At 41.3% G+C, this 144,179-nt stretch overlaps 3 protein-coding genes and 1 pseudogene across 4 annotated transcripts in view; 3 read left to right on the plus strand and 1 right to left on the minus strand.

Moving 5' to 3' along the window:
* The first annotated feature begins 9,573 nt into the window (after positions 1–9,573).
* Positions 9,574–89,831, plus strand: aldh1l1 (aldehyde dehydrogenase 1 family, member L1). Its single transcript, XM_077572519.1, has 23 exons — positions 9,574–9,652; positions 18,157–18,301; positions 33,881–34,115; positions 34,187–34,352; positions 45,141–45,242; positions 47,360–47,449; positions 48,202–48,339; positions 54,859–54,984; positions 55,085–55,176; positions 55,282–55,426; positions 55,564–55,683; positions 56,199–56,326; positions 58,567–58,717; positions 59,797–59,867; positions 67,730–67,835; positions 67,909–67,996; positions 68,910–69,003; positions 69,094–69,193; positions 69,265–69,363; positions 70,193–70,358; positions 70,432–70,537; positions 70,630–70,829; positions 89,286–89,831. The coding sequence occupies exons 2-23, from the start codon at positions 18,175–18,177 to the stop codon at positions 89,339–89,341; spliced, it is 2,706 nt and encodes a 901-aa protein (XP_077428645.1). The 5' UTR covers positions 9,574–9,652; positions 18,157–18,174; the 3' UTR covers positions 89,342–89,831.
* A 2,097-nt stretch (positions 89,832–91,928) lies between these two features.
* Positions 91,929–106,224, plus strand: LOC144056626 (uncharacterized). Its single transcript, XM_077573586.1, has 8 exons — positions 91,929–91,967; positions 92,050–92,115; positions 92,192–92,283; positions 93,507–93,600; positions 93,652–94,121; positions 94,939–94,969; positions 102,548–105,375; positions 105,456–106,224. The coding sequence occupies exons 1-7, from the start codon at positions 91,929–91,931 to the stop codon at positions 104,654–104,656; spliced, it is 2,901 nt and encodes a 966-aa protein (XP_077429712.1). The 3' UTR covers positions 104,657–105,375; positions 105,456–106,224.
* Positions 106,225–138,790: 32,566 nt separating this feature from the next.
* Positions 138,791–141,799, minus strand: LOC144056630 (uncharacterized). The gene is made up of 5 exons (XM_077573590.1): positions 141,762–141,799; positions 140,329–140,633; positions 140,202–140,252; positions 140,045–140,116; positions 138,791–139,975 (listed from the first exon to the last, which is right to left on the minus strand). The coding sequence occupies exons 1-5, from the start codon at positions 141,797–141,799 to the stop codon at positions 139,692–139,694; spliced, it is 750 nt and encodes a 249-aa protein (XP_077429716.1). The 3' UTR covers positions 138,791–139,691.
* Positions 141,800–142,540: 741 nt separating this feature from the next.
* Positions 142,541–144,179, plus strand: part of LOC144055975 (uncharacterized) — a 4,187-nt pseudogene continuing 2,548 nt past the window's right edge. Inside the window, exons 1-2 of the transcript XR_013294965.1 lie at positions 142,541–143,527; positions 143,663–144,179. The exon at positions 143,663–144,179 is cut by the window's right edge and continues 2,548 nt beyond it. The product of XR_013294965.1 is annotated as an uncharacterized LOC144055975 (transcript). The remainder of the gene's footprint in view (positions 143,528–143,662) is intronic.

Consider the following 144,179-nt stretch of genomic DNA (forward strand, 5'->3'; position numbering starts at 1 on the left):
TAGGCATTTTTTATGTGACTATATTTCCCTCTATTTATGTAGAGCACTTATAATGATGATAATAATTATAAGGCATCTTATACTGTATTATTTGATGTGTGACTTGAAGACTTCTATATGAATTAGTTGAATTAAAGCGATTGATTTCGTAAACAGTGAAAGTGGTGAGATGTGATTTTCATGGACTTTTTATTTTTATTACATGAAATAAGTGATGCAAGTCTACCCTCTAGGGTAATGTGCTAAATTACATCTTAAGTGTGCCGTAATGTCATTAATCAAATACAATGTCATACAAAAGCAAATATACCATTTTAGGTGCTGCACAAGCGCAGAAATCCACGTTACGGAACAGTCTTTTGACGTTTTTTTTTTTACACAGCTAAACTCAGCTTGACAGTTAACCTTCTCCGAAGCAGGTTAGGTCTGCAGCATAAATTTCCAAGGTTACTGAGTTGGCATTCACATAAACCACATTGATGGAATGGAACACTGACTTAAAATGAGCCAGGTTTATTGAAATAAGACAGCCTTTTCCACAGCATTAATTACAATGGTTACTGAGTGAGAATTTATATAACCCAACTTGATGAAACGGAACTCTGATAAAAAATAAGTTGAGTTCAGCGAAATAAGACACACTTTTCCTTAATTCGGCATGATGGAATACCCCCCAGGTGTCATCTCCTGTCTCTTTGCTGCTTGCTGATGAAGTGGGTCATCCTTTTCACTGATGCTTCAGCAGTGTCTCCAGCAGTTGTCTTCACCTTTTGAGCAACATTTTGAAATTTATGAGATTATTCTCATTTAATTAAAAATAAATAAACTAACATTTGAGCTAGTTACTTTTGTTAAAGTAGCTAGGTAACAGTGACACTGCTCACATCTTAGTGATACAGATAGACTAGCATTTCAAAAGCAGAATAGCCAATATTTATATTCAAATAAGAGTAATGTTATATTGGAAAATTAAACTCAAGTAGAAATTAAAAGTGCAGAAAAAAAACTTGCACAAATATTTGAGTACTGTACGTGATGTTTAAACTAAGAGTGTAAGAGCCTTTTTTTAACTGTTTGCAAAGCATACGTTGCAAAAATACTGACATTTATCAAGAAATGGTAATATTTAAAATTAAATGATTAAAAACAGAGGATAAAGGGCTGAGGTTAAAATACCTGTAGCGGCTTAAAGATTCACTCGCAGTAAAAACGTTTTCATTTTATTATGATAGTAAGAGTACAGATACCTGAATATAATGTTACTCAAGTACAAGAAAAAATAAAGATACTCTTATTTTTTTCAAAAGTTACTCAAATACAAGTAGCTGAGTACTGTCCACTTTTGGTTATAGGTTTAGGTTATCTTGTAAAACATTCAATAGGGTTCTGTAGCTCGAAAGTAATATTCACATCTAAGAACGAAACAGCAGTTTATGAGATTTTTTTTTTTTACAGGTACAAGTTACTTTTGTACCACATTTACCTCCATACTATCTTTATACATCATGGTGAATTATGAATGCACCAAAAAGACCTCGACCCCTTTACATTATTTTTATTTACCAATGTGTATGTTTGTAAGTGTTAAGAACAAGCATTTGAATTTCACTGCAAAACTTGTTTTAACAAGACACGGGATACTGTATGTACAGTATAGGATTTTTAAATAAAAAGGGCAAATATGTCATCATGAACTCACATCATATAAAAGGGTGTCAAGTTTAATATATCTCAGTTCAAGTATACAGGTAGTTTTTGAAGACATTAAAGAAGTGCAGGGACAAGCTATTGATCGTATGTTTACACTGTCTCAGCTATGACAATACGATTGCCCAGGTAAAAGGAAATACATTCAGGACAGAAAGTCACAGTCCAAAGGTAGGCTTCAAATCTTTAAATGAAAATCGTGACTTCAATGTGTTCAGTTTTCGTGACAATTAACAACATGAGATGAGCTAGCTAGCACCAGATTACGAGCTATGATCGTACAACAAATCTTACCTGCGAAGATTTATTCACGTCTTAATATCAGAAATAGTGGTAATACTGATAGACACAGACATTGTTCATAAACGTTTCCATTTGTATTATTTTTATTTGGCTTCGGTGTTGAAGGCAAATGTGTATGTTTACAAGTGTTAAGAATGATCATTTGAATTTCACTGCAAAACTTGTTTTAACAACACATGGGATACTGTATGTACAATATAGGCTTTTGAAATAAAAACGGCATATAACAATTAACATGAGATGAGCTAGCTAGCACCGGATTACGAGCTATGATCGTACAATAAATCTTATCTTCATACTAAAACTTCTTTCTTTCTGCCCACTTTGAGTGCTCTGCATGTCAACCAACATTTAAGCTATTCCGTACGGTGTTTGTATATTGAACCATGTTGAAATTTTCACGCCTGGGATGTCCTCTTCTTCCAAAATGACCCGTAAACTGGTGTGGCTACTCTGTTTGTTTGGAATTTCGGACTTGTGCATATTAATGATAAAAACGTGGCGTCATTTGAGATCAACCCGCTGTCGTTCGCTGAACCAATGAGCTTGAGCTTTAGCCCGCCCAAATCCTACAGAGCCCGCCCTCTTCTTTACGAGTACAAATCACGGAGCTCTACAAGTAGGCTTCTTTGACTACAAATTGTCATTTCTACAGGTACAAATCACAACTTTTACAGATACAAATCTATACTTTTTTCTACAAGTAAAATATATATTTTTTTACTACAACTACATTTTTTTTTACACATACAATTTACTTTTGCACCATATTTACCTCCATAGACTTTTGTCTGTATGCAGGCACTGTATTATGTAGTCACTCGATAACTTACAAGGTGTAAAATATTGTATGCCGCAAATGCTTATCTTATATTCTGTTCCACATTTGCTGTGATTAACGTGCAATAATTGTAATAAGGGACAGATTTTGTGATGATTACGTTTTTCAGAACTTGAACACTTTTTACTTGGTGCCGGGGGTAAATTTTGACGTCTCAACAGTAAAGTGCCCGGAAAGCATCCAGAATAAGCACACTGTTGCCTTAGACCATGACTTCAATGTTTATAATATCGTGTAGCGGTATTTTTAGGTTGAGAGGTCCACGTTGAGAGGAACCAGTTGAGGTGGCTCGGGCATCTGGTTCGGATGCCTCCTGGACGCCTCCCTGGGGAGGTGTTCCGGGCATGTCCTACCGGCAGGAGGCCCCGGGGACGACCCAGGACACGCTGGAGAGACTATGTCTCTCGGCTGTCCTGGGAACGCCTTGGGGTCCCGTCGGATGAGCTGGCTGAAGTGGCTGGGGAGAGGGAAGTCTGGGCTTCCCTGCTAAAGCTGCTGCCCCCGCGACCCGACCCCGGATAAGCGGAAGAAGACGGACGGACGGACGGACGGATGGTATTTTTAGGATGATGTACACAATCAGGAGATAGTGGTGGTGTCTGTTGCTCCTGGCAGGTCATTCAGGTGTCAGGCACGTTAATGTTTGTTTGTGAATTCTAATGATTGCAATATCAATATTATTGTGATACTTGACATGTACCTAAAGAAATAAATGACATCTTTATTATTCTAATGAAAGAAATACACTTTTTCGTGCAAAAAAATAAGCAGGCTCATTATTAAATAGGTTATTTAGTGTTAGTAATGGCCCTAGATTGCTGTTCTCCTATTGGATGCAGATGCACATTTAAAGTTGCATGATGCATCTGATTAGTCAAAGTCAATTAAACTCATACAATTCCATATGAAGTTATCGCACGTCTTTGCGACAGCAGCTCTCAGATTGGCAGAAAACCAGTCAGCAAATATTTACACAGATTCAGCATATGCACACATGCCAGTTCATGTTGCATTAAAACAATGGTAGCGAAACTATTTCTAAACTGTAACCGGTACACCCATTAAACATCAGGATAATATTTTTAAATTGCGAGATGCTTTAATGCTCCCAACAGCGGTGGCAGTAATAAAATGTAAAGGTTACTCTCGAACTAATGATTTTGTATCAGCAGGAAACGAATCAACAGATCGAGCAGCAAAAAAGGTTGCGGGGTACCGACCTACACTCCAACTAATTGTAAGTGAGTCTGAATGTGACAATCCACAGGAGGTGACAGTAGAAACAGTTAAGTTGTGGCAGGAAAAACCAAAGTCCAGAAGAAAAGAGTGTGTGGATGTCCAAAGGGGGACAAAAAGATGAAGATGGCATATGGTGAAAAGAAGGTAAATGTATTCTGAAGACATTTAATATTTTCAATTTGTGGTTTTACTGTTTTTGAATTTACTTATAGACATAACAATGTGATATAATCATGAGTGTTTAAAATAATACAGTGGAGTAATGATTTTGTGAACTTTATTTTATCCTCTCACCCTCAAAGCTATTGAAGATAGGAATGTGCATGATGTTATTTAGAGCCTTTTGGCATTAGAGACTAAAAGTCTGGGGTTAGATCCTAATTGCATTTTTCCCCCAGTCAAGAAGGGGAACTGTATGTAAATGTCTGTTTACTAATAAGATTACACCTTTGGCCAACCTGGAATCAACATGTCTGTATGTAAACGTCTGCTTACTAACAACATTACACCTTTGTTCAATCTAGGAGATGACATGTCTGCCCTTTGTTCAATCAAGAGCCGGGAGGAGGAACCTTTTATCTTTTTTGTATAAATGAGTCGATGTTCTGTAAATTGTCACACACTTGGGATCATCACGTTGCATTCTGATGTGATGTCCTGACTGTGTCTTTAGAGGCCTCTAAATAAATTCTTGCAAGAAAACTTTTTCATCAGATCCTGAATACAATTATTTGGACACGCAAAGATTACACAAAATATAGTAATTTTAATATTCCTTCAATTCCAACTCAGAAACAATTGAAAAATCGAATTTCTGAAACCCATGGAACATGCCATGTAAGTGTGAAAAGAAACACTGAGACGACTACACACCTGGTGGCTTCCTTTCATGAGACAAATTGTTAAAAGTGAACTGCAGGACTGCAGTGTTTGCAGCAGGTATAACAGTATACCTACATCTAAACCTCCCCAGGGCACTCACGATCCGGACGTGACTGCTCCTGGTCAGGTGGTTTCGATGGATTTCACTGACATGATGAAACCAGTGTCAGGATACAGATATTTGCTGGTAATAGTGGATTCCTTTTCAGGATGGCCAGAGGCATATCCCTGCAAATTTGGAACAGCAAATATCGTAGTAAAACATCTGATTAATCATTACATACCATCACATGGGTTCCCTAGAAAAATTTGATGGAACCCATTTCAAAAACAAACATCTACAAGCAGTAGAAAAGGCATTGGGATTAAAACACACATTTGATTCAGTGTATCATGCCCAATCCCAAGAACAGGTTGAGCGAATGAATAGAAATATTAAAGAAAAATTGGCTAAAGCACTGGCCTCATCAAATTTGAATTGGCTACAAGCTCTTCCTGTTGCATTAATGAATGTGCGAATGTTACTAAACTCAGCCAAAGGCTGGTCTCCGTTTGAATGTCACACCAACAGACCATTTCCGGCTCCAACGGCTCCATTGGAAGAGACGCACGTTCCAGGACCTCCAGAACTTAATCAACTAACATTTAATTTCTCCCAGCTAACAAAAAAACAACCAGATGCTCCTTCAGACATAAATGATTGTGAATATGTATGGTGAAAGTGATTAAACGAATGATAGTACAGATCATCAAACGAGTGAGTTGGATAAATGACAATATAGTACTTAATTCGTGAGGTTCAGAAATAAAAATAAAATACAATAAAATTACAGTCAAATGCTTTAAAACTAAAAGTAAAATAAATAAAAAATCATACGAATCAGAAATAAAAATGTAAATTAAACAAGTTATCAATCAAAAGATTCCCAAAAAAGTAATATTAAACAAAATCAAAAGATTCAAAAATAAAATTATATTAAATTCAAAATCAAAAGAATCCAAATTGAAAATAAATTCAAAAAGTAAAAATATATATATATATATATATATATATTTGAAAAGAAAAAGGAAAATTAACTAACACAAATTAACAATAAAAAGATTCAGAAACAAAAGTAAAATAAATCAAAAGATTAAAAAATAAAAGTAAAACAAATTCAAAATCAAAAGAATACAACCTAAAGTTAAAATCAAATAAAAGTCAACCAGCAGTGCTCCTAAAGTTGGAAAATAATACAAATGATAATCTAATTGTATTTGTTAGAAAGAGTGAAACCCGGATAAATGACAGAAATGTTGGAGAATGACCCCTTTTTTAGTTTAAAAAAAAAACAGTCAAACAGACTTAAGTAGTTTTGGCCCAATAGAAGAAATGGGTTCGAAATAATGACTTTTCCTTAACTATCCTAGACTTCCTCCTATCTACTCAAGTCTAATTTCGAATTTTCAATACAGTCGTATAAGGCATAGTTCAGCTTTCTACACTCAAAAACAGCCACGAAAAACAGCCAATATTACCTACCATGCCTTTTCGTACCTTACGAGTAGGATAAGCCATCTCCCCAAAGGTTGTTGGAAAAAGCCCCGAAATGAGCCCTTCTCCTCCTTATATACCCGATAGCTCGATAAGGAGGAGTTTTTGTCTGGGACCCTCTTACTAAGGAAGTTAGTATAATGGTTTCACACCTAGATGGTACCCTTTCTCCCTCTTACTGCAAGCATTCACACGTTTCAAGTCAAGTTACCCGATGACCTCATTCCTTTCTCATCCTGTAGCGGATGTTAACCATTTCAACATACGGGGGTCCTTCTCAACATTTCTCACAGCCACCAATTCTACAGCTAATGTTTCCACCGTTCAAGTGCCCTAATTAGGTCACATAATCATGCATGTTACCCAACAATTACAACATCTTGTTTGCTTCTGGTATACAGTATATCATATAAGTGTGTGTTTCTAGTGTGTGCCCCGCCCCCCAGTAGCACTGATGAAAAAAAATGGTGTCCGCCTCTCGCATTCACGTTGACCCCCCGCCCTGGTGTAGTTGCTGAAAGTCAGCATTTGTACAGCTTGAATACAAATCCGAGCTGTTGTTCTTGCTGGCGTGGCGTCATGGAATTTTGCGTCACACGCCAGGAAACTTTTGGTTTCAAGCGTTCCGACGCGTCGGAAAAACAGTTTATTATTCAAAGCTCAGCTTGACAAAATGAAATGAACATTTGCGAAGTTTTATTACTTTTGCTTCAACACATCTTAAACATTTATTCATTTTCATATTCCTGTCCAAAGTGAAATGCTTATGTACAGTATGTTGTGTGTTTCTGACATCACCCGGTCTGTGGTCACGTGGTTTCCCCGAAAGGAGCACTTCCTTGTCTTACCGGCTCCCGAGCAGCAGGAAGGAAAGCGGCGCTATTTCAGCGCAAAGGACGCCATTCTTTCAAGTGACATCATCGACTGGTATTGAGCGGCGTCTTCTGGTTTGCTTTGATGCGGAACTGAAAGGAGCAAAAGATGTGGAAGATGAACTTGTTTGGATTGTTTGTGGTGGTTGTGCAAATCCACAGCGTGACGATCTACGGTACGGGCCGCATTTTTGCGGAAAAATCTCGGGATTTTCTAGGGTGGAGAGTAATATGTGCTGCTTTCAGCAGTCCCATAATAATAAACCACTGTCCTAGGTAGAATAACAATATGTGCCTGCTTGCTTCGCAAGCAGCAGCTTTGCTGCTGCTGCTCCGCAAGCAGTCCCATAATAAACCCATTTCCTAGGTAGAATAGGATAGAATCCAGGGTGTACCTAAGTAATTGGCCAAGATGGCCGCCGCCCTGGGCGAGCAGTGTGGGGAGAATCCTGGGCGTACCTAATCAATGGGCCAAGATGGCCGCCGACCCGGGTGGGCGAGTGGGAGAGAGTCCTTGAAGTACCTAAATAATTGGCCAAGATTGCCGCCGCCCTGGGCGAGCGGAGTGGCGAGAATCTTTGGCGTATCTAATCAATTGGCCAAGATGGCCGCCGCCCTGAGCGAGCGTAGTGGGGAGAATCCTGGGTGTACCTAATTAATTGGCCAAGATGGCCGCCGCCCTGGGCGAGCGGAGTGGCGAGAATCCTGGGTGTACCTAATTATTTGGCCAAGATGGCCGCCGCCCTGGGTGAGCGTAGTGGCGAGAATCCTGGGCGTACCTAATCAATTGGCCAAGATGGCCGCCCGTACATAGGCCAAGCCTTGAGTACATTTGTAGGTAATGCTACTAGCCATTTTTTAAAAATCGCACAATAAACAAATAAAATACTGCTGTTTTTGCCATTTGGTTTGTTATGATTGTATTATTATTAATGTTTTATATTATGTGTGCTGCAGCTGTTTTGAAAGCTCTCTATAAATAAAGCTAAATTAAAGGGACTACACCATGGTATTTTAAGCCCTTCCACAGTTAACTATAGGCATATAATGATGAAATATTACCTTTGACACAATCGCGATTTATTTTGGTGGCTATTTTTTTTACCTGGAAGTCTAACGCACAGTTCAGTAAAACCCGGCCTCTCCCCCTGTGGCTGCCGTGCCCCTCTCATGACGTCATCTGAGCTGGCTGCTTCGCGCAACGCCCACGACACATAAAGATAGGTTTTAAGCCGATTTTTAAAATGGACTCTAAATTTCACGGGCTGCTAGATCTTTGCATTTGGTCACGCAAGCCATCAATTCTTGGATAAACATTCGAAACAAAACAGGTCCTTGCCGCAAGAAATCGTGGAAGAGGAGGGGAGCAGAGAGGTTAGAGGAAAGAAGGAGAAAAAAAAGCACTACAGCAGGTTACGAACCCAAGCCCTGTTGCTAATGGGGTGAGTGCACTATCCACTACACCATACATTCATTTAAATGTATCAGCGCAAATGTTTTACTTTTAGTTTACACCAGTGTCAGCCAATAGATTTGAAGAAATTGTCATTTCATTGCACTTTGGCATTGCAAATGTGTAAAATAATTGATTGCTTTGAATTAATTTGGACAGAATGTTTATTGATAAAGGCTACCATGGAGGGAGGTCTCAGAGAAAGTGGGCGTGCGTTTAGTCCGCAGAGGCGGTGCGGGGCCGCACGCAATGACGTCAAACCGTGCCAACAGCTCATTTTCTCAGGTTAGGAGGGGCTGGTGCTTGGAGAGCAGAATAACCTAGAATTTCTCACACAGGGGCGAATGAAGGAAAACACAACCTTGGTCATGTTTTTGGTGAGGAATTAGTATTTTAACATGGCTAAAAGCTCCAAAAAGTAGATTTTTCATGTTGCGGTCCTTTTAAGTAAAACATCACTGAAGTCAATACAATGATTATTAGTACTAGGACTAGAAATAAGTCCATAGGTCCCTCGCCCTACCAGGAGGAAATAGGCTATAATAGGCTAAAATAGAAATAGCTAATGTGGCAAAAACAAGGTTTTAAGAAAGGTTTGAGAGCTTTATCATTGTTGTCAGCAGTTTTAGTGTGTTAGGTTCATTCAAAGACACTAGGAGCTGATAGGTTGCCCCTTGCAGTCCATGCTTGGCCTGTCCAATCACTGCTAACTAATGTGTTACGTAATGGATCGCCTGCACATGGGGCCTCAAATAAAAGCTCCTGTCTCAAACTAAGCACTCTTTTTAGCCAACCAGAGGAGTGCTGATGTGCAAGGAGAGGTAAGAAACACACACACACACACACACACACCATAGAAATAACTGTGAGTCACATGTGCTTCAATATGGACCTTGCTGCCTGCAGAGGAGGGCTAGGCTATTAATGACTGAGCCAAGATTGGTGATGTAATTAGCTAGAGATTGGCAGATTCACTGTCTACCTGGCTAGACAGTAACTTCCACTGCACCCCTTTTTCAACTTAACTTAATCATGCTTTAAGGGAAATTATTTACACAATTTCAATGAATACATTTTATGGAAACTAGACTTTACTGCCCTAGCCTACTTAATCTCTCTCACAAAATTTAGCTATTCTTGTATGGCTTTTATTCAAACCATTTTAATTATATTGTGAAACATTCATGAAAATAAGCTTTTACTCTTCTTGTAACCCACACTGTAATGTTTAAAGATGCAGTAGGCTACACATACTTCAGAGCACTCATTATTTTGACAACCACACGAGGCTATTACTCAATTTGTTCTTTGGACCCAGTTAGACAACAATGACTTGCATTTTTGCATAATGAAAGCAACGTTTGTACAGCATATCTCTAGTTTGCGTTTTTTTTTAAGCATGCTAATGCATGTGGCATTTGCTTTATTGGACGTAAACCACTCACATATACGTGTGGTTGTAACCTTTTTAAAGAGGAAGTAAAATTTAAAAAATGAGATAACGTGGTTGCACAAGTGTACAGACACCCTTGGAATGTGGCTGTGTTCAGAATTAAACAATCCACTCATCTTTATTAGGGCCCGAATCGCGGCACTGCTTTTTCGAGGCCCTATTGTTTCTGTATGAATTCTTATTATTCTTCGCAATTGATCGGATTTTTGAGACACTAAACATGCATGAAAACTCACCAAACTTTTGACAAAAAAAACCCAAAACTTAGCCGTAAAAAAATTGGGTGACATATTATTTGAATGTCCAATTTTAGCTAATTTTTGCAGGGTTATACTTTTACCCCTTTGTCCTACACACTTAACCCGATTGACTTCAAACTTCAATTGTACCACCTCACCTGGGGCAACATCAGGGGAAAATAATGAAAAGTTTTGGACGCATCAAATTTTGAGTTTCAAAATTACTACTTAATGAAGCATTCCTGGTCTTGCGAATCACCTATAAATCTGGAGGCATATGTAACAGCGAATGATGTACAAAAAAGTATTTTGGAGTCATATACTAAACTAACAGGAAGTCCCTCAGAGGTGGGGCATTAACATTTGAGTTTCAAAATTTCTACTTAAAGAAGCATTGCCGGTTGTACGTTTCACCTACAGCTACGAAAATTTGTAGGCATATGTAGCAGCCCTCAAGGTACAAAAAAAAGTATTTTGGAGCCATATGCTAAACCTAACAGGAAGTCCGCCCTTTTGATTTACTTTGGAATTTGTTGCCATTTTTTGGGCCCGTCTTATAGGGATCAAACTCCTACAGAATTGGCGTTCTTCATCTTAAAGGGATAGTTCGGGGTTTTGGACATGAATCTGTATGGCATCCTCACCTAAAGTGGTGTGCAATCAGCACTGACTTATCGCTGACAGCATCCTGTGACCCGAGACTCAGTCCGGTTTTGGTCGAGACGAAAGTAGTCCGGCAAGTTGGCTGGGATCACGGAAATAGAGTGTTTTTCTTCTAAAAACAATTTGTGTTCAAAAGAGCGATACATTTGCATCACAAAACTGCAAATCCAGCTGACAGATGCGTGTTCCACTGTAATTATAACTTTGAAAACTCACGACAACATGTCTGACATGTCTGTTATTTTTATGAACCTGAATATATTGATGCCGATATTCGTCAGATGGAATTAGAACTGGCAGAAAGAGAGAGCGAGAGCGAGGAAGGATAGAGAAGTGGTACAACTTGATCAGCTGTAGCCCCGAGAGAGCGGATGACTGTCACTGACAAATGGGGTGCACTTGTTTGAAGTGCTCGGAAAGCTGTGAAAAGTGTGCAGAGTCAGGAAACATTTTATTGCTTCAGCCCGGGAAATCACGCGTCCGCACCATTTTTACATATAGAGCAATATAATACGGGCTATTCAGTCCCTGTACGACCGATGTCAGAGTCTGGTCCGCATTGCCGGCAGTAAGTCGAATTTGTTTCCGGTGAGGGTTGGACTCCGCCAAGGTTGCCCTTTGTCACCGATTCTGTTCATAACTTTTATGGACAGAATTTCTAGGCGTAGCCGAGCCGTTGAGGGGGTCCGGTTTGGTGGCCTCAGCATTGCATCTCTGCTTTTTGCAGATGATGTGGTGCTGTTGGCTTCTTCAAGCCGTGACCTCCAGCTCTCACTGGAGCGGTTCGCAGCCGAGTGTGAAGCGGTTGGGATGAGGATCAGCACCTCCAAATCCAAGACCATGGTCCTCAGTCGGAAAAGGGTGGAGTGCCCTCTCCGGGTCGGGGAGGAGGTCCTGCCCCAAGTGGAGGAGTTCAAGTATCTTGGGGTCTTGTTCACGAGTGAGGGTAGGTTAGAGCGGGAGATCGACAGGCGGATCGGTGCAGCATCTGCAGTGATGCGGACGCTGTATCGGTCCGTTGTGGTGAAGAAGGAGCTGAGCCAAAAGGCAAAGCTCTCAATTTACCGGTCGATCTACGTTCCTACCCTCACCTATGGTCACGAGCTGTGGGTCGTGACCGAAAGAACAAGATCCCGGATACAAGCGGCCGAAATGAGTTTCCTCCGCAGGGTAGCCGGGCTCTCCCTTAGAGATAGGGTGAGGAGCTCGGTCATCCGAGAGGGACTCAGCGTCGAGTCGCTGCTCCTCCACGTTGAGAGGAACCAGTTGAGGTGGCTCGGGCATCTGGTTCAGATGCCTCCCTGGGAGGTGTTCCGGGCATGTCCTACCGGCAGGAGGCCCCGGGGACGACCCAGGACATGCTGGAGAGACTATGTCTCTCGGCTGTCCTGGGAACGCCTTGGGGTCCCGTCGGATGAGCTGGCTGAAGTGGCTGGGGAGAGGGAAGTCTGGGCTTCCCTGCTAAAGCTGCTGCCCCCGCGACCCGACCCCGGATAAGCGGAAGAAGACGGACGGACGGACAATATAATATAGTGTGACACAAGAACGTTGCCAACAGACGTGGTTGGTAATCTCACCTTTTTATTTGTCTTTACACAAATGGCTACTGTTGGCTGCAGCCAACACCGAACACAAGAAACTTTACTCACAAGTCGAATTAGCACACGTTACCAACAATGTATGGATGAGTCCCTTTCCACCGTGAGACGTGCGATGCGTTCACAAACACTCGGACACAATAATATAAACAGAATGTGCAACACAGGAACACACAACACACCTTAGTTATACAAGCTTATAAAGTTTATACAATCGTAACGTTATAAACTAATAGCTCTCTCTCTCCATTAGCTCTCTCGCATCAGGTAAACACTTCCAAACAACTAGTTTTTTTGTGCGTCTGTCAGCTGGATGCAGGGTGCCGCGCAATGATACAAACAGAAAAATAGAGCCCGGCGGTAATGAAATCTGACTTTTTTCTAACGTGCAGTTTTGTGATGCAAATTTATCACCTTTTTGAACACAAATTGTTTTTAGAAGAAAAACGCTTTATTTCTGTGATCCGATCCAACTTGCTGGACTACTTTTGTCTCAAGCAAAACCAGACCAGATCTCGGGTCGCAGGACGCTGTCAGCAGTAAGTCAGTGCTGATTCCACACCACTTTAGGTGAGGATGCCATACAGATTCATGTCTAAAAACCCGAACTATCCCTTTAAGATGGTGAAGATGAAAAGCTATTGTAAGCTTTTTATTTCGTTGCACGCTGTTGGTGTTACCTTGCATGGCGGCAGCCAACGATTGGTGTATGAATCTCTGTGTTATACTTGTAAAACCATTTATCCTTTACCATTCCTACTTACACTTTGATGTTTGAAGCGGTTGTAGGTGAATAAGGAGAGATTCAGTCTCCTTTAAACAGTGAATCAGAGTCATCATCACAGCATGCATGGCGTCACACATCTGTTACAAGCCAAGTTTGAATATTAAGCTAGCAGCTGTAGCATCCATTCACAATTAACATGCATACAGTACATACAGAAATAATAGAATCACAGTGAAATTCATTAAATTGGAGTCGGTCACAGACTTACAGTATATATGAATGGACTGTCAATAGACCCTTGCGGCTGAAGCCAGAGGGCAGCCATCTTACGTTGCCACTTTCACTGGCAACTTTATTTATTTTTGTTGAAAACAGAGTTATCAGTATGCCTGTCATGATAAGAAATTTTGCTTGGCGATAAATTGCCCCAGAAATTATTGCGATTAAGGATAATATTGCGTTTTTCATATAATTTTTCAACTAATATAGTGATAATATAGTGATAATGGTGTAATAAATAATAGCCATAATTTTAAACTTCAAACATGTGGAAGAAAATCAAAGAAAAATTAACGTTCATCAGTCATTTGAGCTTTTTCTATGTATGCTGAAATTTCTTACTGCGTGCGTGGTCATTGAATGCATCTATAGTCCATTGCAGGATGCAAGCGTGTTCTTGCTTTTCTTTTGTTTATCTGCAATAAATATTATTTTTCTTGTTACAAAACCTTGTTTGTAAAACTCAAAAACACACGTGTCTTCGTCATGCGTTTATTGAAAAACATGTGTACCTGCGGCAGGGGATACACATTTTTTCACGGGTAACTACTTTGGCACGGCACCGCCTCCAAGAGTGCGTGGCAAGATGATTCACTCCTCAATACGCTAAGCACGGTTTAGGAGTCAGTAGTGACAGGAAAGTTAACTTATTACCCACCCAGTGTCTTTGGTAAAGTACGTATCTCACTGAGCAGCACAGGATTGTGAGGGTGTGTGCACCTAGTGCATGTTGCTTCTTTGGCAGGCTTTGAAGCGCAAGCAATAAAAAAAACAACACCGATAGCTGTGGTGCGCTGCTTGCAATAATGTTACAGGGCTATCAGCAATGCGACTGCTGCGGCTCACAAATGAGAAAAAGAATTGCGTGTGCTTATGAAGACCCGATGGGACACATGCAAACCAAAATGTTTAAACTGGTTTTAAAAGCCGTGTTACGAGTCTGGGTGGAGGAGTGGTGCCGTCGGTGCAGGCGTCGTGGGCTTCCCCGCCCGGGAGACCATGTTTGTGTGTGAGTGAGTGAATAGAAAGGGGGAAAAAGCCGCTTTACCCAGTGACTGACCGAAAAGCAATGGACTTGCGTATTGCGACAGCCCTAGATCAGTGCATCAGCTTTCCAACCACCTCAGTGACTTCGACCTCAGAGATAAAAGAGCCCACCTCAGAGTCCCCAGACCCTGCTTCCTCAAAGGAAGACGTGCCGGTGCAATTCAGGAGGTCTTCGAAGTATTCTCCCCACCGATTAACGACGTCCCGAGTCGAGGTCAGCAGCACCCCATCTTCACTATACACAGTGCTAATGGCGCACTGCTTTCCTCTCCTGAGAAGCCGGATGGTGGACCAGAATTTCTTCAAAGCCGTCCGAAAGTCGTTTTCCATGGCCTCACCAAACTCCTCTCATGTCCGAGTTTTTGCATCAGCGACCGCCGAAGCCGCATTCCGCTTGTCCAGCCGGTACCTTTTTTTTTTTTTTTTTTTTTTTGGGAGATCTCAGTATTGATCATTTGAAATGTCATCATCATTGTTCTCCCTTTTTTTTTTTTTTTTTGTATGTGTGTTTGTGCGTGTGTGCGTGCGTGTGTGTGTGCGTGTGTGCGTGCGTGTGTGTGTGCGTGCGTGCGTGCGTGAGAAAAAAATAAAATAAATAAATAAGAATTCCCATACCGTTCACCTAAACCGAACACTTCAAAATCCAGCCAGAGTCGTGGGGCCGCCAGGAGACCCGAAGGGGGACCAAAGAAAAGAAAGAAAAGCGAAGCCCAGCACCGACCAGACACCACCCACCGGGCCACTAACCTTTACCAACCCCATAGACATCCAAACTCCAACAAATCAGGGAAACCTCAAGGGCCCAAAGGAGAAACTGAGGAAAGGTAGAAAGGACAGACGAAGCAGAGTGAGATCCACAGACACCAGCCTCCACCGAATCAATGACCTGAGGGAGAAACAAATTGTGTCTGAGTCTCGATAGATGCTGGTGTGGTGGATCTAGCATGCATGAAAATCTCCACCAAAGAGGGGAGCCGTCGACCCCCGCCAGGACAGAGCAAGCGCAACATCTCAGGGCCCCCCAGGCCGCGGCCGCGCCAAAGGACGACCCCCGGGCCCCGCAGGGGCCACCGGCCGGAGAGCAAACCCCGGAGCAGGAGCGCCCCCCACCCCAACGCGGCCCGCGCCCCCAACCCAACGCAGCAGGACGGGGCACTGCAGGCCCACCAGGCACCCCACCGGCCCACAACCCCCGCTCCCCCCGCCCCCCCCACCCCCGCCACCCACCCCAACCCAGCCACAACCGCCCCGAGGTCCCCAAATCCCCAGACGCCCCCCCCACCCCAGCACCCCCACCCCGGCACCCCCACCACCACCCCCCCACCAACCAAGCCGCCCCCGCCCCCCCAACCAGCCGGTACCTGTCAGCAGCCTCCGGAGTCCCACAGGCCAAAAAGGCCCAATAGGACTCCTTCTTCAGCTTGATAGCATCCCTTACCACTGGTGTCCACCAGCGGGTTTGAGGATTGCCGCCACGGCAAGCACCAACCACCTCACGGCCACAGCTCCGATCGGCCGCCTCAACAATGGAGGCCAATGTATCCCGCCTCCCTCGGGATAAGGGAGAAGTTCTGCCGGAGGTGGGTGTTGAAACGCTTTCTGACAGGGGATTCTGCCAGACGTTCCCAGCAGACCCTCACAATATGTTTGGGTCTGTCAGGTTGGACCAGCAGCTTACCCCGCCATCGGAGCCAACACACCATCAGGTGGTGATCAGTTGACAGCTCCGTCCCTCTTTTCACCCGAGTGTCCAACACATGCGGCCGCAAATCCGATGACACGACTACAAAGTCGATCATAGAACTGCAGCCTAGGGTGTCCTGGTGCCAAGTGCACATATGGACACCCTTGTGTTTGAACATAGTGTTCGTTATGGTCAGTCCGTGGCGAGCACAGAAGTCCAATAACAAAACACAGCTCGGGTTCTGATCGGGGGGACGTTCCTCCCAATCACGCCCCTCCAGGTCTCACTGTCATTACCCACGTGAAGTTTGAAGTCCCTCAGCAGAATGAGGGAGTCCCCAGGGTGAGCGCTCTCCAGCACACCCTCCAAGGACTCCAGAAAGGGTGGGTACTCTGAGCTGCTGTTCAGTGCATAAGCACAAACAACAGTCAGGACCCATCCCGCCACCCGAAGGCGGAGGAAGGTTAAAAATAAATTAATTAATTCTACACTTTGAAAAGTCAGTAAAATTGTTCAATAAATTTCCTTTAAGACATTACAGACCCAAGTCAAGATGGGCATTTGTATTTAAAAAAAATTTGGACGCCAATATTTTGCCCACCTTTTTTACTGAAAATGAATATTGGCTGCAAATATCGGTTATCCTCCTCCTTGACTATTAATAATCGGCATCGGCCCTGAAAAAACAACAACATATTGGTCTATCTCTAGTATCAATCTGGACAAGTGTACAAAAGAAAAAAAGAAGAAGCTGAGTACGCCATCGAAACAGACCAATCACGAGCGATGTTATGACCCGCCATCTACGACGTTCAAGATATGGAGACTGGTGCGCCGCACCCGGCCACGAGTGACACAGTACTTGACTTTAATGACTGGCGTCGATCACGTGATGTATGCCGGTCATTAACGCAAGAGCAAACAGAAGTATAAACCAGGCTTTAAGTTCTTGCATGGTGCCACTACACCCCTCCCCCACTCAAGAAACTGTGGCGTGTTCGCCCCAAACACAACGCACTGAAGGGAAGATACAAGCTCATAGACATAGTTGGGGTAAAAAAGTCAGGGCACTTTGGCACATTTTGGCATTGGTGGAGCATGCATGATGTAGAAAAAGCTTTAACATGACCTTTTAGAACTGCACGTTGCACCTTTAAATATCAGTCAGGGTATCAGCACAAAACAAAACAAAAATGCTCGGAAAGCAACTGAACTTTAGTTGAGATTAATCAGAGGCACTTTAAATGATGACAGGGCCAATTGAATGTGATTCATTCTGAACACAGCCACATCCCCGGCGATAAGAGTGTTTACTGTACACACTTGTGCAACTACATTATTTCAGTATTACTCAGTTTCCTCCCCTCTCTAAACTATTTCATTTTTATGTTTTGAATTGAGTTGTACAGGTTATAGGGGACATTATCGGTCAAAAACATTTTATATATCACAAAAACCTGGCATTAGAACTTGGGTGTGTAGACTTTTTATAGCCACTGTCATTCTGAATCTACTGGAAAAAAGGCTACAGCAGCAGCACTTGTTCAGTTGCAATTGTGAGTTATTTAATAATAATAATAATAATAATAATTCTTGTAAAAAAAAAGCTCTTATATTTCACCTAAACTCCTATAGGCCCCTCCAAGCCTGAAGATGAAGATTGCTGTGATTGGTCAAAGTCTGTTTGGTCAGGAGGTTTATAAGGAGCTGAGAAGAGAGGGCCATACCATTGTTGGAATATTCACCATCCCAGACAAAAATGGCAAGGCTGACCCATTGGGTAAGAACATCACATTTTGGGGCAAGGGTATTAGCATGACCCTAGTGTATGGATGTAGTTTTTCTTATCAAGATATCATCTGTGAAGTCTATAAATATATTGAATTTGAATGATTTGTGACACAAGATGGTCAAGATAACTGAAATCAAACTACTACAATTGTATTTATGTGTCTGGATATTACAGACTTCATTGGAAAAGGCACTGTATTAAAGTCCCTGTAACATGAAAATAAAATGTTTAAAAAATGTGATACATTACAGAGGAGGAAGAGTTTTTGCAAAATTTTAATGAATAAAAAAATCAGCAAGTACAGTAATACTGTATAATAATATAGTACTGTAGTATAAAAAAATATGGCTTAAAATTTTGAAACATCAAATCCTTTTCTCAGCGCTGTGGGCGTGTCTGCTGAGTGCGCTGAAACCACACCCTGCTCAACTATCACTGGTCAATCAAATATGTTGGTATATCTAGCATCTTATACTTACAGTACACCACAATATGTTTGACCGCGACAATATATATTTAAAGCCTCCATGGCTCGAATATGTTCCATTGAGTCTTTGCAGGGCTTTCCATTCTGTAATAAGAAGTGCAAAATCAGGAAAACTGGAATGTTAAAAAAAACAATTTCAAGTTTTGCGCCCTATTTTCTTTGATGTCTAGTACAAAGCACAGTCTTAATTGTGCACTTTGGTGGAGTCTCCTTTCTTTTGGTATTTTGCTTGAGATGGAACACAGCTGACTCCCGGCCAATCGAAGGGGCTACCCTCATTGTATTTAAAATCAAGTCGATATTGACTTGCTTGGGGTCCGTGCATAAAATTGGCATGCACAAAGTGACTTTAAAGTGCAAGATCTCTCCTTGCGGTTGCATGTGACACGGACAATTGGCGACCACCTTGCACTACTGATCGTACATCTGTGTGTGACACCAGACCACCATCCCACCAGTGGTGCTGCACGGTCAAGGTATTAAGGTTTTTTTAGACGATAATGATAATAATTCGTTCATTATTAATTGATTTGTACAATGATTCATAGGGGTTATCTTATGCTGTTTTCATATATATGAATGAAATTTGACAACCACCTCTTGTCCGTAAAGCACTATATCCCTCTGCCCGTGCCTTGATCATATCCACCAAAGTTGCGGTAGACCAACTACGCCACTAAGTAGAAATAATTTTTTTCAAGTCTAGAACTAGTTAGTCTACTTTTTATCACCAAATTTCTAGATGCACCTCTGACACGGAAGTTCGGTCCACAACGCGAGGTGTAGCGTGTCTACCAAATTCCGAAACACGCTAAACTAGACTTGCCCCGGCATGAAAATGACGATGCACCCGTTTTTACACTGAGCACACAAGCACCTGTCTATGAAAATAGAGCCCATGCATATATCGCCACAATTGAGTGCTACACAGTTCTCAGTCTAACATGCTATGAGATTCATTTTTCAAAAATCATTTCGTTTAATACATTTTGCAGAAGCTTTATTTGGATGTATGTTGCGTAGTGTGTGATGCAGAATGGCGGCTCGATCTCTGCCAAGTAATGTGAAATACGTTTAGAGAAAGCAAGGTAAATCTGCGTAGCGTTCCTAAAGGGATTATCAAAACTCTTGAATGCGTCTGATAAATGACGAGAGCACGGCGTGGGGGAGGTTAACTCTTTGACTGCCAAAAACGTTTAGTAAAATCCAAATGAGTGCCGCCAAAAACGTTAAAAGACGTTAACTATGTTTTTTTTGTCTTTTTTTGGAAACGGGTGGAGGAAAGCCTTGGCCAGCTGTGCTCAAAGTATCAAGCAGATCGAGTTAGTATAGTGACTATTTATGGGCACTAGATGGCAGCGATGACTCTCTTTGGACAAGATCGGGTAGGAGTCAGTAGTAGAAGACGTAAGGTGGAGCTAGAGCAGGGGTGGCCAAGTTCGGTCCTCGAGAGCCACTATCCAGCCTGTTTTCCATGTCTTCCTCCTTCAGCGCAGCTGATTCTAATGATCAGCTCATCAGCAAGCTTTGCAGAAGCCTGACAACGATCCTGACCTGATCATGAATCAGGTCTGTTAGTGGAGAGAAACATGGAAAACAGGCTGGATAGTGGCTCTCGAGGACCGAACTTGGCCAGCCCTGAGCTACAGTGTTGAGGGGAGAATGGCTGAGGAAGCGAAAATGGCGACCGGTTGCAGCCAGCTCACGCTTGAGCATTTTTTTCAAAGACGAAAAGCATCGACCAGTGCTAAAGAGCACATTGATGATGATGATAATGGTGACTCCGGTTTGAAGCGTTAACGCGGCAGCTTCGATCACGTCGTAAAGCCTCACCGGCTAGCGATGCTAACGCCGGAAAACGTGGTGCACAACCGAGCACTTCTGCAGAGGCGGACGTTCGGACGATGAAGAGTACCCTGAGTCCAATGCATATTCATCGGAGGAGTGGGTACAGTCTGATCACGGAGAAGACACTGGTTCTGGACTACGATGCCATCATGAATGGAGTGGATAAGATGGATCAGAACATCTCTTACCACCCGGTTTAGGAACTGAAGGACATGAGGAAGCCAGACGTAACACCAGGTCACCGTATCATGATCCTGAGAGTAGACTTGATGACAACATGGCCAAACACACTGCAGTATACACCTGCTACTCCCCGGAAAAAAAAGGCCGGCAAGAAAGTGTAGGGTCTGCACGCGAAGGCGCAATCGCAGTGCAACTAATCTGTGGTGCAAATCCTGCTGCGTCCCCTTGCACGCAGGGGAGTGTTACACAACATACCACACAAAAAGAAAAACTGTGTAGTTGAAATATCCACACAAATGTAAATAGTACCACAGTTGCACACATTTGTAAATAGTTTGCCAAATGGTTTTGTCAAATTGTTACACCGTTGAATGTAAATAAACTTATTTTGCTATCAAAAAAACAATTTTTCATTGTTGGTGGTAGTGTTTTACAGAAGTAAAGCACTGTTTAGGTGTTTGTGGCATCATTCATGGGAAAAAAAAAGGGTGTCAAATTCACTAGAGTGCATGAAACAATATCGTTTCACAAAAAGCTTGATTTCTCCGTATTTTGGTCCAATACAGATCATTTGGGTGAAACTAACCTATTTTCTATTGTTGATTACTGAAAAATTGAATAAGGTAGAAACAAACTTTTTCTTTTTCAATGAAAGATTAGTGTTCAATCTTTCATTTGGTAGTATCTGTGTTTCCATAGTCCAAACACAACATTTTCTGTGGACCTTGAAAGATCAGTCAAAATGCTCCCACATGTTCTCTTTTCTGAAAATGGTTGGCAGTCAAAGAGTTAACTCTCCCGATCACATGTTGTTTCAATAGGAACGCTACAAGGCTTACCTTGCTTTCTTTATACGCATTTCACATTGCTCGGCCTGCCACCATTCTACGTCACTACGCACTGAATGCGTTGTGATGTAAATAACAATGGCGGCGTACGTCCAAATAAAGTTCTTACAAAATGTATCAAACTGGAAATGATTTTTTGAAAAATTGATCTCAGAGTTATGTTAATAACAACCAAATAAATAATATAGAGCAAACTTGTCATTACAATTGGGGTTCCTTTTAAGCGTTTTTTTTGTTTTGTTTTGTTTTTTTAATCACTGTTTGTTAATAGGAATATACAATACTATACCAGTGTTTCTCAAACCTGGTCCTTGGGGTGCACTATCCAGCCTGTTTTCCGTGTGTCCCAATTCCAATTCAGGTGAGGATCGTTATCAGGCTTCTCCAGAGCTTGCTGATGAGCTGTCTTTGGAATCACCTTGATTGAGAATAGGGAAACAGGCTGGATAATGGACCAGGGTTGAGAAACACCGCATTATATTACTGTATATACTTTGTAGTGGCATCACATACACTGCAAAAAATGTTTTGTTGAACTAAACTATAAAAAATGAAGTAATTTGTTGCAGCTAAATTTTGATTTTTTTTTTGTTTTTCTCATTATATTTATGATTTGGTTGACAGCATCATTTTCAATTTAATATAAATTAATTTTTCCCAAGCCAAATAAAAAAATTACATCTAAGTAATGTTTTACTTTTGAATGAACTAATTAAAGTCAATTTTATTACTTTAAACCAAATTGAATTTCTGATTCAGTATGAAAAACCTGAGCTGGTTGCCACACAACTGTAGGGCACATACAGGTGAACAAACATACACAAGCACATCAAGGGACAATTTAGTGTTCAATTAACATATGTATTAGGTACAGGGAGAACATGGAAGCTCCAAACAGTAAGCCTGGAGGCTGTATTTGAACCCTGGACTACTGAATTGTGAGGCGGATGTGTTTAGCAGTGGGCCACCAAGCCTGCGAAGCTAATTAAGATAAAACAAAAACATATTTACAGTCAAATAACAAACTGCCATTAAAAACATAAAACTGTCCCTAAAAAAAGTTTTTATTTCAATTTTTTTTAACTAACTAAAAAAAGTTAGTTTTTTTATTTAAAAAAATAAGCTAAAACTGTAAAAATGGTTTATTAGTTAAAAATGTCAAATTTTACACACATAGGGGAGCGAAATGAAAAACTTTTTTTTAATCTGCAAAAAAATGTGTTGTGCCCCCACTAGTTAGACATGAAAAAAAAAAAACAAGGATTGTAAATTAAGACTCATGTAGTTCTACAAAAGATGCACAAGTTTACAAAATACTCACAATAAACAACATCTTTTAGGGGCAGTTTTCCCGTTTTTACTGTCATTTTGTTATTTAATTGCAAATATTTTTTGCTTTAAACACAGATTGAGCCCACTGGTTCAAATCTAGCCTCCAGCCTTCCCGCGTGGTGCTTCCATGTTTTACGGGTCCTTGCGTGGGCATTCTACGATACGATACGATACGATGTGATGCGATGCGATGCGATGCGATGCGATGCGATACGATATACTTTTATTTTCCCCGTAGGGAACTTTTTCCTGGACTCCGTCCAGCTGCAGTTTACAGTAAGAGAAAACGACAGAATAGAAAGAGATGAAATTAAAATTAAATAAATAAGAAGTGCAGCAATAAGTAGAAGACTTCCCAGAAGTCTTCACAGGAGGATACATCTGTAGAGAAGTACATTGCACACACCCATATACACACACACATATACACACTTCTATATATATATATATATATATATATATATATATATCACACGCACATGGGTATGTACACAAAATTGCACCATATATATATATCTTATTGCACTGAGTTAATGTCGGTTGTTAAGCAGTTTGATGGATGTCGGCAGGAATGAGTTCTTGTAGCGGTTCAGCCTGGTTCTGGGGGCCCTGAATCTCCTGCCGGAAGGCAGTAGCTGAAACTCATGATGAAGAATGTGAGTCGGGTCATTAACAATTTTCTGTGCCAGTCCGGTGACGGACCGCTCATAAAGCATCTGTAGGGAAGGATGATTCCTGACCCCCATGATCTTCATGGCAGTCCGCACCAGACCGGCAATCTGTGACCTTGACTGCACAGTCAGGTTGCCGTACCAGGCCGCAATGCCGTATCTGATGATACTTTCCAATGCAGCCCGGTAGAACAACAGCATGATCCTCTGCTCCACTCCATAGACCCTAAGTCTGCGTAGGAAGTAAAGACGCTGTTGGAGTTTGGAGCAGAGACTTCCAACATGTACCCTCCAGCTGAGTGTGTTGTCGATGTGGACCCCCAGATACCTGTATGAACCCACCTGGCTGATGTGGTTGCTCCAGGTACTCCAATTTGCTCACACATCTCAAAAACATGCATGGTTGCCTAGTTGAAGACTAAGTTGTCCCTTGACGTGTATGTTCGTTCACCTATGTGTGCCCTACAATTGTCTGGCAACCAACTTAGGTTGAACCCCGCAAATTTTGTTCAGACTGAATCAGAAATTCAATTTGGGGTAAAGTAATAAAATTGACTTTAATTAGTTTATTCCAAAGTAAAAAGTTACTTGGATATAACTTTTTTATTGGGCTTGGGAAAAATAAATGTATTTTATTCATATTAAATTGAAAATGATGCTTTCAACCAAACCATGAATATAACGAGAAAAACTAAACAAAATTAGCTGTAACAAATTAAAGCATTTTTTTTTTTAAAGTTTAGTCCAATGAAATAATTTTTTCAGTGTATGGTATTCACAATTCACATACTTTATAACCTGCTCTCTGTAAGGCTTAAGTATACCATACAAATCTGGCCTACGTATACCCATTATTTTCATTGGCCAACAAGATAGTTGCAATTTGTGACTTATCTCTGCCTCACAGCACGTGGTCGCATTTAATCAAGATAAGCACGTGGCATTTAGAGTGAGAGCTGCAGTGGGCTTATTCCATTTATGTATCTTCCCGTACTGCTTGGTGTGCCATTTTGTTTCACTCGTTCCGTATAGAGCAGGGGTAGGCAAGTTTGGTCCTGCATGTTTTTGATGTCTCCCTCCCCGAACACAGTTGAGAAGCTCCTGCAGAACGTAATTATGAGCTAATGATTTGAAACATCTGGGTTGGAGGCAGGAGACACTGGAAATATGCAGGACTGCGGCTCTCTTGGACTAAACTTGCCTATCTCTGGCATAGAGTGTCATTTGTTAGCAAAGACTTTCTGTCATAGTGTAGAGTTGGAATATTACACTTTTAAACCCATAGGGTATGTCCAGCTTTATCCACCAGTGAATTACCATTGAACTCACTTTGCAAAAGTAATGTCCAGTTGTAGTAGCAATATTAAACCCGGACTTTTTACTGGATGAAGAATACTTAAAATACACCTATATATATATATATATATATACACACACATATATACACGTATATACATACATATATATACTTTAATACATACATACATATATATATATATATATATATATACATACATAGACACATGCACATATACATATAGATATGCTGCTGTAGTGTAGGCTACACTACAGTCCAGCATTAGCAGGCAGCAGCTAACGGTAGTAAACAATGATCGTGAGACGGGAGATGCATTTCAAATGTACATTTCAAACTCATGAAATAAGTCCATCAAAGCATTAAATGTAAAAATTTGCAAATATTTGAAATAATGTGGGCTTTCTACAATTATATAAAAGCTCACATATCAAGAAGATTGATGGTGATGAAATATCACTTTGCTATTTTACTTAATTACAATGAATGTAGGGTTTTTCCTGTGTACAAAATTCAGTGGTGGCCACCTCCACCTAATTTGTTCACCACGTCCAGCCTGAGCCACTGATATTGCTCAACACACTAACACAGCGCTCCAGTTGTGTTGATTGAGCTCGGCAGCAATGCATTTTAACTGCAATTGCAGTGTTGCGCCATTATGGAGGCGCTATATCAACAGCAGTGCACCAGAAAGACCTGAAGCAGCAACCGAAGAAGAAACAGCTTTCTTTTTTTGCTTTTTAAAAAACTTTAATTTACCGAAGAAGAAATAGATCATGGAGCAACCGTTGCACACACCCTTTTTCTTGTTGTGAGGCAGAGGTGGCGCGCTCCAGCCATCACCAAATGTCATAACACAGTAAATACAATAAACATAATAGTGTTTTGCTACAACGCTGAACTATATTTACAATTAAATATGTACTAGTGGGTGAATTGTTAATGATTGTAATTAAAAACTGGCAAAAATGATTGGCAACTTTGTATTCCTATATTTGTACTTCTCATTTCCAGTCCCTGATCGTAAAATGGCTGCAGGAGGGCGGCTGATAATGGTATCGGTCACCTCCAAGAGTACCGATAATAATAAAGATTGGTATTCGCACCGATATCGGGTATCGGTAGTCACCCATCATAGTCATTATGATACCTCCTCTGCCTCATTTTGAGCCAGGAAAAACCCTGGTACACCTAGTCTTTAAAACCTAACCAACAACTAGGCTTCCATTCCCCATTCTAGCAGTTGGTATGTCAATGAATCAAAATAAAGAATAAATCTGCTTCTGTTATATATAATTCTTGTAACATTTACCACCAAAAACTAGAGCGCTTTTTCATTAGTTCCCTTTAAACAGGCATTAAACAAAACACAGAAAACAAATAATATTCTGTCATAAAACTGTATGCAGTTTTATTTTATTTTATTTTATTCATCATCTCAGCTTTAAGAGTTTCCACATACCCCCTGCAATGTGCACACGCACTCCTGGTTGGGAAACATTGATTTGATTGGTTATGATGCTCAGCAGGCTGCGAAGCTTTGCTTGTACAATGCTAGTTTCCACATTGGCAAAGGTAATTTTGGACAAATACTTGAGATAATGTACAATATACTCTGAGATCCATCTTGCTTCGAGTGCTAAGTATAAGGACCGGAAGCTGAGATTCCTGGTGATTACATAGTTAAAGATTTTTGTAAAAAAGGTCTATTCGGCGGGAGGATGGACCACATTTTATTATCAGGAAAAAGCAGCACACAAGTCTAAAGTAGCATTTCACCTCCGAGGATTTCGTATTGGGGCTAACGTGTCAGACGCCGGAAACCCAAGACTGTTCCAAGCCTTTTCCCTTGGATTCTTTATGCCACCTCCTACAAGGGAATCTGTGTTTGATCGATGCTGCAAACAAACGAGCCCTCACCTAAAATTTGGTCATCCAGTACATATTGGGATTATGACACGTACAAAAACTCAAACACATCACGTTACCATCATTATCATCATTGAAAACAGATGATAATACTTAAATAAGGTCCTCAGTATCTTTACTACAAATGAGGTCAACAGAGTTAGTAGTAACCTGGCCACTAACTAGAGTCCTTCACCAACCCCGGAGACAGCTAAACTCCAACAAATCAGGGAGACCTCAAGAGACCAAAGGAGAGACTGAGAAAAGGAAGGACAGACGAAGCAGAGTGAGATCCACAGACACCAGCCTCCACCGATTCAATGACCTGAGGAAGAAGCAGATTGTGTCTGAGTTTCGATAGATGCTGGTGTGGTTGATCTCGCATGCATGAAAGTCTCCACCAAAGAGGGGAGTCGTCGACCCCCGCCAGGACAGAGCAAGCGCAACACCTTAGGGCCCCCCAGGCCGCGGCAGTGCCAAAGGACGACACCCGGGCCCCGCAGGGGCCACCGGCCAGAGAGCAAACCCAGGAGCAGGAGTGTCCCCCACCCCAACGCGGCCCGCGCCCCCAACCCAACGCAGCAGGACTGCAGGACTGCACTGCAGGCCCGCCAGGCACCCCACCGGTCCACAGCCCCCCCCCCCAAAGTGTGTTATGTGCCCTATATGTCTATAAAAGTGTATTGTGCAAGACTAATGCAGTGAGTTAAGAGGAGCGACCAGCGGGGCCCTCCCCAACCGGGCGGGGGTGGGAGGTGCACCCGCCCACCAAACCCCCATTCACCCCACCAGGACCCCGACGAGCATATGGGACCAGCCCGGCGGGGCGATAGGGCTCGCCCCCCGAGGTGCCAGGAGGACCACCAGAGCGGGGCGGGCACAACACCAAACCACCCACCCTCCCGGCCCCCGGAGCGCCGAGACCCGGGCCACGGATGGAGCCCCCGGCCCAGGGGAGGGGGAGGAAGGCGGACAGGGGAGGGGACCCCCGAAAAGACCCAGGGAACGGCCAAGACGCAGGCGCCACCCAGCAGCCAACAGAGAGGCAGACCCGCCCACGCCCAGCCAGGGGGGGACAGCACCTATAGAATTAACCCCCTGGCATGCAGTGAATCCGAATATTAACCCTTAGTGCCCATTGGAGGTGAATCTGCTCGATCCTGTTGGCAGCAACTGGGTTCCTGACTATAAAAACACAACCATTAGTTACAAATTGCCAAATACAGAAACATCAATGTAAGTTATCACGATGTGGTGGCTCTCGCTAATAGGCAGAATTAAGTAACCAGAATTAGGTTAAAAAAATTCTATATACGTAGACCATGTTTCTATAAATTTTGATATTTGGTTTTTATTTGAGGCAGATATTTTTTCCATTAAAATGTGATTTATGAGGAGGTTAGACCATTGGTCGATATTCAGAGTTTGTTTATTTTTCCAGTTAACAAGAATTGTTTTTTTTGCGATAGTAAGGGCTACAAGTGTAGATTGAAACCGTTTGTGTGGTAAGTCAGTTGTTGTTAGGTCACCTAGCAAGCACAAGTTTGGAGATAAAGGAATCCTACAGTCCAAGATAGCGGAAAGTTTTTCTAAGACTTTAGTCAAGAAATACATAACCGGAGTACATAACCATAAAGCATGAACATAAGTGTCTGCAGTGTTTTGTAAACATTGGAGACAAAAGTCGGAGTCTGAGAGTCCCATTTTCTTCATCATATATTGAGTAATGTATGTTCTATGAATAATTTTATATTGGATAAGTTGTAAATTTGTGTGTTTTGTCATTTAAATGCGTTTTCACAAACTTGAATCCAAAAGTCAGATTCCGGTGCTATAGACAAGTCTGTCTCCCATTTCGAGATGGGTAAAGACATTTTATCAGTATATGAAAGTAACTTATATATTTTTGAAAGTTTTTTTGTTGTTGTCGGAGAAAGCTTGATAATATCTTTAGCTAAAACAGGCGGTTGGAGCGTACCCCGAAGTGTTGGAATTTTTTTCTTTATCATATTTTTAACTTGTAGATAATGTAAAAAAATTCAGTTTTTTATTTTGTATTTTTGGAGCAAGGATGTATATGATATAAACATATTGTCTGAGAAGAGATGGTGGAGATGTGTAATTCCTTTCTGCTCCCACACACCTAAATAAAACGATTGGTTGTTAAGTTGAAAGTCGGGGTTATGCCATAGGGGAGAAAGCCCACAGGGCTCCACTTGGGCTTTTGTAATTTCTAGTGCCTTCCACCAGGCAGTCAGGGTGGCGGAAATCATTGGGTTTTTAGAACAATTATGTCGCTTAATCAATGTTATAATAAAGAGTAAATCTAGAAGTCTGAGGTTATTACAATCCTTCTGTTCTAGTTCCAGCCAACAGTTAGTGTCTCTGTTGGATTGTGCCCATAGAACGATATATTGTAGCTGGTTAGCTATATAGTAGTACATAAAATTTGGTGCCTCTAGACCACCTTTGGATTTACTTTTCTGAAGAGTAGATAGACTAATCTTTGCTTTTTTTTTATTCCAGTAAAATTTTGTAACGGCTGAGTCCAACAACTGGAACCAGTTAGCCGTAGGTTTAAATGGAATCATTGAGAAAAAAATGTTTATTTTGGGTAAAACTTTCATTTTAATGGTGGCTATTCGTCCTATTAGAGAAATAGGAAGATTATTCCAGCGCTCCAAGTCACTATAAATGTTATCCAGAAGTGGAGAAAAGTTTAAATTAATTAAATCAGTTAATTTAGGTGAGATTTTTATGCCTAAGTATTTTAAATTACCTATAGGAAATGAGTAGTGTGGGTCCTGGCTTGCAGGGTTCCATGAATTTTCTGTAATAGGTAGAAGTGTTGATTTTGTCCAGTTAATAGAATAATCTGATAACTGTGAGAATTTAGTTATTAAGTTAAATACTTCCCCTAACGAAGTAGCCGGCTTTTCTAAATAAAGTAAGATATCATCGGCATATAGATAAATTTTATGTTCTGTTACCCCAGAGTGAATTCCTTGAATCCTTCTTTCCTGGCGTATGGCTAATGCAAGTGGCTCAATAAATATTGCAAATAATAAAGGGGGCAGTGGGCATCCCTGTCTTGTGCCTCTCTGTAAAGTAAAGCTCTGAGATATAATCCCATTAGTAGTAACTGTAGCTTTAGGAGAATCATATAATACTGATACCCAGTGGATAAATGATTTCCCAAAGCCAAATTTATTTAAAACAATAAAGAGGAAGGACCAGTTAACTTTGTCGAAAGCTTTTTCTGCATCCAATGATATAATAACTGCCTTTTTATCATGCCGCTGTGACATGCTAATAAGGTTAAAGAGTTTCCTAATATTATTAGTAGAGTGACGATCTTTAATAAAGCCTGTTTGGTCGCTATGAATGATTGTCGAGATTACTGTTTCTAGTCTAGATGTGAAAGCCTTAGTGATAATTTTAATATCAGTGTTAATTAGTGAAATCGGACGGTAACTTGATGGAAAGGTGGGGTCTTTTTCTGGCTTTAATAAAAGTTTAATTGCTGCTGTATTCATGTGTGGGCGTATGTAATCATTAGTTTTGATTTCTGTTACTACTCTTAAGAATAGTGGAGCAAGCATTAACCAGAAGTGCTTAAAAAATATAGCCGGATAACCATCCGGGCCCGGTGCTTTGCCATTAGGCATACTATCTAGAGCACTGTACAACTCGTTTATAGTAAGTGGCGCATCTAACATGTCTTTATATTCAGTAGTTAACTGAGGTATATTTAAGCTACTGAGGAATGCCTCAATATGCTCGCGATACGTATTGTATTGTGACCCCTTTATCGTAATACACATCATATCGTGAGGCTGTTGTTAACAACAGAGCTGTATTTTGAAGCTTAAACTCTGATGTGTTGTTACTCTGTTTACGAAATTATCTAATGTTTCTGCCTTTCTGACTTTTCATGTGCCTGTGTATATATTATTTATATACTGCCATTTTATTGTTTTAAAAAACATGAAAATATTTATATGAATTATTCTTGCACCGCTGACAACGCTGTAGGATTTCCAAAGCAACCTCTTTTCAGCAAGGCTTTAAGAGAAATGTCACCATGGGCTGACATAAATAAAATAAAACAAAACACTAGAGGCATTACATCTGCTTCAAAATATTGACGATGCAGAGATTGTCGCATCCCGTTGACGAAGAGGAGAAGACTTGGATGAAGAGGAGGCTACAGACCAAAGAGTTGGTGTTGTTGTTGCCTGGTTGATTTATTGAACATATTAGCACATTACAAAATATAAGTTGAAGTGTAAAATAAAAATTTGAAGAAAGAAAATAATTAATCAATGCTATAATTTACACGTTCAAAAGGAGTAGGAAGCACAATAACTTATATATATTATTATCCAATAATGTATCATTAAAATAAAAAAGGAAAATGAACAAGTTATGAACAGTTAGCTGGCAGGTTCCATCTGAAAGATCCAACACCTCAACCTTACCGTTTGACTGGTAGGGGACCTCCTCTTCATTCATCAATTTCCTCAATTCAGAATTAAGGTCCTAGCATTCTTGCTGCAAGCCACTAAAGTCAACTCGAAGCAATTTCTTATTACAGCATCCACATTTGCATCTTCTTCCATTAATTGTTCAATATGTCGTTCCATGCGGGTCAATTGAGCAAGCTTGCACCTGTGTGCCTGTATTAGTTAAGCCTTGTGTTCGTCCACAGCCTTCTCAGTCATTTTTATTGCCAGTTTTTCACTGACTTGTTCATCCATGAAGTGCAGCGTCTTACTTTGTCACTCAGCCGAACGTCGAACGATGGGAAGCTATTTTATGCAGGTTACTCACGCACTTGTCGCGTGAGTAACATCGTAACTCGAGTTGATTGGCAATTAAGCTTCTTCAATTCGTTCCAAAGTTGAGGTAACAATTCCTCTTGTAATCAGTTTGCTGTCAGGCCGTTCCGCGTTGCATTAATCCACGAAGAGCAAGTTTTCTGACTAACAATGTAGGTTCGTAATTCGTAAAGCTTTAGTTTGACGCGCCAAACTAATTTCTTAGTCGGCGTCCGCGGCTTCGTCGATGAAAAGAAACTCCATACGCTCGTCTTGGTCTTTGTGTATTAATCATGAGACAAGAGACAGTAGTGTGCGTCATAGCATGACTGTATTTGCGATAGTGTAACACCGATGCGCGCGCCCCCTTCCTGCTCCTGGGACATACCATCCAAAATGGGCGGAGGGGGGGCAATACCACAAACCCCGTAACAGTCTTTCGTTCACTTTAATTAGACATTAAATCAACGATACAAAAATGCAAAAATGACACACAAAAAAAACGAAATATCAAAGAGTAGTAATTTAAGTCTAGGAGTCCAGGAAGATGAGTATAAGCAGGAGGTCAAAAAACTGTGTGGCTCTACTCCATATTACCTGACCGCATTACTGCCTGACCGCATTACTGCCGGGTACCACATTGGTCCCTCCGCATAAAGGCAATCAAATAGGTCTTGAATAAACAAAGCTGTGAATTGTATAGTACTTTGAAATGTTACATCCTATATTTACACATTTTAAATGCAAACAATATAACTGTTGCCTGTTGAAGAAAAATTATCTTTTTCTTCCGCGTGTTCGTTTTCTTTCGGGTAGTGAGAATGTTGGTTATCCAAATCCAGGCTGGAGATCGATGAACAGTTACTTCGAAGCTTTTATTTCTGCAGAATATTCCGGGCACAAGTGCGTTCCAGACAATGGCTGCAGCCTCTCTCAAGTGCCAAGTTACAGAGGACTTACAACATTCTTATACTATCTTGAAGGGCGGTACCACAAAGCCCCCAGCAAACAGCCCACCCGGAGTTCACCGGACATGAGATACTTTAAAGGCATCATACTAATACATTTACTTCAACCACAGACAATTGTTGTGGAAAAAGAGGAGGTCCTCCAGACATGACGATACCCGGCATGAGATAAGACTTACAAAGAAATCATACTAACACATTGACTTTGTTGTAGGAAGGATTCTTTGTTGTCCCGTGTTCATGATGTTGATTATCAAAACAGACAATGAGATCTGTGAAATCAGGCATTTCCTTAAGGATTTATTTTCACAAGTTTGTGGACAGAGACGATGCAGCCAAGCGGCGCCATGTTGTTTCTCATCTGTGTCGCCCCTCCCTCTACTCGTCACTAATATCCGTCCGTCCTTCTGAAAGTCCCTCCCCTCTCTCTCCTCTCCTCTCAGACAGTCACATGATACCTCAATACAAATCACCAAATGCTCCCCCTTCTTCTTTTTCCCCCACGCAGTCGCAAGATGTTAAACAGAAGATCAGATAAGGGTTGAGTTGTTTTCAGAGCCAGACATGCTGGCGCTGGTTGTAAAACACAAAGGGATCCAATTAACACATTTGCTTTGCCCCCACCAAATGGTTCAGGAATGTGTGAAAAGAGAAAGCCACCCCCTCACATCATTTGAATTCTCACACAGAACTATACTAAGTAAATCAAAGCAATTATGTCCAATTCTAAATAGTTATAACTAAATCAAAACAGTTATAATTAAATTGAAACAGAAGATGCACTTCAACTTCAGCTACAGACAAATGGTCTATTGTTGTGGAAATAGAGAAGGCCCTCCAGACATGGCCAGCAGAAATCGCGACAACACTCACAAAGACACATCCACAGATAAAAGTTCTACTGAGGAAATAAGGAAATTAAAACAGTTATGACTAAATCTGGGCAGAAGACCCTCTTCATGCCTTATTATTCATTACACACATGAACCATAAACATTTCAACTTGTAAATAATGTAAATAATATATATTTATCAGAATGAACGTAAATCACCTTTATCTAAATATTACTTAACTTAAAATCAAATTTAGGCTCCTATAAATAGGGTTAAATTTACTATCATTATTATTATAATCAGTACAATGAGCCTTTGATGCAGTTAAAAGTTAAATCATGTTTTTTTCACAGCTACAGAGTCAGAAAAGGATGGCATCACTGTGTTCAAGTTTCCCCGCTGGCGTGTAAAGGGCCAGGCTATACCCGAGGTTGTAGCCCAGTACAAAGCCACAGGTGCTGAACTGAACGTCATGCCCTTCTGCTCCCAGTTCATTCCCACAGAGGTTATTGACTTTCCCAAACATGGCTCTATCATCTATCACCCCTCACTTCTGCCTCGCCACAGGGGAGCCTCAGCTATTAACTGGTGAGTTAAGTTTGTACTTTTTTCCCCTGTTAAAAAAAAAAAAAAAAAACCCTCATTATTTCACACCACAGGACCTTGATCCACGGTGACAAAAAGGGTGGGTTCACTGTGTTTTGGGCTGATGATGGTCTTGACACTGGACCAATCCTGCTGCAGAGGGAGTGTGATGTTGAAGCTAATGATACTGTCAACACAATCTACAAAAGATTTCTTTTCCCAGAGGGCGTCAGAGGCACGGTAAGTGTACTGTAGTAAAAAAATAAAAATACTACTAGTACTACTACTAATAATAACAATAACTAGAAAATGCAATTTCTGGATAAAATTGCGTGTGAAGGCTGTAAGGCTGAATGAAAACCTGTTGAATTATTTGGAATGATATTGAATGACATGGAATGATATACAATGACCTGGAATGAGCTGACATGCTGAAATTGGAATGGTTTGAATTCATCCAGAAATCTAGAAGCAGTTGGCGGAAGACAAATAGCAGTAAAATAAAATTAAAGTAGCAAGAAACAAGAAAAAATGTAAGGAAGACATCAAGTAAGCAATCAAGTAAGGAGCAAATAATCGAATACTAGTAGTAGTTAGTTGTTGTAGTAGTAGAAGCAGTTGTACTTGTAGTAGTAGTAGTAGTACTTGTAGTAGTAGTAGCAAGTACATGTAGTAGTAGAAGCAGTAGTAGTAGTAGTAGTAGTAGTTGTAGAATCCTTGGTGTACCTAATCAATTGGCCAATATGCCAGGTTAATAGCCAGGAAGTGGCTAATGACCACTACTGGGTATATCCTGGGGTGATTGTGATGTCACATATCATGTGTTAGCTTAGCATGTTAAGCTAATGCTAAGCTAATGGTAATAGCCAGGAAGTGGCTAATGACCCTACTGGGTATATATGGCTCATTGTGATGTCACATATCACGTGTTTGCTTAGTATAAGCTAAGCTCGCCTTCGAGCCCGCCTTCAGGGGTTCCCAGAGGGGAGCCTCGGTGACCCGTGGCAAGGAAAACAAAATGGTTCAGGGATTCTGTGGTTCCCGTGGGCAATGGGGAACTTTTTGTGAGCTACGCACACAGACGGACATGCAATATAAAAGTCCGTGACTACGCCTTGTTGTTGGTGTTGTGGAGGAGATCTTTTCCTCCGTGTGTTCGTTTTCTTTCGGGTAGTGAGAATGTTGGTTATCTGGATACAGGATAGAGATCGATGAACAGTTCCTTCGATGCTTTTATTTCTACAGAATATTCCGGGCACAAGTGAGTTACAGGCAATGGATGTAGCTTCTCACAAGTGCCAAGATTACAGAGGACTTACAATATTCTTATACTATCTTGAAGGGCGGTACCACACAGTTTCCAGTAAACAGTTCCTTGGAGTTGACCGGACATGAGATAAGACTCAAGAACATCATTCAAACACAGGTTTTTCAGTCATGACTGCACCTGGCAGAAATTGCAACAACACTCACAAAAATACATACGCAGAACAAAGCTCTACTGAGGAAATAAGGAAATTAAAACAGTTATGACTAAATCTGGGCAGAAGACCCTCTTCCATCCCTCTTTCGGACTTGAAAGTGTCCGACACATGAAATGAACAAAATTCAAATAAAAAAGATACTTGCTGCGTCATCGTCGCAGACGGCTGGCGCAACATTAAGCAAGGGTTGTGTGGAAAGATTGGACATTATCATCTTATCAGTAGAATAAGAAGCAAAAGCACGCAACAATGAAACATCCCTTTAGCAGTGAGAGAAGGTTGTTTAGCATTATGTGGCATTAAAGAACAATTTGATTTATTGAAAGAGTTTGCAGTGGAGTAAGCATATGTGTTCCACATGTTGATAATTAAGGTCAATATGAGAAAGAGTGTCGTGATGTAGCAGCAGATGGAGATGCGTTCCCACTTCGAAGCCATCTCGAGATGATGTTCTTGGGTTGCTGCTGGAGGGTGCTGTCAGCTTCTTCAGGACCTTAGGGGAGACTACCTGGTCCCAGGATGAGTCACCGGGATTATTCTGCCCATATACCGTGAACTCAACCTTTAATAGAACAATGCCAGTGGGAGCCGGCTTGCTTCTCGGTTGTTGGGTGATTGCCTGGTGCAGGGACAATGGCGCCAGCCGGTGTCCTTGCCGGTCGGGTGGAGGAGATGTGATACCACGTATCACCTTTTCCGTGATGCAGAAGATGTCCTCTCCGTCAGCTTGTGGGGTCCTGTCCACCTGGGCTCAGACCATTTTCGTTTAATCACTTTCAACCATACATATTCACAATCATTTATTTCTGAAGGAGCATCTGGTTGTTTTTTTGTTAGCTGAGAGAAAGTAAATGTTAGTTGTTTAAGTTCTGGAGGTCCTGGAACGTGTGCCTCTTCCAATGGAGCTGTTGGAGCCGGAAATGGTCTGTTGGTGTGACATTCAAACGGAGTCCAGCCTTTGGCTGAGTTTAGTGACATTTGCACATTCATTAATGCAACAGGAAGAGCCCCACCAACCGGCAGCCCCCCAGCCCCCGACCCCCAGATCACGGGGATCCCCCGCACCCAGGTATCTGCGCCGAAGAGGGGCCGGACAGAGGAGCGGAGAGGGCACCCGCGCCCACCCCACCCCCCACCGCGTGGAGGGACGGAACACCGGGGGCAGAAGGGGAGATGGGGGCACCGGGGGACGGGCGGCACCCCAGCGTTCTTAGTGAAAGCTAACCCTGTTACTGAGTTCGCCGGGTCGCCGACTGAAGAACTCTACCCCTAAACCTTGGGGAGGGGGACAGCACCTATAGAATTAACCCACTGGCATGCAGTGAATCCGAATATTAACCCTTCGTGCCCATTGGAGGTGAATCTGCTCGATCCTGTTGGCAGCAACTGGGTTCCTGACTATAAAAACAGATCCATTAGTTACAAATTGCCAAATACAGAAACATCAATGTAAGTTATCGCGATGTGGTGGCTCTCGCTAACAGGCAGAATTAAGTAACCAGAATTAGGTTAAAATATTCTATATACATAGACCATGTCTCTATAAATTTTGATATTTGGTTTTTATTTGAGGCAGATATTTTTTCCATTAAAATGTGATTTATGAGGATGTTAGACCATTGGTCGATATTCAGAGTTTGTTTAATTTTCCAGTTAACAAGAATAGTTTTTTTTGCGATAGTAAGGGTTACAAGTGTAGATTGAAATTGTTTATGTGGTAAATCAGTTGTTGTTAGGTCACCTAGCAAACACAAGTTTGGAGATAAAGGTATCCTACAGTCCAAGATAGCGGAAAGTTTTTCTAAGACTTTAGTCAAGAAATACATAACCGGAGTGCATAACTATAAAGCATGAAAATAAGTGTCTGTAGTGTTTTGTAAACACTGGAGACAAATGTCGGAGTCTGAGAGTCCAATTTTCTTCATCATATATTGAGTAATGTATGTTCTATGAATAATTTTATATTGGATAAGTTGTAAATTTGCGTGTTTTGTCATTTTAAATGCGTTTTCACAAACTTGAATCCAAAAGTCAGATTCCGGAGCTATAGACAGGTCTGTCTCCCATTTCGAGATGGGTAAAGACATTTTATCAGTATATGAAAGTAACTTATATTTTTTTGAGAGTTTTTTTGTTGTTGTCGGAAAAAGCTTGGTAATATCTTTAGCTAAAACAGGCGGTTGGAGCGTACCCCGAAGTGTTGGGATTTGTTTCTTTATCATACTTTTAACTTGTAGATAATGTAAAAAATTTCCATTTTTTATTTAGTATTTTTGGAGAAAGTATGAATATGATATAAACATATTATCTGAGAAGAGATTTCATTTAATATTTCTATTCATTCGCTCAACCTGTCCTTGGGGTTGGGGATGATACACTGAACCAAATGTGTGTTTTGATCCCAATGCCTTTTCTACTGCTTGTTTGTTTTTTAAATGGGTTCCGATGTCTGATCTACTTTTTCTAGGAAACCCATGTGATGGTATGTAATGATTAATCAGATGTTTTACCACGATATTTGCTGTTTCAGATTTGCAGGGATATGCCTTTGGCCATCCTGAAAAGGAATCCACTATTACCAGCAAATATCTGTATCCTGACACTGTTTTTATCATGTCAGTGAAATCCATCGAAACCACCTGACCAGGAGCAGTCACATCCGGATCGTGAGAGCCCTGGGGAGGTTTAGATGTAGGTATACTGTTATACCTGCTGCAAACACTGCAGTCCTGCAGTTCACTTTTAACAATTGATTTCATGAAAGGATGCCACCAGGTGTGTAGTCGTCTCAGTGTTTCTTCTACACCAACATGGCATATTCCATGTGCTTCAGAAATTAGATTTTTCAATTGTTTCTGAGATGGAATACATTTACCTTCTTTCTGCCATCTACCTGCTTCATCTTTTTGTTCCCCTTTGGACATCCACACACTCTTTTCTTCTGGACTTGCTTTTTCTTGCCACAACCTCCTGTGGATTGTCACATTCAGACTCACTTATAGTTAGTTGGAGTGTAGGTCGGTACCCGGCAACCTTTTTTGCTGCTCGATCTGCTGATTCGTTTCCTGCTGATACAAAATCATTAGTTTGAGAGTAACCTTTACATTTTATTCCTGCCACCGCTATTGGGAGCATTAAAGCATCTCGCAATTTATTTTAATGCAACATTAACTGTCATGTGTGCATACGCCGAATCTGTGTAAATATTTACTGACTGGTTTTCTGCCAATCTGAGAGCGGCTGTCAATGCCAAAATTTCAGCTCTTTGTGCTGACTGAGAGCGTAACATTCTTTCTGCTTGGACTTCTTCAAAACCTGTTTCTATGGGTTGGGTTACTGCCAATCCAGATTGTAGGCCATCGTTGCCTTTGAAGCAACATCCATCTGTGAAAAGAATCAAGTAAGGGTTGTCAATAGGTGTCGCAAATTGGGTGTCTTTGCTCGTATTTTTCTAATGGAGTTGATGCATACAGACAAACTTGTCGAATTCCTCCTTCCCCCTTCTGATAAAGGGCAGCAGAAACACTGCTGACCTTTTCAGACACGTCAAGATAGAATATGCGACTGTAATCAGGAATCGCAAGAGCTGCGGCAGTAGAAAGATGCTGTTTCAAGGAGATGAAGAGCAAAGACCTGGTGGCTTCAAGACAAGAAGTTTCAGATGGAGCTGCCAGCAAGAGGTCATCCACATACTGCACCAGGAGAACACCAGGGGGCAGTTCAAGTGGAGACAGCAACTGGTGAAGACAGTCGTTGAAGAGTCCCGGTGAAAGGACAAAGCCTCGAGGCAGGCGATTGTAGGAGTAGCAAACACCATTCCAAGTGAAAGCAAAAAATTGCTTCTTTGAAGGATGGAGTGGAATGCAAAAGAAAGCATTAGCCAGGTAAATGCAAGAGAAATGAGTGTGGGTTGATGTAATTTGGGACAATGCCGAGTGAGGATTCGGGACAGAAAAAGTAGGAGTTAAGACGGCCGCATTAATCGCTCGCAGGTCATGGACCATGCAAAACTTTCCAGTATCTTTCTTCTCAACGGGTAAGCTATGTGTGTTATAATCAGAGCTGGGAATTTCACACAACACTCCTGCTTTGAGCAAACCGTCAATTGTTTCCAAAATGCCTATCATCCCAGCCTCTTTTACAGAGTATTGGGGAACATATTTGTCCTGGTTTCATATGAAACACAACAGGTGAGACGTTACAGAGACCAACATCAGTGGGATCCATGGACCACAGCGATGTGGGAAAAAAATCAAGAAGGTAACCAACAAAATCGCTGTTGGTTGTTTCACGTCCATAGTGCCTATCCAGAAGCTGGTGCTCCAAAACGGAAATGGGTAAAAATGTGTTAGACTAAATCCAATAAGCATCAAGTGACGGGGAATAAAGCAATTAAGAGTGAAATAAATTTTGCCAATCAGTGGCCTGTGTGCATGCCAGGACAAATGGACCGAGATCCTTCGCTGTGTGCTGAGGCGAGACCATCAAGGAGACATGTGGGAGTTTTTCAGGTCTCAGGGACACCGAAAAGGCGACACCTGGTTTGCCTGCAAACAAATCACCCATGTTCAATTCCCACATGTTGTTTTCAATTTCCTGAAATGCCTCGCTATAGATCTCATCCCCTGATCTGTCACAGTACAGAGCGCAATGCATACAATCAGTTACCATATCATAAGATCTGAGGTTACGAACCCAAGGTGACCAGAGAGCTCAGCTTCGAGCCAACCACTGGAGTCAATATCCACTCTTGCCCAGTAGATGTTGGCAGTGGCGTATGTCACAGGGCGTTGTTCAACAAGCGGGAACTGGGAGGTGGCACTGGAGGTAGAGGAGGCAGAGCAGCAGTAGGTGTTATCATCCTGAAATTCCAGGATAAGTCCATCAGGGCTGCATTTGATGAGAGGGCATGTGGCGATGAGGAGATCTCTGCCCAAAAGAATGACTGGACAGTTAGGTGCAAACACAAAAGAATGCAAAAGAGTCTGTGAAAAACATTAAACAGTCACTGTGCATGTGGATTCAGGGCACCATGATTGTGGAAACTGTCCACCAGAGGGAGGCAGATATTGTTGGTTTGGCACTGGGGAATGTTGTTGGCCTCTGCCTCTACACCCAGACGATTGAGGTCACTGTCTGCAATCGCGGGCTCAATGACCAGGCCGTCCACAATTGAAGCACATGTTAGGCCACCCAGGGGGCGCACCTTGACCCATGAATGTACCTGCTTGATACATCATGCACTCGGAATCGACAGAGGGAGATGAGATCACAGCAAGAGTGGTTTCTTAAGTTGTGTTTCTGTACTTTTGTGTACTCTTTTTCTTTAGCATATCTCCTCAAATGATGTTAAAAATGTGACAACCACCGGTCAACCTCAGCACCGGAAAGATCCGGATTGGCCTTCATGGCCTGTGCCACAGACTTGGGAACGCTCTTCAAAATGGCTGCTCGGAACATTTGTGAATGCAAGGCGGAGGCTGTAGGGGCGTATCCTGTTTTCAGAATGTAATCAGTGAGGGCCCGATCAACAAAAGCCACGGCCTCATTATCTGCTTTGGGAGCGAACACCAGATTTGAAATAACACACTCAGGGAGGGGAAACAAAGGTCTAAGATGACAAGGTTAAGTAATTTTCTCGCGTAAGAGCCTAATTATCAGGGAGAGAATATATATATATATATATATATATATATATATATATTTTTTTTTTTTTTTAAACCTAAATTTTATATTAAAATATTCAACTATAAAAGCGGACTTAATTGTGTAAAAAGAACACGGATATCACCTGCTATTAACATTTGTCCCGTAACCGCTCTCTGCACTGCTTGAAGCCAATTGGCACCACCAGATTGCATAGGCAGAAGTTTCTGCATCAAAACACACTCACATCAGTGGGAGAGAAAGGTTTGTAAAACATAGCAGAGTTACCAGTGGACGGGTCAACTTTAGCTAACATGGGTGCCTGCTAGATTTGGGAACGAGACACAGGCCCATGAGGAGGAAAAGCTGGACCTTTGGAAGATTCCTCTGGTTCGGGTGGGCACCTCTGAAAGATTCTGGACATGACACTTTAATTCTGCTACTTGATTCTGTAACTGAGCAATGTACAACCTGTTTTTCACTTCCTCATTCGAAGGGCCTCTAGCTGCGTGTTCCGCAGCGCCATCATTCTTGCTCTAGACTCATTTCCACAACTTATCATTCTCTCTCACACCCCCCCCACCCTTTGGAGACAACCTGTTAATCTTTTTTTTTTTCACTTCCAACTCTAGAGCTGCCGCTCCTCCAACACAAGCTTTTTTTCCGTTTCTCTCATTAATGTCACCAAACACGCAGTTGAAGAAGGAAACCATCCATTTTCGCAACACTTCTCATCCACTCCCTTTTTTATTTTTATTTTTTTTTCCTTATTCAAAGACACTTGCTTATTCCCAAACAAAAGTGTCCGAGCCTTAATTTCTCAGAAGTGGTCGAACTATTCCTCTTATTTCAAAAGTGCTTGACTAGGACTTCCCTACGGCTGGTCAACCGAGGGTGGCACAAAATTAGCTGGAGGCGGTTGCCTCATAATTTTGAACACAGGAAAAACCCTGTTAAAGATTAGGGATGGGCAAGTACCGATACCAGGACACATTTCATGGTATCATTTCTCGTGACAGATATTGATACTGGTATTGGCCCCCGCTCTTGTAGCCGTTTTTCGGTCAGAAACTAAATGCTGAAATGGTTATTTTGCATTTATTGACCACCACAGGGGGCTCCAGTAATAGAGCACATAAGTCTTCAGTTGTACTTAATTTAATTAGCTCTGAAGTGCAGATAGATCTTTGTATATTATTGAGTATATCGTCATTGACGTAGCACTTGAAGGAATTTTTTTGATTACTATATTAAGTGTAATCTTTGCGTGTTCCAAATAATTGTATCCGAGATCTGATGGAGAAGTTTTCTTTGCAAAATTTATTTAGAAGCTTCTAAAGACACAGTTAGGACACCCACATCTGAATGCGACGTGGAACCCCAAGTGTGTAACAGTCTACAGAACATCAACTCATTTATAACCAAAGGATGAAAGGATCCTCCTCCCGGCTCTTGATTGAACAAAGGACAGACATGTCATCTCCTAGATTGAACAACGGTGTAATGTTGATGGTAAACAGACATCTTTATACAGTTCCCCTTCTTGATTGGGGGAACAGATGTAATCAAGATCTGACCCCAGACTTTTAGTCTCTAATGACAAGAGACTCTGATAACATCATGCACATTCCTATCTTCAATAGCGTTGAGGGTACGAAGATCAAATAAAGTTCACAAAATCACCATCCCACTGTATTCTTTTAAACACTCATGATTATATCACATTGATATGCCTATAGGTAAATTCAAAAACAGCAAAACTATTAATTGAAAATGTTAAATGTCTTCAGTCCTACCATTGAACTTCTATAAATTCAAAAAGTGGACATTTAATCCCACAATAGTCTAGAGAGAAAGTCCAGCGCGAATCTTGATCGTCGCAAATGACTTATCGCATCAATAAGCAATGTTTGTGTGTGGAGTTTAGAAATAAGAATAGCAGGTGAGAGAGAGAGAGAGAGAGAGAGAGAGAGAGAGAGAAAGATAGATAGAGGGGCTTAGCAGTCAAAATTCAGTTTGATTCATTAAAAAATTCGGTGGAAGGGGCATAATAAATGTGAGGCATAACACTATGTGATGTGGTTAAGTGTCACGACGCAATAGCAGATGTGTCCGTCCCTCGAAGCCATCTCGTGATGAAGGTCTGGTGTCTCAATGTTCCTTCCACACCTAAATGGCATATTCCATGGGCTCTAAAAATTATATTTTTCAATTGTTTCTGAAATGGAACATACTTACCGTATTTCTGCTATTCGGGTCGTCTTTTGTTATCTTTGTAGAACTTACTTTCCTCCAAGTCCAATCCTCTCCATTCTCCGCCTGTAAATTCCTCACACCAAACTTCATTCTCACATCAGACTTCCTTTTCAACAATACACAGACAGACCATTCTCACCTCAGACTTCCTTTTGTTAATGTTAAATGTCTTCACACTGCTATGAGATGAATGATAAACAGAGAACGTGAAACGAAAAACAGAAATACAGAGCAGCCTTCCAAATTAAAAGCATGGATTTCAAAACAAGAAATAATTAAACATCACATACTAAACAGCTTGAGGAATTCTTAACATGGTAGATATTACGAAATTACTTGAAACACTATTGTATTGAATTTAATTATTTGCACTTCACTGTATTCCTTAAAAAAAAGTTGTACAATCACATATTTTGATTGGAACTTTTTTTCCCCTGGCCACTGGATTATTTGTTTCATTTTATTTATCTATTTTTTGACATTTATTTTATTGTGTGCTCTATGCAAAATGACTTGTGAGCAAACTGAGAAAATATAATTGTCATTAATTTCAAGCAATTTTAAGGAAAATTGCTATGATTGGGATGTGTAGGTCTTTTTAAAATAATTATCTGTCATTGTTTTTTTGGAAATTTTATGTATCATAAGTACTAATGGTATAGGCACTTGGTATTGTTATCAGTGAGTATTGAAGATTTGAGTATCAGTATCGGTCTAAAAAAAATGGTATTGAACATCCCTAATAAACACTGGATAAAACAATGGATATCATTTAATTTTCTGTTCCTTAACCCTGATAAAACTAAGATGTTGATTGGTGGTCCTGCTCGACATTAGCACCCGTTTATGAACACAACTGTAAACATCGATAGCTGTACTGTTTGCCAAAGTGACACAGTAAAAAATGTCGGTGTTATATTGGAATTAACTCTCTCCTTTCAAATACACATTAAAAATATTACTAGAACTGCTTTTTTTTCCACATTTGCAATATTATCAAGATTCGTCCTATTCTATCTGCTAGTGACGCAGAGATTATAATTAATGCGTTTGTTACATTTTGCCTCGAGTACTGTAACGTATCGCTCTCTGGTCTTCCTATGTCTAGTATTAATTTAAAAGTGTGCAGTTAATACAAAACACCGCAGCTAGACTTAGCATATATAGAAACAATTAGTTCATAAGTTCATAACTGCTCTGCAAATTGCAGTACTGTTATATTTGCTAAAACGGTTGTGTTCAAATAAATATTGCATAAAGGGTTATAGCACTGAAACATTGTCGTTAGCCTGTTTATAGAGCTTTGCGTTGTGTGTTAGCATTAAGCCATCAGACTTTGGGTAAAAAAAAGTTTTGTAGTGTTTGTTCGAATAAACACTGTAATTCTCTTAGTTTGATGTTTAGTATTCCAGCAAACTTTAAATGGGAGGAGCAATAAAGCGCTTTTTTGAAGAATTCTTCACTATCTGCCAATATGCTGTTTCTTGTGAATTTTTGCTGTCACCATCTAGCAGGTGTATCTAACATTTTTTATTTATTAACAAGGATATTGTCAGGGTCACCACTGTATAGCGATTGTGACACCAGTCCTGGAACCTTTCTGACACACCTTTGTCATTTGAAATGTATTTTTCCGGTTAAGGTGGAGGCAGTCAGGTTGATAGCAGACGGGAAGGCTCCACGGATCACACAGCCAGAGGAAGGAGCCACATACGAGGGCATCCAAAAAAAAGAGAATGCAAAGGTAATGAATGTATTTTAAGGCAAATTCCTCTTACCACTGATTAGTTTTATGTTTTCTAAAGAAGTATACTTAAAAAAAAAAGAAAAAAAAAAGAAGTATTTATTGTATTTTTTAAAAGTTATTTGCCGAAATAATTTTAAGTCAGGTAGAAGCTGACCCTAGGCCTGCACCGGTAAGCTATCACTGGCCAAATTGTAATAAAACCGCAGGGTATGGAATCGAGTTTTAGCTCTCAACACATCAGTGAGTGGAGCAGCAACAGTAGATACGTTTTTACAGAAGCATCTGTAGTGTCCTGCCATCCAGAGAACGGGAGCTGGGAAAGACTAAATGTATTCAATGCACTTCGATTGACATTGACTCAACCATTTTCCCCCAAATAAGTCACAGCGGCTTGGCCAAATGACGCTTTGTCAAGTTTAGTGTGAGGTTTGCATCACATGGTTGGTGTGTTCCAAATAATTATTTGTTAGGAGCACCAGCAGTAGTCGAGCATTCAGCAAAACTGTATTTTCTTACAGTTTTGAAGCACATTGTCTTTTTTATTGCATTCTGTACTCTGCCTTCTTGACCCACACCACTAACAAAATCTGCCCCTCGGACTACCGCCTATACCCTCGGGGAATCTTCAGCGCCTGGCGACCGTCATCTGATGTGTCACGCGCTACCAGCGACAGGCTCTTGTCATCTAGGAGTTGGATGACTTTGGTGTAGGCCTCTGCGTTTTTCTCCTCATCCTCTTCATCATCTGCAGTGGGCTCGTTCAGGATGGTGTCCTTTAGCCCTTGCAGACGTAGGTGGCCCAGAAACTTTGTCTCCCAAAGTTCATAATTTCGCTCGCCACCATCAAACACGAGTCTCTGCTCAGCGGCTGCTTGACATGGCGTCTCTGTCCTTTTTGCTCATGCTGGCGGACCACTCACTTGTCACGTCTCAGTCCTCAGGTGCACGCAATGATCGTCGTGACTTTCACCTGGCAGGCCAATTAAAGTCCCTGCGCATTATGGTTCTGGGCCCATAACCTGTTAGCAGAGTTACTTTTTGCACGGGGTTTAACGTGAAATAACACAGTCTTGTTCAACCTTTGTGTTGTGGTTCCTCACCGCTTCTGCAGCCACACCAATTTATTGTTCACAGGTTGCATGCTTTCACAAGTGAAGCTCATTAACAAAGATTGGATCACATGACAGCATAGACTACCTCGCTCCTACTTCCTCAGGCGGGCTTGCCTGGGCTTGAACCCAGGGGCCTACCAGTGTCAAGGGCCTACAAGAATAAAAATAAAAACAAAATCCCAATTGGTTGATTTTTCTGTCCATCACTTTACATTCCTGTAGTCATCATCATTGATCCGTGATCGGTACATACGGATCCGATCCAACGAATCGAATCATGCACGATTTGTTGGTGGAAAAAAATAAACATAACTGCGTATTCACATGAAAGTAACATGATCAGTCCACATTCACTATAATAGCAGCAGAGGAAGTTGAAAACCCTCGTAGATCACACAAGTCGCATGTATGGGAGCAACTTGGGGTGAAATTAATCCTCAAATTAATGATACAGGATTTTTTTTTCTGCCTCTTATTCCGACACCGTCATTCAGACATGTCAAGGAAGCTGTAAACATGCTCTACGTAACACGCCGCATACGCTAAGGCTAACTTCAAAATAAAGTTTACCAAATAATAAATTGACGGCAATGCAAATAGCCTTAGTCATGTCATTTTCAGTCGACAGCAAGTGGCAAAATTAGTTTTTAAAGGTATTAATTGTACATGAAAAATATTGGAGTTACCAAACTAATTATTGACAGAATATTAACTTTTTAATGTGGGGTAGTGGGAAGCCATTAACTACAACTGACTTGGGTTCCCTTAAGTCTCCACAAATTCTCGGATCTGATCGAGCTTTAATTAAGGTGACAATAATAGGCAAAAACCACTCAACTGGTATGTTAATGTTCAGGACTATCAATTTGTTCAATTCTTTACACACCGCTAACTGAGAACGCCTACCCACCTGGGTTCTGTTGTCCAGGCAGACAGTTGCAGTTGCAATAATATTCTGTGTACACGGTTGTGTTGCCTTATGATAACAAAAAATATTTCCAGATTAACTGGAACCAGTCTGCTGAAGCTCTCCACAACTGGATCAGAGGACATGACAATGTTCCTGGTGCCTGGGCAGAAATTGAAGGACAGGTATCTATTAACTGTTGATTATTAATGTTATGTTCTTAATAGCCACTACCAAACTGTGAGTGATTCAATACCCTGAGAATATAATCACCTGGATAAATGAGTATAGCGAATATTTAAAAGGAACCACGACTAAACCTCTTCAGTTTTTTTTCTCTTGAAGCTAAAGTGTGTAATCTTTAACTCCATATAATGGTGAACTAATAATTAATTCAATTAAAAAACCCACAGTTGATTTCAATAGTATGAAAAAAATGTTCCATCACATCCACATACATTTTTCTTTACATATATAATTGTAATCACTAATTATATTACATGTCTGGAGTCTGACCTTATAAGATGCAGACATGTTTTGCTGCTACTACAGATGCCCAAAAGAACTTCACAAACGTAATTAGCCATGGTGGTGCTTGCATCGAGTGTTGGACCCAATGGATCAACCACCGCTCCGGCTAAATCCAGCTCGCTGGCGAGTCGCTGTCACTCGCCAAGATGCTCGTTTGCTCACGCAAAATAATAATTTGTGGTAGGCTTGCGGAGTGTGGTCTTTCTGAGCCACCGTTGTGTGCATGCTTCTAAATGCATGCACTTCGGCTGCATTCGCTGCTATAACGACACCTAGTGGTCAGTTATTACACCGTCCCTTTAAGTATCTCGTAGTTTGATTGTTGGTGACTCTAATGGACGTACACCCCTTACAATGGAAACCCCGCGCTGTCCTCAACAGCTTTTGTGTTTCTATTTTTGTGTAGAAGGTGACTTTCTATGGCTCCACATTGGTGGATAACGGGAACAATACGAATGGAAAGCCCCTGGAGATCCTTGGAGCAAGTCAACCTGGCATTGTCACTAAAGAAGGCCTCATGCTATTTGGCAATGACAGTAAGGCAGTAAGTTTTCATATCTCATGTATAAGACATCAGTTGTTGCTGGTCATTCACAAAGGGTAGTGGAGTTTTATATTTCAAGATCGCTTAATCGCTTATTTCACTGTTAATCAATTTGGCATTTCGCCTCAAGACAGATCATCCGATCATCATGCAGAAGTCGAGCGACCAAGCCAGCCCACTGCATCATTGACTCCCAGCCTGTGTCTAAATTCACAAGGCTGGGCCCTCTGAAAGCCAAAATCTTCGGCTGCATAACATCACTACCAGCGCGACTCGACAGGACGCATGGACTTGCATATAAATGGACTGTTAATGCTGCATGTTGGTAGCGCATTGACAGTAAGTCGATTCATGTGTAAATCCCTGCTTGTGATCGAATTGCGCCGGGAGTGACGTCATGCAGCCGACAAACTCGACCCCAGAGACGCTGAGTGTCCGAGTTTCATGTAGTGGAAAACACCCACCCTACACTTTTTCATAGAAACACTTGACACCGAGCATCCGAGTGTGTCAAAGTGCCTGTCATGAGGGACGTGAGTGGAAGGGGGATGACGGACTCAAATGCAAGAGAATAAGACTGCGAACCAGGAATCAAGTGCAATGTGTGGTGCTTTAATGAACAATAGGGAAAACGGTGAGCAGACAACCTTGACTTGATGGGACGTGACTGAACTGGTCGCCATGACTGGACGGGACATGAGTAGACTGGTTGCCATGACTGGATGGGACCTGAGTAGACTGGTCGCCATGAATGAACAGGACTTGAGTAGACTGGTCGCCATGACTGGGCCAGGGCAGGGCCTGATTTGCTATGGAGTGACTTGACTTGGCTGGGGCTTTAGCTTCTTGGCTGTGAGGAGGATGACTTGGTTAGCTGTGACGATGACGACTTGGTTTTCTGTGATGATGACCACTTGGTTAGTTGTGACGATGATGACTTGGCTAGCTGTGACGATGACGACTTGGCTAGCTGTGACGATGACGACTTGGCTTGCTGTGACGATGATGATTTGGCTGTGGCGTTGACTTGGCGGTGACAAAGGCTACTTAGCTGTGACTAAGACGACTTGGCTGTGATGAAGAATTGACGCACAAACTTCCACACATAACATAAGCAATGCACCCACCCCGACTGGACAAACAACAGACTAAATACACCAATGAAACACACCCAAGGAAGGGAAGACACACACAGGTGGACGTGGTTAGATAAAACGAGACAAGGGAAGAAACCAGAAACAGAAGACAAAAAACACCAACAAAACAGACAAAAACAAAAAGAACACCCATAACAAACAAAAACCCAACCCCCACAGAACCGAAACACGCCATGGCGCTGTGGGGATGAATGAGAAGGAAGTCATGTTAGTTATCTGTGATAAATAGCTGATTCTGAACAAAAAAGAAGAAGATATCCTAGCGTATATTTAGTCAATAAAATGCACACACAGCAGTACATATTTCACCACTTTTTTTGTGGTGGGGAAGGGGTTGGTTTTAGAGGAAGCTGAGCTTCCCTTGCAGTTGTAGAAGAATCGCCACTGGACATGATGACTACTGAGCTTTGTAGAATAAAAAGGAGACATTAGGATGTATTTTTTTCTCCATAATATAAAACAGTAACATTTGTGTCATGGTTTTGTCAAAATAGCACAAGGATCATGAATTGTAGCATAAGTTTGTGTGCCTATTTTTGCCTCACTGAAATTGTTGTTTTGAAGTGGTCGCGGTTAATGTAAATGTTTCATTCTGCTGGTACAGGTCTGCAAGTAACTCTCTGATATTGAATACAAAAAAGACAGTATTTTATGAATATTAAAAAAAGACAGCAAAAAAACTCCACTCTAACTAAAAATCTAATATTTCTAGCAGAAGAAGAGCTACAAAATGTTCATGAATTTAAGCATACAGGGGTTGCCTTGGATTTTGCCTTGTCTTATAAGAGTCACAGAAAAAATATCAAATACTGTAAAATTGAACTTGCAGAATTTCAAACAAATATAAGCTTCTCTGCCTGAGGGTGCCGCATTGACCTTCCTGCACTACATGATTCTTTCACACACATTACTTGGTGGTCATTTACTGGAACAACAAATCTAAAAACTGTCTAATCCCTGTAGAAAAAAAAGCTTTGAAAATCTTAGACAAAAAAACTTTTCATATCACTCATTTTAAGGTATAACCTGCATAGTTTAAAACACTTGAAAATATTAAACATTGCTTGTATGAAATGCTGTACAGTTTTGCATGGACTAGCGCCACCACCACTAATTGACTCATACAGATAAACAGACAGGGCAAAGCGGTTAAGATCCCCACCGAACACACAGGTGCGGTTACCTTGAACAAAACACTGATACCTCTGCTTGGCAGTGGCCCACTTCTCCAATGTGTGCTAGCTGTGATGAGTTAAATGCCAAGGTCAAATATTGGAAGAGGTAAAGCAACTGCGTGAGCAGAACACAGAAAAAGAGCAACAAATTGTGGAACTTGAACGATGGGTTGATGACCTAGAGGAATACACCTGAATAAATGAGGTGGGGATTAAGATCGGGCAGCACTATACACCGGATGGTGGGGAGCCCAGTGAAGAGGACTTGGGTTTGGCGGGAATAAGGGAATAGAGACGGACTTGAAAGACATCAAGGCATGCAATCCATTGTCCACAAAGTTTGGACAACCGCCTTATGTCGTAATGATATTCATCAGTCGAAAGAATAAGATGGCACTACTCAAGCAAGGGCGTAAATTAAAAAGCACGGACGTTTACATAAATGAACATTTGAATGCTGAAATTCCAAAAAAGGCAAGACAACTCAAAAGGCAACGCAAGATTCAACGCACCTGGGTATCAAACTGCAAGATTTCTATCAAATTGAACGGTACTCCTGAAGAAGCTAAAATGTTGGTGGCAATACTGACCCAAGCCTCTATGGGGCCCTAAGCAAAATGCGATTTTGAGGCCGCCTATCACCGCCAATAATAATGATTATTGGTCATTCATAGTCCTATAAACTTGTTTAACTCTTTCATTATGAATACCCTTATAAAGCTATTTGTGAGACTTGTTGGATTGAAACCCACAATGATTAAGGCCATCAAAGTAGACAACTGGTTTGCAAACTTGCAGGCACATTTTTGAAGTACTGCAATATTTGGCATCAAATCCCCCTACTGGCCACACAAAAGCCCCATAGAGAAGCCTGTCATGTCTTAATCTAAAATGTTAGCAAATCCAGCAACATGATCAGCCAGCGACTGATTTACATTGATACAGTACTAAATGGGACACTGAATGTCATCTAGGCCAACCATAAGTACCAACATAATAAAATAAACCAAGCATTTATTGTAAACACAATTTGATTGATTATTTTTGCTTTGAATAAAATGTAACTGCAAATGTACAAAAAAAACCTGTATTAAATACTAGAGCTGCGGGCAGCTATAAAGGGCCCTCGCAGCCCGGCCACTGTGGGGTACTTGCACATTGGGGTACAGGTACATTCAAAACCAAATTTCTTTGAAAATGGCATAACATATGGATCCATTACATATGGATTGTTTTTATTTTTATTTTACCAGGTGTGATGAGTTAGTAAAGCTCAATGACTTTTGGTCAATGTTAAAACCCTCAGAAATCAGCGTCCGTTTTTATATTTGGGCATCGTTAGTTTTACTCATAGCACAATATTGCAAAGAGTATCCACATTTTTGACATAATACCTTATGTGTTATAAAAAAAAAATGTCGGCCCAAGGGCTAGGTGGTGCTATATTCATATATGAATATTGTCATGGAGATACCTTCAGGTCGTGACTATAAACTCGTTTAAGATTTTTTGGAGCAGGTACCGGGGAGTTATTAAGCATTTCGTCTTTTATGGCGGAGGAAATATAAAAAACAAAATATGATGCCCCGCCCCCGTCAAATAGTATTTGTAAAAGTAAAGATTTTTTCTCCTGTTGATGGGCCCATGTCTAGACATGGTTTAGGCCAAGTTTGAAGTCAATCGGATCAAAAGTGAGGAGAAATGGGCAAAAGAATGCCGCCTGTAAATGTGCAAAAATCTGCTAAAAAATTACACAGTTGATGGAAAGTTCCAGTTCTCAACCGACGTCTCGACAAAACAGCATGCCTGTCAGAGTAGCATACCTTGCACTTCTGTGCATGCGCTGTAGGAACGGGTTGGGTGTTACGTTGAGTTTAGGGTGAGGCAACAGATAAAGTTTACATAGGTGTATGCTGAGCGAACAATACACCGGAGCACATCACGATTATACGCAAGAGACTACTTGCGGTGTGGTTTAGATCCCCGGAGTAGGCGCTGACAGTTACACACTTACAGGGCTTAAAGTGTTCCGGCACGGTGCCGGATTTCCGGCGTAAGAACCACCAGCGCAATGATAAATCCCGCTAAGTAAACAGTTTACATGTGGGAAATATTGGACACGTCTGGCAAAACACCGCCAATGCGGAGAGAAGCTTTTATTTTGAAGTTTTCCCTGGTGCGTTTTGCCAGTCGCGGCGCAACGGATGACTTGACTCGTCCTTCGGAACGTTGCCGTTGCTTGCCATTTTTATTGCTGGCACAAACTATTGCGAGCAAAGTCAACAAAACAACTTCGTACAGAAATCACGTTTGATCGTCAATTAAGGGCACTAAAAGAATTAATTACGCTGACATTGTATTGCTCGGTGCCTGTTGCCAGTGTTTCGGGCGTCGACAGTGTTAGCGTGCTAACGGTACTACCAGCTGTAGCTATCGGACTACTTTTCAAAGGCAGTCTAATCGACGGGATGATTTGCACACTTTGATGCTGACACCTGGACACAGTTGCCGTTCCTAGAGATCAGTTTAATAAACCGTGCCCACTCAATTGTGCAGTTGACGGTCGGCAAAATCACAGCTGTGGTTCTGACGTCACTTTGTCTCACAGACCAAAAACTTCTCAACTCGAAATTTAATTTCATACAAAATTCTGTACATGGAGTAAAAATCAGTCATGGAATAAAGACGGGTAAAACAAAAATAACACCAAATCAATAAATATATTTTTAAGTGGGTAAATGAATAAGTCAATAAAATAACACAAGTAGGTAAGTAAATAAAATTAATAAATTCATAACAAAATACAGCAGGCACTGTAAAACATTGAAACAATGATGAGTCTCATGCCGAGTCAAACGCCTAAGAACAAAGATGTGTTTTAAGAGTGGGTAGAGAGCGAAGTTGCCTAATATTTAACGGAAGGTAATTCTCTAAAATCTCCCTAACTTTCTAGAGATGATAATAATGTGCTGTTAAGCACAATTTAAAATTAACCTTAAAAAAAGGAAAAAAGAAGTTGATAATCTAGAAATGAAAGTTGGTCAATCATTAGTAAATACCTGATTATTCAATAGAATATACCATAGGATATTTGAATACCAAAGTATTCGATAACTGCAGCAGTAGAGGGGACTGCAACCCGCAGTGCTATACTGCACTTAATATAAATAGATACGCTTGGGGAGGACGGGCCATCGGGAATTTCATGACTTCCCCAAATGTCCAGTCCATCCACAGTGACGAATCGAATAATAATGGCTTGATGTCGGTCGAATAATGAATCGGTTGGACACTGCTCCACCGCTCCCCGGAAAAAGTTCGGGCTCAGGATTTAGTTTTGTCTTAGTAGCTAGACTCGCAGTTGATTTTAAAGTAAGTTCAAAATACAAGAATGGAGACACTTTTAGATTTGGCCTAAAACAATATTAAGATCTAATAGTGACTGTTTTTCACAACTTTTGTTCATTGTTCACTAAATATTGTTTTACAACATTATTTATCCTGTATATTTGTCTCATGGCAAACTAATTTCACATTAATTCAGGCTGCTTTGTGTTACCAGTAATAACTACAAACTGCTGAAGTCAATCAAGTCATGACAATTTTATTATTGTGACCAAGTAAAAGTGTCAGATTTTTCTTACATCATTGTATCTACTTTTGTTCATTGTTCACTAAATATTGTTTTACAACATTATTTATCCTGTATATTTGTCTCATGGCAAACTAATTTCACATTAATTCAGGCTGCTTTGTGTTACCAGTAATAACTACAAACTGCTGAAGTCAATCAAGTCATGATAATTTTATTATTGTGACCAAGTAAAAGTGTCAGATTTTTCTTACATCATTGTATCTTAAACAGGATGGTTTTCTGGACTACATTTAAAAAAAAAAAGAGAGAAATTTTAGAGTATACCCACTTCTCCAAGGACCACTACACCACTGTTCCTGCGTTTAAAGCAAGGTACAGCATTTGTGTGTGTAAAATTTTAATGAAAATATTGTTTAAAAAAAGATCCTCTCTCAGTCAAGATTCATCATTTCAACAATACATTCTTGGCACTACGCATTTTCCTACTAGTCATGGCTTTGGCGCCATCTGGTGGTGCCTTAGTGCATTACTACATAAAATGTTATTGGGTTAACATTTAAATTGCGTCTTTTTCATCTCTTTCCACTTATAGCTGTTGGTAAAGAATTTGAAGTTTCAGGACGGGAAGATGATATCTGCCTCACACTACTTTTGCTCAGAAAGCAGAGCAGCCATGGAGCTAACTGAGGAGGAAAGAAACTTTGCTGAACAGATCAAGGTTGAGTCTGTCTTATTAAATTAGTATATTGTATGGAAGCTTGATCAATACCGTGTCATGATTTATAACAAAAGCAATTAAATGTTTTAACTCCCTTCAGTTAGTGTGGCGGAGCATTCTGACTAATGTCAGTCAGATTGAAGACTCCACTGATTTCTTCAAGTCAGGAGCTGCCTCCATGGATGTAGTCAGGTATTAAAAAAGGGGGGGAAGCATACAAAAGAACAGTAACATACATATTGCAATAGCTTCACATTTGGTAGTGTATTACATTGTTATGTTTGTTTTCACCTTAAGGCTTGTAGAGGAAGTAAAACTGTGTGCAAGTGCCTGCCAATTACAAAATGAGGACGTCTACATGAACACCACCTTCCAGGATTTTATCCAGATGTGTGTCAGGAAGCTGCGAGGAGAGGAAAATGAAGAATTGATCATTCACTATGTATGATACTTATTGTTTGCTCATTTTGTTCATGTGTTTTTGCAACAGGCAGAGAAACAATAGCTCCGCTTTCTATGACACCGTGGTGTACAATGCTAGCAAGTTTCTCTTTTTGTAATTTTTTTTCTGTTTATTAGGTGGAGAAAAATATTAACAACATGACTGTTAAAATGCCTCATCAGTTATTCATCAATGGAGAGTTTGTTGATGCAGAAGGAGGGCAAATTTACAAGACCATAAACCCAACTGATGGCACAGTAAGTAAACAGTTTTTCTCAAAATATTATTTTCCATGTAAAAATGGATACTTACTATATCTTGTAGTACACTTACAGTATTTCTGCAAGTTTGTATGCATTAGTTAGTTAGATAGACCTTGTAAAACACTGTACCTAAAAATTATTAGGTTCAATCCATATAGAGATTAGATTTGATAGCGCTAATTGTAATAATCCGCAGTGTGGCATGGTGCCACATAGTGGCGCTTATTTGTTTTTGGTGTGCATGTGCAGCGCTTTTTCGTTTTGGTCGTCAATGGTTTTGACGCTGTGAAAGCTTATGATTATTGCGACACGTGATGGTGCCGAGCCCATTGTTTTTTGGGGGGGTTTATTTTAATAAAGTGAACCTGTGGACTTTCAGTTCTGTTGTTGCTCTCCCGTTTTTGCTGTCCCGCTGCGCCGTCCATGGCCATCAGCCACCGCGCGTTACATGATGTTAACACGTTTCATTGGGGTATCACATGTAAAAGGTGTGTATGTCTGTCCTGCAGGTTATCTGTGATTTGGCCCTGGCGCAGATAGGCGATGTGGACAAGGCTGTTGCTGCTGCTAAAGAAGCGTTTGAGGAGGGAGAATGGGGCAAAATGAACCCAAGAGACAGAGGCAGACTCATCTACAAGTTAGTACGAGTTCTCGAGCTCTCAGGTTTAAACACCTTTACAATGACTTCAAAGCCATCGCAACGTCGGTAATGCATATGAAGTATAGCTTGGATGAATTATACCAATTTAGAGAGAGTTCAATGACAACTATTTCATCTACACTGGGCAGACTGCAGATCCTATGAACAGAGTGATACACAGCACGGGACTATGCTGGCAAGAGGAATTGTTGCTTGCAAAAATAAAAGCTGGACAAATGACCCAGATGGCTAGCTCTACTAAAAGGCTAGCAGGCTACCCATACCGTCACTGATCCTAGTCAACTTTCACTCGCTGGGCAATAAAATGGACTTACTTCGCCTAAGGTTGGGTGGTTCCAGGAGATGGGAAATTGTTCCATGCTTTGTTTGGAAATGTGGCTAAACAACAACTCGCACTACTCAGCCTGCAAGATCGATGGACCACAGCTGTTTCAAGACAACCATGACTCCCGTTTGGCGATGAAATGTGGGGGTGTACTCTGTATTTTTCACCATGGGTTGGTGCAGAAATGCACTTACAATGAGCCATTTCTCTAAGGAAATAGAGCATTTGACTGTTTGATGCGACACTATTTGCCTCACAAGTTCTAAGCTCTTTAGTCACCACTGTTTACAGTCTTCCTATGGCTAATGCTAGCTACTGTAGCACAAATAGGGAGAGAGGGCTTGACGTGGAAGTTGGGGTGAACATGGATAGTGGTTGAGAGCTTCAGACGTACAGCTTACGGATTCACCAGAGCCTAAATCTCAAAGAAACCAATTAAACTTTTTGGGCTCCACCTTGAGTGGTAGATTCATCGTGCTGAGCCACATCCTGAACTAGAGGAACTGCAAGAGTGTTGTCCTGGAGGAAGAGGGGCAAAGGTGGTTGGTACCCTGGAATGGGGTCATATCTGAGAAGGTGTTAGGCATGGAGTTGTGAGCGCACTCTATCCAGGTGAGTTGGTGCTACATGAAGCTGGATGAGACAGGGCCAGACAGGTGGACAGGGCTGGGGAATCCAGGAACAACAAAGTTTAAAAGTTTAAAACCCTCTCACAGATTGGCTTTAGCCTCACATGCTTATACTCAATTGGTAGGTAAAAGGGCCTGTTTAGTATAAGCACCCGTGGCTAAAGTCAAACTGTTTCAGGGTTTTTATTTTATGGGCCTAGATACCCCAACCCTGGCAGTGGAGCACCGTTCACCACTTTATATGCTTTGCCTGAAAAGCTTGTTCTCTAGAAGTCTCTGGAGCACCTGGCGTATGTGTTGTTTTTGTTCAGAGCCATCACTGGAGAATATCAAGATTTCATCGAGGTTATAAAAGACAAACTTGCCAGTCATGTCGGGCAGGACGTGGTCGGCTAAGGCCTGGAAGACAGCAGAGATGTTGGTTAAGCCGAAAAGCATGACAAGGCATTCATAGTGTCCCCTATGTGTGTTAAATGCAGTTTTTCCATTCGTCCCTCTCCGAAACTGGAGACATGGTCGTGGCGCAGGTTTGCCGAAGTGTGATGTGGTCTGATGCGTCCACATTTCAAATTGTTTTTGGTAATTATGGACGTCGTGTCCTCCGGGTCAAAGAGGGAAAGGACCATCCGGAGTGTTATCAGGACAAAGTTCAAAAGCAAGCATCTGATGTATAGGTGTGTGTTAGTGCCTACTGCATGGATAAAATGCAGTAAAATGCTCTTTGGGATTTTTAAAGCTTGGGATACTCTCTACCATTTAATGTAATTAACCATGCTTTAAAATTCTCCACAACCTTATATCTGACCTTTATTGAATCATGATGCTGTTGCTCATTAGTGTTCTCTAACAAACTGCTAAGCCTTCACAGAACAAGGGTATTTATATTGAGAGTGAATTACACAAATGTGGACTCTATTTATTTATAATGAGTTAACTTCTGAAGGAAATATGATTGATTGATTCATTGATTGCTAGAATTTCAGGATATCACAGCACAAGGGGCTAAATACAAATTCAAACCACACTTTTCAGATTGACTGTATATTTGTTTAAAATTTTGAAAACCTCATATTTTTGTTTGAGTTCACAATTAGGTGCTAATTTCTCTTGGGATGTGACATAAAAACCCAACAACATATATTCAACTTTGTGATTGTAAAGTTACACAATGAGGTGTGAATACTTTGTCAAGGCACCATACATTGCACATGTCACAATTAAAGCACAATACCTTTCCTTTCCCGGTGTACCCCTTAATACAGGCTGGCTGATCTGATGGAGCAGCATCAGGAAGAACTAGCCACTATTGAATCCATTGACTCTGGAGCTGTTTATACTTTGGCCCTCAAGACTCATGTGGGCATGTCAATCCAGACCTTCCGCTACTTTGCTGGCTGGTGTGACAAGATTCAGGTAATAGCCCTGGGTGTGAAATAACTATAAATGAGAACTATGAAATACATCGGCTTGAAAAAAGGATTCATACCCCTTGAGTTTTTCAACATTTTGGCACGGTACGACCGCAAACAAATATTTTCATTGAAATTTTATGTGAAAGTTAAACACAAAGTAGCACACAATCATGAAGCGAACCAACGAGTATATCTTATTTCAAACTTGTTTTACAACTACAAAACTGAAAAGTAGGGTGTCCTCCTTGCAAAACAGCTCCTACATAAAATTTCAATTCAATAGATTTATGTTTGTGGTCGTACCGTGCCAAAATGTTGAAAAACTCAAGTGGTATGAATACTTTTTCAAGCCGCTGTAACCTCCCACCACACAGGTTATTTTTTGTACAAAATGGGGCCATCTCATTGACACAATGCATTTCCTAGCCCCTTCCCATAAAAAAAACATAAACAATTATTGCCTAAACCCATTCCTTACCCTAACTTCAACCATAACCCAATTCAAACTAAACACTAAAACCAAGTCTTGACCCTCAAAAAGATGTCTGAGCAAAATGGGGACCTCCAAAATGTTCCCATTTGTAGGTAAGGTCCCCACTTGTCTGTGAAAAGTCAGAAATGTCCCCATTTTGTACCATATACCCCCCTCACTCACTCACACACACACACACACACACACACACACACACACACACACACACACACACACACACACACACTCTCACACACACACACACACACACACACACACACACACATTTATCTTTATATCATCGTGGGGACATCTCATTGACATGATGTATTTCCTAACCCCTTCCTCTAACCCCAACCATAAAAAATTATTGCCTACCCCTATTCTTTACCCTAACCTCAACCATAACCCAATTCAAACCTAAACTGCAAAAACAAGTGTTGAACATGTGGGGACCACCAAAATGTCCCCACAATTTTAAGTAAGTTAAACCTGGGAAAACACACGTGTATGGGCCCCACAAGGTAGCAAAGACAAAAGCACACACAAACACACACACTTTGATTATTTTGCCGTTTGTTTGTTTCTTCGTTTTTACTCAATTTCAGGGTAGCACCATCCCAATCAACCAAGCAAGACCCAACCACAACCTCACCTTCACCAAGAGGGAACCAATAGGGTAAGAATACATTTAAAATAGGGGGGCCATCAAATTCCCATCAAATCAAATTCCTTTCCCCAATTCCTTTCCTGCCTGTCCACATTTTGCTTTATTACTAACGCGCAAGTAAAACACCCAGTTCAGTATAACCCCGTCTCTCTCGTCCAAAGCCAGCTGCTGCCCACAAAGAGTAGCCACGCAAAACCAGCCAGCCCTTGCAGTTCAACCGTGCCTTCTTTAAATGTGGAAATTGGAAGGATGTTCAAATCTTCAATAAACATTTTAAACAAAAAAGCTGCTTTGCCGCAAGAAATCTTAGTGGAGAAGGAAGGGAGGGGAAGAGAAAACAACAACAACCCTGAGTGGGGTGCTCACTGCTTACAGGGTGAGCGCACTAACTACACCATTAGGTTAGTGAAGAAGGTATATTAAAAATCCATACTTTTGCGTGTCCAATAAATCAAATTATGGGATAAGAAATGAACAGAGTTCCTGCGCAGGATGATTTATTCCGGAGATCTCCGTTACATCATTGAATCAAACTCCAACAGTTTCAGATCAATAATGCTACTCCTCTTTCGAAGAGCCCACACTTTATTACAATCAAATCGCAAGAACAGTGTCTCCAACACCGCCCCTCATGAATAAGTAAATGTGTTATATAATGGAAAAATACAGGTTGAAAAACAGAGTTCTCAGGACACAGATACAGCTGTATTCGTCTCTAGTCAAAATATACTTTCAAGGCACTTCTCAGTACTTTCTCCCATAACAAAATCTCACAAACAAGTTGAACTCAACAGCTCCTAATGTAACATAGTTATATGAGTGTGCGCTCTCTCTCACGAACAGAAATGTGTTTTCGCACAAAACGCTGAGAAGGAACTTTTTTAGACTAAATAATATGACCCATCTTAAGGCCAGACCATACGAGGTCGACATCATCTGCTCTGCTCAGGACACAAAATATGTCTTATAGGTTAATATGAAGAATTAAAATGTTCATAATGTGTAACAATAGTTGATATATGAAATTAGGTATTAAAAATGTTATAATATCTTTCATTAGGTTCAGTTAGGTTCTACAGTGCATACATTTTACTTGTAGTTTACTGCCACTTGATTCTGTAACTGAGCAATGTACAACCTGTTTTTCCACTTTCTCATTAGAAAGCCCCCTTTTTGGAGACAATGAAGAAAACCCATCCCCCCTCACAACAATCTCTCATTCCTCCCCCGAGAGACAATCCAACAGTTCTTTTTAACAGACAACACTAGAGCTGCCGCTCCTCCAACACAAGCCCTTTTCCATTTCTCTCATAAATATCACCAAACACACAGTTGTAGACATTGAGAAAAAATACTAAAAAATATCCATTCTCGCAACACTTCTCATCCACTCCCCTTTTTTTCCTTTTAATTTTAACAGTTACTTCTTAACCATCTCCTGATTCACTTTCACTCACCATCAATTGTCTTATTTCTCTTTCCACGCTTCTCTCACATCCTTCCTAGACTGTGTACCACCCATAGCCATCATTCTAGCATTAGCCATCATCTTATCTTTCTACAGTTTTCTCTGACTTTTCTTCCTCTTAGAGACAACCTATTTGCCCTTTCTACTTCTTTTTCAACAACTGTCTTTCACCCCATCACTATCTTTATCACTTAAACACACACACACACTCCATCAACTTCACTTTGAGACACATACAAGCGCACACACATTCCATGCATACTGCTGACCCCCGTTCCCTCTTCACATCTCGAAGTCACACGCATTCCTGTGCACTCAACAACAAGTTCTGACCATGGTTTGGAAGAACACGTAGGTCAAACCATTCAGTATTGCGGTCAAATTCACCCTCCATTTTCTATATTATTAACTTACTTCCTTATTTATTATTATATTCAATTATTATTAATTTTTTATTAATTCAGTGACGTCTCACTTGTGGTACCACAGTTCAATAGGCCTTCTATTTATTCAAAAACATTGCTTATTCCCCCTCCAAAAAATAAAATAATAATAACAAACAAACAAACATGTAATGCCTCAGAAATGCAAGGACTTACGATCTCTCAGATTCCATCACGGAATGAGATTGCCATGTGTTTTTCTCGAATAATTATGTCCGGACCTCTCGATTTCGTCACAGTGGCCGAAGCTTTAACTTCTTATCTCAAAAACGCTTGACTTTAACCCAAACAAAAGCATTCGATCTTCTATTTAGTTACAAAGATGCTTGACAATTCTCAAACAAAAACATCCGAGCCTCAATTTAGTTACAAAGATGCTTGAGAATTCCCAAACAAAAACACCCGAGCCTCAATTTAGTAACAAACCACTGCTTCAATCTGTACCCTCATATGTCTCTTATTTCTCTTCACTCAGCTGCGCACAATTCATCGTAACGTTACTTCCTTATACAAAGACTTAGGTTTCCATGATACAAAACCGCCTTGTATAGTTTAATGTCTTAGTAAAATCCAAAACCAAGGACTTTGTGTTTCTGAGATTCCGTAACAGAACGAAACAAACTTGTATTTTAAACTTTACTAATACCTGTTCACTTAAATCTCATGTACAATTTAGTCAAAATTTAGATGACGTGAAAACAGGTTTTAGAGTTCACAACAGGCAGAAATTCACTACGAGGATAAGTGTCCTCTTACCGTAGAATTAATTTGGCGCCAGAAGTTCTGTCTGTGTTAAACCCTTCAACCAGCAGCCAACGTCAGTGTCACCATCTGTTGAAAAATGATCCTTAAGTTTTCCGCGTGTTCATAATGTTGACTTTCAGAATCAAATAGGTGGACAGTTCCTTCGAAGGATTTATTTTACAGAAATTTCTGGACAACATACAAGATACAGCCAATCACCGTGTATTTCCTTTGAATGTGTGTGTGTCCCTCCCACCCGCAGTCGCTATTATACTTCCAGCATCCCAGCCCCCAAAAAGCCCCTCCCCTTGCTCTTCCTCCTTTGCTGCCCTTAAGTCCCCTCCCTCTCCGATGGCGCCTTTAAGAACAGATGGCCGATTGATGTGGAAATTCAGTATGTCCGATAAGCTGGCACACCGACAGATCAAACACAGCTTTACACAGGAATCCTTTTTAACACATTTTCTCCCCCAGACAAATGGTCCTTTGATGTGGAAACAGACAAGGTCCTTTAGACATGATGACATGAGCAGAAATTGTGACAGCACTTAAAAAGACACATCCACAGATAAAAATTATATTGAGGAAATAAGTAAATTAAAACAGTTATGACTAAATCTAGGCAGAAGATTCTCTTCAACACGTAAACCCATTTTGACCGGGACCGCATCACCGCGGTGCCCCCGAAACTCCCCTCAAGCACTCGCGGCCCGCGGGTGGTGGACGCATGATGCGCTGAGCCGTCAACAGGCACAACTGCATGGTTTTGAGCAGACAAACTTAATTTTAATGATGAAGATACGAGGCAGTACATGTAAACCCAGTTTGACCGCAGGACCCCGAAACTCCACTCGAACGCTATGGCCGGCGCAGGCCTGCATGAATCGTGGGGCGGGTGGCAGGCGGTGCGCTGAGCAGTCTGACAGCGGCAACGGACGGCGTGTGCATACACTGTAAAAAAACAAACAAACAAATAAACAAAAGGCACGCTGTAAAAAAAAAAAAAGCACGTAAAAAATCCACAAAACAGCGAGGCCGCGAAAGATGAACCTGCGAGAAACGAGGTAACACTGTACTGTATTTCAGTTCAGCTAGTGTTAATACCAGAGGTGGACATTCCGTCAATATTGACAGAAGATCCGTCAATCCGTAAATGACATTTTAATGATGAATGACGGTTTGACAATTACAATGCGGTTAGCTTGAAATAATGATGGCCTTACGATGACGGAAGGATGTCCCGACTGTTGATGATTGCCGAATGATGGACGCTCTGGTTACATGTCAAAAGACCCATTTAGCTAAAGTAGAAATAAAGTACAAATGTTTGTGGAAATTATTACTTTTTTACGTTGAGCAAACACCTCATTTTTTTAGTGTGAGCAGTGATTCATGCCAACTTTGACGTTGTGTGTAAGGACCACTGAGAGTGGGAATTTACAACACCATAATGCAGGAGTTGTGTGCTCCCAGTGCTTCCTAGCCTTACAAACATACAACTTAACTTGTCGTGTTAACATGAGTAGCAGATTGCGTGAAATCTATGTTGGGATCGTAAGATTTAAAATATGAACTCTAAAATGCAAATTCCAATAGTATTGTGTCATTTGCATCAGTAGTTGAAGCAGGACATAGCCACCCCAACATACACAAATCCTCTGTTTCACCGGAGATCCTACTGACAAAAGTTGAGGGGGGAGACGGATCAGGACATATTTTAAAACTACTGCAACTACTACCCCCTGTCCCTAATACCATCTGTGCCCTTTCTTACTAGGGTCGCGGGCATGCTGGAGTCTTTCCTAGCTGTCTTGGGATGAGAGGCAGGGTACAGCCTAAACTGGTCGCCAGCCAATCACAGACAAATAAATGAATGTATTTTTAAAAATTAATGCATTTTAATTATAGTTTGTTTTCCAAACAGAGATGGGAAATAACAATGTACAAATACTTTATTACTCTACTCGAGTAATTTTTTCAGTTTTTTGTACTTCCCTGAGTATTTTTTACTTTTATCCGTTACATTTTAACATGAGTAGGCCTATCTGTACTTTTACTCAATACATTTTCAAAAAAATATGTTTGTTTTTAAATGCATGAAAACAATTAAAATACTTGACCTGGAAGAAAAAGCAGCCGGCAATGTCTCCTGGCTCCGCCAATCATATGAAGCGTTACACAAGGTCTTGTGATTGGCTCTATGACACGCTATCACATGACATGCAATTAGCTAGATTATAACAAACCGTAAATATGAAGGCAATGCGCGCCGCCACTACAGAGGCTAATTTTTGTTGTTGTTGAAAACTTTATATTTTCTATTTTAATTTCGAACAGTAAATTTGCCTTAAATTGGCAAGTTTCAAAAATATACAATTTATGCCACACAGTGACACAAAGATTGATTGTAATATTTTCTTACAGCTAGTACATTCATGAAACCTGAGTAAATTAATCTACAGGTGTCATTAGCATCCGTAAAGCAAGGGTCATTGTTGAGTTAGCCTAAAGGGTTAGGGTCAATAGTCCTGTTGCAAATATAAGAGAAAACCTTAAAGAGTGCATCTCAAAACCTGCCCAGCGGGGTATTCCATCAAGCCAGATTAAGGAAAGGCCTTTCTTATTTCGATGAACCTGGCTCATTTCAATCAGAGTTACGTTCCATCATGGTGGATTATATAAATCCCCACTCATTAACCATGGTAATTTATGCTGTGGAAAAGCCTGGCTCATTTCAATAAACCTGGCTCATTTTAAATCAGTGTTCCACTCCATCAACGGGGTTTATGTGAATGCCCACTCAGTAACCATGGAAATTTATGCTGCAGACCTAACCTGCTCTGGAGCAGGTTAACTGTCAAGCTTAGTTTAGCTGTGTGTAAAAAAAACACAACGTGGATTTCTGCGCTTGTGTAGCACCTGAAATGGTATATTTTCTTTTGAATTACATTGTATTTAATTAATGACACTTATGCACATTAAGTTTATTATAAAGATGTAATTTAACAGTTAAACTTTGGTTTTGAAAGGACGTTTGGCTAAGTGTACCAGAGAAGAAGAATCCCCCTTGGATGAAAAAAGAGATGGGACTTGAAAGAGAGAGCGAGAGCATGTTAAGATGCGGTGTTGTAGTGCTCGATGGTTGAATGTTTTTCTCTGTTAAGAGCAATAAAATACAAGATCATTCCACACCGTACTGTGTCCGGAGAGTGGTGTAACACTTGCATCACTTATTTAATGTAATAAAAATAAAAAGAAGAAGCTTGTGATGAATGTAGCTTGTGATGAATCTGCAGACACAAAACACATTAGCTACTGGAGAACTGCCCTACAGGCCACATCTTAAATCAAGAGCCAGTTGAAACGTAACATGGCAGCCTTCACATTACGCTAAAATAACATATACACATGACAACTAGAAAAAAGAATCCCCCGCCCACTGACAGAACTTCACTCAATAAGTTTATTTGAGGGAAACAACGTGTTTCGCGTTGAGCGTCATCAGGTTCACCTCAAATTTTTGTTGTTTCCCTCAATTAAACTCTTTGAGTGAAGTTCTGTCAGTATGTGGGGGATTCTTTTTTCTGTTTGTCATACACGAGTCCGAGCTCCTTGCTGCCCACCAGCACCTGACCATTGGAGGCTGTGCATAGACACTTCTCCATTGATTAACATATAAGCATATTCATGTATCGTATAGTTCGCTTGGGCGCAAATGCGGCAACATACCCCACGCCAGCCGCGGCCCGGCCTGGACCAGAGTGAGTGGACGTGGGGTCGGCCTCTCGGCTAAGCCGCCACCACCTGCTCGCCGCAAGCGCTACTGCCGGTCGTCCCACAGCTTTGGGCCGAGCCGCGGCCCGGCCTGGATCAGGTTTAGTGGACGTGGGGCGGGAGTGAACCGCAGCGGAGGCCCCGCGGGGCGGATGGTCAGCCTCATGGCCGAGCCGCCGCTACCTGCTGCCGCAAGGGCCACTGCCGGTCGTCCCACAGCTTCGTGCTGGCTGAGCTCCTGTGAGTCGGCCGCACACTCGGCCTTGTTTGTCGGGTGCGCTCTCTCTCTCTCTCCGGTAATGGCCTTCCCGCAGGTTCACCTACGGAAACCTTGTTCGTAGTCGCCACCATTTCCGCATTCCGTGCGCCCTTTCAATTTGTCTTTAATTCCATCATTCCCGCTGCTTGAATCAAATAAGTAACATCCGCTTCTTCTTCCTTCCCTTGCGTTGGTGATATAAGTGGCTAAATTAGAAGTAGCCTGTGTGTCCGCTATGCTAAGGCCTTAAATAAACGAGTACTCTACGGAGGAAAAATCTCTTGGATTTTTCATTCTCGGGGTACCTGTAGCGGTCAATAAATGCAAAATAACCATTTAAGCCGTTAGTTCCTAACCGAAAAACGGCCACAAGAGCGAGACCGACACCAGTATCGATATCCATCGCGAGTACCGATACCATGAAATATGTTTGTATGTAGGTACTTGCCCATAATGGGCAAGTACCTACAGTACATACAAACATATTTCATGGTATCGGTACTATTTTCGGTATAGGAAAAGGGGGGATAATTTGAAAAAAGTACATAAATCTTGGCAAAACCACCATTTTAACTATTGACATGCCCCACTACAGATAATAATTTGAACTTGACAAGAAGAACGCTACAGACTGCCAGTCAACAATATGAAAGAAGGTTAAATTATGTCAGTGAGGTGTGGACCAGCAACATGAGCGAGTGATATTCAACACTGTTGACTTGTCGCAGGGCAAGTCAGAGAGTCAACTGGCCAATGTATACACAGATTTGCTCCATTAACTAATATTTTTCAAATTGACATAAGAGGAAACATCCGGTAAAATACTTTACTGACTACTCATCAAGTACATTTCAGAGCCTCTATTTTTATTTTTTTTTACTTTTACTTGAGTAATTATTTGCGCGAGTACTTTTAACTTTTACCAAAGTTGTTTTTTTACACAGGTAATCATACTTGTACTCAAGTAGAGAATGTCAGTACTTTTCCCATCTTTGGTTCCAAACAATGCAGAACCTTTAGCTGCTTTTCCATTACAGGTTCCCAGTTCCGCTGTGTATATATAATTATAGGAATATAAAATAACCTGTATAGGGAGTGTCAAATTGCCCACCCCTGGTATAGAGGATAAGGTGATAATGGAAGTGCTTTCAGAAGAGTACCTTTCCTGTCCTTCTCGTTTTAGAGTGTGTGCCATTGTGATTCCTTGGAATTATCCTCTGATGATGCTGGCTTGGAAGACTGCAGCATGTCTGGCAGCAGGCAATACAGTTGTCCTAAAGCCTGCACAGGTTATCCTCTAAAATATGATATAGCCATACAGCATTTGTTTGTTGTGTAAAAATCTTAATTTTCCATTTTCAGGTCACTCCACTGACAGCGCTCAAGTTTGCTGAGTTGGCAGCAAATGCAGGATTGCCTAAAGGGGTGATTAATATTCTACCTGGATCAGGTAAGAGAATTTTGTTGTAATTTTTTTGAAATGCTAACTTCCAGTAACAAGTATAATACAAAAAAAGAAGAAAATTATTTTTTGCATTGTTGGGAAAAAAATGCAGGGAAGCAGATAGGCCGGGAAGTGAATAGAATTCCTATAGTATTTATTCAAAAGGACAAAAAAAGCAAACAAGATATGTGGATATATCAAAAATATAAAATAATTAAAGTCCGAAAACAACATTCAAAGTATCAAAACAAACACTAGGAATAAGACTCAACTTGAACAGAGACACTTGGACAAGGACTGAACGGAAACAGGGGCCTCAAATCAAGACTCAAATCCAGAAATGTCGCACGCACAAAAAAATCCAGATGCACAAATCTGCGCTTCTGTACGAATCCAAGCACATTTATTTTATACATCTCAATTAATGCGGAAATGTTGGAGTACCAGAGGCCTCCCTCTCCACGCCCGTACATAAATAGGCACACTTGTATAAACAAGGCTTGCGGGTGGAAATAATTACAATGTATGATGAGATATTATCTTATAAAGCCATGAGGCATGAATGAAAAAAAACAAAAAAACAATGTGTGCATGGAGACGCATGTAAACAAAGTGGAGTACTTATATGATATTGTCAATTCTACTATTAATGTATTTTCAGTATGATCCCTCACGCCATATTCTCTGTGTGGAGGCACAGCCACACGTTTCCTGTATGGACATAATGCACATACTGTACATTCACAGACATGCTGTCACATGGACACGCACACTCACACACTCAAGGGACCACAATGGAAATACGCCCATGGCTTTATTGTGTTTTTAAATATTTCAATTAATCAATCAACCACAACAATGCAACTTACAGATCACAGAGGATATTTACCATTTCAAAATCAACTTCAACAATCTTTAGGCACTCTGGTGGGTCAACGACTATCTGACCATCCTGACGTCCGAAAACTGGGGTTCACGGGTTCCACAGAAATTGGTAAACACATCATGAAAAGGTGAGAGGTCAGGCCAAATTTTCTAGCACATCAAATAATTCTGACAATTTTACAACCTTTTTATGTATGTTTATTGTCATCCGTCAAAAGCTGTGCAATCAGTAATGTTAAAAAAATATCATTGGAGCTCGGAGGAAAATCTCCTCTCATCATCTTCGGTGACTGTGACATGGACAAGGCAGTACGCATGGTATGTGCATTTGTCAATATTGTAGCGCCCAGTACAGTGATAAAACTACTGGGTGATGATGTGTATTTCAGGGCATGAGTTCAGTGTTCTTCAACAAGGGAGAGAACTGTATAGCTGCTGGCAGACTATTTGTGGAAAACAATATACATGACAAGTTTGTGAAGAAAGTGGTATGTGTCCTTTATTCTCTTCAGGGGTTACGTTATTATTCCTTTAATGTGTGAGGAGCGGGGTTTTAGACTTGTGTGTCTTAAAAGTGCCTTGATTTGCCTTTAGTCATTAACTCATTCACTCACCATTTTTACTCAAGCAGCCCCCTTTGCTCCTGGCTGTTTTACTGTATTTTGACTGATTTTGCAAGGCCCACATAATATTGTGTTCTATTGCTATACAAATCTGGAATCTACCAAAGGAAAGATGAGAGTCTCTTCTTTCATCAAGAAAAATGTATATTTGTATCCGATTCCGTTTTGCAGCAATTAGCATCGGAATATAGCTAAGTTTCATCATTATTCACAAATCTGTAGAAAACACTGGCAAAAAGAGCTAGTTGCAACATGGCGCTGGCTGATCTCTTATACTCTGCTACCACCTGCTGGATGTTTTTTTGTAATAAATACCATTGCTTTAAGTGACCTTTTCAAGTTAGAAGCTGCACTAAAGCCTTCTGTATGCTTTAGCATAACCCCCCATTAAAAAAACTATAAAATAAAAATATTTATAAGTTTTTGGGTTTGAATGACTTAAATACATATGACCTTACTTGAAATGTACTTTTATCAGACTCACACTTGCTTTTTGTGATTTCAGATTTGTGCTACATTTGTATGTGTTTTGTTTTATTTTCTCCCCCCGATATTTTAATTGCTTTGGTTAAAACAGTCATGCTGCATAGACAGCTGTTCAGATGTATTGGTTATCTGAAATAGTTGCTGGAGTCATAACACAAGTTGGAGCAAAATACAAATAAAATCACATCAAAATATATATATTTTTTAGGTTGAAGAGATTAAGAAAATAAAGATTGGTGATCCACTGGACCGCTCAACAGATCATGGCCCTCAAAACCACAGAGCCCATTTGGACAAATTGGTGAAATTTTGTCAGACTGGTGTCAATGAGGGAGCCACCTTGGTTTATGGTGGCAAACAGATAGATCGGCCAGGTAAGGCAGTGTCTGCACTTTCTAGTCGTGGATGTTTGTACAGGCATCAATTGAATTATTTTATTGCTGGCAGGTTTTTTTTTTGAGCCTACTGTATTCACTGATGTGCAAGACCACATGTATATCGCTCAAGAGGAGTCATTTGGCCCTGTCATGATCCTTTCCAAATTTAAGAGCAGGTAGGTTGTAATCACAGATTATTTCACACAGAAAAAAACTGAATGATTTAATCGTGCGTCTTGCCTCGCCCCATTTTGTTTCTCTGGTTTAGTGAAGTGGATGATGTCCTGAGAAGAGCTAACGCTACTGAGTATGGCCTTGCTTCAGGTGTTTTTACACAAGACATAAACAAAGCTTTGTATGTCAGTGACAAACTCAATGCTGGTACAGTCTTTGTCAACACATACAATAAGACAGATGTGGCTTCACCATTTGGAGGCTTCAAACAGTCTGGCTTTGGCAAAGACCTGGGTAAGAATTCTTGAAAAATGTTTCAATATTATGATAGATTTATTATTATGAAAAGGACTCTATTCTATTTTTACCATGATGATTTTTTTCCAATACACACAACACAAGTCAAATGCCCATAACCTCCATGGGGTCCACATTTTGTGGGAACGGATGCATTTGTCAGTCATCATCTTATCGTGGTGGAGGGGTTTGTGTGTCCCAATGACCCTAGAAGCAATGTTGTCTGGGGCTTTATGCCCCTGGCAGGGTCACCCATGGCAAACAGGTCCTAGGTAAGGGACCAGACAAAGCATGGCTCAGACAGACCCCTTATGACGAAAAATAGAAATGGATCTTGGTTTTCCTTGCCCGGACGCGGGTCACTGGGGCCCCCCTCTGGAGCCAGGCCTGAAAGCGGGGCTCGAAGTCGAGCGTATGGTGGTCCCATGGAGTCCGGCCGGGCATAGCCCGAAAAGACAACGTGGGTCCCCCTTCCTATGTGTTCACCACCTATAGGAGGGGCCAAAGATGCCGGTCAGACTTGGCCGGCCCAAAAGCACTGTAAGGGTTTGTTGGGAATGTCTAGTGGAATCCCCTGTCAGAAAGAGTTTCAACGCCCACCTCCAGTAGAACTTCTCTCTTGTCCCGGGGGAGGCGGAGGACATTGAGTCCGAATGGGCCATGTTCCGCGCCTCCATTGTTGAGGCGGACAATCGGAGCTGTGGCCGTAAGGTGGTCAGTGCCTGTCGTGGCGGCAATCCTCGAACCCGCTGGTGGGCACCAATGGTAAAGGATGTCGTCAAACTGAAGAAGGGGACTCCAGAGGCAGCTGAAAGGTACCGGCTGGCCCAGCGGAATGCAGCTTCGGTGGGCACTGAGGCAAAAATTCGGACATGGAGGAGTTCGGTGAGGCCATGGAAAACGACTTCCGGGCACCTTCGAAGAAATTCTGATCCACCATCCGGCGTCTCAGGAGGGGCAAGCAGTGCACCATTAACAGTGTGTATAGTGAAGATGGGGTGCTGCTGATTCGGGACGTCTTGAATCGGTGGGAAGAATACTTTGAAGACCTCTTCAATTCCTTTTTTTTTTTTTTGGGGAGATCTCAGTATTGATCATTTGACATGTCATCATCATTGTTCTCCTTTTTTTTTTGTATGTGTGTTTGTGCGTGTGTGTATGCGTGCGTGTGTGTGTGCGTGCATGCGTGCGTGCGTGCGTGAGAAAGAAAAAAAAAAAAAGAATTCCCATACCGTTCACCGAAACCGAACACTTCAAAATCCAGCCAGAGTCGTGGGGCCGCCAGGAGACCCGAAGGGGGACCAAAGAAAAGAAAGAAAAGCGAAGCCCAGCACCGACCAGACACCACCCACCGGGCCACTAACCTTCACCAACCCCAGAGACATCTAAACTCCAACAAATCAGGGAAACCTCAAGGGCCCAAAGGAGAAACTGAGGAAAGGTAGAAAGGACAGACGAAGCAGAGTGAGATCCACAGACACCAGCCTCCACCGAATCAATGACCTGGGGGAGAAACAAATTGTGTCTGAGTCTCGATAGATGCTGGTGTGGTGGATCTAGCATGCATGAAAATCTCCACCAAAGAGGGAAGCCGTCGACCCCCGCCAGGACAGAGCAAGCGCAACACCTCAGGGTCCCCCAGGCCGCGGCCGCGCCAAAGGACGACCCCCGGGCCCCGCAGGGGCCACCGGAAAGAGAGCAAACCCCGGAGCAGGAGCGCCCCCCACCCCAACGCGGCCCGCGCCCCCAACCCAACGCAGCAGGACGGGGCACTGCAGGCCCACCAGGCACCCCACCGGCCCACAACCCCCGCTCCCCCCACGACCAAATGATATCCCCCCCTGCTCCGATCCACCCGCCCCTCAGGCATGTCAATGAGCGTATGTGGTGCATTAAAATAAATTAATGGGGGGGGGAGGTGCACACGGACAGGCGACCGCAGCACTGCTCCATACTGCGGTCTGCCCCAACCGATGCCCCCCCCCCCGCTCCCCAGTTGTGTGGTGCATTAAAATTTGGAGGGGAGCTGCAGGGCGGAGACGGTGTCTCCACCCCACCCCACTCCCCCCCAAAGTGTGTTATGTGCCCTAAAATGTATTGTGCAAAACTAGTGCAGTGAGTTAAGAGGAGCGACCAGCTGGGCCCCCCCCCCCCCAACCGGGCGGGGGGGGGCAGCAAGGGGGAGGAAGGGGGGGGGAGAGGGAACCAAGGGGCACCCCGGCGGCCCACAGGCCCCGACCCGTGTCGCCGGACCCAGAGCGACGGACCGCGCCGGGGCGGCGCCGCCCCGGACACCAGGGAGAGCCCCGCAACACAGCACCCCCCATGAGACCCAGGGAACGACCAAGACGCAGCCGCCACCCAGCAGCCAACAGAGGGGCAGACCCGCCCACGCCCAGCCAGGGGGGCACCTGTAGAGTTAGTCCACTGGCATGCAGTGAATCAGAATATTAGCCCTTAGTGCCCATTGGAGGTGAATCTGCTCGATCCTGTTGGCAGCAACTGGGTTCCTGACTATAAAAATACAACCATTAGTTACAAACTGTCAAATGCAGAGACATCAATGTAAGTTATCACGATGTGGTGGCTCTCGCTAACAGGCAGAATTAAATAACCAGAATTAGGTTAAAATATTCTATATACGTAGACCATATTTCTATGAATTTTGATATTTGTTTTTTATTTGAGGCCGATATTTTTTCCATTAAAATGTGATTTATGAGGAGGTTAGACCATTGGTCGATATTCAGAGTTTGTTTATTTTTCCAGTTAACAAGAATTGTTTTTTTAGCGATAGTAAGGGCTACAAGTGTAGATTGAAATTGTTTATGTGGTAGGTCAGTTGTTGTTAGGTCACCTAGCAAACACAAGTTTGGAGATAAAGGTATCCTATAGTCCAAGATAGCGGAAAGTTTTTCTAAGACTTTAGTCCAGAAATACATAACCGGAGTGCATAACCATAAAGCATGAAAATAAGTGTCTGTAGTGTTTTGTAAACACTGGAGACAAATGTCGGAGTCGGAGAGCCCCATTTTCTTCATCATATATTGAGTAATGTATGTTCTATGGATAATTTTGTATTGGATAATTTGTAAATTTGTGTGTTTTGTCATTTTAAATGCATTTTCACAAACTTGAATCCAAAAGTCAGATTCCGGAGCTATAGACAAGTCTGTCTCCCATTTTAAGATGGGTAAAGACATTTTATCCGTATATGAAAGTAACTTATATATTTTTGAAAGTATTTTTGTTGTTGTCGGAGAAAGCTTGGTAATATCTTTAGCTAAGCCAGGCGGTTGGAGCGTACCCTGAAGTGTTGGAATTTGTTTCTTTATCATATTTTTAACTTGCAGATAATGTAAAAAATTTCCGTTTGTTATTTTGTATTTTTGGAGCAAAGATGTATATGATATAAACATATTATCTGAGAAGAGATGGTGAAGATGTGTGATTCCTTTCTGCTCCCACACACCTAAATAAAACGTTTGGTTGTTAATTCGAAAGTCAGGGTTATGCCATAGGGGAGAAAGCCCACAGGGCTCCACTTGGGCTTTTGTAATTTCTAATGCCTTCCACCAAGCAGTCAGGGTGGCGGAAATCATTGGGTTTTTAAAACAATTATGTCGCTTAATCGATGTTGTAATAAAGAGTAAATCTAAAAGTCTGAGATTATTACAATCCTTCTGTTCTAGTTCCAGCCAACAGTTAGTATCTCTGTTGGGTTGTGCCCATAGAACGATATATTGTAGCTGGTTAGCTATATAGTAGTACATAAAATTTGGTGCCTCTAGACCACCTTTGGATTTGCTTTTCTGAAGAGTAGATAGACTAATCTTTGCTTTTTTTTTTTTCAGTAAAATTTTGTAACGGCTGAGTCCAACAACTGGAACCATTTAGCCGTAGGTTTAAATGGAATCATTGAGAAAAAATAGTTTATTTTAGGTAAAACTTTCATTTTAACGGTGGCTATTCGTCCTATTAAAGAAATAGGAAGATTATTCCAGCGTTCCAAGTCACTATGAATGTTATCCAGAAGTGGAGAAAAGTTTAAATGAATTAAATCAGTTAATTTAGGTGAGATTTTTATGCCTAAGTATTTTAAATTACCTATAGTAAATGAGTAATGTGGGTCCTGGCTTGCAGGGTTCCATGAATTTTCTGTAATAGGTAGAAGTGTTGATTTTGTCCAGTTAATAGAATAATCTGACAACTGTGAGAATTTAGTTATTAAGTTAAATACTTCCCCTAACGAAATCGCCGGGTTTTCTAAATAAAGTAAAATATCATCGGCATATAGATTAATTTTATGTTCTGTTACCCCAGAGTGAATTCCTTGAATCCTTCTTTCCTGGCGTATGGCTATTGCAAGTGGCTCGATAAATATTGCAAATAATAAAGGGGATAGTGGGCATCCCTGTCTTGTGCCTCTCTGTAAAATAAAGCTCTTAGATATAATCCCGTTAGTAGTAACTGTAGCTTTGGGAGAATCATATAATACTGACACCCAGTGGATAAATGATTTCCCAAAGCCAAATTTATTGAAAACAGCAAAGAGGAAGGACCAGTTAACTTTGTCGAAAGCTTTTTCTGCATCCAACGATATAATAACTGCCTTCTTATCATGCCGCTGTGACATGCTAATAAGGTTAAAGAGCCTCCTAATATTATTAGTAGAGTGACGATCTTTTATAAAGCCTGTTTGGTCGCTATGAATAATTGTCGAGATTACTGTTTCTAGTCTAGATGTGAAAGCCTTAGTAATAATTTTGATATCAGTGTTAATTAGTGAAATCGGACGGTAACTTGATGGAAGGGTGGGGTCTTTTTCTGGCTTTAATAAAAGTTTAATTGCTGCTGTATTCATGTGTGGACGTATGTAACCATTAGTTTTAATTTCTGTTACTACTCTTAAGAACAGCGGAGCAAGCATTAACCAGTAGTGCTTAAAAAATATAGCCGGATAACCATCTGGGCCAGGTGCCTTGCCATTAGGCATACTATCTAGAGCACTGTACAACTCGTTTATAGTAAGTGGCGCTTCTAACATATCTTTATATTCAGTAGTTAACTGAAGCATATTTAAGCTACTGAGGAATGCCTCAATATGCTCAGGGTTGGGTTTGTTTGTTTCTGAGTATAGGTTGCGATAATAGTTATAAAAAATTTGATTAATTTCTTCTGGTGATTGTGTACATTCACCAGTTGTCCCTTTAATAGCCGTTATAAGAGATTTTTCCCGATTGCGTTGAAGTTGGTTTGCAAGAAATTTACCTGATTTGTTATTATATTCAAAGTTGTTGTATCTCAATTGTTGTATTATAAACTCTGTCTTTTTAGTTAGCATATCGTCTAACTGTATTTTTGTATTTTGTAAGTCAGTCCATATTTGGACATTTGGGTTTATTGCGTACTCATCCGTCAGTTGTTTAATTTTATCTTCCAAGTCATTTTCAAATTTTTGATTCTGTTTCTTTTTATAAGATGAATATGATATAATTTTAGCTCTAATTACTGCTTTCCCAGCTTCCCAGAGAAGAGATGGCGATAGGCCTGGAGAGTCATTTATTTCCAAAAAGTCTGCCCACTCTTTCCTTATAATTTTATCAAACTCTGCATCGTTTAGCAGTGAGATGTTAAAACGCCATGTTGGTGGTGGTTTAAAGGTATAATCAACTTGTAGGGAAAGTGAGACTGGTGCATGGTCGCTAATAATAATAGGATGTATTTTTGTAACAGTTTTATCAGCAATAGAGTTATTTGTAAGAAAATAATCAATTCTTGAAAAAGACCGGTGTACAGCGGAAAAGAAGGTAAATTCCTTCTTATTTGGGTTTTTAAGTCTCCAGCTGTCGACGAGGCCAAAATCATCCATATATTCCCCTATTACTTTAGTAGATTGTAATCGCCTTATACATGTTGTGTTATTAGAACGGTCTATTAATGGATTTAAGACTGTGTTAAAGTCTCCTCCAATAATAATAGTAGAGTTCGCTGCTAAATCAAACAGCTGAGAGAAAAATTCATGGAAAAAGGCCGGATCATCATTATTAGGGGCATATAAATTGCCAAATGTATATATTTTATTAAATATAGTTACCTGAATAATAATGTATCGGCCCTCTGGGTCTGTTATTATATTATTTAGAGTAAAGAGTAAATTCTTATGTATGAGTATACAGACTCCTCTTTGTCTGCTGTTATAAGGGGCAGAGTATGCTTGGCTAAAATTCTTATCAATAAGTAATTTTTCTTCAGATTTTTGTAGGTGGGTTTCTTGCAGGAGGCAAATATCTGCTTTTAATTTTAAGAGATGGTCTAAAGTTTTTATTCTTTTTGCCTGTGAGCGAGAGCCACAAACATTCCAGGAAACCAGAACTAATTTATGCATACAAACAATATAGGCTCAGTCCTGTGTAAATATCTGCATAGGCCATTTGTCAATACTGGCATGTTATAGGATAGAATCAAAGTAGTTAGGTGATTTATATAATTTGTGTAAAATATAAGGAAATGTGTAAGTAAATATAACAGTTTTGTTTAAATCTACTTTTAGATATAGTTATGTATTATTATTATATTTATAATATAGCGTAAACATAATGAGTATTCATATTTTAGGTTTTATAACCACATATACATTATATGTATATGTATACATCTAATAATCAAACAAAGTTTATTTCCATCGATGCTAATTAGAACAGCCAGGGAGTGGAGTTGGGGTTCCGGAATAGTTGGCCATCGATGTATAGTTTATCAACGACCATCATAGTCCGTTTACCCTCCTGCCTATTTTGTTTCATTATAGGAAACAGTACCTTTCGCCGCTCATTAATCTCTCTAGGGAATTGGTCATTCATTCCAAATGAGGTCCCTTTAAGCTCCCGTCCTTTACTTTTAACAAATACTTTTTGTTTAAAATGCTCAAATTTGGCGATAATAGGACGGGGTCTGTTGCCCCTACGGGCTCCAAGCCGATGTACCCGGTGAAAGGAGATGTTATTTACCGTCTCCTGAGGAATTTTTAACGATGTCGTCATAATTTTTTTTATCTCAACCTCTGGATTGTCAGAGGTGTTCTCGGATATACAGTACCTAAGAATATTAAATTATCCTGCATGCTATGGGATTGAACATCCAGAATAGTTTCTTTTAGCATTTTATTTTCCTTTTTAATGGTTTCTAACTCGGCTGAAACAGTCACGAGTGTAGCGTGTATCTCGGCATTGTTGCGTTGGAGATCATTTATTTGTTGGCTGAGGAATTCCATACTTACCTTAAATCCTTTCACCTCCTCGCAGATTAGGGAGAGGACCTCTAATTTTTTATTTATGGACTCCAGCATACTGACCGAGACCTCCGTAGTGGTTAGGTCGTCCGTGTCCGTCGCTGAGTCATTCTTTCTCTTTTTAGAGGGTTTCTTAGACGGTTTCTCGACGGAAGAGTCCTCCATCGCGCAGTTGTAAAAATAACCGTCAATGAAGCGTTCGAGGTCCTCCACGTTGGATGGTATTCCAAATCTGTCGGATGAAAGAGAAAAGAGAAAAGCCAAGATATATGATGGTTAAACTCGAATTAGTTTAGCATAATAGAGCTAGTTCTATCTTAGCAGCAGGGCGCTGCCATGTTGGGGTGTCCCGGTCTCGCTGTAGGTCTCGCGATAATCACAGCATCTCGCGCATGCCTCTTCAATTCCACCGACTGGTGTCAGAGTTTAATCCTCATTGTCGGCAGTAAGTCGGATTTGTTCCCAGTGAGGGTTGGACTCCGCCTAGGCTGCTCTTTGTCACCAATTCTGTTCAGAACTTTTATGGACAGAATTTCTAGGCGCAGCCGAAGCGTTGAGGGGGTCTGGTTTGGTGGCCTCAGCATTGCATCTCTGCTTTTTGCAGATGATGTGGTGCTGTTGGCTTCATCAAGCCGTGATCTCCAACTCTCACTGGAGCGGTTCACAGCCGAGTGTAAAGCGGTTGAGATGAAGATCAGCACCTCTAAATCCGAGACCACAATCCTCAGTCGGAAAAGGGTGGCATGCCCTCTCCGGGTCAGGGATGAGATCCTGCCCCAAGTGGAGAGGAGTTCAAGTATCTTGGGGTCTTGTTCATGAGTGAAGGCAGGATGAAGTGGTAGATCGACAGGCAGATCGGTGCAGCGTCTGCAGTGATCCAGACTCTGTATCGGTCCATTGTGGTGAAGAAGGAGCTGAGCCAAAAGGCAAAGCTTTCGATTTACCGGTCGATCTACATTCCTACCCTTACCTATAGTCACGAGCTGTGGGTCAAGAAGAAGAACAAGATCCCGGATACAAGTGCCTGATATGAGTTTCCTCCGCAGGGTGTCCGGGCTCTCCCTTAGAGATAGGGTGAGAAGCTCGGTCATCCGGGAGGGACTCAGGGTCAAGCCGTTACTCCTCCACATTGAGAGGAGCCAGTAGTGGTGACTCGGGCATCTGGTTCGGATGCCTCCTGGACGCCTCCCTGGAGAGGCGTTCCTGGCATGTCCCAAGGGCAGGAGGCCCTGCGGACGACCCAGGACACGCTGGAGAGACTATGTCTCTCGGCTGGCCGGGGAACGGCTTGGGATCTCGCCGGAGGAGCTGGTTGAAGTGGCTGGGGAGAGGGAAGTCTAGGTTTCCCTCCTAACGCTGTTGCCCCCGTGAACCGACCCTGGATAAGCGGTAGCAAAAGGATGGATGCAATATGTACAGGTATGCATCCCTCCAATAAAAGACGATTCAATACATATCTTGATACATGAGTACAGTTAGAAGGACAGTTCATTTTAAAGTGGAAACATTTGACTTGGCTCTAATGAGTAGGATTACAGTGTGATTCAATATGGTATATCACTTTGAGAAGTTATATTATCATTTTATGATTAAACTTGGTGCACATAAGCACGAGCACTGGATATTGAATATTGCGCAACAGTTTAAAGTCTGTGTGTGTGCTTTTGCACACTAAAGGATAAAACAGACAATTCAAATTCAGCTGCCACAATGATTGCTATTTTAAAATAAAAGCTAGATAAGGCTGTGTTATCAATATATGTACATTATTACATGTTTCACTTTTATTTTAAAGAACCCTCGTGGCGTGTTGCATAAAAACTTAACGACCCATAATGTTTTGTGGCCGTTTGTTTTAGTTTTTTTTTGTGGGTGGTGAGCTCCTCCTTGATTGGTGACCCTTATCTCTTCGACTCAGTCCACCAATCACGGCAAGGGAGGAGCCCTGATGGCCTGATTAGTTTCAGGAGTGCCAGCAGCTGTTTTGATTAAACCTGCACAGTTGAGAGAACTCGGTGGGCTTCATTTAGGGTCTGGCTGGATGTCTTTTTGTGTTTGCTCGTTTGTATATTCAGTTGCCCAGTCCCTATACCTCTTTCGTTTGTGTGATTGTTTTTTTAGTCTGCTCTTTTGTGTAGTGTACCATTTTTCATAATTCATCGATCCACCCTAATTTGTGTGTTTATTATGGGCCTGCTTGCGGAGCAGCAGCAGCTTCGCTAATATTGTTATTCTACCTAGGACAGTGGTTTATTATGGGACTGCTTGCAAAGCAAGCAGGCACATATTGTTATTCTACCTAGGACAGTGGTTTATTATGGGACTGCTTGCAAAGCAAGCAGGCACATATTGTTATTCTACCTAGGACAGTGGTTTATTATGGGACTGCTTGCGGAGCAGCAAGCAGCAGCGAAGCTGCTGCTCCGGCGGAGCAAGCAGGCACATATTGTTATTCTACCTAGGAAATGGGCTTATTATGGGACTGCTTGCGAAGCAAGCAGGCACATATTGTTATTCTACCGAGGACAGTGGTTTATTATGGGACTGCTGAGCGTAGCAAGCAGCACATATTACTATCCTAGAAAAAGGGGTTTATTGTTGCGTAAATTATTATGGGACTGCTTGCGGAGCAGCAGCAGCGAAGCAAGCAGGCACATATTGTTATTGGGATGAATGGGAAATGGAAAGACGAAATCACACACCTAAAGCACCTTTTTCCAAGACACGCTGTGCACGCATACGTTATCCGACCGATACGAATTTTGGCTCATTTTGTAGGAATTTTTCCCATCTATAGCTCAGTGTCGAAATCTTTTTTAAGGAATGAAAGCTCTCCCCTCTGTGCGGGTTCAAAGACAGTGAGTGAATTAGGCTTCTACCGCCACTCTGTTGACCAATTAACTTTAGAGTGGCGGGAAAAAAGAAAAGTCTACTTCTATTTGCAAAAGTTTCACTTCAACTCGTCACCATGGCCACAATCTTTGCTCACTAGGCGACAAATTCTCACATTTTGTAGTCACGAGTGTCTTCTTTCAGACAAACTAACTTTTATTTGGCTAAGGTGTCATTTAGTACCTTTATTTTCCCTTTAAGCTCGGACAAGTCGGACCAACTCGCCTATCTCTGCCATGTTAATTTCAGGCGCCTTCCTCTCTCCATTTCTGATAAATCATAAGTTTTCAACCTGCTCTCATTTGGTCATTTTTTATCCGATTAAGAAAATGAGAACATGCTCGTGTTCCCCAAACCCTTGCCGTTCTAACGAGCCATTTCTTGAATCTGTGTCTTCAACCGTTAAGTAGTGAGAGGCTTTTGTTCAAGGGGTGCTTCTCTCATGCAATCTCAATGGAATGTGGGGCGCGTGACGTCTCCAAGTCTAATGTGCGTGCGTGAATGTGCATGTTTCTTAAAGGGACAATAAGATACTTTTAGTTGATGTTGATTATAGTTAACTTCCACATTTGCGGAGCAAGCAGGCACATATTGTTATCCTACCTAGGACAGTGGTTTATTTTTATTTTTATTTTTTAATTATTCCAGCGATTTTTCCGCTAAAATGCGGCCCGTACCGTACATCGCACCGGCACAAATGAGGTATCAAACGATGCGGCTCGATCTGACTCGCTGCGCTATTATTTTTCTAAGAATTCCCAGTTACCATGGCGACGCTATTCCCAAAAAACTCCCAAATTAACTCCCCATTGGGAATGAATGGGAAAAGGGAAGAGAAGATCACACATCAAGCACCTTTTTCCAAGACACGCTGCGCGCGCATACGTTGTCCGACCGATACGAATTTTAGCTCATTTTGTAGGAATTTTTCCCATCTTTAGCTCAGTGTCGAAATCTTTTTTAAGGAATGAAAGCTCCCCCCCCTGTGCGGGTTCAAAGACAGTGGCTGAATTAGCTTTCTCACACACTCTGTTGGCTAATTAGCCATCCAGTGCCGGGAACCAAATAATGTATTTGAAAAAATTTCACTTCAACTCATCACCATGGCCACAATCTTTTGTCACTAGACGTCAAATTCTCACATTTTGTAGTCACGAGTGTCTTCTTTCAGACAAACTAACTTTTATTTGGCTAAGGTGTCATTTAGTACCTTTATTTTCCCTTTAAGCTCGGACAAGTCGGACCAACTCGCCTATCTCTGCCATGTTAATTTCAGGCGCCTTCCTCTCTCCATTTCTGATAAATCATAAGTTTTCAACCTGCTCTCATTTGGTCATTTTTTATCCGATTAAGAAAATGAGAACATGCTCGTGTTCCCCAAACCCTTGCCGTTCTAACGAGCCATTTCTTGAATCTGTATCTTCAACCGTTAAGTCGTGAGAGGCTCTTCTTTGAGGTGTGCGTCTCTCATTCAATCTCAATGCAATGTGGGTGCGTGACGTCACTTCAACTCGTCACCATGGCCACAATCTTTGCTCACTAGACATCAAATTCTCACGTTTTGTAGTCACGAGTGTCTTCTTTCAGACAAACTAACTTTTATTCGGCTAAGGTGTCATTTAGTACCTTTATTTTCCCTTTAAGCTCGGACAAGTCGGACCAACTCGCCTATCTCTGCCATGTTAATTTCAGGCGCCTTCCTCTCTCCATTTCTGATAAATCACATACATGTCAACCCATAAGGTTTGTCCGTATTTCTTACGGATTTTTAAGTGTTGCAAAAGCATACGGGCGTATTTGGAAATGAATATGGATTTAACTGTTTTCATGAAAATAATAATATTAGTATATATTGCTTACCCTTTTTAAATTTATTTAGTATTTACTGTCGGCTACGTGCTACACCTGTGCATAAGCTCGATTTAAACAACAACCGGTCACAAAATCTCGTCTATCGCGCGAGACTTCTAACAGTTTCCTGACATGCGCAGTTAAGAAATTTGTGTTAGCGCGAAAATTGCGAGTCGTTCGCAGTGGTTGAGAAAATGGGGGACAGGCCGGCCAAAAAAACAAGATACACCGGACGTTTTCGTTCGGAATGGACGGATTTATTTAAGGTAATTGGTCCGTCAAAACTTGGAGAAGAGTATGCATCATGTTCGCTTTGTTCACGGGACATTAAGGTTGCGGTATCTGGCATTTACGATGTCAAAGAACATTTGAAATCAAAGTTGCACGAGAGAATTTATTAGATTTATTTATCAATCATTTGCAGTTGTTTCTTTGGCCAATAAGTTCACTCCAACAACAGACCTTGAAGCCCTGAAAGAAGAATTTGAAGATTATCAGCTCATGGAAGATGATGATGATCTCTTCTCCACCAAGAATGGCAAGCCCAGAAGAAATGATGAGGTTTGGGTGGATATCCTCAACAAGCAGACAGTGATGGGGGAAGTAAGATTTCCATCCATGAGGAAAGTTATGGAAGCTGTGTTGTGCCTGCCACATAGCAATGCAGATTGTGAAAGAGTGTTTTCTCAAGTGAGAAAAATTCACACTGACTGCAGGAAGAATTTGAACACTGACACTCTAACAGCTTTGCTGCAGTGCAAAATCAACACTGACACATGTTGTGACATTGTTCCAACAAATGAACAAGTTCATTTGGCCAAAAAGGCAACTTATGAATACAACCAAGAACATTGAGCTGTGTAACCTTGTTGATTCACCTTATGATGCCAGATGGCAGTCACTGTGATATTTAGAAATCTGTTTTTTCTTTGTGCAATAAAATGTCATTTGGAACAAGATACTGTCAATGTCTTCATATAAGAAAGAAAGTAAGGGAAGATTAATGTTATTGCATGAAACAGCTTTAGTATTGATAAAACTGACAAGGATTTTTATGGGAAAATAAGGATTTTATGGGTTTGTAATACAGGTGGGACCAAATTAGGGTTGACATGTATGAAATCATAAGTTTTCAACCTGCTCTCATTTGGTCATTTTTTATCCGATTAAGAAAATGAGAACATGCTCGTGTTCCCCAAACCCTTGCCGTTCTAACGAGCCATTTCTTGAATCTTTATCTTCAACCGTTAAGTCGCGAGAGGCTTTTGTTGAAGGGGTGCTTCTCTCATTCAATCTCAATGCAATGTGCGTGACGTCACTTCAACTCGTCACCATGGCCACAATCTTTGCTCATTAGACATCAAATTCTCACATTTTGTAGTCACGAGTGTCTTCTTTCAGACAAACTAACTTTTATTTGGCTAAGGTGTCATTTAGTACCTTTATTTTCACCTTAAGCATCTTGAACCGTTAAGTCGTGAGAGGCTTGGTGCGTGACGTCTCTCCAACGTGTTAGTCCAATGCGTGTGCGTCAATGTGCATGTTTCTTAAAGGGACAGTAAGATACTTTTACTTAATGGTGATTATGCCTAACTTCCACATTTCTTGACCGATTTCAATCGTTTGAATTTTAAACTGTTCAGCTCATTTCCATTTTTTAAAATACATTTTCAAAAATAACACATTATTATTATTATTTTTATTTTTTCTATTAAATGTAATGGATTGGCAATTGATTAGGTACACCCTGGATTATCGCCACTCTGCCCACCCAGGGGGGCGGCCATTTTGGCCAATTAATTAGGTACACCAAGGTGGGCGGAGGCCATCTTGGCCAATTGATTAGGTACGCCCAGGATTCTTGCCACTCTGCTCGCCCAGGGCGGCGGCCATCTTGGCCAATTAATTAGGTACACCCAGGATTCTCGCCACTACGCTCACCCAGGGCGGCGGCCATCTTGGCCAATTAATTAGGTACACCCAGGATTCTCGCCATTACGCTCGCCCAGGGCGGCGGCCATCTTGGCAATTAATTAGGTACACCCAGGATTCTTGCCACTACGCTCGCTCAGGGCGGCGGCCATTTTGGCCAATTTATTAAGTACGCCCAGGATTCCCGCCACTCCGCTCGCCCAGGGCGGCGGCCATTTTAGCCAATTAATTAGGTGTGTACCTAATTAATCCCCACTCTGCCCACCCAGGGCGGCGGCCATCTTGGCCAATTAATTAGGTACGGCAAGGACTCTCTCCCCCTTGCCCACCCGGGTCGGCGGCCATCTTGGCCAATTTATTAGGTACGCCCAGGATTCTCGCCACTCCGCTCGCCCAGGGCGGCGGCCATCTTGGCCAATTAATTAGGTACGGCAAGGACTCTCTTCCCCTCGCCCACCCGGGTCGGCGGCCATCTTAGCCAATTGACTACCACTAAAATTACTACAAGTACTACTAATACTACTACTTCTGTTTGTACTTGCTTACTACTTACTACTATACTACTACTACTATGTCTACAAGTACTACATACATGCGTGTTTCCACCTTGCAAGAGTAAGCAATTCCACATTTCTTGACCGATTCCAGTGGTTTAAATTTTAAACTGTTCAGCTCATTACCAAAGAGTCAGCAGTCCCATTCAAAATTTCCGCGGGAATTTTTCTAGTTATAATTCAGTATTGTTATGTTTTACAATATTTAATTTAATATGTTTTGCATACCTTCATAAATAATACTTAAGATGAGATAGGACAGCTTTGCTCCAACAATTTACAAATATAATACAGAGTCAATTGGCATGTGTCTAGTTTTCAATTAATATTTCACAAGAGTACCCCTTTGTCAGCTTTTGGTCAAACATCAAGTCAGAGATTATTTTTTAATTACATATCACCTCAAAGTATGTCAAAATGTTATTCTCCCAGATGGCTCCCTAATGGAATGGTCTGTCCAGTCTCAGGGACTCGCATCGACTCCAAATTCTGAAATGGGACTTCATGCAGCAATTTAAAGGTTAAATATATACAGGAGAAATTAAAATTATTTTTCTACTTACAAGCATGGTAAAGGCCCCTTTTTAAATTGTAATTAATAAAGGGAGGAAGTCTCCTTTTACATACAAATAATACATAACTTCACCCCCAGAATGGGAATAGCGCACTTGTCGATAATGGCCCTCAAAATGGCTGACACCAGATTCTGGAAAGAGACTCAAGGTTAAATAATGTTCTCGCATACGAGAAAACTTATGAGGGAGAAAAAATCAACTATAACAAAATATTTCATGTAAAAAAACAATCCAAAAAAATTAAATATATATTTTCATTAAACTTTAAAAGCAGATCTAATTAGAGCACAAATAAGGCTGTTGGCAATTTAATTTGGAAAAAGGGTGACATCTGGCGGTCAGCTAGAGTCATAGCAACTTTAATTTTCAAAATGATTGCGTAATTAATTTATATCCCAATATCACAGCAATATATTCAGTTTTACAGTTATGTATGTTTAATAAGCGTGAGGTGTGCATCGAAGTTTTGCAATATTTTAACACTGTACCTCCATGTTATGTGCGTGTTATGTATTTGTTCATTTTGTATTAAATATAACTTAGATATGACGCATGTGCGCTGTGAAGCCAGATCAAGCATTCAACATTAGTCGTTAAGAGATGTAAATGAGGGCTTAGAGAATCAGTTTGGCAATTTAATTATGTAATGTCGTCTAATTATTTAACGTAGACCCGGACGCTCGCGGTTTTAGCGTTGGAGATTTTATTAGTAATATTACCGTCCAAATCAATTTATCCCGTTCAGCGTTTACTAAACGGTTTCATTTATTTTATTACGTAATTGTCATTTACAGCTGTTTTTATTTGCAAAGCGAGAAAATAGAAAATAGAAAGCTATTTACTTAAACACATCAAAATCATACGGGCTGTCTTTACGAAACCATCAAAAGTCAACATTTCAGCATTAATCATCATTTCATACACTTTTCTTAATGTTACGTCTGGGTTTTTCCTCTATATAAAAAATACATATATTTATAACACTTTTTAACCAGCGATCGGCGTCTACGCACATACACAGTTAAACTGCCGCCTACTTATTGGAGTAAACTAACCTTTTCCACAATAAATTTAAATCCAATAGTTCAATATTAAATACATTTCACGTCATTGTTTAATGATCAACGACCGATTACAAACCCCGGAAGCTTCTCAAGTCGTCTAGCGGAAGTACTATCAGGTCACCCATTCGGTTTTTCAGATTAAAAGCGCACCCGTAATTTATATTGAACATCAACCTGTCCAGTTATTACTATATTAAAGTTATATAAATAGTTATAACTTCACAGAAATACCCAAAGCTAGCATTCTAGCATTATTCATCATTTTATCCACGAATCCACGATCATGTTTCGCTTTTCTTCCACTCGAAGAAATTACAGATGTGTCTCGTATGAGTTCGTCCAGCTTATGACGTTTTTACACATGCAAGTTCAACAGCTTTCATCAATGATATTAAACATACCGTAGATTGTAACGGTGGGAAAAACCTTTTTCACAGCAACTGTACATCCACTCGTTTAATTCGTCTTTAATTTCACGTCTTTTTCCGTCGGCATGGCTCCGACAGCTACTGCGCATGCGTTAGCAACTTCATGTTGTTTTCATGAAGTTGTAAGTGCAAAACATTCTGTGTCGCGGTCAAAAGAGCTTTCATAATTTTTATTAATTATTGACCTCCGTAGTTTATACCTTATTATATTATATTATAGTCATTATTATATTTAAGTCGTATTAATAGTTATAAATGCAGTGACGTCTCACTTATAATACACTATTATTAGTCAACAAAATAGCTCATCGCGCCCCCGTAAAAATAATAAATGACGTTAGACAATTGTACTAGACAAACATGGAATACACACAAACAAATATCATGATCTCCTCTCAAAATAATAAATACTGCTTTAAGTCAATCATGAAGCAGTCTATCGGCTGCTTTCAGCCTGGCTATAGACAATTATTAGATTCAATTGTGTAGCATGGCTCTCGTAATAAGAAAATACTGCTTTAAGTCAATCATGAAGCAGTCTATCGGCTCCTTCGTAGCGAAACTTTCTCAAATTCATATGCCTACTTCAGCCTGTCTGTCCACAATTATTTGATTCAATTGTCCAGAAAACTCTCGTAACGTTACGTATCAATCTCTGGTAATATATCCTCATCTGCGCTCAGAAAAAATCCGTTATTCAAGGAATTTATTATGATTTCCTAACAGCGGGCGTACTCTCCGCTGTGTCAATTCATAATATTCATCTCAAATTTATCCAAGAATCTATCGACATTTATTTTATGCCTGACTACATTTCAGCGCAATGCCCAACAACGTGACGGCATTTCCGTAGACAATGCTTCCGCCACAACGTACGTGTACAGTTCAAATACCGTGATAAAATCCGAAATCTGGGACTTCGCGTCCAACCAAACGACTTCAAAATTTATCACTATTTTTCTCACATAAATTCCATCTCCATAATTTTGCAAGACGAATTTACCAGCCGCAGCGCTCTCAGACCGTCCGTGAACGCCCCGCTTGCAAAACGTCGAATCACGTCGGGGTCACCATTTGATAGAGGCTAATTATTTGTCCTCTTTTGCGTGTTCCAAAAAATTTAAGCTAGACTTCTTGTGAGAAAAACTCCTTGCAAAGATGATTTATTACAGAGAATCTCCGGTCACACAACACTGAACATCACGTAAAAGGTGGAATTCAAGGGTGCGTGTGTGTCCCCTCTTTTGCGGAATACAGCTTTTAAAGAATCTAAATCAGTCAGAGAACACCTATTCCTCTTCCCATCATGAATAAGTAAAACAGATTGGTTCTCACACAATATGTTACATAATATTATTTTCGTACACCGTCCGCAGCTGTGTTCATCTTTTTAGACAAAATATACTCTCAGGGTACTTTTCGTACTTTTTTTCCCAAAACAATATCTCACAAGCAAATTGAACTGGATTTAGAGTGGCCGTGAGTGATGGTGCTCTCAGGGTATGTGTGTGGCAAAATCTGTTCTCACGAACAGAATGTGTGTGCGCAAAACACTGAGAAGGAATTTTTAGACAAAAACAAGGTTAAGGTCAAATTATACTGAGTTCAACACTATTTCACCTACTCTACACATCTATAAAACATTTCAACATGGTTAATATATGAAATAAAGAATTAAAAATGTTAATAATGTATAACAAGGGTTAAAGCTTTTTATCACTGGTGCAGAATTTGTCACAATAATCATTGCACTCACTTTAGTGATCATCAAGATGCTAACTCCACATGTATTTTACTCATGTCAAACCCTGTATGAATTCTGTCTTGCTTAAAATCCACACTTACATACTGTCTGTGATACTCCATCAGGCCAAGAGGCACTCAATGAATACCTGAAGACGAAGGCTGTGACCATCGAGTACTGATTTGGAGCCATTGCGTCCTGCTTCATGAGTGGTGCTCTTTTCCAGTGGTTTGTGTTGTCTGTTTAACAAACTGTCTTTCATTGTTTCAATAATATGCCTTCTTTTAGTAATCTTTCAGTAATGACCTAGTGTTATTGTGATTGAACAGACGGGACACATTTGGAAATATGTACTTCTAAATTTGTCTTACATCGAGTCACAACGATCTTAACATGTTTAACAGATTAGCTCTACAGAGCCTTGAACCTTCTTATTCCCACTGAGCTGATAAATCTAATACAAACACTAATTACTTTGTAAAGGGTGAATTTTTCAATAATGGCCGTTGGTCATAGTTTTTTTTTTAATCTATAACTGATATTTCATTAATGGACAGAGATTGTTGAGTGAACATTTTTCATAATTACACAAATGATGTCACAATTTGTCTTCATGGCCCAGACAAACACCATTGGACACTGATTCAAAATAAATCTAAGAATTGAGTCCATCCCCGTTTCCTGTGTGTGGCTCCAGTTAGAAACTTGTCTCTCACCTCAGTAATCAGTCTGCCTTGTTACTTACAATGTGATACTGTACTTGCACCTATTCAGGGCTCGACACTGCAACCAATTCACCCGCAAATGCGGCCAACTGTGCTGGTAAAGAAAATAATAATCCAGTAGCACGGCACGAGTACATGTTTTAATGAGTGGTGCATCGGCTCATCTTTGAGCCGTGATCCGTATGTATCAAGCGTCACGGTCCGGGTCGTAAATAGTCCGCGGAACACGCTGGAGAGGCCAACTTCAAATTAAAATCATCCAAGTAATACAGTGACGTTGATACAATTGCATTGTTATTTGTATTTTGAAATAGACCCACGCAGCGCGTGGAAGGCGTCGCGGCTCAAGGCAGCCAGTTTGACAGCAACTGTCGACTCACCAACATCAACACAACGCCACCTCAAAATTATATTTACTTGCCAATTAAGGATGCTAAGAAAGTTAATTAGTCTGTCATTGTATGATACGGCACAAGTCTCCGGCATTAGCATATCGGCACTAACCGGAGCGTAAACATTGACAGCGTTCAGCGAGCTGCATTCAAATACTGTTGGATATTTAAAACTCAGACAGAAAAAAGTCCATCAATGCATTAACCATTAATAATCAAATATCTAAACAATGTAGGCTTTCTATCAATCTATAAAAGCTGGCATACATTAAGAAGAATGATTTTTTTTTTTTACTTAATTACAATCAAGTTCCAACCCCACTGAGCCATAGACGTCTATTAGAAGTCTCGTCTAGGGGTAGTCTAGTTTAGACCGAAATTATCCCGTCTATAATTGGTCTATATTTTAGCCCGAATCTAGACGATACAATTAGTAAGTAAGTAAATATTAACTATTAAATAAAAAAAAATAACTGTAGGTTGTATAAATGATGGCAAAATGTTGGATTACTACGTTTCAAACAGTAATTGATCAATGTACAGTGTAGTTCATGTTTAGACTTGATTTAGACATCTAAATCAAGTTTTCATTTCAACTCTCTTTAGACCAAATCCGAACGATTTGATTAAATACACTGAATAATGTGTAATGACACAATAAAGTAAATAAATAACTGACCAACTGGATCGTCAGTGTGAAACAAAATGCCAAATCGCACGATTCATGAATGAAGAAGCCAAATACTATACGCATATGTGCGTACGAGATTGTCATGTACTGTCAGCAGGTCTTTATAATTGTAAGATACCTCCCCACCACTAGGAGGCAGCAACGCATTTAAGCTTCCGGTCAGTCTGAAGGGAAAAAAAGAAGAAGTGAAGTGCCAACAGTCATCGGGGCAATTTTTTTTTTTATTATTCCCCTTGGACGACTATTGCTTTGAAAACAAAAAACAATTTCTCAAAGACAGAGAAGGACTGCTTATAGGTGAGTGCTCAAAGCAACATTATTGAAATGTTTAGTCCTGCAATGTTTGTTCATTTAATTGTTCATCCGTTTGCAAGATACCCGCTAGCTTAGCTTGCGGTTAAGTTTCCATCAATCATGGTGTTTTCTTTAAAAAATAAAATAAAAATAATGTAAGAGAAGTGCTTCCGACACACAAACGTTAAGGTTAAAGGGAGCAGGGGGTTAGGGAGTTAGTTAGCGTTTTATTTCCTTTTTTTTTTTATGTATGTAAGGATTATGGCTTTTATATCAGCTGTTTAAGATGCTACTATTTAATTTTTTTTTTTTAAATATTGTACGTAATGTATTGATACACTATATTCTCTGATTTTAAACCATTCCCTTTATCCAAATTGGTCATTAGTTATTGCACATGAAATCTCAGCCATTCTCACTAATAATGTATACAAAAACTGCCTATACAGCATACTGTATATCAAACAAACATGTCTAATGTTGCAAGTATGACTTCCATTTTGTCTTCTAGCAGGTAATCAATAGCGCACACACATCATCACTTGGCAAAGTGACAGGCAGGACACAAGGTACCGTATTTGTTAAGTATCACAATGTTCACAATGGTAACACTGTGAGTAAAAATATTAATTTCAATATCCCCCGACAGTGAATATTGGCGGCAAGATGCACCTCGTGTCCGCAACGCAGCCAGGACTCCTGAAGGTACACAGTGCTTCAGGACTTCCTGAAGCACTGTGACTGCTTTAGTTAGATATGTAATTTATGCAATTTATTCATCCCTCAGGATGCGAGAGATGCAGTCTCATCCATACTACTGTCGGGACCCCACAGGGTAACAAGTGGATCACAGGTGCTCGTCCCCAAAAATTCTTTCTTTCTTTCTTTCTTTCTTTCTTTCTTTCTTTCTTTCTTTCTTCTTGTATTAGAATAATATCAGGAGGAAAATGAGGGCCACCAAACCCAAAAACAAAGAGATGACACCAAGCATCAAGAAACCCTGGGCTTCAAGGGCCCCCAGGCAATGACACCAAGCATCGAGGCAGTTGTTAAGGCAAAGGGAATCTAACCAACTATTGAAGATTGACATATCGTTTTGAAAATACCATCCATCTTTTTTTTCCATGCAAAAGACTGGGGAGTATGCATGGTGATTTCTTCACATTATTCAAATTTTTTGACATCCTGTTTTAGTGGGTTTTATAAGATGGAAGCCCAAGTTGTGGGCCCTGAATCTATAATCTATAAAAGTTTGACTTTTTGAATGGAATTAAAGAAATTATTCAACTTTTTGCGGATATACAATTTTTTTGACGAGCATATATCATAGATCACAATGGTGATCATATACAGGTAAAAATGAAATTGGTCATTTAATTGCCTTTTCTACTCCACACTGTTCGCAGCTAGTACCCCACAAGGTAATATTTGTGCAGCGGCGATCGCAAGCGTGATTCAGAAGTGTGTAATTTTTCATCAACAAAAATTTGCACTCCAGTGCAGAGAATATTATTTTACAATGTATCTTGGAGATCTGAAACCAAAAGCTGTGATATAAATAATGGCAGTATTTTTACATATGTCAGCGGTCGGCTAGCTGGAAGGAAAACGTTGATCTCCACCCAGAAACGTCCCAGACAGGCCAAAACAAAACCTTAGGACCATACCATTACTTAAAAAAAAGACAGCTGTTACTTGATATGTGTCATGTTTATTTTTAGTCTTGTTTAGTCCCTGTCATGTTTAGCCTCTGTTTTCCTTGTGTATTCCCCTTGTCGTGTCATTTCCTGTTTTATTGTGAAAAGTCTGACTCCTCTCGTTTCAGGTCACTTGCCCTTCCTTGTGTGGTGTCTGTGTCAACCCTGATTGTGTCCACCTTTCCCCATTACCCTCATGTGTCATCCAATCAGTGCCCTCAGCCAGGTGTGTCTTGTCATGTCATTAGAGTTGGTGTATTTAGTCGGTTGTCTCCCCCCTGTCTGTGTCGGTTCATTGTTGCCACTGTTGTAAGTCTTTCGCCACGTCACGCTGACCTCTTTGCCTTATCAGGATCCATGTCATGTTGTTAGTCTCGCCTTAGTTGTTTTGTCATGTTTAGCTTCATGTTTTGTTAGTTCAGTTTATTTTGTATTTTGAAGTTAGCTTTTTTTTTATTAGAAATTAAAACCTCTTTTTGGACTGCACCTCTGCCTCCTTGCTCTGCCTTCCCGCATCTGGGTCCTAAAGCCCCCGCCTTATTGACAGAATGAACCGACCAAGATCAGACCCAGCGGGAAGCTCCCGTAGGCGACCGGCTCGTCGTCGGTCGACACGGAAGCACCATCAGCCTGCCATCCAAGTAAGCTCCTTTTCGCGGTATTTGTCTTCTCTTCCCCTTTCACGCGATCAGCAAAACGCACTCAAGTCTCTGCCCTACGACACCATTTTGTCGCCTCAATATTTTTTAGACTCTGACATCTCCGATGATGAAAATGAAGGTCCCTTTCCCATTAATGCACTTACGGATTACAGTTCTGAATCTGACTCCGAATTGGACTTTTTCACCAGCTTAGTTCCCCACATGTTTTCTTCACAGTTTTCTTTTAGGGATTATTTTGACACCGGGTCATGTCACCCCTCCTCACCTGGGCCTCCGCCGTGTTCACCACACCGGTCCCCATCGCGTGCACCTCATAGCCCACCGTTACCGCCACGTCATGACATAGTTTCCCCTTTACCTGGTTCCTTACCCACTCCCGTTAGTTTACGTCACGATCCTTCACTCTCGGTATCCTCGGGTTATAGTCTCCCTATTGCTCCTCACTCCCCATGGTGGCAGGCTGATGAGGCTCCGGCTCCGCAGCTTCAAGTCCCTATCCTGTGAAAGATATTATAACATTTGTAATACCTAATTTCATATATCAACTATTGTTACACATTATGAACATTTTAATTCTTCATATTAACCTATAAGACATACAGTATTTTGTGTCCTGAGCAGAGCAGATGATGTCGACCTCGTATGGTCTGGCCTTAAGATGGGTCATATTATTTAGTCTAAAAAAGTTCCTTCTCAGCGGTTTGTGCGAAAGCACATTTAGCCCTTGAACCAGAATTTGTCTCAAAAACACACACACATACTCCTTTGGCTGGTATACACTGATTGGTCCAAAATTCCTTGTTTTATTTGTACACGCACATCTCGGTCATGAAAACAGAATTAGTTTTGAAATAACACACACACTTTACTTTCTTCATCAGTCACGGCCACTGTAAATTTGGTTCAACTTGCTTGTGAGATTTTGCTATGGGAAAATCCTTCAACTATATAATAACACCTTCTGTCTCAAAAACATCCACCTGACCTTGTTTACGCCATCTGCTCACGGAAAAGTACCAGAGAGTATGTTTAGTCTATAAATGAAAAGGAGGAGGTCTTTTTAACTATAAGAAGCTATTGTACACGTAGAAGGACACATTTGACGCTCTGAATCCCACGATGATTAAGTGATGAATTAGAGGCAGTTATTTGTCCAGAGACTCTGTTTTTATTAAATCATTTTTGCAAAAGGTGTATTTTTCTTGCATCAAACCTATTCTCATTTTTGGAACACTCAAAGAGGACAACATTTCTTTTATTCCTCTTCAAATTGGTGAACCCGACGTAAAACGACGGTTTGTGGCGGTGCGTTCACAGGCGAATGGAACTCTCGGCCACATTAATCAAGGTAAGTGGACACTTTATCCACGTTTTAGGAGTTCTGTATGTCTGAGAACGCTGCGGCTGATAAATTCGTCTTGCAAAATTATATTGAGGATGGAATTTGTGTAAGAAAAATAGTGATAAATTTTGAAATCGTGTAGTTGGACGCGAAGTCCCAGATTTCGGATTTTACTACGGTGTTTGAAGTACACGGACGTGGTGACGTAAGCATTGTATACGGAAATGCCGTCACGTTGGGAAATGCGCTAATATGAAATAAGGTCGCGCTGAGGTGACAACAGGCATAAATTAAATGTCGATAGATTCTTGGATGGAATTAGGGAAAGATTCTAGATTGAAACAGCGGAGAGATCGCCCGCTGGTAGTAAATCGAAAAAAAAAAAGTTCCTTGAATAATATGGAAAATAGGCATAAAACTAAATGTCGGGAGATTCTTGGATTGGAATTAGGAAGATTATGATTGACACAACGGCTAGATCGCCCGCTGTGAAGATATCGATAATAGATCCTTGAATAATGGATTATTTTGCTCAGCGCAGATGAGGATTCTGCACAATTGAATCTAATAATTGTGAACAGACAGGCTGAAATGGACGTACAATTTTAATTGACAAAAATGATACGCTATTAAAATGCCGATAGACTGCTTCATAATTGACTTAAAGCAGTATGTTATTTGTTGTGTCACGTCATTGTTACAACAGAAATATGAATGCGCAGATGAGGATATTGGTACGTAACGTTACGAGGGGTTTCTGCACAATTGAATCGAATAATTGTGAACAGACAGGCTATATTAGTCGAGAGACTGCTTCGTAATTGACTTAAAGCAGTATTTATTATTTTAGGAGATATTCGTTTGTTTGTATGCCGTCTTGTCTGTGAAGAAAATCTGACGTCACGGTTATTTTTAAAAGGACCGCGATGAGATATGATGTTGACTAATTCTGTTATAAGTGAGACGTCACTTTATTTTAAATATTAATACGACTGAACTACGATAATATAATATAATATAATATAATATAATAAGCTATAAAATAGGGCAATAATTAATAGAAAGAAAACACTGTTTGAGAACTACAAAAATGGTTGTCATGAGGCGACAGAGAGTTGCGAGCACATGCGCATTTGCGATCGGAGAAATGCCCAGTCCGTGGTTTGAAAAACTGATAAAATGGATATACGATTGCGGTGGAATAAATTTTATGGCGCCGTTATAAGCTACGGTAAGTTAATTTTATTGATGGGGGACGTTGAGGCTTGCGCCGCCGGGCGTTCGACGTAAAAATACGAGATAAAAGAACACGTTTACGAGTGGAATAAAAACGACACATAATCGTGTATTTTTGGATAAGATGATGATGAATAATGCTAGAATACTAGCTTTAGGTATTTTTGTGAAGTTATAACCATTTATATAACTTTAAATAATGATATAAGACTAAATGATTTAACCTGATATCACTTCCGATAGTCGGAATTAAAGCTTCCGGATTAAACATACTGTTTAAATAATGACTTAAAATGTAATTAATATTGAACGACGGGACTTGATTATATTGTGAAAAATGTTAGTTTATTCTAATAAGATATGGCATTTGTTCGATGGTTTTAATGACGGCAATTTAACTTTGAATGTGCGTACACGGCGACCGCCCGTTAATAATGTTATGAGTGTATGTAATTTTTATATAGAGGAGAGTCCCGGACGTATCTTTAAGAAAAGTGTATTGAAAAAATGATTAATACTGAAATGTTGCTTTGCAAATAAAATAACTGTATAATACAAATTTATGTAATAAAACAAATCAAGCCGTTTAATAAGCGCTAAACGGGATAAATTAATTAGACGGTAAAATTACTAATAAAACTTCTAACGCTAAAACCCGCAAGCGTCTGCGTTAAATAATTGAACGACATTATATAAATTGTTGCTGCAACTGATTTTATAAGCCCCTTATATAAATTTCTTAAGCACTAATGTTGAATACTTAAACTGGCTTCACGAGTGCAAATACGTCATATTTAAAATTATGTTTGATATAAAACGAACGAATATTAATACACAAATAACATAGAGAGGTATAGTTTTAAGATATTATAAAATTTAGATGCATGTCTTATGCTTGTAGAGCATGGGTGGCTTTGACTGATTGTAGTTGCTATGACTCATTTTGACCACCAGATGTCCCCTTTCTCGGGTTAATAAATGCCAACAGCCATCAATCTTTGTAATGAGGTCAAATAAAATGTTTTTATAAAAGGTAATGTTAATTGTGTGATTGTTAATCTGCTTTTAAAGTTTAATGAGAGGATGTATGTTTGGTTTTTCTGGGATTGTTTTTGGATTAAGTAGTTTAGTCTCTACTCTTATAATAATAATAATAATAATAACTAAAAACAAATAACTTGGATGGCAATTAATGTGGAATAATTCTTTATATAGATGATTGTTTTTTCCCTTATAATTTTGTTTGTGCGCGAGAACATTGTTTAATAAATTTTAAATATCTTTTCAGAATCAGGAGACACACCCATTAAGGACAATTGGGGTCCCACAAAAGTGCCATATTCCGGTCCTGGGGATGAAGTAATGTGTTAATTATAATTTAAAAGGAGTTTTTTTTTTTTATTTTTTTTTTTCTCCCATGTTTATAAATAGAAAATAATTTTAATCTCTCCTGAATATATTTAACCTTTGAATTCGACATTTGAAGTCTCATTACAAACAGACTGGGGAAGCTATCTGGAAGAATCACATTTTTGACATAATTTGAGGTGCTATGTAATTAACAATCATTCCTGCTTTGACGTTTGACCAAAGGCTGACTTTACGGGCTGCGGCCTCCATTGAGAAAACATTAATTGAAAACTACACACTTATTAATTAACTATATTTGTAAATTGTTAGAGTATATCTGTCCTACCTCATCCTAATTATTATTTATGAAGGTATGCAAAACATATTAAATTAAATATTGTAAACCATAACAAATATTGACATATAATTAGCAATTATTTAAAATTGTAAACTTTCATTGTTTTAATTATTATTTTTTTTATTTTTTTTTTATTTTTTATTTTATTTAAAAAAAAATTGATTTTCTCCCCCTTTTCTCAATTTTTTTTAATTTTTTAATAAAGGAAGTTTTTGTTTTTAATATTTACTGACATGTAATAACCTAAATACTGTTGGGGCAGATTTTAATGTTTTCAGTCGAGTGAGGATTATTGGTCAGGGGTCATTATTTCAGAACAAAGTCAACTGGCGGGACACAGACCTCTTTAAAACCCCCCCACCCACAAAGAAACTGCAACTGCCACCACCATCAGAGGGGCGTGATGCAGCCATCATCACAAAACATCCTGCCAATACCTGATGGAGAGGGGAGGTTCCTGGCGCCACCTGTTGCAACAATGACTGTGCCATCATATACAAATGTGATAAAAGGAAAAACTGCTCCACTGCCCAATGCACACAATGCTCCGCACGAACTGTCCTATGAAAAACTGCTCCATATGCTCTGCACAAGCGTCCTTAAAGCATTCCTGCGTCCAGAACTGTCCACTACGATGGTGACTCAACCCCACAAACAATGCTTTCCTTGAATTAGTGCTCAGACCATATGATGTGATGCTGACTGTTTACACTGCACTCTATTTTTGACAGATATAAGGTGATAACATTTACAGTAAAACATTTCGTAAATATAATTAACTGATTGACAACACTATATACACACAGATTTATTACATTTTAAAAACGTTTCATGTCTATTTTGATTTGATCTGATTTGTTTATCTCTGTCTATTTTGAAAACAGTCAGTTTTTTGGACAAATATCAACAAGGGGGACTTGCAAGCTTAATGGTAACATTAAAACTAAGGGCAACTTTATGTATTAATAATAATTAATGAATTGGCTGAAAACTGAGATTCTTTGTAAAATTCATTGGCATAAGCTACAATATTTTTATAGCACAAAAGATAATACAGGTAAATTTCGTCTGGTTTCAGAAATTGAAAACAGCTAATATGAATACAGATAAGATACAATTTATTTCAATCTTAATTATTATATTTTACTTTTTTAAGTTTGGTCTTACAGTGTTTTCCCGAATTCTCTTTTGAAATTTTAATAGTTGCATGGGACGCATTGTCAAATTTGCTGGTTAAATGTAAAATTTTCCCCTCTTTCTAAACTAAAAGCAAGCAAAATTTATTTACTGCAAAACTTTATATATTAGTCTGAAAAATTCTCTAAAGCGATCTTTTTCAGATGGGGGAATTATTGGTCGGTCTGGGTATATCGTCGCGAAGGACACAAACAGTCCATGTTAAATAAATTTAAAATTAAAAGTTAGTCTTAATGCGATAATTATAGATAGTCCGTGAGAATGAATTTTACAGGAGGACAATTGGGGATTTCCTTGACCATGGAGAAGGAGTAAGTTTTGGCAGAGACGGCGAAAATAAGGTGAATATGTTCCATTTCTATTTCTATTTTTCCCCTGGGGCCCTGGGGTTAGATGTTATTTTTTGATTTTATTTGTTGACGAAAGTTGCATTTATTTAATGGCCGGAAGCACATCCATGCTATATCTATAACAATAAATATTATAATAAAACATTCCAATAATTATTACATTCTGTAAACAAAATTGGCCTCGTCAGATTTGAACTGGCTAAAGATTTTCATTTTTTGCATTTAAGAATGTGCTCAGGTCATTTAAGTCAGCCAAAGGCTGGATCCTAATTTAATGTCACAACAAACAGAATTTTTCCCACAGGACAGGCCTACAGAACTTTACTAATATTTACTAACCCCTAACTAATAACACTACCAAAATGCTCTTTCAAAAAGAAGGGATGTGAATAAATGTTTATTAGTGACTAAATGAAAATATTTTGCACCCAGATAAGGTGATGAAAAGGTCAATCTAGTCCAGTCCACGGGGCACCTGGTTCCACATCTTGCCTATTAGACCAGCCGGAGGTCCGCCTTCTACTCAACCCCCACCTTCAGGAGCCAGCCACCACCGGGAATCAACAGAGAGACCAGCCAGCTGCTCCAGTGACCAGACGTGCCAGCCGAGAGGCCATTCAACTGCTTCCAGTTTCCACCAGACGAGCTGAGGATTACCCAATGGAGATAGGAGGAATGTGTCCCTTTTCCGGGGCGTTCCACAAAGAATGAGTCACACCTTGGGCCCGGTGATCATCTCTGGCAGTTGATGTGGGCTGAAGGATCCATCCATCCATTCCCTTGACCGCTTGCCCTCACAAGGATTGTGAGGGTACTGGAGCCTATCCCAACTGGCTTCGGGCAGGAGGCAAGGTGCAACCTGAATAGGTTGCCAGCCAATCGCAAAGCTGAAGGACTCTGTTTGGAAAAACAAAACGCAAGCAACAAAACTTCCCTAGCCCAAACGACAACAAGTCTTCAATCGCGTCTCCAATTGCACGTACATAATGACACTCTTTCTCATACTGACTGTCATGCCAATTTGCTATTTCTGGGATCCCCCAACACAAATTTTGAACATAATCACAACACACTGTCTTCATATATGATATGCTTATTTTACTGAGAAAAAAACAAAAAATCTTTTAATGAATCACATTGTTTTGACATATGACTGACCTCCTCTCCTGCTAAAAAGAATGTTTTCATTTTCCTCTTCCTATGTTGCACCTGCCATTGCGATGATGAAAATCCCGCGGGAATCCTTTGGTAAAAATGTTTAAATATTTAGTTATTGGGCTTTATTTTAATAAGCCCAAAGGGCGGACTGAAAGATATTATAACATTTTTAATACCTAATTTCATATATCAACTATTGTTGCACATTATGAACATTTTAATTCTTCATATTAACCTATAAGACATATTTTGTGTCCTGAGCAGAGCAGATGATGTCGACCTCGTATGGTCTGGCCTTAAGCTGGGTCATATTATTTAGTCTAAAAAAGTTCCTTCTCAGCGTTTTGTGCGAAAGCACATTTAGCCCTTGAACCAGAATTTGTCTCAAAAACACACACACATACTCCTTTGGCTGGTATACACTGATTGGTCCAAAATTCCTTGTTTTATTTGTACACGCACATCTCGGTCATGAAAACAGAATTAGTTTTGAAATAACACACACACTTTACTTTCTTCATCAGTCACGGCCACTGTAAATTTGGTTCAACTTGTTTGTGAGATTTTGCGATGGGAAAATCCTTCAACTATATAACACCTTCTGTCTCAAAAACATCCACCTGACCTTGATTACGCCATCTGCTCACGGAAAAGTACCAGATAGTATGTTTAGTCTATAAATGAAAAGGAGGAGGTCTTTTTAACTATAAGAAGCTATTGTAAACGTAGAAGGACACATTTGACGCTCTGAATCCCACGATGATTAAGTGATGAATTAGAGGCAGTTATTTGTCCAGAGACTCTCTGTTTTTATTAAATCATTTTTGCAAAAGGTGTATTTTTCTTGCATCAAACCTATCCTCATTTTTGGAACACGCAAAGAGGACAAAATTTATTTTATTCCTCTTCACCTGCCAGGTCTACCGTCGCAGCCTCAAGTCCCTATCGTGCCACGTCAGCCGATGGCCAAAGTCCCCGAACCACGTCAGCCGAAGTCCAAAGTCCCCGAACCATGTCAGCCGAAGTCCAAAGTCCCCGAACCACGTCAGCCGAAGTCCCAAGTCCACGAACCACGTCAGCCCAAGTCCACGAACCACGTCAGCCAAAGTCCCAAGTCCACGAACCACGTCAGCCAAAGTCCCAAGTCCACGAACCACGTCAGCCAAAGTCCCAAGTCCCCGAACCACGTCAGCTAAAGTCCCAAGTCCCCGAACCACGTCAGCCAAAGTCCCAAGTCCTCGAACCACGTCAGCCAAAGTCCCAAGTCCTCGAACCACGTCAGCCAAAGTCCCAAGTCCCCGAACCACGTCAGCCGATGTCCCAGGTCTCCGAACCACGTCGGCCGTCGGAGCCTCAGGTCTCCGAGCCACGTCGGCCGTCGGAGCCTCAGGTCTCCGAGCCACGTCGGCCGTCGGAGCCTCAGGTCTCCGAGCCACGTCGGCCGTCGGAGCCTCAGGTCTCCGAGCCACGTCTGCCGTCGCAGCCTCAGGTCTCCGAGCCACGTCTGCCGTCGCAGCCTCAGGTCTCCGAGCCACGTCTGCCGACGCAGCCTCAGGTCTCCGAGCCACGTCTGCCGTCGCAGCCCCAGGACTCCGTGCCGACTCCACGGCAGCCCCAGGTTCCCGTCCCGGCTCCGCGGCAGCCCCAGGTTCCCGTCCCGGCTCCGCGGCAGCCCCAGGTTCCCGTCCCGGCTCCGCGGCAGCCCCAGGTTCCCGTCCCGGCTCCGCGGCAGCCCCAGGTTCCCGTCCCGGCTCCGCGGCAGCCCCAGGTCCCCGTGCCGGCTCCGCGACAGCCCCAGGTCCCCGTGCCGGCTCCGCGACAGTCCCAGGTCCCAGTGCCGGCTCCGCGGCAGCCCCAGGTCCCCGTGCCGGCTCCGCGGCAGCCCCAGGTCCACGTGCCGGCTCCGCGGCAGTCCACGTGCCGGCTCCGCGGCAGCCTCCGGTCCACGTGCCGGCTCCGCGGCAGCCCCCGGTCCACGTGCCGGCTCCGCGTCAGCCCCAAGTTCCCGTGCCGGCTCCGCGTCAGCCCCAGGATCCCGTGCCGGCTCCGCGTCAGCCCCAGGATCCCGTGCCGGCTCCGCGTCAGCCCCAGGTTTCCGTGCCGGCTCCGCGGCAGCCCCAGGATTCCGGATCAGCTCCGCGTCAGCCCCAGGATCCCGTGCCGGCTCCGCGTCAGCCCCAGGTTTCCGTGCCGGCTCCGCGGCAGCCCCAGGATTCCGGATCAGCTCCACAGCAGTTCCCGGTCCCAGTACCGGCTGCGCGTCAGCCCCAAGTTCCCGTGCCGGCTCCGCGTCAGCCCCAAGTTCCCGTGTCGGCTCCGCGTCAGCCCCAAGTTCCCGTGCCGGCTCCGCGTCAGCCCCAGGATCCCGTGCCGGCTCCGCGTCAGCCCCAGGATCCCGTGCCGGCTCCGCGTCAGCCCCAGGATCCCGTGCCGGCTCCGCGTCAGCCCCAGGATCCCGTGCCGGCTCCGCGTCAGCCCCAGGATTCCGTGCTGGCTCCGCGTCAGCCCCAGGTTCCCGTGCCGGCTCCGCGGCAGCCCCAGGATCCCGGATCAGCTCCACAGCAGCTCCCGGTCCCAAGTTTTCGTGCCGGCTCCATTGCAGATCCCGGTCCCCGTGCCGACTCTGCGGCAGCCCCCGGACTCCGTGCCAGCTCCGCGTCAGCTCCAGGTTCCCATGCCGTTTTCACGTCAGCCCCAAGATCCCGTATCAGCTCCGCGTCAGGCCCAGGTTTCCGTCCCGGCTTTGCGGCAGCCCCAGGATTCCGGATCAGCTCCACAGCAGCTTCCGGCCCCAGTACCGGCTCCGCGTCAGCTCCAAGTTCCCGTATCAGCTCCACAGCAGCTTCTGGTCCCAGTGCCGGCTCCGCGGTAGCCCCCGGACTCCGTGCCAGCTCCGCGACAGCCCCTGGACTTTGTGCTGGCTCCGCGGCAGCCTCAAGTCCTCGCGCCTCGTCGGCCGCCTCCACGGCAGCCTCAAGTCTTTGCGCCTCGTCGGCCGCCTCCACGGCAGCCTCAAGTCTTCGCGCTTCGTCGGCCGCCTCCACGGCAGCCTCAAGTCTTCGCGCCTCGTCGGCAGCCTCAAGTCTTCGCGCCTCGTCGGCCGCCTCCACGGCAGCCTCAAGTCTTCGCGCTTCGTCGGCCGCCTCCACGGCAGCCTCAAGTCTTCGCGCCTCGTCGGCAGCCTCAAGTCTTCGCGCCTCGTCGGCCGCCTCAAGTCTTCGCGCCTCGTCGGCCGCCTCAAGTCTTCGCGCCTCGTCGGCCGCCTCAAGTCTTCGCGCCTCGTCGGCCGCCTCAAGTCTTCGCGCCTCGTCGGCCGCCTCAAGTCTCCGCGCCTCGTCGGCCGCCTCGTCGGCCGCCTCAAGTCTTCGCGCCTCGTCGGCAGCCTCAAGTCTTCGCGCCTCGTCGGCCGCCTCCACGGCAGCCTCAAGTCTTCGCGCCTCGTCGGCCGCCTCCACGGCAGCCTCAAGTCTTCGCGCCTCCACGGCAGCCTCAAGTCTTCGCGCCTCCACGGCCGCCTCCACGGCCGCCTCCACGGCCGCCTCCACGGCCGCCTCCACGGCCGCCTCCACGGCCGCCTCCACGGCCGCCTCCACGGCAGCCTCAAGTCCTCGCGCCTCGTCGGTCGCCTCCACGGCAGCCTCAAGTCCTCGCGCCTCGTCGGCCGCCTCCACGGCAGCCTCAAGTCCTCGCGCCTCATCGGCCGCCTCCACGGCAGCCTCCACAGCAGCCTCCACGGCAGCCTCACGGCAGCCTGCACGGCAGCCTCAGGACCCCGGGCGTCCTCACCTCTGCAGCCCCGGGCCTCCTTGCTTTGGCCGCTCTCGTGCGGGGTCTCTTCGCTTCTTCCATGGCGGCGTCAGGCCCATGGGTTGGACAGGAGATGTTCATCCCAAGGCCGTCCTATTCCGGTGTGGCGTCCGGGGCGCCCTCCAGATCGGCGCCGCCGGGCTCCCCTTGTCTGGCGTCCGGGACGTCCCCCGGACTAGACTTGAGGGATGTGTCAGGTTCCCGCCTCCGCGCCCCCTCCGCCCGCCCTGTTTTTGAACTTTTTAAGGGACGTCTGGAAGCCGGGTTAGGGCTAACCCTAACCCTAACCCTGTCATGTTTATTTTCAGTCTTGTTTAGTCCCTGTCATGTTTAGCCTCTGTTTTCCTTGTGTGTTCCGCTTGTCGTGTCATTTCCTGTTTTATTGTGAAAAGTCTGACTCCTCTCGTTTCAGGTCACTTGCCCTTCCTTGTGTGGTGTCTGTCTCAACCCTGATTGTGTCCACCTTTCCCCATTACCCTCATGTGTCATCCAATCAGTGCCCTCAGCCAGGTGTGTCATGTCATTAGAGTTGGTGTATTTAGTCGGTTGTCTCCCCCCTGTCTGTGTCGGTTCATTGTTGCCACTGTCGTAAGTCTTTCTCCATGTCATGTTGTTAGTCTCGCCTTAGTTGTTTTGTCATGTTTAGCTTCATGTTTTGTTAGTTCAGTTTATTTTGTATTTTGAAGTTAGCTTTTTTTTGATTAGAAATTAAAACCTCTTTTTGGACTGCACCTCTGCCTTCCCGCATCTGGGTCCTAAAGCCCCCACCTTATTGACAATATGTACAACCAAATCAAACTACATCTCCAAACGCATACACTGAATGCCACATACTTTTTTAATAAGGCAAAGACTTGTTGTAATTGGAAAATGTTTAAAACTTACAGCTAGCATTTTATTCTTCAAGAACTAGGAAGAGGGTGTACAACTGTGCCATGACGGAGAAAAGAAACAAGGTATTTAAAAGGATTAAAATAATTTAATTTAAAAATGGTAATTAAAGTTATTCTGTTATTTTTATGTTTGTTTGTCTTAGAGTTTCAGATGGTAGTTGTGGAGACACTGCTGGCCATCCTTGGATGGGTTAAAGAGCATCAACTCTTTGAGAGAAATCAAAGCTGAGAGTGGACAGTTGCCCATAAAGATTCTGCAGACTTTTGACATTGTCCTGGGAAAATATTTACTATTTTTGTAATTTTGTAGACTTTAAGACACTTTTCCACCCCAATTTCAAAACAAAGTGTTTATATTATATTGGTAATGTTGTTGTTGTTTTAATTTCATTGCAATATGTTTAAAAATGTGTGAAGAAATTAAAAATATATCTTCACATTCAAATGTTTGTGCTGGATGGATAATGTTTGAAAAACAATGTATTGATTCAGATCTAAGTAAGATAGTTTGGTTATTGTTAACATCAAGAGATTTATTTATATCAAGTGGTAAAATAAGCATGACATTAGTTTTACTGAAACCTAATTAAAATGTTCCAAAAACACGTGAGGTGAATTGTCATCCTGGAACTACATCAAGGTAAGAATGACAGGTTAAATTTGGTCCATTTTTGAGACAATCTGATTTAACATTCAGAGAAGTATATTTTGTCTGGAGACCGGCACAGCTGCAAATCTGTTGTATAACGTGTTTTAAAAAGGCGGTTCACTTTCCAAGCTCGATACTATAAGAAGCCTCTTCCGCAAAGGAGGGGGCACATTCGGCACTCTGAAAATTCCACCTGTTACGTGATGTTCGGAGTCTGTCACGATGTCCAGAGATCTCTGTTTTTAATAAATCATTTTTGCAAAGGTGTTTTTTCTTACATTAAAAATCTTCATATTTTTGGAACACGCAAAAGAGGAATAAATTTAACCTCTTCAATAATCATTAAGCACAGCTTACATGCTCAAAAGGGAGTAGGAAGAAGTAAATAAAAAAAACAAAAAAAACCATGAGTCCTACTCCATTACAAAAGAAAAAACGAACTCAAATCATTGTCACCGTCTCTGATTTCAAACAGCTTCTGAATATTGTGGCAAAGTAGGTTATTGTGTACCTTGTACATTATTTGAGCAATTTTGACCTCAACTAGATGATAAAATGTCATTGTGTTTAATTTGATAAATAGTGAATTTGTTGGTTCTGTATATTTTGATCGGTTAATAATTCTTTTTGCTCTTTTTTGTAATTTGAAAAGAGTGTAAGTGTTTGTTTTGTAAGCATTTCCCCATATTTGCACACAATAGGTTAGAAATGGTAATAAAAATGAGCAATATAATGTATATAATGACTTCTTATTCAAAACATATTTTGTTTTGTAAAGAATCCCTATCATTTTGAACACTTTCCTTTTAACATTGTCTATGTGGGACTTCCAGCTTAATCTTTACCGATAATGAAGGTATTAAAATGATTACTATATTAAGTGTAATCTTTGCGTGTTCAAAATAATTGCATTGAGATCTCTGAAGAAGCTTTCTTTGCAAAGATTTATTTAAGAGCTCTTAAAGACACAGGAGAAATGCTTACATTCAAAGGTGATGTTAAGCCTCGAGTGTGTCGAATATGAAAACACCCACTCTTTTTATCCATGAAGAAGCTTCCTCTCCCACTCACAGGCTGGACAAAGGGTTAGTAATTATAATAAGCAGATATGTGATATACCAACATGTTTACTCTAGCTCTCCTACCAGCTCGGATATATGATGTAGACAGGTAATGATCTTGGACCTTCAGTTTTTATGACATAATGAGTAATGGCATGAGAACTTGCCTCCCTTTAAGACACACATTTTTATCTCCATGAGAACTTCTACATTCTTTCTTATCTTCATGAGAACTGGAAGGGAGTAAAAGTTCCAATATATTTCACAACAACATTATCACAGTTGACGTTTTTAACTACACAGTTTATATGGCATCTATATACTTATAAGTAAATTCATAAACAGTAAAAATATAAATTGAAAATGTTAAATGTCTTCAATAACTACGCCAAGAAATTTATTTTCGTACACTCTTTCTATTTCTGGTAAAGGTTTGTCACACCCACTGAAATTCGAGTAGCTGGCTGCTCCTTTCTTTTTCTGCCCGTGCTCGCAAATGCTCAGTGGAGAGAGGAAACAATGATCAGGAAAAAGTGGTTGCTTCCTTCGTCCCAAGTCTTTGAGAAGACAGTGGATTAATTTTATTTTGTACCGCCATAATTTCTTTTGTTAGTGGAAGCCTGTTCAGAGCTAGGATTTGCAACACGTTTAAACATATTTAATATGTAATATATTGATTGGTCCCAACAGTGTGACATGGTTGCAAAGGGGAAAGATGTAAGTTTAACATTTTTGATTTAGCCTTCCTTCCTATCCTTTCTAATAAGAAATGTGCACCTTCTACCATATTACGGGTGTATTTTTAGTGCCTAAAGTGGGAGCTACATTTGTCGTGTGGAGGTTGTTTGATTACAAAAGGTCAGATATGATAAAGCAGACGGTGGTTGGATAATATGAAGCGGTTGCGTATTGTTTATTCAAGATACAATCCGCGGTGGTTAATTTGCTGTGACTGGCAACTCGCCACCTAGTTGACATGACTTTGTGATGCTAACCGGCCGCTAAGTGGCCTCGACGAGATGGCTTGCACGTTGCGACCGCGCAGTGGCCTAAATGTGCACATTTGTGTTATTCATAACTGCTTGTAAATGTCTCCAAGCATTCACGGCAAATTGGAGACATTCACGGCAAAACAACGTTCGTGGGAGATTTGCCGGTTACCATTGCCTAAACAATCACAAACTAACGCTACAACATAGTCTCTGTAGTAACGTTATGCTACTTTTTCTTATAGTAAAACGTTATGCCACATATTAAAATAGTTCTCAAATGTGCAAAAAACATGTCTGTATTTTTCTTTTCATTTGCTCCCATGGCCAGTCGTTTCCATTCACAACATAATTTTCCATTCACAACATAATTTTTTATACTAAATATTTTTTAGCCAATCAGCACGAAAGCCCGATCGAGATTTAATCGAGCCGGCGGAGTACCTACCCTCGAATAGGACCTCTGCTCGTCCCCGTAAGTTCCTGTAAATGTGGCCCAGTTGGGAAGGATCCTGCTGTGGAGAAGCACACATACGGGGCTGGCCCCGTAAATTTACCCCAAAGTTACGCGGCTATTGTAGGCAACTGACGGTACCACTCCGCCACCTGGAGCCCAAATGCAAATCATTCCTCCGGGCGAGCTTCGCAGGCCGATGATGTCACGTCAACGGCATTACACCTCATTAGACAAAATAAGAGTGAGGAACAAAGATTTTGTTAGGTAACTATGCAAGATATAATTTGTGTTGAATTGTGTCAATAAAAGCATGTTAAAAAAAATTGGGTAACTATGCAAGATATAATTTGTGTTGAATTGTGTCAATAAAAGCATGTTAAAAAAAATTGGTGATGTGCTCATTTATAAATTGAATTTGTTCAATGAATTCACATGGAACCTTTGTCTCCATGTAATAAAGATAATGACAATTAACTGAACTTTGATTTGTGTTTTGATATATTTTTGTAATGAAATAGAAAAAAAGGTCACTGGCATGGAGGAAAAGTATCAACTGATTTGGATTTCCTTTCAAGCACAGCCAATCACGGCGATTTTCACCAACACCAATTTGCATATAAAGCAAAATTATTTAAAAAAATCTCTTAATACTTAACCATTTTAATCAAAATCACAGTTTTTTTTTACTTTAAGTTTGTTCCCGAGTGCACCATGAATGTTTTGAGCAAGATTGTGTCCACTTAATGAATTTCACTTTATGACACGTCACTGTGGGTTACACTGAAAAACATGACCTCCCAGCAATGTGCGTCATCCCTCACAATGATCACACTTCTTAGACTGTTACAATATGATATGACAGAATACAGGTTGCGATAATTTGCAGCATGATGATTATGATTGCCACACAATACACAGATGCTTTGAGTCAAGAGTATCTATCCCGTTTGGCGCTTCATGCAGCCAGTTCACCACTTTCTCCTCGTTGCATGTCATGTGACCACAGTATTAATCATGATGCAAAAGCGAATTAATCTCAGACTATTTATTGTGATGATATTGCAACACTGAATAGTTTCTTTGTCATGCATATTTTCAACTCAAGAATATCAGCATGCGTTCACGAGACAATGAGAAACAGTGAAAGCTTTTATTATTGTAAGCAGATGATCTCACTTACCCGCTTTCCACTCACAGAATGCAGGCAAGTCATTCTTCCCCATGTGATGCACAGTCACGGTGTCACGGCAAAATTAAATCACCACGTAGCAACAAACTAGAAAGCACCACCAATAACAGATAAAACTGGACCGACCACTAACTAACGGAATAATCTACACAGAACACGCATTTCAAACACCATTTCAATCCCCAGTGCCGCAAAGCATTGCTGGGAGCAACTCTAGGTGCACGATTTCACATTTACAAGGGAGTAGGCACTTTCGTCATTGACAAACTTCTGCCTCTCTTGCTTGTAACCTATCCATAAAATACATTTTAAAAAATAGCACAATGACCAAATGCCACTTTTTCTTCTTTGTCGTCTTCTCTTGACAGATTAGCTTATATGGGCACTTAGCAAAAAATTAGTATTTATTGAAAGACAGAAATAAAATTACTTGCTCTAAAATCTCAACCTAGACTGCAGCTGCTGTTAATAGAAAGCATAATTAATTGGAGTGTAAAAATAATTTAAAAAAATACTAAATTGGCTTGGCGTGTGAAGACATTTAATATTTTCAATTTGATGTTTTACTGTTTTTGAGTTTACTTATAGGCATATCAATGTGATATAATCATGAGTGTTTAAAATAATACAGTGGAGTAATGATTTTGTGAACTTTATTTTATCCTCTCACCCTCAAAGCTATTGAAGATAGGAATGTGCATGATGTTATTTAGAGCCTTTTGGCATTAGAGACTAAAAGTCTGGGGTTAGATCCTAATTGCATTTCTCCCCCAGTCAAGAAGGGGAACTGAATGTAAATGTCTGTTTACTAATAAGATTACACCTTTGTTCAACCTGGAATCAACATGTCTGTATGTAAACTTCTGCTTACTAATAACATCACGTCTGCTTGCTAATAACATCAACATTTGGTCACTAGGAGATGACATGTCTGCCCTTTGTTCAATCAAGAGCCGGGAGGAGGAACCTTTTATCTTTTTTGTATAAATGAGTCGATGTTCTGTAAATTGTCACACACTTGGGATCATATCGTTGCATTCTGATGTGATGTCCTGACTGTGTCTTTAGAGGCCTCTAAATAAATTCTTGCAGGAAAACTTCTTCGTCAGATCCTGAATACAATTATTTGGACACGCAAAGATTACACTTAATATAGTAATTTAATATTCCTTCACGTGACAGTCACATCACATGTGTCATGGTGTGAAAGTAATGATTTTGAGAGTCAGGTTGAAATGACTGGTACTCTATGTGGCACAATGTAGGTGGGTTTAATGCTTCATATTTATTCCATTACCTTATTGACTGCATAGTGTTTGTCTGAGAGACATTGCACACACAACTAAGTGAGTGTCTCTCACTGACGATTATATTGATGGATGGAAAGGGGCTTCTGTCAATGCTTAGTTTATCAATTTTTTTAAAGTTTGCCGTCAATCGCCAATCGTCAATAAAATGGGCGTCCGTCATTGACGGTTTGACAGACCTTCCGTCGATGTTGACAGAACGTCCAACGCTGATTTATATCATATACAAACTTGCTCCAAAAATACAAAAAACAAAACTTTTTTTTTTTACATTATCTGCAAGTTAAAAATATGGTCAAGAAACAAATTCCAACACTTCGGGGTACGCTCCAACCGTTTGTTTTAGCTAAAGGTATTACAAAGCTTTCTCCGACAACAACCAAAAACCTCTCAAAAATATATCTTACTTTCGTACACAGATAAATTGTATTTACCCAGCTTGAAATGGGAGACAGGCCTGTCTATAGCTCCAGAATTTGACTTTTGGATTCAAGTTTGAGAAAATGTATTTAAAATGACAAAACACACAAATTTACAACTTATCCAATATAACATTAGTCTCAATACTTGATAAAGAAAATGGGACTCTCAGACTTCGACATTTGTCTCCAGTGTTCACAAAACACTGCCAACACTTATTTCCATGCTTTATAGTTATGCACTCCGGTTATGTATTTCTGGAATAAAGTCTTAGAAAAACTTTCCGCTATCTTGGACTGTAGGAAACCTTCATCTCCAAGCTTGTGTCTGCTAGGTGACCTAACAACTGACTTACTACGTAAACAATCTCAATCTCCACTCGTAGCCCTTACTATCGCCAAAAAAACAATTCTTGTTAACTGGAAAAATAAACAAACTTTGAATATCGACCAATGGTCTAACCTCCTCATAAATCACATTTTAATGGAAAAAATATCTGCTTCAAATAAAAACCAAATATAAAAAATTATACAAACATGGTCTATGTACATAGAATCTTTGAATCTAAATCTGGTAACTTGATTCTGCCTGTTAGCGAGAGCCACCACATCGCTATAACTTATATTGATTGTCAGGTGCGCCTCCTGCCCCCACTGGGTTGGTGGCGCTGGTCTCTCCTCTTAACTCACTCCACTAGTTTGCACAATACACTGTGTAAATAGACACATAGGGCACATAACACACTCCTTGGGGGGGGTGGGGTAGGGTGGAGACACCGCTTTCGCCGTGCAACTCCCCTCCAATTTTAATGCACCCCACAACTAGGAGGAGAGGGTGAGTCGGGGTGGGGAGCCATCGGTTGGGGCAGACCGCAGTATCAAAGGTATCAAAGAGGATCTTACAAAAAAATTAAACTGTCCAACTACAAAACAAACGCTTTATCAGCCTTTATCTTGTAATGTATCTTGTACTTATGCACCCCACCCCTTTCCCCCAAAAAAATATAAACTGTGGACGTGGCAGGAATGTTAAGATTGTAGCCAATCAATAACAAAGGTGCTTTGTTATTGATTGGCTCCTGGCTTGTGAATCACACTTCTTGCATAAGTGCCCAGAGTACGTAGTTTGCGTAGGCCTTAAACGTAACAGTGTTTACTAGTACCGCAGCGGTAGCAGCAGCGGTGGTGGTGTAGCTTCTTCCTACGTCAAAGTTAACCAACAATGGCAGAGAATAATACAGGACCACCGAGCCGTAAAAAAAAGAGACTGTTTTTGAGGTTGCTGAACGGACAAGACAAAAAAAAAGTCATTTTGGCAGTAAAGGAATATAAGAGTTTGTGTGATGGACGTGGGGGTTTTAGGAATGGAATGTTGCCAACAAAGGATGCTAATTGCAGGGGGAGATGGAGATGCAGAACCGTGATAAGGTCAAAGTATGTTGTAAACCACATTTGTTTTACACCGGGGCGGAAAAGTACAAAACAGGAGAAACCACCCAGTGACGCTGCGGATGAAGATCGGCCAATGAAAAGCAAGCTAAAGTTAAACTGCAGAAAACACATAGCCAATAGAATAATGCCAGGATGCCTTTGTTTCTGTGTCATTTAAATATTGTGTAGTATAACTATTCACTGGGGCAACTCGGAAGAGACTACGTTGGCTGCTTGAGACAGAGACGTATAGAATTGTATTGATAGGGACCCGGGACCCCAGCTGTTATGTATTAGATTTGAGTGTTAGGAATAAATCCACTCGTGTGTGAAAATGCCGGCTTCCTGATACCTTTCTATTGCAGAACGAGCATGCTATTGTTGGATGGGTGATAGTTTGGTAAGGTCACAAATTGGAGTCAGATTATTAACTTAAGTTTATATTAATATAGAAATAAATTCCAACAATTTATGGTGACCCCGACGTGATGCAAGAGAGGTAAAAAAGAAGTCTGGGACTTCGAGAAAAGCCACAAGAGTCTGGGACTCGAGGATCTGGGATCCAAGTCCACACCAGGTGACGGCCTGATAAAGAAGCCATACCTCCGACCGTCTTTTCTCTTGGGCCCACAGTCAAATAAGGTAAGCAGATTCCTTTTCAAATTCTGCACATTGGCAACGCTAAATTATAAGAGAAAGGAGGAGCGGAACGGCGTAAAAGTGTAACAGTGTGGACATTAGTAGGGTATAAAATCTGGGATTTACCTACTAGAATAGGTCGCAACTATTCGTGGTTAGATACGGTGTAAAATCTGGGATTTACGTATCGATACGGTTTAAAATCTGGGATTTACGTATCAGTGTGGAAGCGGTGTGAATGTAAAGACTAAAATTGAACTGCAAGAGAAGTGATTAGGACACGCGCGAGTGGATTTAAGGATGGCAAAGAAGAGAAAGTGTGATGAGGGTCTCGGGTCCCCTGAAGTCTGGTCGGAGATTAATGGTCATTACGCTAAGCTGGAATCACAGTTGATTAGTGGAATAGAAAGTAAGAGAATTAAGAAGGAAAGAGACCGGTGTCAGAAGTTGTTTCGGAAATTAACTCTTTCACTGCCAGACGTTTTCAGAAACGGGTTGTCGCCAGTGCCAGCCGATTTAAGCATTTTGAGTGATCTTTCAAGGTCCACAGAAAATGTTGTGTTTGGACTATGGAAACACGCATACTACCAAATGAAAGATTGGACTCTCAGCTTTCATCAGAAAAAAAAAGTTTGTTTCTACCTTATTCCGTTCTTCAGTAATCAACAATAGAAAATGGTTACTTTCACCGAAATTCTCTCTTTTGAAACAAAAAACGGAGAAAAAGAGCTTTTTGTGAAACGATGTTATTTCATGCACTCTAGTGAATTGTACACTTCTTTTTGTCCATGAATGATGCCACAAACACCTAAATAGTGCTTTACTTCTGTAAAACGCTTTCACCAACAATGAAAAAGTGTTTTTTGATTGCAAAATACGTTTATTTCCATTCAACAGTGTAACAATTTGACAAAACAATTTCGCAAACTATTTCCAAATGTGTGCAACTGTGGTACTACTTACAATTATGTGGATGTTTCAAATACAGTTTTTCCTTTTGTAACGCTCCCCTGCGTGCAAGGAGACGCCGCTGGACTCGCACAACAGTTTACTTTCACTTTCACATTGGTCCGTTTTGCGAGCAAACGTTACACTTTCTTGACGGCCTTTTTTTCCGGGGAATAAAAAGCAAGTAGCAGACTGTACACACTTCCTCCGATGAATATGCATTGGACTCGGGGCACTCTCCGTCGTCCGATCGAACGTCCGCCTGTGCGTGCTCGGTTGCGCTCCGCGTTACGACACCGTCATAGCAGCCGCATCAGCGGTTCCAATTTCGCCGTCAAGCTCGGATTCACCTTCATCATCATCGAGTATGATCACCGTCGTCATCAATGCACTATTTTAGCGTTGGTCGATGCCTTTCGTCTTGTAAGTGTAGAGCTGCTTGCAAACGCTCGCCATTGCCCGTTTCCTCCTCCATCTAGCTCCATCTAACGTCTTCTACTGCCGCGTCAATGCTTTCCAACCACGGAGTCACCCTCATCTTCATCATCTATGATGATCATCGTCAACAATGTGCTTTTTCAGCGATGCTTTTGGTCTTTGAAAAAAACGTCTCGGGTGTGAGCTCCTCGCGACCGGCCGCCATTTTTTCTTTGTCTTCCATTCTCATCTCCTGCTCGACGCTCTAGCTCCGCCTCTACTGACGCCCACCCGATCTTGTCAAAAGAGATTCATCGCTGCCCTCTAGGGGCCAAAAATAGTCCTTAGGCACAACATACAGACTTGAAACTTTGACCAGACATGCGGGAGGGTTTCCTCTACCCGTTTCAAAAAAAAATAAATAAATCATTGGATGACGTCTTTTGACGTCATTGGCAGTGAAGCGTAGGTTTTTACTTGACGTCTTTAAACGTCAGTGGCAGTGAAAGAGTTAAAGAAGGATGAATTGTTTCGCGGAGAACCTGGAACATGGGATATGTCGAAGTTAGCGCGGCAGTTACAGGAAAAGGAGAGCAGAATGTTGGCAAATATTCAAGATATGGAGGAGGAACAGAGCCGAGTCGGATGGCGAAAGCGTCATAAACTTGGAAAAGAAGTTAAAGATGTAGAGAATGATAGACGGGGCATGCACCAATTGGCGACTATTGCGACTGCGCTGGCAGCGATAAGAGAGGAAAAGAAAGAGGAAAAGAAAGAGGAAAAGAGAGAGGATGAAGTGATTGATAAGGGAGAAAAGGCGGAATGTTTTAGAGGCGTTTATCCACAGTTGCCGAGCTCGGGACAGTATGTATTTGCGCCCCCTCCGTATCCGACGGCGTCAGTGATGGCCCCCGTAGTCACTTTGGGGGGCAGAATGGTTTTAGATGTGGAAGATGACGGGTCACGGATGACGCCAGCAACAATACAGTTGATCGAACAGGCTGTGAATAATGAGAGGAAAAGGCTGCGGGGGAGTGAGTCGCCCGTGCGCACGTCAGGGGCGGTGTTAGCAGGAGACGGGGGCACCACTAGTGCAGGCAATAAGAGGACTCCGAAGCTGATAAGGGAGGAGGCACAGGGGAAGTTGTTTGATGGACATAAGGTGCAGACTGAGGAAAGAGAGATGTTAGAGAAAATGGTGACAGGGACACAGAGACGGGGGCAGGCAACGCCCAGCAACGCTGATCACAGCAAGGGGGAAGTGGAGAGTGATGAGGAAGATGAGGTGATGTTACGTGAGCAGCAGCAGATGCTCAGAGCGCTGAGTGAGGAAGAGAGGAGGGGCGATGGTGAGGAGAGCAGGTCCAGGGGGGATGCCAACAATTTTTAATTATGGGAATGGTGTGTTGTGTGATGTTCTAGCGAGATTTTAGAAATCAAAATGGCCATTTGGTCTGTTTCTCCTCACTGCCTTTGTGGAGTTGAGAAAAGTGCAGAAGTTAAGTGAATGGAAGTGTAAGTTGGTTTGAGACAGTGATTTGTAAGTGTAGGAAAGAAAGAAAAGACGGGTGGAAAGTAATTTTTTCCCTCCAAAATTCTTTGTCCTCAAAAAAGGGTGAAAAAGAATGGTAAGCAGGAAATCTGCATATTTTGAAAGGATGGGGGCCGTGAGCTGCTGTTTTAAGAAGGTGGTGATTTGTACTGTTGTCTGTTAAAATTAAATTAAACTAAATAAAAAGGACAGGGGGTGTGATAAGTTTAGTCCTCTCTCCCATTGTCTCCATTTGGGAGACTTGTAGTCTGTTGTGTGTGTGAATAGCAGGGGTCTTCTAGTCATAAAATCAAATTGTTCCTGTTATGCGGAAGGATATAGAGGTCTAGGTGTTAACTACAGGCCACTATCATATTATTTTTAAAATCAGATCCGTGTTTTTTATAATTGAATAAGTAATAAAACCAAATTTTAATTGAAATAGACTTTTCATTTTTGATTGTTATATTTCCCCTGCATCTCTGATAACTTATTCGTAGGTGTGAAAATGATTTAACCTTTGTCTTTATCTGAGTCCCATTCTAGAAGTCTGGAAAGGACTTCCATCCAAGTGGCCAGGGTGACTGACAGCTGTCACATTTTCTTAAATTTGAGGTAACACGTAATGAAGATGTCTATGGTAGACATATGCGTAAATATAGTACTACTACTTGCTATAGTGTAGTGATCAAATTCAAATAAAACCACAAAATAAATAAATGAATAAATTAAAAATAGTTTGAAAAACAAAATATTTTGGGGGAATTTTTTATTTTATTTTTTCTTGGAAATTGAATGACAACAAGCAGTGTTCTCTTGCTATGATCTCATCTCCCTCTGTCTGTTCCGAGTGTATAAATGTTTCAGGCAGGTTCAATCTTTGACTGAAAGGTGTTTCACTTGGGTGACTCAACCAAAAAGTGCTGGAAATGGAATGAACAGCATTCTCCTGCTATGCTTGATGTTCAGAGTGGAAGGCGAACTGAACAATGGTCACTTTCGGGGGGGGGAAGTGACCACACGGACTGCGAAAAGGATGGTACACTGTAAATCCGCTCGTCCTGTGACTGTTCAATGACTCTTATGCATTGTTTGAGCATAATGTCCAGCAACTTTTTGAGCAGACAGGATTATCATCGATTCTGCCATGATGAACTTTTCCTGAGAACTCCAGTACACAAAGCCCAGTGCCCGCTTTGAACTTTGCCCTGATCGACAAGGACAGGAAGGAATATGAACTACAGTTGTGGACCCAAAGTTCTGGAATCATCTGAGTTTGGTGCCTGAGGTCGTATGTTGTATTCTGTTTGTAGACATTTGCACTCTGTACTATGTCAGAAAGGAGATGTGATCTAGAGCAACGCAGTTTCGGAAATTGAGAACAGCTTATGTGAATTAGGGTAGTACAAAATTCAGTCTAATCCTTAAATACTATATTTTCCGTTGTTCGATGCTTGTTGAATTTGGCCTTCTATTTTTTTTCCCCATTTCTCTTTTATAACTTTGGCTTCTCAGAGTGGACTCAGATATGGAACACTTACGGCGAATTTGCTGGTTAAATTTTTAATTTTGATTAAGCTCAACAGCACTGATCTTTGGAGTCCACGGGGAATGCACAAAGGCAAAGTTCCCTGCTGTGTTTTTACAAAGCCCCCACTACTCTGTAGAAGAGGTGAGGTTAGTTAGCATTTTAAGAATACTTTTTGGTTGGTTTAAAGTAGGGATTTTGTTTTGTTTTTCTGATTATAACTCGTTTCTTTTACTAGTTGAGATGGCAGATATTTGGAAGATTTGTGACCTGCAATAGATTAAGGGGGTTGTTTAAAAAAAAAAAAAAAAGATTTTCTTCTCTTCCTGACCCTAAAAGTCCTCCGCTGCAGTATCTTAATTTACATCTGCTTGAGTTGTTTTTCTCACTTAAAGTTGCCTGAACAGGATTCAAATTTACATTACAAACTCTTGCCTCAAAGGCTTTTGTTTTTATGGCTCCTGGCTAGCTCAGCTGGAGATCTTTTTATAGTTCTGGTGTTGGCCAAATTGGCACAATTTGGTTGTTTTTCTAATCTACAGGACACAAGGTGTCTGTTTTTTTTCAAGCAGCAATTTGGAAGCGGCTGCAGTTTTCACATTCAGGTCTGAAATGATCAAAATTGATCTTTATCAGATGGGGGAATGACTGGTCTGTCTGTGTATGGTTGAAAAGGAAGTCTGATGTGAGAATGACTGGTCTGTCTGTGTATGGTTGAAAAGGAAGTCTGATGTGAGAATGAAGTTTGGTGTGAGGAATTTACAGGCAGCGAATGGGGAGGATTTGACTTGGAGGAAAAATAAGTTCTACAAAGATGACAAAAGACGACCCTTATAGCAGAAATACGGTAAGTATGTTCCATTTAAGAAACAATTGAAAAGTATAATTTCTAGAGCCCATGGAATATGCCATTTAGGTGTGGAAGGAACATTGACACACCTGGGTGACATTTTTTCATGAGACAAGTTGTTAAAAATGAACTGCAGTGTTTATTTAAGGTATAAGTATAAATCTCTTCTCAGACTGTTCATGGCCCGGCCGAACATGAATAGTTCTGAGTTAAGATGATGTTGTTTTTAAATGATTTACACTGCTATAATAAGAAACCAGCATTAAAAATACAGAAATTTGATGTATGACAAAGAGCAACATTATGCTCAGGCATTGGAGCTGTGGATTGAGACCACAGGTAAACACCCAGGCAGCTACCCTGAAGCTGAGATGATGTTCAGGACGGCGATGCTGAACGGCCTCCCAAATGAGGTGCAAGCGATTATGAGAATTGAAACTAAAGGACAAAAGTGGTACCATTACTCACAGTTGCGCCCGGCCCCAGACTTTGTGCCTGCCAATGGTGAGCTTAAAGATTGACTGCCCGGACGGGCAGGTCAAGAGAGGGAATGTGACGATGGCAAGAATTGGATCAAAATCGGACTCGGAAGTGTCTGAACAAAATCGACGACGATGCAAATGTTTAACTTTATTGTCTATTTTGTTTGCAGGCTTGTGCTTTGTATGGACTATGTTAGCGTTTGAACATATGGTGCGGGATGATAGAAGTGATGGAACGAAAGGAGAACGAGTGATGGTGTATCATTCCTGTAATGGAACGGTATGGTATGAAGCAGAGCAAGATGGTGGTAAGACGCTGACACAGACACAACAACTACTGTTAAATCTGAAGTGTAAACAACCGACACAGGTGAACACTTGGGTGAAAGTTACATGGGAGTGGCCCTGGGATTGGAAACATCCAGGAGTCATGGTGTAATGAAAATGTGTCTTTGCCAGCAGGAATACCTCTCGCTCGTGCTGATGTTTGGCTGTGGTGTGGAGAGAGAGTGTTGTACGATAGGCTTCCCCCAATGCCTCAGGTAAGTGCGCCCCCTAGTAACGCTGATCATGCCAATTAGTGTGACAGCATTAGACATGGCTAGGATAAATTGGGAAGGAGTTAGACAGTGGGGAAGAATCCCCTTCCTTGGGAGGAAGAAAAGGGACATGCAAGAATGGTTGAATGCAGGAGACCCCACATACATAGATGCAATTGGAGTTCCGAGAGGGGTCCCTGATGAATACAAATTGGTGGATCAAGTGGCGGCAGGATGGGAGAGTATTTTTCTGTTTATTACAGTAAACAAAAATGTGGACCGGATTAATTATGTCCACTATAATGTCCAACGATTGGCGAACTTTACCACCTCGGCACTCCAGGCAGTGCACGAGCAATTAGCAGCCACGTCTCTTATGGCATTCCAAAATAGAATGAGTTTAGATATGGTGTTAGCTGAAAGAGGAGGAGTGTGTGGTATTTTTGGGGAGCAGTGTTGTACTCTGATCCCCAACAATACATCTCCTGATGGTCGCCTTACTAAGGCATTGGAGGGTCTGCGCACGCTAAGTAATAAAATGAAAGAGCATTCAGGCTATCATGGTGTTATGCGGATGTTGTTGTATTCCATGTATCAGATCATTGACTGTTAAGACAATTGAACGCACGTTGGGGCCACTACCGCCGGGTGGTCAGTATATGATGATCCCTCAGAAGGACCCCCAGGAAGCGGAGACAGCTGTGGCCCTCCGGGAGTCCGGGATGTGAGTATGTGAAGGTAGCCTCAGGGATCTGAGGCCATGAGAGAGAATGAAATTTTATACTGATTTTCTACTAGAATGAAAGTTTATACTGATTTTCTACTAGAATGAAATTTTTTTACAAATTTTTAGTTGTTTATTGATTTATAGCTCATGTTTAACAATAAAAAACAAGGTATTCGAGTGATGACCTCAGTCGTCTGAGGTCATGAGAGGGAATAAAGGAATATAAGAGTTTGTGTGATGGACGTGGGGGTTTTAGGAATGGAATGTTGCCAACAAAGGATGCTAATTGCAGGGGGAGATGCAGAACCGTGATAAGGTCAAAGTATGTTGTAAACCACATTTGTTTTACACCGGGGCGGAAAAGTACAAAACAGGAGAAGCCACCCAGTGACGCTGCGGATGAAGATCGGCCAATGAAAAGCAAGCTAAAGTTAAACTGCAGAAAACACATAGCCAATAGAATAATGCCAGGATGCCTTTGTTTCTGTGTCATTTAAATATTGTGTAGTATAACTATTCACTGGGGCAACTCGGAAGAGACTACGTTGGCTGCTTGAGACAGAGACGTATAGAATTGTATTGATAGGGACCCGGGACCCCAGCTGTTATGTATTAGATTTGAGTGTTAGGAATAAATCCACTCGTGTGTGAAAATGCTGGCTTCCTGATACCTTTCTATTGCAGAACGAGCATGCTATTGTTGGATGGGTGATAGTTTGGTAAGGTCACAAATTGGAGTCAGATTATTAACTTAAGTTTATATTAATATAGAAATAAATTCCAACAGCAGCCAACAACAGGAAGTTTAAACAATCAACTAATCAGCAAGCTCTACATGAAGCCTGATAACAATCCTCACCTGTGTTGGCTGAGAGAGACATGGAAAACTGGTTAGGGGTACTCGAGAAGCAAGGTTTAGAACCACTGCTCTAGAGAAAATGCATATTCTTTTCAATTGGTCACAGAATTTACTTTGAATGTACTACAAACTTTTCCTTCCCACTTCTTGCTTCTTTGGAAATCATTACTTACTGTCATCCAATCTCAAATAAATATATAATATGAACTATAAAATTAAATATATAATATAAAAATTACCAGCGAGAAAAAAATAATGAGTCATGCAAAATGCATATACACGTACACATGCATTCAATGTAAATAGTACATTCATACTCCATTTTTCTGTATCTTTTCTCCTTAGATTTGTCCAAATGGGCACACAGTTTGGAGGTGGAGCTCCCAACAGTATTTTAAATAGGGGATGGTCGTTGGAGACTTGATGTTGGGTGTCAATATGCTGCTGTCAGGAAACAATTTCAGGAAAATTGCACTCATGTTCAAATTTATGAACATGAGGATAATAGATCCGTCTACTTTCTACAAGATTCAGGATGGCTTTTGTGTGGACAATATTGAGAAGTTCTTGATGAATCACACAAAAAGTATCATCAATGAACTGAAAAACAAGGACTCAATTGTTCTGCTTGGTGAATGCTTTTCACTATACTATTATAAAGGGAAAAAAATACTCTTATACACATTGACTTTTTGTCTATGTTCCTCTTTTCTTTTCCTGTCTGTTCAAAGGTGATGCTTGGATAGACAGTCCAGGATTTTGTGCACAATACTGCACATATACGGCCTTAAATGTGGACTTTACATTCGGAGTAAAGAATGAGTCAAAAAAATTATATTATGGAGAAGCATGAAGTGTATGGATGCCATCGGTGAAGTGTTGACTGTCAATGAAGTCTGCACTGATGCACACGCTCAAATATCAGCGCTGTTTCGTACATGATGTACATCATATCCCAAAAATAAAAGCTTATGTGTGCGTGTTTAATGTGTTTTTTTTTTATAACAATGATCATCATAAAATAAATGTGGCATTTGGTTTGTTTTATAGAAACAGGAGAATACAAAGACAGAATAATAAAGCACTCCCTTGAGATCTGGCATGGGGCTAAAAACCTCAGTAAAAGGATTGTGGCGGTATGTACTAGTTCAGCTGAAGTGTGTGTATGTTAACATGCCTTTATTTATCTGTGTAATTTTTGGCCTTACTACTGACCTGGAACCAATCACTTCTGGTACTGCTGTAAAACAGCAGAAACTTATAGAGACTTCATGGTAGGTCAACATGAAATTAAACAAGTATTTTACGATATTAGAAAAAAAAACATAAAAATCGTAATATAATAATGTATATTATTGTAGGACCTATTGAGTTTTACACCACGTTACTGGTGTGCATCAGTGGTTACTGGGTTCCTGTCATCATGACCCATTGGAGTATGATGGGAACAAGCAGCTGATTCCATGTAACGAATATTGCCACCCTCAATTTATTTATTTTTGTTCTCCTTTCCTCAAGCATTTCACTCTTGGAAACATGCGCGAGGTCAACCTGGGGTTTGGGTGAGAGATAGCAACTCTCCCCCTCTTTTTTAACCCTTTTTTAACTTCATGCCCCCCCCCCCCCCAAAATAAATACCACAGGGATGCAGTATTTGCTTTGAGGATGTTGATAAAGAAGTACAGAGAAGGTCAGATGGAGCTGCATTGTGTCTTTGTAGATCTGGAGAAAGCTTATGACAGGGTGCCCAGGTTTTGTATGAGGAAGTCTAAAGTGGCAGAGAACTATGTTCAAGTGGTGTAGGACATGTATGAGGACTGTAAGACAGTGGTGAGGTGTGCTGTAAGTTTGACAGAGGAGTTCAAAGTGGAGTTTGGACTACATCAGGAATCAGCTCTGGGCCCCTTCTTGTTCGCTATGGTAATGGACAGGATGACAGACAAGGTTAGACAGGAATCTCCATGGACTATGATGTTTGCAGATGACATTGTGATCTGTAGTGAGAGCAGGGAACAGGTGGAGGAGAAGCTAGAGGCGTGGAGGGTTGTCCTAAAAAGGAGATGAAGATGCTGAGATTCTCTTTGGGAGTGACCAGGATGGATAGAATCAGGAATGAGTATATCAGAAGGACAGCACATGTTTAGAGGCTTTGGAGATAAAGTCAGAGAGGCCAGACTGAGATGATTTGGACATGAGGATAGATAGTGAGTATATTGGCAGAGGATGCTTAGAAGGATGCTGAGTTTCCAAATGCCAGGAAGGAGGTCTAGAGGAAGACCAAAGAGGAGGTTTAAAGTAGTTAAAGGGGACATGAAGGTAGTTGGTGTGAGAGCAGGGGATGCTGAGGACAGGGTTAGATGGAGGCAACTGATTCGCTGTGGCAACCCCTGAAAGGAAAAGCCAAAAGAAAAAGAAGAAATCAGGTTGTCTAAAAAAGGGACCACATTTAACCTGTGATCCTTACCTTGATGTAGTTCCATTTTTCCATCCATCATCTACCGCTTATCCGGGGTCGGGTCGCGGGGGCAACACCAGTAGCAGGGAAGCCCAGACTTCTCTCTCCCCAGCCACTCAGCCAGCTCCTCCGACAATATCCCAAGGCGTTCCCAGGCCAGCCGAGAGACATAGTCTCTCCAGCGTGTCCTGGGTTGTCCCCAGGGCCTCCCGCCTGTGGAACATGCCCGGAACACCTCTCCAGGGAGGCGTCCAGGAGGCATCCAAACTCAACTGAAATAAATATGCAATAAAATTTTTGGGCCAGTTCAGGGACCTCCGCATGAAGAGGTAGTAGGCAGTGTTGTGTTCTAAACGGTCCACCCCATTCATGTGTGAATTATAAATCACGACACACTCCGGCTTCATCACGCTAATCTTTTTCCTGTCCCCTTTCTTCCACACTTCCACGTTCTGCATGGCGTGCTTCTGGCAGGTGGTCACCATTTTCACAGTTCTCTTATCCTGCCATGCAAGCACCATTGCATTGCCGTTATGGCACACAAGTGTTCCCCCTGCCCCCAAGCTGCTCTTTGTGGCCTCCTGTATTATTTGAGGTTCTACTCTGTGCTTTCTAAGTGTTCCACACATGAGTCTTTGCTTCCAGCAGCTGTGTGCAAATGGTCACAGAATTATAAAAATTTCGATGTAGAGCAGGGGTGCTCAAATTCGATCCTCAAGAGCCCCTATCCAGCCTTTTTTCCATGTTTCTCTCCACTAGCACACCTGATTCATGATCAGGATAGTCATCAGGCTTCTGCAAAACTTGCTGATTAGCTGATCATTAGATTCAACTGTGCTGCAGGTGGGAAACATGGAAAACAGGCTGGATAGGGGCTCTCGAGGACCGAACTTGAGCATCCCTTATGTAGAGGGTAGACCCTTGTCCAATGAGGTGGTCCAGAAGGCGAAAGACAATAATGGAGACTGTACAAGCTTCCCCCTTGTACGGCTGCAAATTGAAACAGTAACCGGTTTCAGAATCACACAAAATGTATGACTTTATGGTGGGTTGTAAACCTGAAAGGAAAGCCGGCCCCGCCACTTCATCTATGCAGATGTCTTTGTTTGGCTGGTACAATGTCTTGAACTTGTGAAAAAGGTAATATAGTACCTGTTTGACCCTGTACATTCTATCCTGTTCATCCAATGTTGTGTCAGTATTAAAATGGAGGAACTTCAAAATGTTTTGGTACCTGTTTCTTTCCATTGTTTGTCCAAAAATTGGGTTAGTGTGTAAATGGTACACTGCCCAATACATTGCGGAAGTTTTTTTTCACAAAACCTGTAACAAACTCAGCAACAGTAACTGGTCTCCACCGCAATTTCTTGCGATGAAGACAACTGCTGGGGTTTGCATCAAAAAAGGTGTCCGCGAAGCGATTTGTGGCATCCCCGATGTGCTGGAGCAGCTCGTCCGTTACGAAGTCAGCTGATTCCAGTTGTGCAGCAGCGTTCAAAGGCCCAGTGGTCGCTGTAAAGGGGATGTTTTTTGGCTCCCATCCAGTTTGTTGCCACATCGATTGATCCCAAACACTTCTAGATGCACGACCGATAAATTATAGAAATATAAATAGTTGCAAATGTTAGATATTTATTGCCGCAATGTGAAGCGAAGTTTAACTTTTATTTACCTTTCTTTTGAAGGCTTTATTTGATTACTTTATTAACTCTTTTACTGCCAAAGACGTTAAATGACGTTCTGCAAAAACCTACGGAGGAGCGCCAAAGACGTTAAAAGACGTCCTCCCATTTTTTTTTTTTTTTTTTTTGAAACGGGTGCTGGGAAGGCTTGCGGAGCTCTCCTGAAAGTTTTAAGCAGGTTTTTTGAGCCTAATGACTATTTCTGGCCCCTAGAGGGCAGCGATGACTCTCTTTTGACAAGATCGGGTGGGCGTCAGTAGAGGCAGAGCTAGAGCGTTGAGCAGGAGATCAGAATGGAAAACAAAGGAAAAATGGCGGCCGGTCGCGAGGAGCTAACGCCAGAGCCGTTTTTTTCAAAGACCAAAAGCATCGCTAAAAAAGCACATTGTTGATGACGATGATCATCATTGATGATGAAGATGATGGTGACTCCGTGGTTGGAAAGCATTGACGCGGCAGTAGAAGACGTTAGATGGAGCTAGATGGAGGAGGGAACGGGCAATGGCGAGCGTTTGCAAGCAGCTCTACACTTACAAGACGAAAGGCATCGACCAACGCTAAAATAGTACATTGATGACGACGGTGATCATCCTTGATGATGATGAAGGTGAATCCGAGCTTGACGGCGAAATTGGAACCGCTGACGCGGCGGCTATGACGGTGTCGTAACGCGGAACGCAACCGAGCACGCACATGCGGACGTTCGATCGGACGACGGAGAGTGCCCCGAGTCCAATGCATATTCATCGGAGGAAGTGTGTACAGTCTGCTACTTGCTTTTTATTCCCCGGAAAAAAAGGCCGTCAAGAAAGTGTAACGTTTGCACGCAAAACGGACCAATGTGAAAGTGAAAGTAAACTGTTGTGCGCGTCCTGGCGTCTCCTTGCATGCAGGAGAGCGTTACAAAAGGAAAAACTGTATTTGAAACATCCACATAATTGTAAGTAGTACCACAGTTGCACACATTTGTAAATAGTTTGCGAAATTGTTTTGTCAAATTGTTACACTGTTGAATGGAGTGTAATCTTTTGCGTGTTCAAATAAATCAGAATTGAGATCTCATGAAGAAATTTTCCTTGCAAGGATTTATTAAGAGCTCTTAAGACACAGGAAACAAGCTTACATTCGAAAAGTGATGATAAGCTCCCAGTGTGTAGAAAATATGGAAACCCCCAGGTGTCTTTATACTAGTAGAAAAGGTTCTCTCCGCCTCTTACATTTGACAGAGAGATAGTGTTGAAAATAAGCAGGCACAATATAATGACATGGTCATCTCAGCTCCCCACCAGCTTCGGAGAAATGATGTGGACAGGCTTTGACCTTGGACCTTCAGTTTTTACGACCAAATGACTAATGACAAGAGACTCTGACAACTTTTAAAACATAAACATTCTTATCTCAAGAGATGGTGAGGAGTAAGAGGTTCAAATGAAGTTCACAAAATCATTATCACATTGTTATTCATTTAACTACACATGGTTATATCACATCTATATACCTATAACTAAATTCAAAAACAGTAAAAATATAAATTGAAAAAGTTAAATGTCAACACTTTGCACCGACAACATGAGCGGATACTGTTCGGCTGCTAGATCCATGACCTGTAAATTATAAAAACATAAAAAGTTGCAAACATATATTGCTGCAGTGTGAGGTACAATAATTTTATTTACCTTTCTTTCCACCACCAAAGCAAGGAGTCGTCGTCTTTTGGCTTCTGATTGGACAATCTGTAATTTATTTAAGTATGTACAATTACCAAACTTTTATATATTTTTTTATTGTTGCTATACACTTACATTTCCCCATCTCTCATGCTCCCTCTCACACACGCATACATGCATGCACACTGCTTACATTTACACCATTCATTCCTCAATTCGTTCCAATTTGAAATGAAATGGAACATGAATTGAATACTAGTGGTTTTAGCAGAGTAGAGCAGACCAAATGTTTTACCTAGAATGGAGACACGCAAGTCTGCCTATCATATAGCATATAGCTGCACATTTATGGCGCATATTTTCATCCATATCTACAAGACGCATGAACCGTACATAAATTATTAGTATTACTGGCAACTTTACAGTATAGTGGGGAATGTAGCTGTGCATAAAACTGACTGATGAGGGCATGAGAAGTGCCAAAGTTTTGAATGGGAACTTGCAAGCTAGTTAGCACTTGCTTCCTCGTTCCGGCGGCAACTGGCGACGACTCTTGGCTGCTTTCCGTTATGTCCGAAGGTACGTATTCGTTCGACAGATCCGGATCCAAATCGGTCTCCAATTCATCGTCTTCACTGTCGTCATTACTAGACATTTCCGGCGAAGCGCTGGCGTGTGCCCAGCGTCAGCCATGCGAGGCACAGGGAGACGATTTACCAAGCGATGGTCCGGCACGCGGAGCATGTTCATCTTCATTAGATGAAGTCGAAACTCGGCGTGAGCTATGCGGGTCACGTGAAGTTTGCGCAGGCGGAACATCGTTTGAGGGCTGCTTCTTTCCATTACGCGGCCGAAGCATCATCTTCTCTTCCACACAAACTCCATTTCCTTGTTATTGTTTTGTTTCAATTATACTTTTTTACCCAAAAAACACTCAAGTGTTAGTTATTTTCTTTTCTCCATCGTTGCTAACTTGCTAGTTGCTACTATTCCAATAATCCACATCCGCCATTACTCCACTATCACGCCCCCTCTGCTTCTTCTGCAGCATGAACCTGGTGGACTCTTGCACCACTGCCACCTGCTGGCCTTTTTTTTTTTTTTTTTACTATTTAACATTGCAGTCAAGCCTGCTCCTTCAGTGAGAAGTTGCATCAGACTCTCCTGTACCCTTTCCAATGACAAAACGTGTTTGACGTGTTTACACGTTATGGGGAGGCGGGGACTATGCATTAATTGACATTTTTACACGTCATGGTTATTGAATGAGTTAAAAGCGTATTCAAGGATCTTTTGTGGCTGCGTCTTCCGGGTCGATTATTTTAACAATTGGATCTCGATCTGCCTTAACGACGTCGTGCATGCTCATTCATAGCTGCACATGCACACTTGGTGTGTTTGTAGCATGGAGCCGCTGAGCTTCGGATTCAGCCATTCATTGTTGTAGCTCCACCGATCTCACCGCATACTTTGAAAATGGTGAATGAAAATGGAGAGCTGCAAGAGGACAATACAACTACTACTTTCATTTATTGTACAGTATCATCACTACCAATATGGTTTGTGGCAGTAATAATTGCATGACATGACTGCAATGTTGCGTGCACAGAGATTTTGGGGGGCAAGTGCTTCGGGGGGAAATATACCTTACTGACAATTCTGAGAAAATGTGATGAGATGTCGTTTGTATGATAGTCACAGGAAAAAGCATTACAATCTGCCGTATGTTTTCACCATATAAAGGAAGCATTTGTAATAATGCCCCACAGCTAGTTTTTATAACAGCCTATTAGAGCAACATGACTACAAGACTTGCAGCATAGAAGTAACTTAGTTAGGATTTGTACTAAATAATAGCTAATAATTTAGCTAATAATAGCTTCATGCCTGCTGATTTAGTACAAACTACTTAAACAAAAAATATTTTTAATACAATTAACGTTAAGGAGCAAATCAATATTAAAATGGGATCTTTAAAAGGTGCTAAACTCTAATTAACATGACGCTCTCCCTTGACTGCTTGCTGTAGCTCCCCCACCCCCCACCCCCTTTTCAGCCTCTCCTTTCTAGGCATTATGTTACAATTACTAAATAAATAGACCAATTGTAACCAAACAGATCAATGGCATGAGAATGAATAACTGTTGTTATTACAAAAAGGCAAAAGTGTATTTTTCATAGGCAATTGACAATTTCATTTCTGATATTTCCACAATGCAACTCAATGCAAATGCTTCGATCACCAATGACGTATTGGATTGTTTTTGCCTGTGACTACTAGCATAATACAAACCACACACAAACAACAGTTTATCACATTTTGAAGTCAAAATAATCCCCACAAATCAAATTACAATGATCCAAAGTCCAATGCTTTTCAAAGCACTGATCACAGAGAGCTTTCCTTTCACCGTCATTAGTCTTACTATGTGGTGGTTATCACGTTATCTATTATTGAATTAGCATATAGCATTTTAATCTAGGTGGCTAATATCGGCTAATTTATGCTCAGTTGTTTGTGCTGTATGAGACATGCTACTTCACAACAAAATGTTTATGGTTAGGGAATACAGGGCAAAAAAACAACAATACAATTTCACTGGATTGATAACATTGGTTACCTGGCTGGGGTGGAGCAGCAGGGGAAGGAGATGTGTGTGTGTGTGTGTGTGTGTGTGTGGGTGTGTGTGTGTGTGTGTGTGTGTGTGTGTGCGTGCGTGTGTGTGTGTGTGTGTGTGTGTGTGTGTGTGTGTCCCACATCGCGACCATGGGTAATTAGCGTTCACGTGACAAAGGAAGCGAGCAAGCGAGCTAGGTCGGGTGCGCGGGCGCAGGGGACGCATATTGTTTTGTTTTGTTTCACACGCGATTAATCATGCAGCTTTTCTAAAAGATTGTCTCAACATTTACCTGTCCTCAGTAAAGTGTTTATTTAAGGGGAAAGGGTGTGAGCACCACTGGCTGTCTACCTGTGCAAGCCAGTGTTGCTGGAGTTGATTGTCCCTTGGGAAGACCGGATGAAGGAGGTGAATGCCGAAATAGAGGGTGGAGGACCTGGTAAAATCCTATTGAGGTGGGATAGAGATGATTTGTTGGCCAGTCACTCATCAAAGCCCTCAAGAGCCTTGGAGTGAAGGGACTGCACATTAGGAAGTCCATCAGGAACATCATGGATGCTGCTGAAAAGGCGTCAAGATGGCTCTGGATCAAACAGGATAATCCATGGATCACACAAGCTACTCAGACACAAGTCAGGGCCTGATCAACCCTGGCTGGGTCACCTTGGCGAGGTTGTATGGTGCTGTGGGACCCAAAACAGCCAAGGAACCCAGGATACATCACTGAGGATTAGTTGCACTACAAGAGTATGTTAAGAGCAAGAAATATTATATTACTATTACTACTACTACTGCTACTACTATTATTACTACTACTAATAATAATAATTATCTTAACTTATCGGCTTGATGTTGTGTGCTTCTAATGGTGGCCACATGGAACACTTGTAAAACATTAAATAAAAACTGGGAGGTATGTACAGCACATGTGTCCAAGCTAGAGTGTTTCATATTTTAAATATTGTGTAATGATTTTGGTGCATTATTTTTTTAATTGCCCTGTAAATTTGAATGAAGGACTAATAGCAGCATTTAGTAATATAAGTGGATCAGATAATTTGTTGTTAGAACAAAATGTCTGCATTAAGATTAAGATTCACTGATTGTCACACCCACCAAAGTGGGGCGAAATTAAATTAATGAATTAATATGGGATTTGAAAAATATATTAGAATCGATCCATAATGCATAAATATTTAAATTATTCCACTTTCCCTATTATTGTGCCATCATGAAAATTAATATTCCAGTTTTGTGACAAAAACAAAGAATCCGGTCGTGTACAAAACAACATGACGTGATTTCTTCTTATTTAAAAGAAGCATATTGTTAGAAAACCATTTTTGAACTTGATTAAAATCAAATTGTAATGACTATTGAATTTGTAGAATATCTGAACTGGAGCAATATATTACTTTGACAGAACAAACTCTTGGGAGGTTATTGATAAATATAGAGAATAAAAGAGGACATAAAGTTGAGCCATTGCTAATAATTTTAAAGTCTGAATGACAACCCTTGGAGGAAACACATTGACTTCTCTGATGAAGAAAAGAGTTTTAAAAAAAAAATGACTCGGTGGATAGACCAATAGCATATAACATATCTAATAGGATATTAATGAGAAACCAAATCAAATGCTTTAGCTAGATCAATTTTTTGCTAATTTTTTTTAGAGGCGTTGTCACCCTTTTTCCGAACCCTGGCTCACTGCCAGAGATCGCAGGAAAGGTCACGGGACTTCATTCCCAGTGTGACTCTATCCTTGTGGATTGATGAAAAGGGGCATGTGACTCAAATCACCATTGAGTGATTTCCCCCTTTCAAACAGCAGATTGATTCTTGGTCAGCTTTGCCCATGGAAAAGGCACTCCAATGAATCTCCTCTCAGGACCTCCTCCGCATGCAGCTTCTCCCCTTGGACTGCTTGTCAGGTAGACACTGGAAACGGCGTGTTTTGGATCCGTCAGATGGCTCCAACTGGTGTGGGCGTAGATCATCAGATGGTTGCCCTTGGTGGCAGCGTTGAACTAGAACCAGCCGGCCTTGTAGATGAGAGATGATACCAAGTAGCTCCTTTTTGATACAAGCGCACCGCACAGGATGTACGCTCCTTGACCTTAAATGGACCTAACCAACGAGGACAAGACCATTTACGTTTAGTTACTTTCAACCACACATATTCACAATCATTTATTTTTGAAGGAACTTCTGGTTGGTTATCTGTTAGCTTAGAGAATGTAGACACTATCTCCTTAATTACTGGGGGCCTCTCAACGTGTGACTCCCCCAGCGGAACATTGGGGGCAGGAAACGGCCTGTTTTTATGACCCTCAAAAGGAGTCCAGCCTTTTTATATCTTATGAAGTTTTTGTTTTTTCAAATGGGTTCATCTAATCCAATATTACTAAGAAGCCCTTATGATAGTAGATAATGATTAATCAAATATTTTACCATAATATTTATTGTTGTAGATTTAGCATAAATGTGCTTTTGATCATACATCAAATTTCTGTATTTTTTACGCTGGTTTTTATTATAGCAGTGTAAATCATTTAAAAACAACATCATCTTAACCCAAAACTGCTCATGTTCGGCCGGGCCATAAACAGTCTGAGAAGAGATTTATATATATATACTTATACCTTTAATAAACACTGCAGTCCTGCAGTTCATTTTTACAACTTGTCTCATAAAATAATGTCCACCAGGTGTCCCAATGTTCCTTCCACACCTAAATTCCATGAGCTCTAGAAATTATATTTTTCAATTGTTTCTGAAATTGAATATACTTACCTTATTTTCACCATGAGTTGTCTTTGCCAGCACTTACTTTTCCTCTCATGGTCAAAATCCGATCACCTCAATTCTCCACCTGTGAATTCATTCACTCACATACTGTAGAAGTATCACATTCAGACTAACTTATAGTCCTACATTTATTTAATTCTTACAAATTGCTGCTTCAAAGAGGAAAACAAAACAAAACAAAACAGACACCATGTGTCCTGTTGATAAGAAAAAACAAATTGGGGCAATTTGGCCAACACCAAGACTACAGGAGCAGATCCTGCTTAGCTTGCAACAACAATTCATAAAAACAAAACCTTGAGGCGCAAATTTGAATCCTGTCCAGGCAACCCAGAGTGAGGAAAAAACAAACTAACTAAAGTAAGATAAAAGATCAGAATATCTACTTCAATTAAACCAAAAAGTAATCTTAAAATGCTAATTATCCTCCCCTTTTCTACAGAGTAGCGGGGCTTGTAAAACACAGTAGGCAACTTTGCAGATCATGACCCAATTAAAAAATCACAGTGCTGCGACCTTAATCAAAAATTAAAAATTTAACCAGCAAATTCGCCGTAAGTGTTCCACATCTGAGTCCAATCTAGAAGCTAAAATTTAAAAGGAAAATGGGCAAAAAATTAGAAGACCAAATTCAACAAGCATCAAACAACGGAAAATATAGTATTAACGATTAGAATAAATTTTATACTACCCTAATTCACATAAGCCGTTCTCAATTTCCAAAACTGCGTTGCTATAGATCACATCTCCTTTTCCGACACAGTACAGAGTGCAAACTGCACTCAAACAGACCAAAATATGACTCAAGGGGCCATTCTCAGATGACTCGATCTTTGAGTCCACAACTGGAGTTCATATTCCTTCCTGTCCTTGTAGATAGCAGTTTATGCAGGGCAAAGTTCAAAGCAGGCCTTAGCTGTCACTGGAGACCCCTGACAGTTTCATCAGGACGGCTGTGATGAGAGTTTGAGATGCCTGCTCAAAGAGTTGATGGACATTTTGCTCAGATAAATCATAAGAGTCATTGAACAGTCACAGGGCGAGCGGATTTACAGTATACCATCCTTTTCGCAGTCCGTGTGATCACTTCCCCCCCGAAAGTGACCATTGTTCAGTTCGCCGTTCACTCTGTGCACCAAGCAGAGCAGTAGCATTCCCAACAGCCAGGTTATTCCAGCACGTTGGAGACACCCAAGAACAACACCTGTCGTCAAAGATTGAACCTGCCGAAACACTTATACACTCGGAACAGACAGAGGGAGATGAGATCATAGCAAGAGATCCTATCTGCTTGTTGTAATTAAAAATAATAATAATTTTCTCAAAAAATATGTATTTTTTAGTTTTATTTAAATGTGTTCTACACTATAGCAAGTAGTATTACTATATTTACGCATATGTCTACCATAGACTTCTTCTTCATTATATGTTACCTCAAATTATGCTTAAAATGTGACAACTCCCAGTCGGCGCCCTCATGGGAAGTTCTCAAGTGTCAGGACTGACACACAAAATGGCCGACTTCAAATTCTGGAAAGGGACTCAGAGTCAGAACAAAGGTTAAATCATTTTCACACCTACGAATGAGTCATGAGAGATGCAGGGGGAAAAAAATCAAAAATAAAAAGTCTATTTCAATTAAAATTTGGTTTTATTACTCATTCAATTATATAAAAACCACAGACCTGATTTTTAAAAAATAATATGGAGAGTGGCCTGTAGTTAACACCTAGACCTCTATATCATTCCGCATTCTTCTCTTACCTAAAAAAGAGAAAAACTCCCATTACAGGACACATTGCCCTCTGACTCTTATTTCACACACAAATCCCCCCTTGTCCCATTTAAGACACAGGGAAGGAGCAGAAAAGGGGGGGGGAAATCACATTCAAAACCTTTTTTTTTTTTTACATTACTATACGAAAAACAAACGCCATTATCACACCAGTTTTTTCTACTCAAAAACAACACCAAACATACAGTTAAAAGTATTAAAGAAAAACAAATGAAATATCTACCCACACATTTCTTATTCACAATTACAGATTCAGTTAACTCCCAAACCACCCGGATAGCCCCCACTTTCCTTATCTAGGTCTCATTCAATTACTCAACAATTCTCTCAACTTGTCAAACTTTTGCGGCACATACGCACACACATACCAACTAGAAAAATCCCCATTACAATCACACAATTGACCCTAGTCATTTTATAACAAAAAACATTCCCTCCAAATCACACAAGTCACACATGCTCCAGATTAGTACGCCATCTAGAATGAATAGACTGTGGAATCTCCGCATGCCAAACCAATTCCAATCCGAAAACTTTTGCCTTATTTAATCTATCTTCCGGGTCATGTCTCATTTCTAACAATTTTAAACTGGCGGAGATTTTAGCCTAGCATTCGCCATGCGGTCATCGAACACGTTGTCGTTAGCCGAGCCCTGGCTAGCGGACTCGCTCAACACAGCTTTACAACAAAAACATTCACAAAGCTGCCCAAAGCAAGCATTCTAGCGTTAACCAACATTTGGTCCACGACCTTACATTGTCGTCTCACTTTTCTTCCATTTGAAGAAAATATAGATGTTTTTTTTTCATGGAGTTAATCAGTGTCTGGCGCTGTTTTACACAAGCAAGTTCTACAGACTTCATTAATGCAATCAGACATGTCTCAGATTTTAACGGTGGGAACCAACCTTTATCACAATTAGTGCGTATCCATTCATTTAAAAGATTTTTCATCTTACGCCGTCGCCGTAGTGGGAGCGCTTCAGCCATGACGAGCGTTGCGGCCGTGACTTGTTCGCTTAGCGAGAGGCTCTCAGTATGGACCGGAAGTTTATGCAAATCAAACCACTCTGAGTCTCGGTCAAAAATGTCGTCCATTATATGTAGTAATTTGGTCGTTATAATATTTATAAAGTCAGTGACGTCTCACTTATGATACTACAATACAACAGATCAAAACTATTCTCATTAATCCCCCCAAAAAATTATTATTATATATATATATATTTTAGAAAAAGAAAAAACGAAACAGAAATTAAATATCTTTTTGCGCGACTTAATAAATACTTATCCAGGATCTTCGCGGGCGGCTTTTTCACAGCTCTCACTCACACGAGCGGCTTTAATTCAACACAACAGACACACAGCGAGGAATTATGTCCCACGGTCTAATAATTATCCACAGCACACACACCGTGTGAATGATACCACACGGGCGGCTAATCCACTCCGCACACCCCATAGAATTATACGGGCGGCTTATTCATACAAAAATAAAAAAGACAGCCTATTCCACCGCGGAACAAATCTCATATGCCGTTTCCGAATGGCGGAGCGCTCCTACTTGACGTCACTTCCGTATACCACGGGCTTCCCATGCATGATTCTATGTTGTAGTAATTTTCAAAATCGAGGACTTTCGCGTCCCTCCGTAACAAATACGACTTTAAAACCCCCCTAACTTGTTCACAGATCTCAAATACAATTTAGCACAGACGTAATGCAGCTTTGAGTAATCCCAAACAAGCAGAATTTCTCTACGTGGATAATTTGTCCACTCACCTTGTTAATATTTGCGCAAGAAATTTAGAAATTCAGTTGTTCCAAGATCATCACAGCTGTTGCAAAAACGTCTCAATTTGTCGCCGTCGGGTTCCCCATTTGAAGGTATTAGTTGATCACTATATTAAGTGTAATCTTTGCGTGTTCAAAATAATTGGATAAGAGATCTGATGAAGAAGCCTTCTTTGCAAAGAGTTTATTTTAGAAGCTTCTAAAAGACACAAGAGAAAATGCTTACATTCGAAATTTGATGTTAAGCCTCGAGTGTGTCCATATGAAAACACACAGTCGCTTTATAGATGAAAAAAGCATACTCCTCCTCTGAGGCTGGACAAAGGGTTAGTAATTATAATAGACAGACAAGTGATTTACTGACATGCTTACTTCAACTCCCCATCCAAGCCGGAAATATATGATTAGACAGGTAATGCCATGAGACCTAGACTCCCTCAGCCCAACAGTGTTATCTACATGAGAACTTGAGAACTTTACTCCCATCACATTCCTATCTCACCAGCTGGCAGGGAGTGAAAAAGTTCCAATATACTTCACAACAACATCATCACAGTTATATTCATTACAATACACAGTTATATGGCAAGTTATGTTTATAAGTAAATTCATAAACAGTAAAAATATAAATTGAGAATGTTAAATGTCTTCAGCGTTCCCAGGACAGCCGAGAGAGTCTCTCCAGCGTGTCCTGGGTCGCGCCTGGGGCCTCCCGCCGGTAGGACATGCCCGGAACACCTCCCCAGGGAGGCGTCCAGGAGGCATCCGAACTAGATGCCCGAGCCACCTCAACTGGTTCCTCTCAACGTGGTCCATAAAAGTTATGTACAGAATCGGTGACAAAGGGCAACCTTGGCGGAGTCCAACCCTTACAGGAAACAAATTCGACTTACTGCCGGCAATGCGGACCAAACTCTGACATCGGTCGTACAGGGACCGAATAGCCCGTATCAGGGTGTACCCCCTGCTCGGTACCCCATACTCCCGAAGCACCCCCCACAGGACTCCCCGAGGGACACGGTCAAACGCCTTCTCCAAGTCCACAAAGCACATGTGGACTGGTTGGGCGAACTCCCCCGAACCCTCGAGGACCCTGCTGAGGGTGTAGAGCTGGTCCACTGTTCCATGGCTGGGACGAAAACCACACTGCTAAATACGCATATGGGCATTGGGCGTAAAGAGATTGTGCTGGACTGTCATCAGCGGGTCTTTATAATTCTATGATACCTCCCCACCATTAGAAGGCAGCAACGCGCTTAAGCTTCCGGTCATTCTGAAGGAAGAACAAAGTGCAAACTAGAAAAATTCCCGCGGAAATTTTGAATGGGACTGCTGACTCTTGCAAGGTGGAAAGCATGCGCTGAACCGTTTGCCAAATGTTGGTGTACTTTACCTCTCAATCTGTGTCAAACCACTTTTCTAGGGTGGATATTGATACGTGCTTCGCAAGCAACAGCAGTCCCATAATAAGTATTGTTTGTAGTTTTAGTAATTTTAATAGTAGTAAAATGGCCAAGATGGCCGCCGACCCAGGTGGGCGAGGGGGAGAGAGTCCTTGGCGTACCTAATCAATTGGCCAAGATGGCCGCCGAACCGGGTGGGCGAGGGGGAGAGAGTCCTTGAAGTACCTAAATAATTGGCCAAGATGGCCGCCGCCCTGGGCGAGCGGAGTGGCGAGAATCCTGGGCGTACCTAATCAATTGGCCAAGATGGCCTCTGCCCTGGATGGGCGGAGGGGAGCGTATCCTTGATGTACCTAATTAATTTGCCAAGATGGCCGCCCCCCTGGCTGGGCAGAGTGGCGATAATCCAGGGTGTACCTAATCAATTGCCAATCCATTACATTTAATAGAAAAAATAATAATAATAATGTGTTATTTTTGAAAATGTATTTTAAAAAATGGAAATGAGCTGAACAGTTTAAAATTCAAACAATTGAAATCGGTCAAGAAATGTGGAAGTTAGGCATAATCACCATAAAGTAAAAGTATCTTACTGTCCCTTTAAGAAACATGCACATTGACGCACACGCATTGGACTAACACGTTGGAGAGACGTCACGCACCAAGCCTCTCACGACTTAACGGTTCAAGATGCTTAAGGTGAAAATAAAGGTACTAAATGACACCTTAGCCAAATAAAAGTTAGTTTGTCTGAAAGAAGACACTCGTGACTACAAAATGTGAGATTTTGATGTCTAGTGAGCAAAGATTGTGGCCATGGTGATGAGTTGAAGTGACGTCACGCACATTGCATTGAGATTGAATGAGAGAAGCACCCCTTCAACAAAAGCCTCTCGCAACTTAACGGTTGAAGATACAGATTCAAGAAATGGCTCGTTAGAACGGCAAGGGTTTGGGGAACACGAGCATGTTCTCATTTTCTTAATCGGATACAAAATGACCAAATGAGAGCAGGTTGAAAACTTATGATTTATCAGAAATGGAGAGAGGAAGGCGCCTGAAATTAACATGGCAGAGATAGGCGAGTTGGTCCGACTTGTCCGAGCTTAAAGGGAAAATAAAGGTACTAAATGACACCTTAGCCAAATAAAAGTTAGTTTGTCTGCAAGAAGACACTCGTGACTACAAAATGTGAGAATTTGACGTCTAGTGACAAAAGATTGTGGCCATGGTGACGAGTTGAAGTGAATTTTTTTCAAATACATTATTTGGTTCCCGGCACTGGATGGCTAATTAGCCAACAGAGTGTGTGAGAAAGCTAATTCAGCCACTGTCTTTGAACCCGCACAGGGGGGGAGCTTTCATTCCTTAAAAAAGATTTCGACACTGAGCTAAAGATGGGAAAAATTCCTACAAAATGAGCTAAAATTCGTATCGGTCGGATAACGTATGCGCGCGCAGCGTGTCTTGGAAAAAGGTGCTTGATGTGTGATCTTCTCTTCCCTTTTCCCATTCATTCCCAATGGGGAGTTAATTTGGGAGTTTTTTGGGAATAGCGTCGCCATGGTGATCTCACTGTGTTCACCCCTGTTTTTCCTCAGCGTTCCACAAACATTGGTACGTCCTGCCAGGAGACGTTCACACAAAGCAATCGAATTATAAAAATTGTCCATAAATAGTGTGTACCCATTTCCTGGCAGACGATCCAGTAAGTTGAACACTGTGTCAGGGAGAGAACAACTAATACCAACATAGGGTTGCATATTAAAACAATACCCGGTTTGGGAGTCCCACAAAATGTACGATTTGATACCATATTTGACCGGCTTTTGGGGGTTGTACACCTTGAACGAAAGACGTCCCTGGAAACTCATCATTCACTCATCAATGCAGATATTCCTGCCCGGTTGAAACAGTTCCTTGAATTTGCTTACAACGTGATTGAACACAGGACGAATTTTAAATAGTTTGTCGTCTGAACTGTGTGTCTCGTTGTCGTTGAAGTGCAGGAAACTCCAGATGAGCTGGAAGCGGTTTCGAGGCATCGCGCGACTGAAAAATGGTGTCGTCTCTATTTCATCCTGAGTCCAATACATTTCTATACTGGGCTTGTTTATATAACCAGTAAGAAATTACAGTGCAAAAAAAGTTTTGAGTTCGGACACAGACACTGGCTTCCAAGCATGACTCCTGCAGTGTGGCAGACTTTCAGCCCGTTTTTGCATAGACTGGCGTGCATATAAGTTTGTCTGATCAGCAATGTGCTGCAGAAGCTCGTCCGTGATGAAGAGTTGCAGGAAGTCAACTGGCCGGGTCGAATTCAGCTCTGCTGCGGCACCTCTCGGTCCTGGCTCCGCAGTAAAGGGGAATGAGTTTGGCTGCCAGCCTGCTTCATGCCAGCCAGAATTTTTGGGATCTGCAAATATACATTTCAATATCATATAATATTAATTTTAGATCAGTGTGATGCTATATATGTGTTTACCTTTTTTCTGGGATCCACTGGTCCTTGGACCTTTATTTTGCTCACTCTGAGGAGTGTCACTCTGAGCTGCAGCTGAAAGAAATATATACAATTACAATAATATCGAAAGACCGTTTTGTTTTGTTGTTGCGGTGTATTGAAAACACTTTTTTTATACCTCTCTTTGTCGTCTTTGCAGAGGGACGTCGCTGTGAGCACGATCCGCGATCTATGAATGCACATTCACGTTACACGAGGTGCTAACAGCGTGCCGGAAAAGTATCTCATAGCAAGTTTGTGCTTACCTTCGCAGTCTTCTGCGGATAAAAGACTGTCCGTATCACTTTCTCCGTGGTCAGATTGTACCCACTCCTCCGAAGAATATCCATCGGACTCAGGATACTCTTCGTCGTCGTCCGAATCAACGTCCTCGTGCGGAGAAGTGCTCGGTCGTGCACCACGTTTTCCGGCGCTAGCACCGCTAGCCTCTGAGGCCTTAAAACGTGGTCGAAGCTGCCGCCGCGTGTACGCTGCAACTTCGGCATCAACCTCGTTGTCACCATCATCATCATCGTCGTCGTCCGATTTAACGTCCTCGCATGCAGAAGTGCTCGGTCGTGCACCACGTTTTCCGGCGCTAGCACCGCTAGCCTCTGAGGCCTTAGGACGTGATCGAAGCTGCCGCCGCGTCAACACTGCAGCTTCGGCGTCAACCTTGTTGTCACCATCATCATCCCCGTCGTCACAAACGTGCACTTTAGCACTGGTTGATGCTTCTCCTTTTTGAAAAAACCGATCAAGCGTGAGCTGCTTCTTACCATCGGTCGCCATTTTTTGTTTCTCCTCAATTCTCATCTCCTCCTCGACGCTCTCGCCCCGCCTTGCCTTTTATACTACTGACGCCCACCCGATCTTGTCAAAAGAGAGTCATCGCTGCCCTCTAGGGGCCAAAAATAGTCATTAGGCTCACGAGACCTGCTTGAAACTTTCAGGATAGCTCCGCAAGCCTTCACAGCACCCGTTTCAAAAAAAAATATTAAAAAAAATGCGAGGACATCTTTTTTAATGTCTTTGGCGCTCCTCCGTAGGTTTTTGCAGAACGTCATTTAACGTCTTTGGCAGTAAAATAGTTAAATAATTAAATAAATGTGTAATTAATTAATGAAATGTTTCATTTATTAATTAAATATGGAATTAAATCAATCAATGTGTTATTAAATGTGTGTGATTATTTGTAAATATATATATATATAATTATTTCTCTATTTAAATAATTATTTCATGGTCACTGTGTTGCGGCGTTTCATGAATTTATTTTATCTGTCAAACTCACCCATCAAAGTTTGGTAGGCAGGTCCTAACACCTGATTGGTCAGCCTGCTCACCAAGTCAGGGCAAATCCATTTCAGAACAATATATTGAGGCAGAGTGAGTAGCTAGTAAACACAATTCGATAGGCTGGGTGGTGCTATTGACCTCAATAGGCTCAGCTTTACGCTCTCATTATGTGCTTTTTGAGACTTGTTGAAATGGAAGTCACTTTTTTCGCATTTCCTGCAGTCATGTGACCCCGCCCGGTAAAAGGAAGAAAAGGAAGTTGGAAGTACACTCGCTTTTGTATCGGAATTGCTTCCTGAGGGGACAGCAAGTCTTATTGAGCCACGGCTGCCGCGGCTCCATACACGCGTACTATTTATTCTCGTGACGTTCATGAGGAGCCGTTGACGTGACCGCCTACAAGAACTGCGAGATCTTGCGAGAGTCGAGGTGGGACATTACGAAAACTATGCCTCAGAAGCAAATCACTCTTCAATGGAAACACCTACAAGTCAAAACTGTGCTTTAACGAAATAGTAGAAATATCGCTTTTATTTTTATGGTGGTTTTGCACAATAACACGCCTCGATCACTCTATTTCAGCAAAAAAATCCATCACCTTAGCTGCCATGTTTCTAACCTCTTCCGGCCGAAGCAGTCGCTTAGACAAGATTTGAGTGAATCAGCCCCGCCCACTAAATTTGACGGGCGAGTTTGACGGATAAAATAAATTCATGAAACGCTGCAACACAAGAACATGAAATAAATAAATACAGAAATAATTATATATATATATATATATATATATATATATATATATATATATATATATATATATTTATATAAGTAGGTAATTTAATTAATACACATTTATTTAATTATTGGTTTATTTAATTCCATATTTAATTAATAAATGACACATTTAATTATTTCATGACACATTCATTTAATTATTGGTTTATTTAGTTCCACATGTAATTAATAAATGACACATTTTATTATTTCATGACACATTTATTTAATTATTTAATGATGAATTCATTTATTTAATTTGGGCACTTTTGGTCCTCCATACGAGGCCACGTTATTGAAATGTTTAGTCCTGCAATACTTGCTCATTTAATTCCGTGACCGTTTGCAAGATAACTTATCTGATAGCTTAGCTTGCAGTTAAATTTCCAGCAATCATGGTGTTGTTTTCTTTTTAAAATAATTTAAGAGAGAAGTGCTTCTGAGTTCTGACACAAACGTTAAGGTTAAAGGACAGAGGGGGTTTGGGAGTTACCTTTTTATTTATTCTATATTTGCTACATTTTTCTTTTAAATGTATGTAATGATTATGGCTTGTACATCAACTGTTTAAGATGCTACTATTTTAATTAAATTAATTTTTTTGAAATATTACACATAATGAATTGATATGCTATCATCTCTGATTTCAAACCATTCCTCTTTAGACAAATTAGTGATTAAGTTAATGCACATGTAAATCCCAGCCTTTCTAAATATTAATGTACGTATTATTGATTATTTCTACCTTCCATAACACTCTGACGTGAAGCAGGAGGACAAAGTACACAAGTTATTTGCTAAACCACCTATACAGCATACTGTATTATATCAAACGTGATTAATGTTGCTGTTGTTGTAAAGTATGATTTCCATTTTGTCTCCCAGCAGGTAATCAATGACACACACACACACACACACACAGGACACACAGGACACAAGGTACCGTATTTGTTAAGTATCACAATGTTCGCAATGGTCACACTGTGAATAAAAATATTAAATTCAATATCCCCCGACAGTGAATATTATCCGCAAAACACACCTCCACAAGGTAATATGTGCAATGTACCGTTTAAAAATCTAATATTTAAGCTTTTTCTACATCATCATGCATGCTTCGCCAATGCCCAGATGAGTACGAAGACCCTGACTGTTTTTACTCTGACTGCACCTATCAGCTTTTATTTTCCCTTTATAGTAGAGTGTGCGAGTCTGCACACTCCAAAGTTTCTCTAGGGAGGAGAGGAGTGGAGTGGTGGAGGGTGACTTCATGCGCGCCTCCGCGGAGTCCCGAACATAGCGTTCTGTTATTGGACCAAAGTACTTGTCACAAATTGTCCAGAGGCTTCCACATAAAGTAACACAAAGCAGAAGCGCATCTCAAATTTTAAACTGGTAGGATTGCTATTCATGCTTCAGCAGCTTTTTTTGCTATATATTGTGCAGACTGTATGCTAAAATAACCTATTAAATATACTTTTTCATGTGTATTCAGGAATTGACAGTGTCATCTTCTACTCTTTTGCCCAGATGACAAGATGGAGCCAGTGACCCAGCAGTTTGCTGATCATTGCAGACCCAGACAACAGAAGAATTGCAGCAGGAGGAGCAAAAACACAGTAGAGGATACAAGTGTCAGTGAAGAAGGGCACAGTGACTCAGACATGTCTGACATTGAGAGACTTTCTGTCTTGCCCTCAGGTGGAGTTCCTCCACACCTTGAGCTGCGACCCGAAGTCATCCAAACTAAAGAACGTCCCTCTCATGGTATCAGACCCAGAGAACAGAAACGTATGTGGTATGACTTCCCAGATGTTCTCCCACCACCATTTAGTTTCTGGAACATCAGTCAGCTGTCTATTTTCAACAACATAGAACACCGAGGAACCATGCGACACAGTTCACTTGCCCCCCTGGAAAGGTATTTGGAGAGGCTGATGGAATTTGAGTGGCAACAGTTTCAAACTATCCAGGAAGACGGTGGGATACCTACCTGTCAAAAAACACCTAATGCTTTGTCATCACGCCTCTGCTCTCCAAAATGTTT

The sequence above is a fragment of the Vanacampus margaritifer genome, chromosome 8 (assembly GCF_051991255.1).
Source record: "Vanacampus margaritifer isolate UIUO_Vmar chromosome 8, RoL_Vmar_1.0, whole genome shotgun sequence".
Lineage (NCBI taxonomy): Eukaryota > Metazoa > Chordata > Actinopteri > Syngnathiformes > Syngnathidae > Vanacampus > Vanacampus margaritifer.

Coding starts and splice junctions, on each gene's coding strand:
- aldh1l1 (XM_077572519.1), top strand. CDS start 18,175: ATGAAGATTGCTGTGATTGGTCAAAGTCTGTTTGGTCAGGAGGTTTAT. Junction 34,353..45,140: donor CAGAGGGCGTCAGAGGCACG/GTAAGTGTACTG, acceptor TTTCCGGTTAAG/GTGGAGGCAGTCAGGTTGAT. Junction 56,327..58,566: donor AGAGGCAGACTCATCTACAA/GTTAGTACGAGT, acceptor CCCTTAATACAG/GCTGGCTGATCTGATGGAGC.
- LOC144056630 (XM_077573590.1), bottom strand. CDS start 141,799: ATGTCCCACCTCGACTCTCGCAAGATCTCGCAGTTCTT. Junction 140,253..140,328: donor ATCCGCAGAAGACTGCGAAG/GTAAGCACAAAC, acceptor GTGCATTCATAG/ATCGCGGATCGTGCTCACAG. Junction 140,117..140,201: donor TGCAAAGACGACAAAGAGAG/GTATAAAAAAAG, acceptor TATTTCTTTCAG/CTGCAGCTCAGAGTGACACT.
- LOC144056626 (XM_077573586.1), top strand. CDS start 91,929: ATGCACCTCGTGTCCGCAACGCAGCCAGGACTCCTGAAG. Junction 92,116..92,191: donor GGGTAACAAGTGGATCACAG/GTGCTCGTCCCC, acceptor TTCTTGTATTAG/AATAATATCAGGAGGAAAAT. Junction 94,122..94,938: donor CAGCTTCAAGTCCCTATCCT/GTGAAAGATATT, acceptor GTGCGTTCACAG/GCGAATGGAACTCTCGGCCA.